Source organism: Brachyistius frenatus, unplaced genomic scaffold (genome assembly GCF_029030835.1).
Source record: "Brachyistius frenatus isolate BFR_SWC_R1_liver_20210118 unplaced genomic scaffold, ASM2903083v1 Contig_22, whole genome shotgun sequence".
Lineage (NCBI taxonomy): Eukaryota > Metazoa > Chordata > Actinopteri > Embiotocidae > Brachyistius > Brachyistius frenatus.
This window is the reverse complement of record NW_027210621.1, coordinates 2,132,864-2,274,453: the sequence shown is the minus strand read 5'-3', so window position 1 is coordinate 2,274,453 and position 141,590 is coordinate 2,132,864. Positions and strand designations below refer to the sequence as shown.

The following is a 141,590-nucleotide window of genomic DNA, read 5'->3' as shown; positions in this document are numbered from 1 at the left end:
TTTGGACCTTTGACCTCAGATCACCAAAACTTATCAGTTCATCTTTGAGAGCCAGATATGCCTTCAGCCAAGTCTGTAACTGGCGTTGAGGCTTAAAAACAGTCGTAGAATAAAAATTTACTCCAGTATGTCAAAGAAAATAATTCAAAATCTTCATTTGACATTTTCTTACCCTGTAGAAAGGCAGTGAAGCCATCCGGTTTCTGTGGCCTTTGAAGTAGACGTCTCCGGCCTCCTCATAGATGCTCATTGCAAAGTGAGGGTCATTCATCCTCAAGGCTGTCTTCACTGCTGCCTGTCAATCAAATCATCCTGTTAATCAACAGTGTTTGTATGTCAAACATCAGAATGCTGTCAGGGAAATGTCATATTTCATCTCATTTAAAAAAAAAAAAAAAAAAAAAAAAAAACTCAGATAAATCAGTTGAGAAAAAGTGAAAAATGAAATACAGTGAATCTTTGCAACTCAGGATTGAGGAGAGCATGAATCCAGTTTTATGAAAGAGCAAAGGGAAGAACAAGGAAAAGAAAAGAAAAATAGTGACTGAAATACCACCCTCATGTAACCACTCCGCACTCATATATGACGCTTCCTCCTCACCTGCAGGTACATGTCAGCCAGCTCGTCCTCCTTAATGAGGTAATAGATGCGTCCGACCTGCAGCCAGGTCTCCGACTCTTCCTCTCTCTTGCCCAGATCGATAGAAATCCTCAGGCTCTGCTTGGTGTAGTCAAGAGACTTCAGAGATGACCTGCATGGCAAAATGCAAAAGTTCAAAATAAAATACGAAACAGAGGTGTTATGATAAAGGTGGAGAGAGGCAAAAACATTCACTTCTCAGTGTTGAGTGAGAGGTAAAGGCTGCTGAGGATCTCCAGATACTCTCCCTCCAGTCTCTTGTCCTTCAGCTCCCTGGACACTGACACGCAGTGCTCATAGTAAACGATGCTCTGGCCGTAGAGCAGCATGTCGACATACAGCCGACTCAGCACCTTGGCCACCACCATCTGACCTGTGAAAAACACAAATTCAATTTAGTTAGTTCTGAAACCAAAAATACTGTGGCACATGTATGAGATTGAATAAGAAGCAGAGCATAGCCTTTACATTGGCAGGACTTATAGAAGACATTTTTATCTTAGCACAATTAATGTGAGTATTGTTATTTGAATTTAGTCCTTTTCCTGAATCTGATTTTTTATTTTTAAAACTCTTAAAAAGCCTCAAATATTGATATTGGCATCAAAATATTAGCTTTAAAATGCAGTAATATGGAGCAGAACACTATCTTTTTTGGAGAGTTTAAATAAATGAATTGTTGTGTTACTTTCTCTGTGTTACAAGCTTTGTGTCATGTATGCTTACTGGAACATGAATGGGTTTCCTAACTAAAAAGGTTCAGTGGTGTCTGCCTGAGCTCATTTACATCACGTTACATTTGCACACTGAACTTATACTCACTGTGCAAGTTTCTGGCATGTAGTGCAATTAGTAGCCCCATTTCATAACATTCCCTGTTGTCTTGGCTCCTCCCCCTGTCTTTGTAGCTCCGCCCGAGCCAAAGGTAGGTCTGAACATGCTCCTCGTCTGTTGGCCTTTCCCAGAGCTCCAGAAAAAGGCACAGGGATCTAAGAGAGACAATAAACATTACTATTGAAATAAATACCTCAGTGTAAACTCCATATATGCTGTCAGAAATACCATGCAGAAAATATTTCCATAAGAAAACAAATATCTGACCTGACCAGGAAGCGTTCTGCAACACAAGATGCCCCCACATCCAGTGCCAGACAGCCCAGGTTGGCCAGTGCCAGAGCCTGATTCCTCTGGTTTCCACTTTCTCTGGAGATTACCAGGGCAGAGTGAAAATGCCAGCCTGCCTCTGGGATGCGACCCTGATGCCTCAGACACAAAGCCAAGAGGTTATGGATGACACCTCGCTGAGTAGGACTGTCAGTGCTCTGCAAAGACGTATACACAGAGGCTCAGATTACACATTACATTCATTTGGGAAAGGAAAACTTACACAAAATTTACACAAAAGTTGCACAGTTTTCCAAGTGAATATAATATAATATAGTCATTGTTCATCACGGGCTGCTGTACCTGTAGTGATGTGAGCAGTGGCTGTAGGACACTCTGGGCCTTCTCAGCCTCGCCTGTCAACACCAGCAGCCACCCAAGCAGCACGGATGCCTCGAAGCCCTCCTCCTCATTGATGTGGCCTCCTGTCTTCACAGCTTGTTGAGCACAGCGCACTGCTTTATCCAGGGCGCCATACTGCTGGTACATTGAGGCCAAGCCCAGACACAGGTCCCTCTGGGTCTTTATGTCGTCCCCCTGCTCAGCTTTAGCCAGCGTGTGCTGCAGGTAAACCACAATCTGAGCAGGTAGCAGGGAGGTCCCTTCCTTCCAGCACGGGTTCAGACGAACAGAGTTCCTGATAAACAGATCAATCCCCTGGAAGGCATCGTGGAGGGAGTGGTCCTGTCTTGAGTTCAGGCTCAGAGAGGCCAGTGCTAAGTAAGGCATGTATTTACGATGATAGAGCCAGCTCAAGAGCCAGTTGAGGTCCAAAGGAACAATAGGTCGTCCCTCTGCGGCAGAAAGACTCGTGGAGAGAAACTGGAGTCGCTCGACAAAGGGAAGAGCATCATCAGTCTTCCTGAGAAGCAGGAGGAGGCTGGACATGAGGTAGCAGACGCGAGCCTCCAGGTGTTTGTCCACCAGCACCACTGATCTCCTCAGGAGCAGCTTCAGCAGTTCGACCTCATCTGTAGATGTGAAGGCGTGGCAGGGAAGACAGAGGAGCAGGGCGCAGGCCTTCTCCAGAGTCTGGGGCAGTTTATCCGTCATACGCTGCTTCAGGTAGACGGCAGTGAGGTTGGTGCAGAGAGCGACGAGGAGAGGCGTGTCGGAGAAACTGTCAACACAGACGCTCAGAGCCTCCTCGTAGTACACACGTGCCTGAAAAAGGATTGAAAAAGGATTTCACATAGATGTGGGCTGTAATAAATGGTCATTTTCACTGGTCAAGTATTTCAACATTTGCTTTTATTTAAAAGCTGTAGCACATTTTTATTATGTTCAGTTCAAGTGGAAGTCAGCATGCTGTAGCCATTAAAATACAGTAGACACTGAATAGAATTTCTTGAATTGTCCCTTTGCAATGGACTAAGGCATGCGATCATTTATATATTGAGCATTGACTGTAAATAAAAAAGCACATACCTGGGAGAACTTTAACTTCCTGGCACACAGTCTCCCCAGGAGAAAGCACGCCCGTCGATGAGCCCAGTGCATGCCCATTCTCTTGGCGCACTCCCTGATACTCTCCAGATGACCTGGCAGCTCATCCTCAGTCTTACCACTGAAGGTCACCCACAGGAAGGAATACTGCAGGTCATACAGGGGCAGGAAGTCCTCCTGGAAAAAACAACAAACACAAGATTTGAGAATTACATTGGGTTCAAATAGAATTAAAGGGGGTGTAAATGTCTCTTTCAGCTCTTTGTGTTTATAACTTTTTTTTTTTTTTTTTTTTTTTTACAATCTTGGCACATGGTGCTTGGTAAAATATGTGTTAGTGTGACAAGTGGAAATGATAATGATCTGTTATAATTTTAAAAGAGTCAATTCATACTCATGAAATGGTTAAAAATATGTCATGACGAAGAATGTATAAAATGTGAGAACTTGTAGTGTGTTAAAATAGGTTGAAATACTGAGAAACGTATATATTCATTGTTTATTTCATAAAAATGTTTAAAGATTAGTTAACTATTGCATTATCAATCATCTGCTCGGTAGCCCGATCAGCTATCCTGAGATCGATTGCTTTTGTCTTCGCCTGCATACCCGGGGAATTCGCGGTGTTTTCCTCATTTCAGTAAATGCTCCAGTGATGAAATCTCACTCACGTTAATTGCCAGTCAAGGTATGTAATGCAAACTTTGTGATCTGCCGTAGCCAAGTGTTGGGCATTTTGTTATGTTGTATATAATAAATGTACGTAATTAATTCCAGTAAATGCATTCACTGAGGAAACATCACCACATGACTCGTGATTAGTTCTCCCCGTTTTCAGGGGCGTAACATTCGCATCCACTTCGCCAAGTAGTTTAGTATCCAAAAGCTCTCTGCATTTACATTCATCCTGGGTGATCCGATCACAAGTGGACAGCTGTGAATAAACCCGCAGGGCACATTGGTGGTCGGGGATGGAAATGGTCACATTCTTTTAGCAATGTGAACACAAATTCATCCTGGGCCACATTAAAGGACCACATACTCAACTGACATCCTCTGAATAAGCTGTAGAAATATCCAATAGAAAAAAAAAAAAATTCTTATTGGTTCTGTTGAGCACAGTTAAATTATACAGAAGGTTGGAAAGATTTACCTGAAAACACCGGCTGTCTACCTGACGTTTGTTTCACCAAAGCCTCCTCTCGGTTTAGTTTTTTTTGGGATTTACCTCATTTGTAATTTCGGCCACTTGGTAGACCCACAATTGTGGAAGAGCGCCCGTCCCCTTGCACAATAAATGGATCCACTGCAGCGCAGAACCGGACCTCAAACCCACTGCAATGTTAAAACAATCTGAGCCTGAATGACTTGATCAGGTCATGCCTGACTGTTCAGGTTGTAAATGACAAACTCGAGTGTTCAGATATTTACAAACGGGAAATATTAAAATGAGGCTTGAGTGAGCAAAGATGTCTCATTGTGTTAAGTGCCTGCTGCTTTGACTCCTCTCTTTACTTCTCTGTTTGTGTTTATTTTTTTATTTTTTATTTTTTTATGCAATGTGTGTGTTCATTTACATATAGAGTGGAAAAGGTGACGTCAGATCACAAGTGGCCACTCGAAATGTATGTGGGGACACTTGTTGACGCTCATATGAACAGACGCACTTAAGAGTCCAGTTGTGATCGGATCACCCAGAACATGTTAAAGTCTGTACAAGGTCTTAGGAAGCCTCTCTTGGTAAAGTCAGACACAGGAAGCTGTTCTGACTGATTTGTTCATAGGATCTGATAAAGGCATGCCAATGATCTGTCTTTCAATTTATGAAGATGATTTCAACAATTTGGATAATAAATGATAAAGTAATGCAGAGAAAAATCGTGTTTTTGCATCTTTGTAGTTAAATATCAATTGAAAATAGAAAAGAATAGGAAGAAAGACAACAGAACAGATGGTGCTTGGCTTCAGTGATTGGTCCTGTGATAAATAACTGAATGATTAAACTGGGACTTGGTTGACCTGGAAGTGTGGGTGGTTGAGGAGGGTCAGTGTCGGGTCGCTGAGCTCGGACTCCTCCCCGTCCCAGCTGTTCTCCTCCAAGAAGAGAGGTGGATCTTCCTGGAACTCGTCCAGTTCCCTGAATGTGTCTTCCGGAGCGAAGGACAGACGCTCCCCCTCTCGTGGTAGAGGATTGTGAGAGTGACAGAGGGACAGGCGAGGGGAGGAGTGAGAGAGAGAGGTGCGAGGGGAGGATTGGTATGGAGGTGTCCCGCCACTTCTCTCCGACATGCCGCTCTGACGGGCGCTTGTCAGAACCTTATGATCTGTGAAGGAGGAGTAGAAATGTATCAGAGCAGAACAGAGAAGTTCATTTTTCAAGCTGTTTGAATACATTACGCTCATTAAAAGTTAAACATTACCATGCTTTGGCAGATTCCTGATGTACATGAAGTCAGTCTCATCCAGTTTATCTGCAAACACACAAGGTAAATCAATTTTAGCATCAATTTTCCAGCCGGGAGGAGAGACGGAAAATATTTTTCCAAGAATGAATCACAAACAGCAGCGCTGTTTATGACATAAACAGAAGCGGCACGCTGAACCAAACATGACCTATATTTCAGTTATACTTCTGTTGCACGGCAGCTCCTTTTCCCTAACTGACACAAAGTACACAATATGTTGATCAGCCCAGTGGTTTCTTTACCCAGCCGGTATACCGAGCTGATGTCAGACGAGAAGAGTCTCTCCAGCAGGCTGCTGTCACTTGGCTCAGAGCTACACGGGTTAACCCGAGCCAGGCTGGCCTTCTCCTCCTCAGTCAGAAAGACCAATTGTCCATCTCTGTACGAGAAAGACAAAGGCAGCATTATCTCCCCAGCCTCACCAGCGGATCCACCCTCCCCAGACAGCTGACACACTAAACAGGATTTCAGAAAAGATTAGACTATAAACAAGAGGTAGCCGATGTGGATTTGATCGTGATAAAGAGCTTTAGAGTTGAAATGATGCACTATGAGTAGGTTCAAGCCATGTCATGTATTATATAACTGAAAAATGTGTCTTCCTACAGTGGTGTGGTGTCCAGGGGCTTGACGTGGGCCCTGTGAACGAAGCCAGTGTGTCCTGTGGACGTGTGTCTCCCTATGAAAACGCCGAGGCCTCGCAGCAGCAGGCCCTGGATCTCCACCGTGTCGCCTTGGCTCAGCTGCAGCTCATCTGCCGCCACTGGACTGTAGTCAACTACTGCGACACACGAGCCTGTCACTAAAGTATGTGAGGAGGAGAACAAGATTACGGCAACAGACATGGGTGTTTTAAGGTCCGCGCTGTATATTTAACCACACTGTCTAATCAAGAGGAGGATGCTATAATATCATAAATTGTTGTGAGAAAATCGCATTCAAGTGACTCCAGTTACTTTTTAGAGTAAATGTAATGCACTAGACATTCAGGATGCTTTTACTGAATACTATACAATAGACCGCCAGAAGATCAGCTATGTTGAGCTGACCTCAACATTCGTAGCCAAGTCTCACATCAGAGTGTGCAGTAGCCATGTTGGTCCATAACGCGAAACATGTTCATTTCACAACAACTGCTGGAAAATTGTGAGATGCTTTCATTTTAGACTTGGTTTTTGATTTAGGAAGTCATGTGACAGAGTAGAAAGATTGACAGTGTCCTAAATAGGAGGAGGTCCGGGGTGGTTAGATGAATCAAACACAAGACTTTTCTCCAGGAGACCAGAGTTCAAGATGGTGAGAAAGCATAAAGCTATGAGTATTTTTTTCAATAAATTTAGTGAACTTAACTAGCGTACATCATTTAACTTGCGTAAGTAACGTACTTATTTGAACCCAAACCATGATCTTTTCCTAAATTGAACCACACAGTTGTGTTTGCTAAACCTGGGGCACCTTGTGAATATGTCTGAGATAGCAGTGGGCTTTGTTAGACGCAGGCTAAAAGTAGGACAATAGAAATGAAGGCATCCCACAATCTGTGATCTGTTAACAGTTAAACGAATACATTTTGCACTGACGACCAGTGTAGCTATTGAACCTTTTTATGTGAGACCGAATTGATATTCAACATACACTTCATCCATCAAACTCCATGAAGAGACATAAAAAGCACATGTTGAAATTCATCTAAAGTACTATTGCTTGGCGACACAAGAGGCAATGCAGCTCTGCTTCCTGGTCCTATCAGCGAGTTACAGTATGTTGCATGTGTGAACATTTACCGATAGAATGTTCAAACAGTTCCTTTTCTGTTGCTGAGCATCCAGCATGGCCTGGGTACTTCCTCAGGAACCACCTGAACAAACGGGAATTATGATTTAACAAAACTCTCAAGAGAGCGTGTGAATCATTTTGCTGCTCACATTGTAAATCAGGAAATCGATATCTGAACATATAGAGACTCACTGATAGAAGGGGTACGGCAGCGGCTGCATGGCGTTGACTGGCACCTGGCCGTGGTTTCCTGTGGAGAGCATGGTTCCCTCCCACATGACGTCCTGCCCCGTCTCCTTCACCATCAGCAGGTCGTTCTTTTTGAACGACAGCTGTTCTTCATCATCCTCATCCTGATCACTTCTTGTGAATAGTGCCTTAGCAAAGAAGGATCCTGCAAAGAGACTGATTCATCAGTAGGCAGATTCAGCCTCTGAAAACACACACACACGCACACACACACACACACACACACACACACACACACACACACACACACACACACACACACACACACACACACACACACACACACACACACACGCTCACACTCACACACACACACACACACACACATATGTACAGACACTGTAAATGTATGAATCCAGACACGCAGTGTTTTTGTTGTTGATAAAAGTTGCTGCACTTAAATATCAGCAAAACTGCTCGAGCTACTGCGCCCTCATTCAGTCACTGGCAAATGATGGATGTTTTATACCCTCCCCCTATTAAGTTAATGTAATTCTCATCACTATTTGCCAGCGCTGCAGTCCTATTATATATTTCCGTGAAGCTTTTTGCCTGAGGGAAATGTTCAGGAGAAAGTAAGGATGTCTGTGTAGACCGGGGCAGCAGGGGATCAATATGTATTCATAGTGCAATAGTTTCCCTTTAACACGACACTGAATAATTTTGTAGTGCATTAGAAAGTCTGATTAAAGTTTTTCTGTTAAAAATACTACTGGGATCCTAATATTGACTTAATTAGCAGTGCCACAGTTTAGAGATTAATTTTAAAGGGCAAAAGCTCCGCAATCAAATGTTTCTATTATTTGTCTTAAATTGTGTGTGGCTGTCTATTCATAAGTCTTTCATAGTGTTAATTGGGGTCAGTAAGAAGTGGATTAAACATAATGGGATCAAATAGCAGCTGCCTTCAGTTAATATACAATTAAGTGCCCAGATTCAGGGTTTCTCCTGACGATGGCTCCAATTAATATCTTTTAAAGTTTTCCTTAGAAAAATATTTCTCATTGTAATTTTGCCAAGTACAGATTTTTAATCACCAATTTACTGGATGGTTTTCTATCCACAAATGTTTAGAAAAAGATCAGTAAAGAAGACCTTTTTCACTCCCCCTATTACAACTTTGAGCCTTGTGTTGACAGTATAAAACATGAATTAAATATCACTGCTCATTGCAACACTACTGACCCTCCTGGAGTAAAAGTCCCAGGTAGAGAGTGGCTAGATGTTCCTCGTCCACTGTCACATTGATCTCCAAGTCACTGAGCAGCTCTGGGTCCAGCCAGACAGACTGATCGCACAGGAAATTCTCCAAGCAGCGAGCCACATAGCCTGGAACAGAGCATAATGCAAGTCCGACTGAAGTAATACTAATATCGCTCCAACCATAGGCTGGGAAGCAGAGCTATAACTGTGATGATAAAAATAAGAAATGATGCTAAAAATGCCTACATAGGGGGAAAAAAAGATGCTTATTAGTCCTACCTAATGACAGGTACGTTGAAAACCTCCAGATTTCCTCCACAGTCTTGAATGTGAGAACAAAGCTATCCTTCTCAGCGTGGACAGAGACCAGACGGGCAGACAAGTCCTGCAGATTAAAGTATCATATTACAGTAACAACAGTTAGCCGTCTTTATAAAGTACACAATACATATTCAGTATAATATATCACATTGCATCATATGGACTTAAATCAGATTAAAAAGCACGTTACTGTTCAGTATCATATCAGAACATTTTGAAATGCAGTAAAGTCCATGTAATGTTTGCATTGTCAGGTCTGACCCACTTTGAAGAGCTGTATGACGTCCTGACTGTTGCTCTCCACCACTCGGAGTCGTGTGCGCAGCGCCTCCTGCAGAGCCCGGTCAGGATCCACGCTGGAGCGCCTTCGCCCGGTAAACAACAGCACAATTTCTAGAGGAAAGACAAAAAGCATGCTCCGATCATTTCTTATATTGGAATAAAACCAGTCATTGCCAATAAGCATCCATTCTTTGACCAGGAAGAGAAAAAGACTAAAACATAAGGCATTTCTAATCCACTTATCACAAATAGGTTGTATTTTTCCAGGTCAGAATAACAATGAGAAAATAAAACTGAGACAGAAATGAAATGTTTTGTTCTCTATAGGCAAGAGAGACAAAACTTTTGAGAGTTTATTAAAGATTTTCTGAGAGCTCATATTTCAGTGAGATGCTTTGTGAGCACAACATGAGTCTCTGGAGGAATAACAAAGCTATTAGGCCTTTTACTGGACTCTCAGTGTGGCCATTTAAATCCATTTGAGAGGAAGAACCTGGGGTAAAGTGATGGATGAGACTAAACTGCTGAGTGAGTAAAACACTAGTAGACAGGGGAATGTGCTTCATCAGTATGCATACATAATATCCATGGGAAATGCTTCTCTGTACAAAATACAACTAGTTCAGACTAGCTGATAGAAAAGCCAGTTTTCCAGAAGACAGGCACAACAAGACACTGAACTCTGTTGAAACCATCGTGAAACTTACCTGAAGAGAATTTCTCTCCCAGTGACACAGTACTCCCTCTGAGGAAGGCCTCCTTCTTCTTCCAGTAGCTGTCAGGCTCCCCCCGACTTTCACCTGATTCCGCCGCTGCTCCGTCCTCCTCTTCACCTGCACCTGAAAGACCAAACAAAGTCAGGAAATCAGGTGATCGAGTTTAGAGGTCTCGTGTTGTGATTCAAGACCTAAAGGAAAACAAACTGTAAGGTAGAAAACTCACTTCATTGCAAGTTGAGCCTAAACAGACAAACAGCTAAACAGCATATCAGTCAGGTGTTGTATGTGGAAACTATTTTATCAAAATGGTCATCACAAGGGCTGCAATCACAATGCAAGTCCCAGACTGGCAAGGAGACTTAACTGGAAATGTTTCCAGATGACACAAGATATCAATCACTGCCTGCCATTAAAGATAACAATGTCTGTGTTTAGTATTTAGACAGATTAAACATATGGATTGCAGCAGTAGTTCTTCTGTGATGGACCCCCACAGGCCTCAGATATTCTTTCAATATCACCACCTGTCAGATATTACAAATCTGTTTAAAAGGGACATAATTTAACACTATGACTATACTGTATACAGAGGTGAATATTGTTAGTGTTTAATTTATGCACCTGAATGGCTGTTTTGGTCACGTTCACATTCATACTGTCACTTATAGTGGCAGAAGTTACATGTTTTAGCCATTTATATACTTTTACTGTTTATCCACTAGGTTTTTAGCATTTACACAGTACGTTTAGCTATTTGTTCTTCTTCTCTGCTCACTTGATATATAACCTGGTTTTCACATAGCCTCACAGCATGCACAGCATTCAGGTATTATATGTACATATTAAGCACTTAAGACTCTCACATACAGTACATATTTATCTGTGTGTGTATGCTAGTACATTAGCTTGGGATCCTAATGGTTTTAAAATCTCTAAATTATGAGCCAGATGAATGCACACAGTAGAGCAGCAGGCTATTGCAATAAAGCAGTGACAGGTTCCCCCTGGTTTGTACCATTGAGCAGAGAGGAGATCTCAAACACTTCCTCAGTCTGTGAAAGCAGCACTGCTCCTTCTCAGATGAATCTAATGAGGTTGTTTGTTCTCCAAACTAATAGAAGACATTATAATAATGATAATATAATGTGATTTCAAATTGATTGATCTAAAACATTTAGCACAGATACCTTGCGTCATGATGTCATTTCCTGAGAAGTGCCCATTTGTTCCCCCAAGCGTATATGGTGGCTCCCTCCAAAGAGCATCCAGCTCTGCAGGAGAGATGTCTGTAAAAAGGGAAACAAATCCATGATGGCCTTGAACACAGAAAAACAAATCCAGGCCCTCTATGCTCTCTTTTAATCCGTTAGTTGTCACATACTTAAAAGGTTTTCATCCAGGTTTTAATGTCATCATAATGCATCTTAAAGGAATAGCTTTACATTTTGAGGTTTACTTTCTTGCCCCCACCCCTCCCATGTCTGTACACTGAATATGAAGCTACAATCAGAAGCTGCTTAGCATAAAGACTGAAAAGGATACAGCTTGTCTGGCTGAATTCAAAGTGAACAAAATCTGCTTGTCAGCACCTCCAAAGCTTATCATTTTATACCATAAATCTAAAGTGTAAAACATCAAATTGCCCTTTTGCAGGGCTTAATTTATGAGCAAGGCTATTTCTTGGCAGGGAACAGCTGGCAGTAGCGTGGCTCCTCTTGCCTTCTGACCTCACTGTGATTATAGTCTGGAAACCCTGTTCGCATGAAGGTCCGCGCTGCCGTTCTGATGACAGACCAGTAGGGGTGGGTAATGCAATGGTGTTGCATTTTGTTTCAAAACGTAGCTCCAACATTAACACCGGTGGTACTAGATGAAGCAATACAAATAGTTGTATCAACGCTGGTAAATATTTAGCAGTTGAAGCTGGAGCAAGTGCATATGTCATAGGGTGGTTAATTCCAATTGGTTAAAGGCTGCTCCCGTATGGAAATTAATCAAAAATCTAATTCCATTACGATGCACGACTGGAAACGACCCCCAGTGGAGCGTGATCAGATCCATATGTTCATGCAGTGAATTCTGGTCTGGTAATACCAAGCTAAGTTAGCCTATCAGGTAAGCAACGGAGACACCGGGACGTTTTTTGTATTCATAATTAGGTTTTTATGCAGATTAGATAAACAAGAAATAATGATTTGTGCTTCAGAGGTGCTTTTAGTTGTTGTATTCTAAAGTGTTTCCAGTCTTTAACCAAGCTCACTGTCTCCAAACTGTAGCTTCACACGAGATCTTATCACGGCATGGAAGTTTACGAGAGTTGTTTTCAACAGGGAGAGTGTTAACTCGGGAGAACGGATGCAGCAGTTCATAGTTAGTTTGCGGAGTCGTCAGGGGGACGCAGTGACGTTGAACACACACAGACCCAGCACAGACACACACAGCTGCACTGACATCAGAAAAACCGTCAGGCTCACACACAGCTGTCCTGCCACGGACCTTTCAGAGCACACTTTCATGTCAGTACTGTCACAGCATCAGACACCATATAGAATGAAAAAGGGACGAAATTGTTAACAAAATACAAACAAAAAACAGCAATCATTTGGATTAGAATGCCACATTTTCATTGTCAACATGCTTTGTCAGTGCAAAAACACAACGTAACATTATTATCTTGATGCAGTGCATTCCCAACAAGACAATGGGGCGCACAATTTAGCAACACAATATGCAACATGACATTATGCCAAAGAGGACAACAGCCTATTCTTTCCATCCTACAGCACAGAGCTCAGTTAGCACCAACAGGACTGCTTGAGTCAACACAAGCACTGTCATGCCGCTACATTGGAAAAACACACCATGCTACCTTTTCCTTTTTTTACCTTCATGGCTAAGTGTGTTACCCATGTTGCATATAGACCTATTCTCCTGCCTATCTGAATGGAGCGGTCCGTCTCATGACAGTACATCACCGAGAGCGGGCTGGGACCGACCTGTGAAGGAGAGGCACACTTTGATGAGCGGTCCACAACAGGAGGAGTTGAGGAACGGTCTGCAGCAACAAGACGCCATCTGGCCCAAGAGCCGGCAGCTCCCAGAGATCAATGCCATCCCATCAGTTCGCTCCAGCGTCTTTAACAACAACTCACTCTCTTCCTCTCTGCTGGACAAGCCCAGTTTCCCTTCCTATTTCTGTATTCCCTTTCCTGCCCTGCTCACGCTGTCTTTCCACCAGTGAGTGTTTACTGCATGTGTCTCTACTACTTCCCCAGCAAGCCTTATGTCTTCTTCTGCTCTATCTGTCTGGGTCTGCTGTCTCCATCTGCCCCCTCCCACCAGTCTCCCTCTCTCTCTCCTCAGTCTCTGCCCAGCCAGTCAGTGAATGCACAAAGCACTCTGTGCGATTGGTGTGTGTGTGTGTGTATGTGTGCGTGTGCGTGTGTGTGTGTTTGTGTGTGCGTGGGGGGCAGGCCTCGGTGAGAGTTCCCCTACGTGTTGTGTGTGTGTGTGTGTCTGGGTCAGTGAAAATATGCACAGAATGTGTGTCACAAAGACTGTGTGTGTTGCAGGGATAACGTATTGCTGATCCACTGTAAGGCAATGCCACTGAGGGACGTGCTGCAAGGTCACAGTGAAGTGGGGGTGAGAGTAGCCTGGTGGCACAGATTGATGATCTGTTTATCTACGAGACCGAATTTAACACAACTCCGCTCTCCTCCATCAGACGGGTAACAGATATGACATGAGCACAGCAGGAGAGCCTCATCCGACGCTGTGAGGTCACTGTGAAGACAAGGATGAGCCCTGAAAACGGAGATTGGATGGTGAGGATGCCCTGTGACTGTTCTCAGCCCTGATGGAAACATCACAGAGGGGTGCTGCCATGGGAAGGTCACAGTCACTGACCTTATGTGACCCTTTAAATAGCCTATATTACAACCGTAGCTTCATTCAGGATGTCATTTTCTTTGCATTGTTTAAAGTATAAATTCAAAATAATATATACTTATTAAGTTCTTTTCAACACACAGCGTGTAGACAGGCCTGTTGTTCGACAGCCATAATTTGCCTTTAATGCTTCACTCATCATTGTTCAGGCAGAAAATCAAATAATAAAATGCTCACAGTGTTCATGTTTCACTAATGTATTACAACCTGGAGTAGTCAACATGCAAATAAATCTTCCTCTTTATTTAAAGCTGCACTAACAGTTTTTTGGGGTCTCTTTGGAGCATTAAAAACAAGTTGTGAAGACAACACGGACATATCATAGCTTTGTGGCTTAACAAGACTGTTTTTGGTCTCCACTAACTCCTCAGTGGAATATTTGGGTTTTTAAATGTTGGTGATGCAAGCTGAACATTTAAAACACTGAAGTTAGCAGCAGATTAAGTTGCTAACTCTCAGTAGATTCCCCATCACAAGTGACCTCATGTTTTCACATTATCATTGATTATAGCTGCTGTAAAAACATGTAGATTAGATGCTATAGAATAAACTGGCACGGTTATATGTTATTGTGTAACAAAGTAAAATAAAACGTAATTTTGAAGTACATTGCAGGATATAACTACAGTACTGGTTGATTTGTATTCCAATGTACACAGCGGTGAATATTTTAGGTTATTTTATCAATCAGATTAAACTAATACAATATTAACTAAGCCTAAAATGTCAGGGCAACAGCTGAATGAGTATTTAAAGAAACTTGATAAGAATATCATATCTTGAAATTGTAAGCTAGTAACCATCCATCCATTATCTATACCCGCTTTATCCTGAACAGGGTCACGGAGGGGCTGGAGCCTATCCCAGCTGACTCCGGGCCAAGGCAGGGTACAACCTGTCCATCGCCAGTCCATCACAGGGCCAACACACAGAGACAGACCGAAACAAAGACCATTCACGCTGTCATTCACACCTGCGGGCAATTTTTTAGAAACTAGTAACTGCTCCAGAAGAAATGTTTATGACATATTACAATTGTAGATGTATAAAGCAACCCCCCAAAAAAGTAAAGTAGGCCTTTAAATACACACATTATAAGTGGTAAAATATACTTGTATTTAGTGTTAAACATTTTTTTCTTGATTTATTTGAAAACCTCAAACCCTTACTCTCTGATATATAATAATCAATATAGAATTTCAAGCTTTATTATTCAAAAGGAAGGGACATTTGCATGTCTAAGACACTTTAGGAATTAGATACTGATGAACAAATCTGAAAGTAGAGCAGATCTTATTTAGGTGAGTCTGACCTGGATATTCAGACTTGTTGCTCGTCATGAGTCAATTTCAAAAGCACTGGATCCCAACTGTCCATATCGTATAGCATCTTTTATTATATCCTTTCTGAAATACAGTTGCAAACATTGTTGAAACTTCACCCAAAGTTTGCAACATCTTGCCAATCATGTCTAACACTCCCATATTCAAAGCAAGGGCCATTTATAAATATGTCAAACTTATTAGTTTATAACAACGGCGTGACTTAAACCTTTTAGACATCTAGAGGTTGGAGGCTGCTAAATGAATACAGTTAACAAAGACGGATAAACCGACTCATATAAGGTGGTGATGGAAACAGCTGATGCTTGACATGACTTCTTTCAGCTGCCATTGCATGTAATCACAGATTTTGCAACAAAAAAACAACAAAAAAAAGCAAACATTTGCGCCTCGATCGCTGCTCTGCTTCAGCACACTGGAGACCAAGAGGCTAATATCCTTGACTGAGACTAGTCTCTTCATCTTGTTTATGTGGCGACTGAATGGTCGTGATTGAATCTGTGCATGTGCATCTCATGAGGCAGAAAAGCTGTGAACAGGCTGAAGGCGTGTCGGGGCATATCTTGACACTCTTCAGACTCCCCTGCTTGTTTCTCATAGTGCAGCAGACGTCTAATCTAATAAACACAGACTTTTCAAGGCTGATATGGTCAGTCACATGCACTGGCCCTTGTTAGCGTCAAAAGCTGCACAAAGGTCAGGAGCCGTCTCCAACAACAACCACTTTAAAACACACAGACAAAATAAAACAGTGCAATCTGTTTGCTAGTGATGCTGTTTAAGTCACAATATCCTCTTTACTGAACACCTGTGCATAAAGCTATTGTTTCCTGCAGCTGTGGCATCTAAATCCTTCCTCTTCTGAGTGACTGCACACTGTGGCACAACTTTGCTGAAGTCCCTTATAAACAACGCATATGATTACAGACTTGCTAAACCACAAACACAGTTTGTAATGCCAGTAATGACAGAGGTTGTCGAGCCTAATGACCACATACCATAAATGACCTTATAGTCTCCCCGCAGTCTGAAGCCGCAGCAAAAGCCTGGACTACAATTGTGACACTCGGTGGTCCATGACAATAACAGTCAACCTAATGAGTAACATATGGTGTCCGCACTGGCTGGCTGGGTCCAAATGCATGACAAGCAGAGGGTGTTTGAGGTGTTTGCGCCTGAATATGTGTGTGTGTGTGTGTGTATACAACGTGGGTTTGTAGATTTAGAATATGTGGAGGAAGAGTTAGCGGAAAGTAATATGAGACAGGGATTATGGGCTCTAAGTTTAGACTAACCCCCCGTTAGCTCACTCACATGCCTGTGTGTCTGGAGCTCCCTGAAGGGAGATTCCCACACTGTTGCATGGCGGCATTTCTAACTCTGAAACAAACTTTGTGGAAGTATGATTGAAATTCCATCAGGCTTTGTGAAGAGATCAGTTTTATTCCCATGATCTGACATTCTTTCATTTATTAGAACTAAAACATAGACACAAGAGGACTTTAGACTTGTTTACTGCATGACTCTGATTCTGTGCTCTTTACATACAGTATAGCATCAGACCACCAATGAAAAGAAGGAACTAAAATCACTACTTCACAGTCACTTCCCATTTAAAGATGTACTGTTTATGTGTTCTGTTTACTGTTTATATATCCCATATCTATCCAGCTGTGGATTGACAGGAACTTTATGGTTATGTGACTCAGTACAAAGTACAGCAGTGTTTGCAAAACAGACCATAGTTGACACAGAAAAGCAGTTAAAAGTAGACGAAAATCCCTCTTACCTCTGTGTTCCTGCCAGTGCTCCCCTCTCAATTCATTCCTCATGTGCGTGGCAGAGTGTGTGTGGATCTATGTGTCTTTGTGTGTGTGTGTGTGTGTGTGTGTGTGTGTGTGTGTGTGTGTGTGTGTGTGTGTGTGTGTGTGTGTGTGTGTGTGTGTGTGTGTGTGTGTGTGTGTGTGTGTGTGTTCACCATTTAACTGGTGAATTGCAAATAATGACAGCTGCTGAAACTGCTGTCATTCTCCACTGTCAGAGGAGAGAAACGAGAATTGTGTGAGTCAGTGAGAGTGCGCTCGTGTGTATGTGTGTGTTTCAGGGGCTATCCAAGACAACATGTCACTGACTGAGCAAGTTTTTTTTTGCTGTAACTCCTCCCATCATTTTTTTTGGGGACAATAGTACTGCCTCTTCTCTCTCTCTCTCTCTTTTGTCACTCACCCCTAAGCCTCATACAGGCACACTATTTCTCTCTCTGAAAAAAAATCAAGAAGACTGAACCAATAAACAGGTCAGGTATGAACACATTTCAATTGTCAAACATTAAACCCATTTAGAGTTGCAAAAGAACAATAAAATACAGTCTGTTTCCTCATTCTGTTAAGACCAGTCATGCCACCTTGGTTTGACACACCCAGTGATAACAGCTGATTAAAGGTGTGAACAATCACCTGTTAGGTGCAATAGTTGAGTACATACCTGAGAAATCACTCATCTTCATTCCACAAGTGTAGCACACAGTCCTGCCAATCAGGTTACAGTCCCCACACAAGGCAAGCATTCCTCTAAATGCACTGAAATGCCTGGACATGTGAAGTATTTACCCCTGTGTGCTACATTTAAAAGCAAATAAAGGGGTTATAACACCAGCGACCTCGTCATTCACTTTCTGGGTCATGTCCATCCATATCTGTGTGGGGAGATAATAATCCCGAGGCCAGCGGTTTTGGTTGGTTTTCTTTCTCTTTCTCTTTTTTCTTTTGCCTGTTTCGTTAAATATAAACTCTGGAACTGATTGTGTATACCCAGCCCCCAGTGCACCATGACAAAGTCACCCTGAACACACAATATTCAGCCCTGCACTGCACATGTGATCATGCAATTGGCTATGCAAGGCTGCAGGACACAGACCATTTATTCTGCTCTGTTTGCAAAAGTGAGTGTGTGGTGTGAGGTAAGAAAAGAGAGGGAATGTGGGTGTTGTAAATAGAAAAACATTACAAATACACAGGAATGGGTGGAGATAGCAACGTATCATTGCAGGGTAGATGGTAAACGTTGTGTGTGTGTGTGTGTGTGTGTTGTACTTTCCTCTGGCCATGTGGGTGGACAAAGGGCAATGATTGTGTGACTTAGGGAAGAATGCAGCATGCTGCTGATCAGTGCTGCTGATAGTGGACACATGACTTCAGTGTGATTGACAAACAAAAGACACATTACCTCCAATAGAAAACCACAGAGGGGATGATTCGGGCCAAAACAATGTAGCCATACATCGCCATGCAACAGAATGATGATCATGTCTCTGTCATGTGTCCAGCAGGTCATATAAGGCGCCACTGGTGCTGACAGTGGCTGATTTATTCTGCCTGGCCAACTTAAAGAGACAGTTTCCATCAGAAAGAACAGAGAGATGTCAACAGTTTCTTCCAGTAAGAACACACATCAGTAGATGTTTGCCTTCATTGTCGATTAGGGGGGCACTGGGGCCTCTGCAGACAGTGACAACAGTGTGTTGACCTGGCGGCCTCCTACCCCACTGCCTTCAGTGCACAGGAAGGCCAGCTTCCTGTTTTTCTGCTCCGTCAGTTTGGAGGACAAAAGCACAATACTGGATTGACACAGGAGCTCAAACAGCACCCGGCACAAGTCAGGCCCATAACACCCACATACATACGGTCACACTCACACACACACCTTGATGAAGATGGTTCATGTCAGTTAATCGTTATCCATAGGAATCATAATCAGTATTGACCTGGGCCAGTAAACATATGAAATCACCGGAATCCAGGTCACTTTTAATGCAGTTTGGTTCAATTGATTTACTTTAAAGTAAGCGTTATAAATTCTTAAAATAATTATGAACGCAAAACCTGGTTCATGCAACATCATAATGATTTCATTTGGCAGGAATGTGAAATGATTTTCACCATACTTCCTAATATGTCTTAATGAAATCCATCTCTCTTTCAGTGAAGTCCACAATTTTAATTGTAAAAAGTCCCCCTGATGAAACTGAGAGCCAAACTGTGAGGGGAAAAAAAGGATTAAAGGACAACGAGAAAACATCTTGTATAATTATTGAGCTTCAGAACCAAAGAGGTAAGACTGAGCGAGGCAGCACAGAGAGAGAGAGAGATAGAGAGCGGGGCGCCTCTCATATCCCCCCATTGTGCAGCTTCCTATAAGGCTTCAGGACCACGGCTTCCTCAGGACACGGGGACAGGGCAGTTGGTCAACTTAATAAAAACAGATCACACATACACACAGAGTTCTGGATTCTGGTCCTGGGCCTCTCTGTGTGAAGTTTGCACTCCGGCTTCCTCCCACCGTCCAGAAACATGCATCTCAGGATAAATGGTGATTCCACAAATTGCCGTTGGGTGTAAATGAGCAAGTGAATGGTCTTTGTTTTGGTTTGTCTCTGTGTGTTGGCCCTGTGATGGACTGGCGACCTGTCCAGGTTGTACCCTGCCTTGGCCCGGAGTCAGCTGGGATAGACTCCAGCCTTGTGACCATGTTCAGGATAAAGCGGGTATTGATAATGGATGGATGACTATTCCTCTGTTTTCCAGTTAAATAGGCGCTCCCTTTTTTCTCTCTCTCTCTCTCTTCAGTTTTGAAGTCCACTAATTTGCAAGATTATTGACTGTTTTTGTTTGACTAATAGCTGAGAGAGGATGGGAACAGCGGATGGGTGTTTCACCATTAGATGGAGATCTTTCCACATACTGAAGGCAAACACAACACCAAGTCGGCCGATATTTGAACTGTGATGTTCTGGCAAGAATTCACCGGGCAGTTAATGAAATTATTGTGATTCTGAAATCAAAAACAGCGGAGCGTGTACGTCAACTAACTTGGCCAACGCGGTGGCTGCTTCACTGCAGATGATCCAATTAACTAATTTGCTTACGTCGATTTTCCAGAAGAGGGCGGTGTCATTACAGTTTTAGCAACAAGCCCAGCCCAGCAACGCAAACACACCAACAAGTCGTTCATAAAAGCCTTATCCAGACTCTTTCAATCAATTTGTTTGAAATATCCCTTGTTATTCTCCCGATAGGTGACTTTATGTGATCTATATTATAAATGGAGGTGGCCTGACTAATTCTTAAATGTACTTGAATATTTCAGACACTGACTCTCTGGTCTGAAAAACAAAAACAAATGAAGACTAAGGACTTTTAGACATTTAACACTTCTTACTGTGTGATGTAGGTTGGAGAGTCCCCAAAGCATTCACAGCAGCCCAGTGACGTCGCCAACCCAAGATAAAAGAGAGCGCGGTCAAGTCACCCATAGACAACCAGAGCAATGCCGGAAATAAGGACGCTTTACTTTCATAATAAAATCTATCCCGTAAATAGATTCAATCCCTAAAGTTACAGTGTGTTACTAAAATATACATTCTAGTCTGTATGCTGTGGACTTTGATCAACATATTTAACGTATGTTTTTATTTGAGGGTTTGAGCTGTCTGCTGTCCGGTGGACTGATCTGCTGTTACAAGGGAGGGAACATGTTGGATTCGAAATTAAGATATTTTGTTTAATGTCTGTTAACAGTGTGGGATTGTTTTAGGTTAGGCTAGGTAGTTACTTTATTAATCACAGAGGGCAATTTTTTTCCGCTACAGCAGCATACAGAAGCAATAATAATAGAATAATAGAAAAGCAATAAAATAGCAGTAAAATAGCAGTAAAAAAAATATATATAAAATGCACAGTATATACAGTGCAGTATATTTTGTTGCTGTCTTGTCAAAGCGGCTTTTTTTGGGGGGTATTTTAAGGTTTTGATTTTTTTTCATGATTTACATATACCGTATGTTCATCATATTTCAAATGAATATGTAAATAGGTGATACGTGCACGCAAGTTTATTCACTTATAGTTTTTTTTTTTTTTTTGACGTGTCTAAGCTCTTCATGTTCAAAATACCCTGTCAAAAGAAATTAAAAAAGAGAATATTGTAGAATATTTTTTGCTCGCTTTATTTTGAAAGCAATTTCCGGAAAGGGTATCCGGTGGCTGTTTGACAGCGCGTGAGAGGCGCACGGCGGCACGCCAGGGGAGCGCGGCGGAGCTGGGATCAGCCGGGAGCGAAAATGTGAAGGTGGAATGGGAGTGAGCGGCATTGTGTTGTCACCGGCGACCTGTTTCTTTGGGGAAAAAAACAAAAAAAACCACTCCGCCGACGTTCACACAGAAAGAACCGCAGCTTTATTTTGATACCATAGCTAATTACGGGAACTATCCTCGCTTACATTTTTTTTCCTTATATATTTGAATCCTTCTTCCCTCTGTCCATGTCCACCTTCTTAGAAATTGACTGAGAGCTGTGTTGCTTGGAGTGAGGAGCATCATTTACTGGATATTTTTCTTCTACATTTTTTTTTTTCATTTAATTTTACAATTTGGAAGGAGTAAAGTGCGCTGTGAAGGTTGTCGTGTGCTTTATGGGATTATTTTTGGACGGAGTCGCTTTGTTTTGGATGAGAACACATTGGGCATCATGAGTTCCAGTGGTAAGTCCATTCCTGCGCGCTTTATTTCTCCACTTGAAGGACAATACATTCAGCTGAAAGCTGAGATAACTACCATTAAGCAAGCCGAGACTATATCATACTTGCCGGAATATATTATATTATATTATATATAATTAACATTTCAAAATAAAGCTAAAATCACTGTTTGACTTGCAATTTAAATTCATCTCAAAATACAGGATTAAAAATCATAAAAATTGAATTTTTCTTTCAAGAGGAAGTCAACCACGGTACATAATGTGCACCAAGCCCTTGTAATAGACTTCTAGCAGGGTTAGAGTTGAGCAACACTCTGAAAATATCTGGAGGTCAAAGTGGCATTCGCCCAGAGTTCATCCATAGGGGAACATTTTGGGGATTCTTCATCCACATAACAGCTGTTGCTTGGATCCTCTCAACGTCTGCTTCTTAGCTGCCACTTGTTTTTCATCTTCCTCTCTCCTTCCTCATCCTCCTCACCACCACTCCCGGGACACCTCCCAGGCTTACAGCTGTTGCCTCTCTCCAAGCGTCCACCTGTCCTCTAACACTTTCATTTGAGGAGCAGGAAACCCTTAAGTTGGAGATCTCTGACCTCACGGGTGCTGGCATATTTGAGTTGAGTTGTGTGTGATGCGGCACATGACAGCCGCAGGGCTCCTGTCATACTTACCCTACGAGGGCCCGGGGACGGCCATGATGCTAAGCTGACCTTATTGACTCTGACCCTGATCCTCTGTCAGCTGAATCAGGGCTTTCCCTGTATGGCGGCAGGGTCAGCTGTGTGAGCATGTGCGCTACTGTGCATGCCTCCACTTTGTTGTGTTTACAAGTTATCACCGGTTGATTTACAAATCCGACTGAGCAGATCTCAGGGTTAACTTTGTGAGAACACACAACCCCTGTCCTTTAGCTGTCAGTAAGGACAGTTGAAGTTGATGTGCACCAGGTGCTCAGAGAACTGATGCTGTCAGGCGCTTCCTGTCCGCCCTCCAGTATTACCGCATCACTCATAATCTAGTCTGTCATTGTGTGGCACTACATTATTCATCCAGTGCTCTTAACTCTCTGGTACCGGGGCATGCCTGACTGCCAGCGCCCGTGCGGCGGGTACCGGGAGTGGTGTTGCATCTCCTCGCCCCCTCTGAGAAAATGATGGAAATTCTTTTGTTAAGCTTCAAAATGCTTCTCTCAGCTGACAGAGGGGAGGAGCACATGAAGCTGGGGGGTGGGGGGGCTGTCACAAGCTCCTTTCTTTTAAAAGCATGTGCTCAAACCGGATCGCACACAAAACACAAACATGAACAACATGTCAAAATGTGGTATGCGTGTGTGTGAATCTATGTGTGGCTACATTTAACTGTCTGTTTGTCTGTGTGTGTGTGTGTGTGTGTGTGTGTGTGTGTGTGTGTGTGTGTGTGTGTGTGTGTGTGTGTGTGTGTGTGTGTGTCAGTACTGTCACAGCAGGCAGATGGTGGTGTTACATGTGTCTGTACTCTGGCTTTAGGCATAGAAACACAGCAGGCATCTGAGCTGAGGAAAGAACACCTCTCCTCCCCTTCCCCTTCCCCTCCTTCAAACATTTGCCCCCCCCACACCCCCCTCAATCCCCTCCCCCCTCAGCCCCCCCCATGCCCACCGTCCCCCTCCAGCTTTCAGCACTCTCCAGGTTGAGCATGAATGGGCCTGTAGGACTGTGCTTTGTGCAGTGTTTTCCGCTGCATTGGGTGTGATTGCCCAGAGCCCATCAACACACGCAGAGTAATTACACACAGCTCAGTCTGTCTTCATCTTCTGGGCCTTATATCTCTCATGGTCACTGGGTTTTGTGTGTGCGTGTGTGCGTGTGCGTGTGTGTGTGCGTGCATGTGTGCGTGTGTGTGTGTGTGTGTGCGTGTGTGCGTATGCGTGTGCGTGTGCGTGTGTGTGTGTGTGTGTGTGTGTGTGCGTGCGTGTTCCGCTGACTCTTATTTTCTGCTTGGCTGGCAGTCGAGGTAGGTTCTGGGGTACAGCAGGTTAGTTTCTTGTGGAGTTGGACTGAAACGGTAATATATGATGAGTATAACGATAGATTGTGGGACGTTTCCACGCAGCGGGTTACGCACAGTTTGTGTGTTTCAGGGGAGTGATAAAACACATGTTGATCAATATACTGATCATTGGGCTCAGGGACCTGGGGGGATGTGCAGACCCATACATCACATGCAGCGGTGCTGACACTTTCCCCCCCTCTCCGTGTCTCTCTGCAAGTCCTCAGGTAAAAGACAAAACACATCCAAAAGGCACGAGGAAATGTAGCAAAGCATGTTGGGACATAAAATGTCCGTGAACATAGTATTCTTATTTTGCTCGCTCAGCTTTCAAAAACATCTGGTTTGAACGATATAGTTGCAATCTCCATTGAAGCATATGCCATTTTGCGAAACTATTTAGTCTCATGCATATTCATGAAATTGTATTCAAATATTTATGTTTCCCAGACAATGCATCCCACGACTTTTCTAGAGCACCACCATGAGCTGTAATTTGTCCCATGTTGCTAAATGACCACAATCATATATCAGCTGCACAGACAGCCTCTGCTGTACTTTATGCTGAGTGCTAATTAGTAAATGTTAGCCCGGTAAGCTCACTGTGTGAGCAAATAGCATACAATTGATGCTGTGATTCAGATTGAGACAACTTTATTGATCCCAAGAAGTGCATTCATTTGCAGGTTTTCCAGTCCACGCTGGTACAACTGCAAAAGGCACGGGGAAAGTAGTCTGAGGAAACAGATCAACACGCATGGGTCAATACAGAGAATTAGTGAACAACGAGCAGAAGTAAATAAAATCAAACAAGAGTGTGTTAGCATGCAGACTTTAGCGCCTGAAGCACTTCTGTACCTAAGTACAGTCTCACAGAGCAGCTTACATGGATAACTTTGGGTTGACATAAACTCACAAAATAGCATCACAATTTGGGAATTTTCTACACGTGTCGATATCCTAAATCCCAGAAAGAAAAAAAAAATCAAACAGATTAATCTTATTGGGTCAAGAAAAATCTGGGGAAAAAAAAAATTGCCTTGCTTTAAACCCACTTTGGGCTGCAGTAGCTTCAGCTATCAAAGATAACTTTACAGAAGAGAAGCTCATTAAATTTTGAGAAGAACATCTGTAAATAACCCTCAAACACAGTGTTCCCTAAGGCCCAGTGTCAAGAGGGGAAATAAATAACTGAAGGTATAAATAAATACATAGTATTTACAATGTGATTAAATGCTGTATTTTGTCCTTGTTGTTTCACTGTCTGTTGTGCTTTCCTGGTTTTTTATGGGAAGAATCAATGAGAACAAGGGTAGACGAGGAGGTGAGCTGTTTCATATATGACTCCTGTGCTGCTGCCTCATCTGGTGAATAGTCCCAACCAGAGCCAAAGAACCATTTATCACTCCTGATGCCAGACGCCTTAGTTCAATAACACAGAGAACAAAGGTGGGAGACAAAGATGCACAGATGCACCCATAGATCCTGGGATTGGACCGATGAATATTAATGTACAGTCGTGTACAACTGGTATGGATTTACAGGTTAGCTCAAAATCAAGCGCAGGTTTTTGTGTTTCAATTGCAGCTACAAGGTAATCTGATTGCAAGTAAAAGCCACTGCGGGAAGATAATTATGGAGGCAGCCTTGAAATACCATTTAGTTTCTTCCGCAGCTATAAGCACTGGGTATTTATTTTATTTATGAACAAATCAGCCAGTAGATTAATTCAGATCAACCCATTGTTGTGTCCTCCATCGAGGTTGTGGCCATGACCTTGGCTTCTGTTAGGATTGAGTGAGGATGTAGACTGTCAGTGGCAGTCTGACCCTTCTCTCTCTGTCGAGTGACAGCATGTTAGTGATACCACTGGACGCTACCACGGCTCTGATGAATGCTGCGAGCCAAGATCCTGACAGAGGAGGACGGAGATAAAGGGAGGGGATGAGGAAAGGTATGGAGACATCTGATTGGTTGCATTAGATTACAAACAGGGAAGAGAGGATTAAATGATTATTCTGACCATCTACAGAAAATGTTTTTTTTGTGTTTTTTTTAAACTCAAACATTTGATGGTTCCTGTTTGTCAAATGTGCAGATTTGATGCTTTTTCTTTTCATAAATGACACCAAGTTGAATATGTTTGGGGTTTGGACTGTTGGTGATATACTGTAAAACGAGACATCTGAAGATCTTGGGATGTGGGAAATTTTCACTATTTTGTAACTGCAGTTTACTTAAGTCTTGTCTATACAGAAAGTGTTTTCAGTTGTCTGGTTGTCGGTAAACTTGGGTTTAAACCAATCCAGCGGTCTACACAGGAGACACAGCATCAATGTTGCCAATAGAATATTGAAGTACTTGTGAAGTGGCTTCGACTTTGGCGTTATTGATTGCTGCTTGGATTTTATGGCACTTCAGAGTTTTATTGTAGGATTTATTATTTAGTTCAGAAAATACCAAGAACCTATATTTGAAAAAGTCATCAGCAGTGTCGCTGAATGGTTTGATTGCAGCTTTGCAGCTTTGCTACCGTCTGTCTTCAGAATGCAGCATGTTAGAAGTCATGAATGAGATGAGCCTGTGATAGATTGTACTTTAACTTCTTGCTTACCAACCACCACAGAGCTATTACTAAACTGAGTCGAACACAATGGCTTTACATTCACTTCCATGTCATCTTAAACAATCCTTCACATAAGTCACATCTTTGTAATAATCCTGTTAATGAACTAATTTTCTTTTCAGGCATAATTAACTTTGGATTGTCGACATTAGCTAATGAACATTAAAGATATGAATCACTACCAAGTACGGCTGGAATTTTGGTATATTGTAGCGCCAAGCCATCGTCTGCATGTGAGGCGTTCTTTGGACATCTGTTCATTTTAACTACAGAAAATAACCAGGGTTACAATCTCTACCTGTAAACTGCATGCAAACTTGTCCCGTTATTGAATTATTTTCCTTAAAATGGATTTTATAAAACTGGAATCAAAAAAAAAGATTGTTCAACAACCGATATCAAAGTCAAGGAATCCGTATCGACATCAGCAATTTGTGTACAATAGCCAGCCACGCAAATAAGTGGCTCAAATACTGTGATTGAGCTTAATTAGACTTGTTTTAAAGCGGACGTCCTCTGATCTGCGTTCAGTAGAGGTTGAAGTTCAGCAGTCTCTGTGCCTGGCATAATTAAGTATGTTAATAAAAACTACACAAAACCTTAAAAAGTAAACTCGGGTTGCAGTGCACACATATTTCCTCTCATGATTCATCTTAACTCCACAAGGTCTTTGTACACAAGGTCTTTGTATTGCTTCTCTTTGATTCTTCCCTCCTCACTCCTCTCACTCATCACCGCCGATCTCCCAGAATCCCTTGTGACTGAGGCTCCCAGCATGTTCTTCCCCGGGGCTGTCAGGTCAGGGGCAGAAATAGCAGCAGTCTCTCATTCCCCGGGGATGCTGTCGGCCTCTCTGACGTCCTGTTGTTATCACCCGTCTGTCCGGGGTCGTGTTCTCCTGGAGCACTCTCTGCTGATTTGGAGTCAGTAGATTACACCTGTAGTCTGGTGCCTATCATTAGAAGAATGACTCAACACCTCTGCATGGGAGAGGATGGAGGGCTGCTCGAGAGCTCTGTAATAGGTTTGGATGGGAAGAGCTTGGTGTGCGTTCAATGAAGATGAACGCTCTGACACAATTAGATGGCGTTACGTAATGCTCCAGCTCCTGAGCTGATTGTGTACCTGCATGACCGGCTTTCTCAGCTTTCTGGCATGCACATTCAATAAGCATCTCATTATAGCATACTTGTTAAAAATGTGCAAGAATTCTTGCTCTCTGCTTCCGTCTCTCATGTTTGCCTCTAATTTCAGTTTGCGTTGGTAATTGCCGTTCCTCACTAGGCTCAGATTTCTTTGTAAGTCTCTTCTTTTGTACGACTTTGCCTGGCTCAGCTGTGAAAGCAGAGGATGTAATCCTGTGCCAGAGGTTTGATTTGACCCACTTTGAGAAGGTCAGCATTGTAAATAAATGCCCTGTGTGTTTTCAGCTAGTGTTGGCACAGGCTTGTGGCATTAGTTCCCATTATCTCTCATTCACACCTGATGGAATCAGTGTTGCACATTTGGTTTTACGACGGGGCAAAAAACAACAAAAACAACACTTTCAAGGGAGTGCCATTATTTGAACCGGTGGCTGGGCACTTATCGGGCAGTGCTAGTCGATCCCAGTGGAGTTGCCAGCATTGTGGGGGGAAACAATGAGCTAACAGAGACTTGAGTGTGGGAGATCGGGAGCGAGAAATAATCATGCTTGCATATTTCCAGTGCCCACACTCCCGTCCTGAACAGGGGAATAAACGGCTACACCAGAATACATTTTCTCCTACACCCATGGTGGATGTATGCCTGCATTCTCGCACACACTGTGAATATACCGCTGTCAAATTCTGAGCAGGCAGAGAGTGCTCAGGCTTTGAGATGTGCAAGGCTGTTAGACTTTTAAAGTGATGCAAGTCCTTCGGGATTCATCCAGTGAAATGGAATCAGTAGCTCTGTCACACCAACCCATATGCTGGTGCTCTTCTGACTGAAGCAGCAAAGCCCTTCAGTCAGCTATTCAGGTGGGCAGACCGGCTGGTTACCCTGCCATTATACCCTTTCCACAGAGAGAAGGACCACTCGTGCTCCTTCATGAAGACGGCGACAAATAAGAGACTGAAACCTGGCACAGTCTCAGCACTGCAAGTCTGGTTGTCTAATATCTGTGTAATAATATGTCTGCGCTGGTGGATGCAAGAGAATCTGTTTATAGCCCAGAGGAGGAGATGGACTTTTAAAGAGCCTCTAATAGCTTAAGAGCTTTAGATACATTCATTTTCCTCACTCATTTAAGATTGAATGAATGCTTCCTTTTGACCTTTTTCTTGTGAAAGCATTGAGTCCAATACTGCTAAGGGTGTGTGGGAGAACTTGCTCTCCTGACTGTGTGAAATAGCTATCAGGATTGCAGGCGTCTGACATGTAAGCTAAGGCATAATGAGGTAAGGAGATCCATCCGCTTTCTCAACTGACACAGCAGTGTGTGTGTGTGTGTGTGTGTGTGTGTGTGTGTGTGTGTGTGTGTGTGTGTGTGTGTGTGTGTGTGTGTGTGTGTGTGTGTGTGTGTGTGTGTGTGTGTGTCCTCCCGTATGAGTATGTGAAAAATAGAGACAGTGGGAGAGAAAGCCTGGAGCTTACTCAGCCTACATAGGTGTCAGACCTCACAGCTTCAGAACAAGTGTTGACAGAGCTACACTCTGATCTTATTGTGTGAACTGCACTCTTTAGTGTAGTCACTTCTGCTGATGGATGGGAACATGCATACAGTCGAGGAACATTAAAATATGAAAAGCAGCTTTATAAGCTTAATGCTTAAATCCAGTAGAATTTGTCATTAATCCAATGTTATTATGTGCATTGAAATGGATGGCGTGTTGTTGTTGGTCTTAATCACATCTATGTGATTGGCAATGCTAGTATAAAACTTTATTATTTCTCAATCTGCTAAAGTTATTACAGGCTATATGATGTTATATTTGTAATATATACCAGTAACTATGAGTTTAACAAATTGTGTTTGAGAACGTTGCGTAATTTAACATTTGACAGTTCTGTGAGGATTTGGATTTCGTTGTATGTTGGAAAATATGAGATTTATGAGTTACTGTAAACTGCAAATTTACTGTGCAACAATGGACACCTCAAAATGAGACTCCGAACAGCCAACCCAGCTTGGAAAATAGTGTGTAAAGTATGAGATTAGTTGATTTAAGTGTATCAAATGTGCCTTTTTGTCTTCACCAGCTTATCACCAAGGCTCATCAAGTGAGCGGAGCTCTGGACCAATCCGGTGCCAGCGATGTCGGGAAGTATGCAAAGGGGAGGTGGTACGAGTACAAGAGACCCACTTTCACGTCAAGTGTTTCACCTGCACCGGTAAGAAACGGAAACCGTATCCATAACAACACCACACAGCAGGCGCCAGAGGAGACAGATAGCTGTGTTCACCCATAAGCCTGGCCGGTCATGGTCAGGACTGCTGGTTATGTAAAATGGGAATTCCAGTGGTCGGCCAGAAACGAGACATCTATCTCGGTCACGTCATTACACTCCCATTCACACAATTTGACAGATAACACGGCATGCATTCGTTCATCCATCTCTTAGTGTATATGCTGAGTGCTACTATTAGACCATGGTGGGGATTGGAACGGATCAGAGGTGCCTTGCAGGGGACTTAGGCTCCTGCTACGCTAGCTTGTTATTGTACTGACAACTTGGAGGGGATTTTCCTTTGGTTGTACCCTGAGCTCTAATGAGACTGACTTAACTTTGCTTTGCAGTGCTACAGGTGAGTGCTGGTGACCCACATACGGTCGCGGCATAATCACACATCCTGTTGGGTTGGGAAGAGTGTGCAGTACTTTTCTCTTTTGTAATGTGTAATATCTTAAAGCAGTGTATCCTATAATGTTTTTATTGCAGGTTTTGTTTAAAGGAATAGTTCAACATTTTGACAAATACACACCCAGCCAAGTCAAACTATCGCTTTCAGAATAAAGAACAAATGTATTAGAAATGACTAACATTTTTAATGCTTCAGGTAAAAAATAACAGTAAATCAAAGTTACGTTTTTGTTGTCTTTTAATGCCAAGGTTATCCACATGTTGTAGACTGTGGAGGCAAAATGTTTTGCGGGATGTTAATGCAATTGGCATGAATGAAAGTGTAAGATTTGGGAAGCTCACAGTCAGGATGAAAAATGGGAGGTTCTGATTTTTTTGGCTCAGCAGAATCACACTGACAAATTTGCAAAATCATGAAGCCAACATGTAAAATTAGCAACACCGACAGCATTTAGGGCAGGTCGGAAAGGGGGTTGGGGTGATCCCGTACCTGATGAGCATGTTCAAAATTAGAAATAAAGAAGGGAAGAATGCTGTTGTATTTACCTGCAGCAAGTAATATGTTAATAGCTCTGTTTCTTTCAGTGAAGACTGTCTGTCATGGGTGACTTTTCAGTTATTTGTAGATAAGTAGAGATGAAAAAGCAACTAGATAAATTAAGAACAAATGTCAATAATCATGTTTTCCAAATCATGTAAACATATACTGAGACAGCATTGTTTAATGGTAATGTATCTACACTAAACCTGTACATAAATAAAGTATGTATGCCAAAATAAACAGACATTGATATTGACATTAATATGCAGTAGTATATGACTGCATATCATCAGACAGAGCTGGCACTGTTCCCTGTCAATATTCTTCAGTACAAGGAAGACATCCAAATTCAAATGTCTTGGATTTCCCACTTGGCGTCAGATTATCTCTGCCAATGTAAAAGATGTATTAAGTTTTTTAATTTTTTCTTTTTGATATTGTGCTGGCTGCTGTCACAGCCAGCTTTTTAATGTATTTCAATATATTTTGATGAATGTTCTTTCAGCCTGTTCCTCTGCTTAAAATAACTGATGATGGACATTTTACACTGGAAACTTTCCTGGGTAATTTTTCAAAGTTTTGAGGGGAGGAGAAGAAGCTGAGCAAGTTTTGTTTTTCACTCTTTGAGCTGCACTACACCGCTGTACAACTCCTAGACGTTCTGCAGTAGATAAACTCACTGAGGATTCACTGGGGGGTTGTTGTTACGTGTTCCCACGTGTAACTGTCACACGTGAAAACACGGGCTGATTGTGCAACACATACACACGTGAGCTCACGCATGTAAGCGTACGCATCCATACATGTGTGCATGCTTACTGTGGTTGTGAGGGGTTGCTGTGGTAACGGTGTGAAGGGGCACCCGGTCCCTGGTTGGTGGATATTCTCAGCATCTCTATGGTGCTATTAACCAATCGGAGGGCTTTATTCTGTTCCCCAGAGAAAAAGGGGGGAGCACCAAAGGCGAGCAGAAACGAAAAGAAGAGGGGAAATGGGAGGGCTGTGTGTGTGTGTGTGTGTTGGGGGTGTGTGGGTGGTGGTGGTGGGGGGGGGGGGGTCTGTTTGTGTCACCTAAACATTACATCATCACTTTAGGATAATACAAATCTGACTCTCTTCCTCCTTTTTTCTTTCCCTCTTTCTCATTAGCAGTGCAAATCTGCCATTGATAGCATCGTGTTTGTACACCTATCAAACAACCCTCCACTCTCATGTTCTAGAGAGTTCTCCTTTTCCCATGAGGCAATGGGGCACTATTGTGCGACCAGACCCTGACACATCCCTGCCCATAATATGCTCTCCTGTATGGTTCTGCACAACCAGCACTTTTCTAAAGCTTTTATTGTTCGGTCTGTGAACCCCCCTCACACACAAACATGTTCCATGTTCTTTTGAACTTCATGAACTCCATCTCCTCTCTGTTGTCTGTGTTTCTGGTCTCTTCTTTTCATTAGTTTTCTGTAGATTTTTCTGAGGCTGAATGGTTCTGGAGGCAGAAGCAGGATTTTCTATATTTTCTTCCATCTTTCTGTTGCTTTTTCTACTATGTTCTTCTGCTCCTTCCATCTCTTTATTTTGCTTTCTCCCTGTCTTTCCTGATGACAGCCACCCAAGCATGAAATCAATTTCTCGTCTTGGGATGGGATGACATTGGCATGCGGGGTGTGCGATTCGGAGGCTAATGGCTAAACTGTATTAAACCATTGCACCACAGTGACAATCCACTGCCAGCAGCCAATTGCCTTATCTATCACATGTGTTTATAGACTCTGTGAATTAGGAGTGTTTCAACATTTGATTTGGTTCTTTGCTGAGTTTAGTTTTTTCAAAGAATCAGCTTGTGTATACAAGTTAGTGACCTTGACCAATGATATTGTGTGCGCCTCAGTCTGCCTTCATTTCCACTGCAAAAGCATGACATAAAATCTTAGTTATTTCCTCCCTGTTTTCGTACTTCTCTTCCTTTTCTTTTTTTCAATTCAGCCTCCTTTTTCCTCAAAAGGGCTGACTATGCCCCACTGAATACATCATGATCATTCAGTCACATACACAGGTTACTTTCACCCACATTCTCTCAGAATGTAAAAATACATACAGCCAGCTCATCCATCATTTTATCCTCCCTCTTTCTTCACATTACCTTGTGAATGCCTGATTATCATAATTTCTCTGTCATGCATTAGTCAAAGGGAGCAGATCACTAATCATGTGCATGTGAACCCATTATGCTGCTGCTGATTATGAAGAAGCAGCCTGGCAATCAGCTCGAGAAAGAAGTCTGGAAAAAGCTGAAGACAGGAGCCAGCTCAGACTGAAGCAGACAAAGAGAAGGCAGTGGGGGTGTAAATGTGGATTATGTGGATCCTGTAGCCCTTCTCAGTGCAGCAGTGGGCTGTAGTGTATGGATGATGTGGTGTAGTATTACCCGCTGACTGGGCTGACTCCTGCATACTGGCCCAATGACATAGTGACCACATTTAGCCAGCCTCCGAAGCCTAATTGGCGCTCTTAGATTCCAAGAAAAACAGCGTGGCCTGTCAGTGGCACGAGCGCAATGCAAATTTGCGCATACATCTCATGCGTAGGCAAAAAGCGTGCATGTTTCCAATGCAGCCAACTCATACTGACAAAAAACACTGAAGCAGACAAGCAAATATACGAGCACAGAAAGAGACAGATGCAAACAAAGACACATTCGCACATAAACTGCCAAGATGCTCCCAGTAGTTATTTATTTTTGGAGACAAAACAGATTTCTGTCGTAAAACAGCACTGAAAGGATTCGCAAATGTACACAGACAGGTCAGATAAATACTTGACTGCTCTTCTAAAGCTTCCTCTCTGGCTGGTATTGTCACCAGAGCTCTTTTTCTCTCCAGACCTGAATCAGTCAGTCCAGCCCCCCCATTGGATGCCGTTAGCCCCCGTCACTCACCCTCCATGTTAATTACATCAACCTACTGTACTGTACCACCGTTGCTCTCTGAAGGCAAAGGAGAGACTGTGATGGAGGGAAATATTATGAGAAAAACACAAGGAAATAAAAACAAAGAAAGAGAAATAAAGAGAAAAAGTAAGGAAGCAAGGTTATGTGGAGAAACAGAAAGAGAGACAGAGCTCAGAAAAAAGACGTGGGGGGGTTACAGGGACGGGGAGCTTCCTGTAGCTATAGCAACCACTGGTACGCTGGTCCAATCACCACGCCAATGCGTGGTTGCTAGGGAGAGATTCCGGCAGAGGGAGAAGGGAGCGCGGTAGGAAGCGGCGCTTTTCCCCGACGACTACTCTGTGTTTGGGATAGATGACAGGGATTATTTCTCTGCTTGTTTCTCCCAAGCGTCACCGTCCTGAGGGACTTTCACACACTGAGGCCCTGCCTGTTGTCTTTAAGTGTGTGTGTGTGTGTGTGTGTGTGTGTGTGTGTGTGTGTGTGTGTGTGTGTGTGTGTGTGTGTGTGTGTGTGTGTGTGTGTGTGTGTGTGTGTGTGTGTGTGTGTGTGTGTGTAGCTGCTTGGGTGTGTAAGTGTCTGGCTCACAAAAAAGGAGGGATGATAAAGCAGATCATTAAGTGACAAAACCCAGCACACATTCAATCAGTACATCAAGAGCTACAGTATTCTTACTGCTTATTGCAAAGCCTCATCTCCAGCAGCGGGGTTACGTCTGTGTGTCTGTGATCTCACTCACGCCCATTTGCCCCTCAGCTGAGTCTGTTATCAGCTCTCAGAGGGTTAAAAGCTGAAGGCCTCAGCAGCAGGGCTGGTCTGCCGGTATGAAGGGACTCCACTGGGCAACCATCTGTCTCCATCAACTACAGCAGCCAAACACGAAGGGAACCCTGTCACTCACGCATGACTTCTCTCTGCTTTTGCCTTTAGCTGCCCGCCTCCCTCTCCTTTTGCCCTTTTCTATGACATCTCCTCCTCTTTGGTATTAATGATTTCCTTCAGCTGTGCTACCAGCATGGCGGTGTTGGTTAGACAGTCCACCACGCTGATCCAGACTGAAATATCTCTAAAACTATTGGATGGATTTGCATGACTTTTTGCATAAATATTGATGTTCCCAAGAGGATGAACCCTACTGACATTTTGTTGAGCCCCTGACTTTTCCTGTAGCACCACCAACAGAGGTCAAAGTTGGTACAGATATTTGTGCTCCCCGGACAAGGAATCACGTTGACTTCAGCAATCCGCTGACTCTAAAAACCTTGGGGAACACTTATCTTTTCCTCTAGCTCCATCATCAATCCAGAATTTCAATTTGTCCAAAGGTTAACCAAATACTTCCCATCAACCCGAGCTGTTCTTAGTTTTTATTGCTAATAAAACGGCATAATGCTACACACATATTAAATAAAATGGTAAAAATGGTAACCCTACCTGCTAAAGATCAGCATGTTAGTCAGTAAGCTTGATAGATACTGAAAGTTTGATTCAGCTTAAAGCACCCACAGTGCCTCACAGTGCTGCCAGTGTGGCTGCAGAGTTTTGTTTCTCTCCTCTTCCTGTGTGTCTGAGCACTTGTTCTCCCACCCACCCCACGATTTGGCACAACTTGAGAAAACACATTATTTACTCTTGAAGTGTTTCCTCCTGTCAGAGGGCTCAGATCCGGTGGGACGGGGGGAGGGCAGAGGAGCCTGGGCCCTGTGTTTGGTAGCACAGATGTGGGGGTAAAGAGGTGAGACTTCCCCTGATTAAATGTGCTGCTATCCTGATTCATACAGTACCTGCTCCGTTGTGAAGCTGTCTTTGGCTGCCTGTATTAAAAAGGCCTGGCAAATTAGCATAATGTTGACAGCAGCACTTAAATAATTAGAATGTGCAGCGGGGTTACTTTAAGATACCGTATAAAGCATGTCCATTTACTTAATAGCACATTATGACGACCTAACCGTAGCATAACGAGCTGAGGGGAGAGTCACAGGGAGAGAAGGAGTGGGGGGAAGGATTGGGGAGGGGAGACACACTGAGGTGCAGCCCGGTAGGAGTGAGAGGAGAGGTGCAAACAGAGATAAAGTGGAGACCTTGTGCTCTCAGCCACAAAGATTTGGAAGCAGTTTTGAAACGGAAAGAAACAGAAAGAGGTGTTGGGGAGGAGGGGATGTCGGGACTATTTTTGGGGTTCCGGCCTGGGCCGAGTTTGAGAAGAGAATTTTAATTGCGTCTGTTGGCTGGAGATAAATACCCAATCAGGCGGACCCCCCGTGGATGCCTAATCAGTGCACTTCTAATGACCACAGCTGCAGACACCAGCCTACATGCTAACTCCTAATCATTGGACTTATGATCTCTCGATGCTAACTTCCCGCTCTGCCAAAAAAAGAGCAGTATGAGGGAGAGAAGCAGCATCTCTCATTCTCCCTCATTAGAGTGCCATTCAGGGGAAGATCATAAAATGAGCAAATAGATGAAATGAAGTCTTTGATGTAGTTTAGTTGAGCAAAGCAGATTATGTTTGGTTGAGGAGGATAACTGAAACTAAATCAGATTTTCTCTCCATATAATAATCAGTACTTCTATTGCGAACAAAATGTCGTTGTTTTTTAACTGGAGAATCTACAAAACTATAATTTTTTAGCTGTGTGCTTTCCCACGAGTAGCTACAGTATGACTCCCCAGAGGCCAGTCGTAGGACAGGAAAACATACCTAGACTGGCTTCAAGTCGGTTGTACACGGCTGTTGTTTTTAGGGGCGGGTGTCCCCAACATGTGGTGTTGGTTGTGCGGCTGTGACCGAAACCTTTCTTCTGTGAGCAAAGCTGAGCCACGACTCTGCATCAGCACAGACACCCAACTCCACCCACTGCGCTGGCAACTAACATGTGGAGGGATAAGTTTAAACCTTCTGCTGGATGGTTACAGCTAAAAATGAGAGAACTTAAAAATGTAGAGAGCCTGCTTACCAGCAGCCTGATAAAAGTGGAGGTCCTGTTAGGGAGAGTGCTGCTTTTTCAAAGATCAAAAATCAGTTTTTACCTTTGCTTCACTCAAAATGTTCTCTAATAGGTGCAAATGTCAATTCATTACTTTACTTCAGGCATTTTCTTTGTTAAATTTGTAAATTACACTTATCATTGGATCTGACCTATTAGCTGCATTTTTAATGATAGCAATAGTTATCATTCAAAAATACATAACAACAGACAGGTTTTTAAATACAAGGAAAACAGTTGCGAACTGTTAAAAATTATATTATTTTGTATTCTTAATTGTGTAAAAGTACTTGCCAGTATTATTATTACAGTAAGCAGTACCAGCAAATACTGAAAGTATCTTAAGTAAACATACTAATTATGCTGAATGGCCCTCTGTTAGTTTCAAATTATGGAGCCCTCAAATTCCCAAAACATGATTATTCATCTTTTATTTGATAATCATTGTGAACACAGTTTATAATCTCGTGCAACAATATACACAATGATATTTTGGGGGGATTTCAGGCCTTTGTTAGATTTGCTGTGGGAGAACTCACAACTTTATTAGCTGGCATGTTATCTCATGGAAATCCAAACACAGCCCAGCTCCATCCTAAATACGTCTAATTAGCCACATAAGACAGGCCCTTTAATCTGTAATAATTATACCTCAAATAGCATTAGTTATCTTCTACTTTCAACCAATGAAATGCTTAAATGTAGAGCAAAAATACTTTCACAAGGTACTTTCACAAGGATGGTCCCTTGAGAAATTGTTTTCTAATTTTCGGTACAATCTCAATAATTCAGATATTATTGTCACATTTAAGTGAGAACGTGGCTGCTGTGTATCCTACCAATTTTAGGTTATAATCACAGATAAAATTGAGCATTTACAGCCCCCAGTTTACCCACAGCCCCTCTAAATGTGCCACTGGCACCACCAGCAGTACCACATCACTCAGACTGGGACCTAACTGTCTCTAGGGCAACCGTGGAAGGTTTACATCTCCTGTGGCAACTGAGGAAGGGGGCCGTCCTCTGCAACGCCTCCAGCCAATCGTCCAGTCAGAGGAAAACAATGTGATTTGCCAACAGGTGAACCATCCATCCAGCCTGCCCAATCCAGTGTGAGCAGACCCAGACGGCCAGCTGTGATTTGATCAGGCGGCCGTATGGTAATGCATGCAGTGCATTAGGCTAATTGAGTAGATTCCATCCATTTGAGAACCAATCCGAGTGGAAATTGAAAAGCAAAACATTTTTAAAGAAGGGGTTGGGGAGGAGGTGAGTAAAAGAGAAAGAGAGAGAGAAAAAAAGAGAACATTAAAGCAGTGCATTTATTACAATTTAGTTATACAAGATTACAACATTGTTTTTTATTAAATGAATGTCATTTCAAGACGGATTTTTTTTTCCATGTTGAAGAGCTGAATACATGTGGAAATATTTACCCTCTCATTTCCATTTTCCGTGAAGGCATTTGATAGCCTGTCATTTGGATTTCTGGTAAGAGCCAGAGTTAGTCTGGATCAAAATGCAATGGGGACACTTTGTGAAGCTCTGAGCCGTTGTTCAGTGGTTCTGGAAATGTGGTTGGCACATGCGCACACGCACGCACACACACACACACACACACACACACACACACACACACACACACACACACACACACACACACACACACACACACACACACACACACACACACACACACACACACACACACATTTTTATAAATCTTAGAGCTCTGGTCTTCCATACGCATCCCTCCTTCTTCTTCAATTCTGCAGCCACCTCTCCTTGATGCCAATGACCTGTCACAATGATAAAGATCCATGATTATGTCTCACTGTACACATTGTCCCATTCCATCATCCTCTCTGTGCATACGCGCAGTGCCATCTCATCGGGGATGGATTTATGTGTTTCCATCCTCCTGAGGGAGCTGAGATTGTTTTGTTTTTAAGTGAGGGCCCATTGATCTTTTATTACATCATTAAGTCAATACGCTCCACTCATAAACAGCTTGAGATTAAATGAGCCCCTTTGAAGGGTGTGTGTGTGTGTGTGTGTGTGTGTGTGTGTGTGTGTGTGTGTGTGTGTGTGTGTGTGTGTGTGTGTGTGTGTGTGTGTGTGTGTGTGTGTGTGTGTGTGTGTGTGTGTGTGTGTGTGTGTGTGAACTCAGCCTGCCAGCAATCACTGAAAACTGTGTGGTTATATGGAGACAAGTATAGCCTGGAGCAGCAACATCAGTCTTTATAGCATATGGCCAGTATGAAGCCATTTAGTAGAAGCAACTTTCTAGTATTAAAGGTGCTTCTTTCCACCATAAGATTTTACATTTAAAATGTTTATTTACTGTGGCACAATCCTCTTTCATTTATCAGCAATGTTTTGCAAGCACATTTCAGCATCGTCAGCTGAACCTGATATCGTTAACCTCATGATTAGCTAATTTATATTTCCATTTTTTCATCCTGTAATAATGATCAGTGGTTTGGCCTCAGTGTAGAAACAGTAGCCGGTTTTGCAGAACTGTTCAATTACCAATTTCAGGGAAGAATTTGATTACAACAGTTTCATGAACTTACAACTCACAGACTCTGCTTTGGTCAAATTTATACAAAATCTTCCTCCAGGTTTTCTGTGTGTCGCTTTGACTGTTTTCAACCAATGACTTCCGTTATTGTTAGGAGGCTGTGAGGATTTCTTCTGCACACTTTCAGTAGAATGTGCTCTTATAACACTATTTGTCTTTTAACCCTTTAAGCCCTAGAGGCCCCCAATTGGGGGCCAGAGACTAAACTATTATTAAAATATGGACATATATACTGATATTTACACATCTGAACAAATCTCACAAGAAAAAAATTATTATTATTATTTTTTTTTATATATATAATTTTTTATTGTGGGTGAAGAGATATACTCTTTTTGCAATTTTCGAGCAGAGACCTAAAAAATAGGCGTGTTTTTAAAGGGTTAAAGAGCCAGTGTGTAGGATTTTGGCAGGTCTATTGCCATAAATATAATATCATATTCATAATTGTATATTTTTGGTGGATAATTTCCTGAATTATGAATTGTAAAGTTTGCATTACCTTAGAATAAATCCGTAATATTTACATATGCCTTAAATTTCATTGCCACAGTAGATTTTCTTACACCCTTGATCAGAGAAGGTGAGGCGAGGGCTGTTTACTTGATAGCAATTTACAACTTTAATGCTGCATGCCTCAACTTCCTACACACTGCTCCTTTAAGAAAGGATTCAGGAGAAAGTCTCTGTGTTCAGTGTGAACTTTCTGGTGTACAGAAAGCGCATTTCGTCATGCCTATTTATTTTAATTGTCCATTAGTGCCATTGATTTTTTAACAAAGGATGTGGCATTAAGCGAATAGTAAAGGGAAATATGCTTAGTTTCAGTTTCACAAAGAGCAGTGATTCTTACTTTCTGGTAATATCTGAACGAAAAATACATGTATGTAGCTGAGGCTAGCGGCCAGCTCGCTCAGCTTAGCATAAAGACTGAGAAGAATAACTTCATGGAGCCTCTGCTGTTTGTCAGGTAGCTGCTCCCCACCAAAATATATAGGCTTTAATGCAAAAAACGCAACCAAGACATAACATGACCATAGAAGGTGCAAGTAGGAAGATGGTTTACCAGAGAGCCTGACTTGTCATGTCCTCCTGTTTCCACTGTTTAGCTAATCCGTAATAATCTAAATGTTTGCTTGCTTCATAAAATGTTGAAGTGTTCCTTCTATTTGTCCCCTATCTTCTACTGGGCAGAGCTGGTGGGTTGGTGCATGTGTCATTACCAGCTGAGCTGTTACATGATGGTTGCACTTACGTGATAATTGTATCTCTATAATAATTACAGTGCTAGTGTCACAGCAGGGGAGTAATCAATGAGTCAAGGCTCTGATGCCCAAAATAGAGGGTGAAGTTCAGCACTACAAGTTTATGTGGGTTTCAAGAATTTCTCACTCGTGTAAAACAACATTTTTTTCAAAATGTATACGTGTAAACAAGTGAAACTCTGGAGACATGGTGACCGTCGCCATTTTTGTCAGGTCATATAGCACTTTTTTTTTTCCAAGCACAGGTTGCACTAACTGTCAGCCCTTCCTGTTGTTAAACCACACACACTGAGAGAAACCAGAGACCAGCAACCACACAGGCCACTGATCTGTGAACACGCCACTCTTAGCTATACTGTTACACCCCTTGGAATTGCCTCTCAGTCACATGGAAAAGGGCTGTACCACATATTGTCACCTTTGAATACACAATATGGAGACGCAGATGCTACACACTCACCGTGTGCATACACCACAAGTGATTTCTGTGTCTTTGCCGCTGGTATGTAATGACTCTGTTGTCGATGTTCTGATGATGCTGGGAACTTGCGGTTCGTTGTTTTCTCTGCCTCTTCACATTGTTTAGCGCAAAATGACTTTTCCACTGATTATATCATTATATTCCCATCAGAGCAAATTGGCTCACCACTGTCTGGAACCGAATAACTTCCAGAGCAGCCATGTGTGAAAACAAACATACACACAGCACAAGTAAGCCCACATGCACACACAGGTAAAAAGCAGGGAGTTCAGACGGGAAAAAACACGACACACAAGTGTAGGTACTGGAACAAAACAGAGAAAAATACGACTCAATACTGCTGAGTGGTATATTATTGGATTGGATTTGAAGAGCACATGATAGAAAATGAAAAGCCCAAAATAGTATATCCACATAATCCATATACTTTACTGTTTTACCGAGTGGTCCACTCTCTCTTTCTCTCCACAGTGTGTAACTGTGATCTGGCACGATCTGGCTTCTTTCAGAAGAAGGGCGAGTACATCTGTACAGCAGACTATCAGCGTTTGTACGGTACACGCTGTGACCGCTGTGACAGCTTCATCACAGGAGAAGTGGTCTCTGCTCTTGGACGCACGTACCACCCCAAGTGCTTTGTCTGCAGCGTCTGCAGGTATGCATGCACCTTCACAAAACACATATCAGTCATTCTCCTATATACATAGATCTATTAAAACATACGGTCTGCCGATGTGAAGAAAACTTAAACATATACTTGAAGATCAGGCAGGACATAACATCGGGTTCAACCATTTATGACAGAAATGTTTGTGTTTAGCGATGACTCTGCTGGAGCGATGCTCTGGAACAATCTGAGCAAGCGTGACACAGATCGCCCATGAGCTCACAAACCCCCCAGCACAGCCTGAGATTCACAACATTTGAATGAATGAACACAATGCAAGCAAAGAGAACAATATTTTTCATAATGCGGGATGAGGTTGAGGAAATGGGGGCGATGATCAGCTGATCTGTCACAGGCTGTTATGAAGAGCAGGCTGAATGAATGAATGAATGCTGTCTCAGTTGTAAAACATGCTACTTGAGAGTAACAGACTGAAGTTGTGAACGATTGGACAATAAGGGCTCGTCACTATCTATGACCGATTCTGTGCCTATGTGAACTATCGCGAAGCTCCGATTGCGCTTTGCAACCTGGCAAATACAAGTATCTTTATCTGCCAGGTAATTAATCCCGTATTGACCAAATATTGTGGCCACTTGGGGACAGCACAACAATCTTTAAACACAGCATTTAAGTCTAATATTGACTCCCCTTTTAACTGTTTTCTAATTCAAAATGACAGGATCTCTTCAGCCTCTAATGCTCTAGTGCTAGCCACTTATTCTGTCTGTTTGCTGCGGAAGTAATTATCTGAGCCTTTAAAAAATAAAAAAATAAAACAAAACAGTAAAAGATGCCGATGCCAACTGGAAACAGTATCAATCAGAGTGGGGAGATGAAAAAACAAAACAGTGAAGTTAAGAGCCAAAACAACAATCTGAAAGACACTAAAATCGTGATAATAACAATTGACAGGTGTGTCATTATGTGTGACTATTACATCAGTTATTTAATCCATTTAGCATGAAACTATTGTTTATTACATTACCCTTGATTATCTTGAAATTTCAAAATAAAGTAATTAACGGTGTTGCCACGTAGGAACATTCAGCCTGCTACTGTATATTCTGTATATACTGTAAATTCTGTATATTCTGTATATACTGTATATACTGTAAATTCTGTATATTCTGTATATACTGCATATACTGTATATACTGTATATTCTGTATATACTGTACAGTAAATGTGTGTGTTCTGTGCACATGATGTAACTTGTTTGTCTGAAGTGTTTTGTATCTATTCTGTGAGGATTCATTAGTCGTCTATAAGAGAACGGTACGATAGAGGAGAGGATGGAGAACGAGAGACGGATTTTGGAGGCACTGAATAAGAGATATGACTTTTCTACTTCACTCCCGTGACTCACTATTTTTTGCCTCATGATACAGCAATCCTTCCTTGAAATGACACAGCACAAGTTGCAGCTTTAAAGCTAGGAAACAGCAAGGTGACTAATTTCATCATGGCACGTTAAGAAATTAAAGCCAATCTGCTTATGAAGACAACAAACGTCTGATTGGAGAGCTCAAGCAGTCTGTCACTGTTCTCAGTCGAGACGCAATTCCAATAAGAGATCTGACCTGCCATTTCACGCTGTTAGATTTAGGAAAAGTAGGCCATCTCTCTTCTGACCTCCATTAGTGTTCATGTTAAGCTCCTCCGTTGCGAAGAGTCAGCATCACTGTTGGCTCATGTCCTCTTTTTGTTTGGCCATTTCACTCTCGTCGACGCCATATTTCATTCTGAATATGCAGATACATGCATGCTACATCCATCTCTCTGTAGCTCTCCCTCCTTTCCTGTCTGTTTTGATGTGTTATGAGTTTTCCATAAGAGTGGTCTTTGGTAGAGTGGTGATTGTCTCCTGTCGGGTTGCTGCTTGACATTGGCTGATAAACACGAGGTCATGCCCAGAACTTGTGGGCAACAAAAAGACTCAACTGAGACCAACTGGCCAGATACAGTGAGCAGAGCAGTCCAGGCAGTGACAGGGATGTCTGTGTGTGTGTGTGTGTGTGTGTGTGTGTGTGTGTGTGTGTGTGTGTGTGTGTGTGTGTGTGTGTGTGTGTGTGTGTGTGTGTGTGTGTGTGTGTGTGTGTGTGTGTGTGTGTGTGTGTGTGTGTGTGTGTGTGTGTGTGTGTGTGGAGTCCACTGAAGAGACAGCAAGAAGCCGAAGGGGGGTGAATCTCTTCTTCCGTGCTCCGTCTGCCCCTTGTCACATTGCACACAGTTCTTTCTTCTACTCCCTTTTCTTTCCTCTTCATCCTCCGCTCCTTTCTTTCCCTCAACACTCCCCCCTCTCTCTTGCTCCTCTTCATCATTCTCATTATTCCCGTCATCATCTTCCTGTTCTTAATCATCATCCACATTGCATCATCTTCCTGTATGCTTTCATCATCATCCCTCTTTCTCTTTGTCATCAGCTCTAATGAAGGCAGATTCACCTTTCTGTAGTACTATTTTTTTTAAAGCGGCGGTGATCAAACCCAGAGGGTATATCGCTAAAGCCAGAAATAGCTTTACTTTTTGGGCTGGTTTGAAAAAACATAGAAGAAGGAAAAAAAACATGCATTAAATATGTAAACAGAGTAAATTTTTAAAACGCCGAGAAAGGCTGACAAGGCAAGAGTGTCTTGAGGGAGTGAGAGCAACACACAGGTAAAGACAAGGTCAAACACAGGCTCGGACTCTTTTCTGCACCATCACAGCATTTCTCGTACTTAATGTGGACTGTACACTGTGACTGGTGTGGTCAGACACGCAATACAGTACATGGAGCAGGATCAGCCTTGGAGCGAGACACAGATCCAAACTTTTAAAACGGGCTTCATGTTTCATTCAGAATCAGACTGCTGTAGCTTTGTTTAGCTTTCTACTCAACATCGCTTGTCAGTTAAATTAAAATGACTAAAATGGTCTGAGTTTAAGAACAGATGTTTAAACTTGGGACCAGTTGAGGGGTAAAATTAAAATATATAAACTCTAAATGAATAAAACACATTATCAGTTTTCATACCCGGGCCTTTATAGCAATACTTTGTATGCTGAAATGTCTCTGCTGGCTCATCTGTTCTGCTCACTAGTACATCCTGTCCGTATTTATGTATGGATGTTGTCCATCTTTGAATATAATAAGTGCACACTTACACATAGACAGACAGAAGCAGTTGTAAAACCTCCTACTTCCCTGGAAGCACACGCATTCCAGAGTGGCGTATACAGGCTTGCCTCTGAACGTCTCTAAGTGACTACATGGATGTACTGCACTCGAGTGCTGACTGCGAGCTCTGCTGGAGACTCAAGCCTCCCTCTGGGTCTTGGCTCCGGCTCTAGGCCGTGGCGGGGGAGTAAAAGGATTACTGCTGTCTATGTCTTTTAAACAGCCTTCCTTAAGCCTTTTAGCTCCCCATTCATTCTCGTATCCTCCCTTGTCGCAAATAAATCAATCTTACTCCTTGAAAAGGAGAGGAAAGGCAGTCAAAACAGTGCATCGTGATGTGGTGAATTTGATTCCATAGGTTCTGTCTTGTTGTCATGTTCTCTGCCTGTCAGCATGTGTGTGTGTGTGTGTGTGTGTGTGTGTGTGTGTGTGTGTGTGTGTGTGTGTGTGTGTGTGTGTGTGTGTGTGTGTGTGTGTGTGTGTGTGTGTGTGTGTGTGTGTGTGTGTGTGTGTGTGTGTGTGTGTTTACTCTGGATTGTATTGAAGCTTTAAAGCCATGAAGAAAACAGTGAGCTGGTGGCATCAGCTGTGTGGGGAGTGAACTAGGCAGGACGAACTGGATGGGTAGACTGAGAAAGAAATAGGCACTTTAGATCAGTATGCACTCCACACAGTCTCCCTAATAAGTTTATATTCTCACTGAGAGAGCCAGTTTTCCTTTCAGAAGCCTGTGGCAGCGTCACATTATCACCTCCTTAATCACAGAGCAGCCAGGTGCTCCCGCAGCAATCAACGTCCTATTAACCCGTCACCACAACTGTTTGCAAATGTATTTTCAGGTTCACAGAGGAAGTCAGACTGCATTTAGCTTGTGTCAGCAGGATTATGGCCTGTCTGTTTACCAATCATGTTCCTGCCAGCAACCATTTGTTATATCTATGCGTACAGTACACTTAGATGTAAACACTCAGAATCGCCGCAGGCATTTTATCTCCATTTGTGCTCTGCTTTCTAATACTCTCACTGCTTTTTTTTTTCTTCCTCAGTAAACCCTTCCCAATCGGAGATAGGGTGACGTTCAGTGGAAAGGACTGTGTGTGCCAGCAGTGCTCCCACACACTTGTCAAGTCAAATGAACCAATCAAGATCCACGGGCCCAGTCGTAAGTCCGGCGTCCGCCTCGCTCTGTCCGTTCGGTTTAGGGCCACCAGGCGCTACAATGCGCTGACTCTAATGCGATGTGTCCATGAAGCCCATTTAGCTCATTTAGCTAAATCAAGAGCCTGTCAAAGCGGTGGTCCAACCTGTCGTGTTGATCTGCCAGCTGAGAATTATGCAACACAAACACTTCATTACTGTCAATGCTAAACATGCTGGGAATATTTATGTATTCATGCCCATTCACACATGTACTATAAAGTTGTTTACTTATGTAAATAATGACCTGGATGTTCTGAGTGTTATTAGACATGTGCAGTTTATGAAGGACGAGCGTCACATTTTTTTGTAGCATAAAGCAAGAAAATGACAAATTAGGCACATATGAGAGCCATATTGACTGACAGTGAATCATTTGTTAAGTGTGGCATACAGACAGCAGGCTGCTGCTCACTGGTTGTTCTGTAATAACAGATGGTGGAGAGACAGTTAATAACTGTCTCCCCCAGTTCGCGCCATTCAGGTGAATAAAATCCAAAAAGCTCCCCAGGTACAGACGTCTTGTGAGGATGCAGCGTGTGAGACGGGACGCTAACTGTAATGCACTGCCTCGTTTTGTGAAACGAGGAGGATATTTAGTGGTTGGTAAATATATACTTATTGTGGTATATATACATTTGCCAAATACAAAGTAATTATTTGAAGAGAAAATGCAAAAACCAGGAATTGAAATAACCTGATGGAAGGTAATATTTGTTGAAGTTTGCTAATAGGCCTATATGCACAAATGACAAATGTAGTTTGCCAGGACAAGGACAACCTTTATCTCAATCAAAAATGAATTCAAAAAATACATTTAGTTTTTTTTTAAAGGTTTATAAGAAAATAATGTAAATGCCTCATGTAAATGGTTCATTATGGATAAAAACCTTACTTAATGGAGTACATCTGCAAATCGTGTGCCAGTGTGCAATGGCTCAACTTAACAATGCTCAGTTGACTACAGTTGAGATCAGAAATACTTCCTTCAAAATCATAAAGTTTATATTGGGGGCATCACAGTGTCAGAGGGGCTAAGTGTGGACCACGTAAACCCAGCGTCCCTGGTCTGTCAAGGAGCTTTGTGACATGTCATCACTGTCTCCCTCTATTCCCCGTGCGCCTCTTGACGATATTTCATAAATAAAGAGAAAAAGGCTGCAAGATGCAACCCTGTATATCTTTATATAGAGTCCATATAACGCAAATAAAAGAAAACCCCTGTAAAAGACAGTAATAGGCCCACGTCAGTGTTTACCAGTTAAAGATATTTAACTGTCCAAACAGTTATGGCCTGAACTGTATAAACGTATTTCCCAGAATGCAGCACTGAGGCTTAAACTTCCAAATATTTTGCACATCTGTCGCAAATATTGATGTCATATGTTGCTTTTGACAGATGATAAAAACACCTGCTCTGACATCACAGATGAAAGTGGAGCAAAAACAACAACAGTTCCTTTCCTCCTTCATTTAGTGTGAATATGTATGTAACCATATCCAACCATTTCTTGTCACAATTGCAAACGATCCAATACCTTTTTCATTCAAAGGCTAAAATGGGAACTGCACAGTGACTCAGTAGAAAATCAGCTGTGCATGCTCTGAAATAATGGCGCTTTACACTCAGCACTATCACCACCAAATGACAGTTAAGATTTATTTGGACTGCAGAAGTCAGACTCAATCCACTGCACTTTTTCACTGCAAAACATAGTTTGTCTTGGCTGACAAGGCAGAGTGGAGCGGTCCCTGGTGACTTGCGAGCTTCTCTCAGGGGCAGCGGACCGGGTCAGAAAAGGTTAAGCTAAGCCAAATGTCTTCCAAATAGAAACAAATGGAGGGCTGACCTTTGTGCAGCTTTTTGACACTCAGCCGCCAAGCATCATTTGCAGTCTCGGGACTGTCCTTCGTCTTTCTTGCCCAGTTAGTGATGGTCAATAACACTTGCTGTGGTGTCTTTCAGAGGGAAACATAATGTTCAGTATTGTGTGTACACAGTGTTTTTGTGTGTGAGAAAAAGAGGCAGATCGAGATCTTAAGATGTCTCATGTGAGAGGGCTTTTATGCAAGTCTTTTAGCCCTGGAGCTATTTAATGATACTTGCTTCCTGCCTGTGTTCAATCAAATTTAACGGTGCTTACAGTTGAGACAGCACAGGTCTACAACATTTCACATTAGTGCTGCTCTTTATTAAAAGCATGGCTGTGCCAAAGGCGTAGAAAACTACACTGATAACAGCAGAGTAAATGTTTTAAAGATGTCAAGTTCCACCTTGGGCTCACTTTGCCTTTATCTATCTCTTACTTGTCCTCCCATCTCCACAACCCTTTCCTCTTCCTCTCTATCTGTCTCTCTTCCCCGTCCTCCTTCTCTCTTTTATTTGTGCTCCTCTTCTCCAGACTGTGCCGGATGTGGAGCCGAGATCAAGCAGGGTCAGTCTCTTCTGGCTCTGGAGAAGCAGTGGCACGTCAGCTGCTTCAGGTGTCGGACCTGCAACATGGTCCTCACTGGAGAGTACATCAGCAAGTGAGTGTGTTAAGAGGAACAACATTTTAAAACATTTACAACGAGACCCTGCATTTGATACACTACAGCAGTTTCTTTTCTATTTTCTATGTTGCAGGGATGGAGTGCCGTACTGTGAGGCAGATTACCACGCCCAGTATGGGGTGAAATGTGAGACCTGCAGCAGATACATCAGTGGAAGAGTTCTGGAGGTGAGAACGGGACCAGATTTCAACAACTACATGATGCCAGCGGAGACTTTGCTGCAGCAATACAGAAATCCAAATTGGGAGTTGATTGTGGTAACTGAGTGTAATCAGCATGGTCAGAATTGAGCAGTCACATTTTATCCTCAGCTCCATTTAAGCCCCGCTGTGCTTCAGGGAGTGAGTGATTTCAGATTGAGGGACAATAAGAAATGTTGTTCTGCTTTACAAAACCAAAACAAATTCAGCTGTAGGGTGTTAGCCTGGTCCAACTTTTTCACTGCTTCTTCTTGAAGCTGAGCAGAACACAGGCCTACCTCTGTTAAGCTCAAGTGAATCCTAACATTGTGTAAGAAGCGGAGAGGAAAAGGGAGTTATAAAAAGATCTGGGGGTAGAGTGAAGGGAAAGGATGGAAGAAGGAGAGACACAGAAAGCAAAATCTGCAGTCATAAAAATGCACATTTGTGCTTATACATCGAGGCAGTTTTTATGTAAGATGGAAGAAGGAGTCAAGGAGGAAAAGGAGATGAGGTGGACAGATGGAGATGGGTTTAAGAAAGAAGTGAAGGGAAAGTAATGAAGGGAGAGAGAAGGGTTACAAATTATGAAAGATGCTAATTAAATGTTTTGGAAGACTCTCTGGAGGGTGTCTTCTGTCTGCTGGGACCTGTGGAAAGGAATCAGTTGTAGTAAAACTTTGTCAGACACAGACACGCAGATAAACACACACACACACACACACACACACACACACACACACACACACACACACACACACACACACACACACACACACACACACACACACACACACACACACACACACACACACACACACTTTAAGGGCCCTGTTGTCCCTGTGCTCCTTTGCTTGTCAGAATGGCTGGTGTAAAGTGCTTTGTTCCTGACTGTCAGCCTCTCTGGGCTATTTATAGACATGGGGACATGTCAGCTTCTAGCTGCACATCTCTCTTTCTTTTCACTCTATGTCTATCTCATTTGCTCTGTGAACATGTGTGTGTGTGTGTGTGTGTGTGTGTGTGTGTGTGTGTGTGTGTGTGTGTGTGTGTGTGTGTGTGTGTGTGTGTGTGTGTGTGTGTGTGTGTGTGTGTGTGTGTGTGTGTGTGTGTGTGTGTGCTTGCTTGTATTCATTCTTTTCTCTTGTCAATATTTAATAGCATAATGATGTGCTTCTTTAAGATGCTGCATGCAACTGATCTGACTCCCACAAAGCCTAATGGACAGAATTTAGTATGTTGACATGCAGACACGAGTCCATTCAGGATAACAAAAAACTTCTGAGCTCCATCCTGGCACTTTAATAGATGCCAAAAAGTCATCATTATATTTGTTTCAAAGTGTAATTTTATTCTAATCTTGGAGACACCTTTGCTGTAATTATTTCTCTGCTATCCTTTGTCAACAACCTAGTCTTACCTCTGTGTGTCAGTGTGTGTGACCCATTAGGCTGCTTCCACAGGGCACTTCTTCCATCCAACTTTTGCAGAGCCAGAGGTTGTTAGTTTAATGACTGGTTTTTGTAGAGGATGGAGAAGGGGAGAAATAAAGAGAGGAAGTGGCAGACTGAGGATCATAAAACCTTCCTTTCTGTGGTTTCACTTCACGTCTCAGTTCAGCAATAAATTTAGCAGCCTATTAATGCCACCGGAGAGAATGGGGGAGGGGGGGGGGTCTCATTAGAAATTGTAACAGCAGTTGCTTGAACTGATACCGTATGACCACAGATGGCAAACGCTCTGCTGCTCGGAAAGCAGGAGACGGAAATGCTGCATCCTCTCCTGGCTTTCCTTTCACGGTAACCTGAGCAGCTAGAGACAGCGCGGGTATCAGTTAAGATGCAGCTCAGATACAATTAAGAACCATGCTGTGCAGTCGTACTGATTTCCGGCACATCACATAGAAGTATCTGCTTTATGAAGAGCAGGAAAAAGTCAGTGCAACATAAAAAATGATATAAAATGACACCTCACTTAAACATGCATGCTGGGTGTGTTCAGTTGACACACTTCAGGTCTCCTTGTCAGCAGTGCTTCTATAAATAGAAATTCTCTAATGGTGTGTCAGGGAAGGCAGAGGTAACGGGACGGGGCCACGCCTCAGCCATCAGCGCCGCAGAGACACATGTGAGGAACATTAGGACCGTGAACTGCATCATTTTATGTGTCCGTTTCACCTGCGCCATGTGTTTGGATGTGTTCCCTCGGGGCGCTCCGAATGTCCAAGGGCATGTTTCACACAGGTGTGTCCTTCACTTACATGGCCACCCTCTTTCTTTCTGTATTGTACTCACACATACACACACTTTTCTTCATGTGACTGAACTACAGTGAACTTTGCTCTAATTATGGCATGAGTGGGGAAGAATGGGTGGTGGCTGGCATGTGATTGCTGCGTGCTGATGAAACAGCTACAGGCTATCCGATAATGTCGTTATGCTGTATGAGGCCATTGTTGGTCAGATGATACACAGTGGAAAACATATGGAGACAATGACCCGCTCAAGGTGGGGGTGCAATTTGTAGATTAGCCCTGAACCTGTGAAACTCTTTATGATGATAATTTATGTTCAGTCACACCTCTTCCCTTCCTTACAGGCGGGAGGGAAACACTACCATCCAGCCTGCGCTCGCTGCGCCCGCTGCAACATGATGTTCAAAGGAGGGAGAGGAAATGTACCTGACAGGTAAAACTCAAGGCAACTACATACTCACACTGGCATAAAGACACACATACTGTAGAGTATGCTTGCCATTGTTGATGAATGCAAGGCATGTGGGAACACCCAACACCTCTCTCTCTTCTCTCTTTCTCTTGGTCTTCAGGATGTGACGTGTGGCACCCATTATGCAAGCAGGCGGCGAGGGCCGAGAGGAGACTCCGGGTGAGCCAAACTTTGAAATACAAGTGTTCCATTAAAATGAAAAATGTCATTTTCTCACTGTGTGTATTTTTCCCCTCTCTACTCTCGCTTGTCGTCTGATTGTACCTCACAGCACAGACGCCTGTCAGAGACCTCCATCTCTCCGCCGGGCTCCTCCATCGGCTCTCCCAGTAGAGTTATATGTGTAAGGAACCGCTGACTCTGCAGCTTTTAGTCACTTTTGGCCGCCGCTGCCACTGAACTTACCCTAAAAGCACATTTGCTACACCAGAAACACAAGCACTACCCAAAGGCTTGAATGATTAAGCACCAATACGAGAGGCTGCTCACTCCCTTGGCCAGTTCCCTTGTCTGTGTCCTCACCTCTGCTGTCTTTAATAGTGTAGCAGGTGTTGAAAAGAAGGGAGAGTTTAGTTAAAAAACTTGCTGTTATGATATGAACAACAAGAAAAAACACCAGCACACACCATTATTGGCTTGTTCATTTTGCCCCATTGTTTTCTCATAAAGATCAATATAATATTGATGTGCTTTATCAATATATGTTTAAATATACATGTATATAGATATACATGTATGTATATACACACATGTGTTGCTGTATGAGGGCAGTATTAGCATGTCAAAGTTTGTCTGCATGCAAGCAGGAGTCTCCACTCTGTACTCAGCCCTGCTCTGCTCTGGTCTCATAATCAATGACCTTTCTGTTTAAGGTGATGGATGAGGGAGAAATGCAATGTAAGCACGCTTGTCGTCCATACTATCTCCACTCCTCCTCCTCTCTCTCTCTGTTTTCTGTCTCCCATACGCTGAGCTTCTGAAGGTCAACAACTTCCAGTGCTGTCAGGTTGTGCAGTGTGCACGTACTCGTATGTGCTTCATCAGCTCTAGCTGCCCCTCACTCCTCTCACCTGCTGCACGATGTACTCGCTATCACCACTGGAGTTGCCATTCTTCTTTGTAATTGTGCATCATCCATGTGGTTTGATGTGGGGTCCCGTTGCTGTTGTCTCTTTCTGTGCTGGGTGTATGTGTGTCCTCTCTCCAGGCCAGAGTGGAGACTGAGATCCTAGATTATAAGGACCTAGCTGCCCTGCCAAAGGTCAAGGCCATATACGGGGTCCAACAGCCTGACCTCATATCCTCCTCATACCAGCCATACCACAGATACACCTTTGATGACAGGCTAGACACTTACAGCTATGGGGAGGTACTACTGCCGCACACTCCAGGCCGAGCGTCTACTTTCAGGAAGAACTAAAGCGTGTGTCTCCATTAGACTTCTTTTTTTTTGGTCGTTTTTTTTTATATAATATTCAGAAATGTATTGGTATTTGTTTTGATTATTTTGATTATGTGAATTGGAATTTAAAACATAGAAACACCGAATGAAAAATGTAATTGAAAAAGCCATTTTAAGAGCTCATTTTACAAGTGTGCATCACTTCCTGTTTCTTGAAGTACGCTGTCAATTTTGCAAGGGGGTCTTTGTTCACTGTAAAAATATATAAATAAGTATTTCTAATCAATATTTGTTTTTAATTGTGGGTATTTTTCAGTGTAATCTGTTTACTGCCTGGTAAATGTCTTAAGCACGATGCTTACAGAATTAGTTGGACATTTTGGGAAATATAGCGTTCTTGCCAAGATTTACTGCAGATAAGAAGAACGATGGCACTCTTATATCTGCCTGCTCATTTTGAAGATGGAGCAAGCTGGTGATTAACTCAGCCTAAAGACCGGAAACAGACTGTCTGTCCAAAATTGAAGCAAAAAGGAACTTATTAGCAGACACAACCAATAAATAACGCCCCATAAAACCACACAGCTTGATGTTTTTACATTTAGGTTTATGTACAGAAAAAATGAAAGACGTGTCATCTAGTGGGCCTTAGACCAATAAGCTTATTTGAATAAAATACTGTTTTAAACTGTTTACACTTACTTACTCCTCCAGTCTAAATGTAAACTTTTCTGTCTCCACTGATCCTGCAGTCACTCGGGACACTCTCCCCCTATTCTCAGGTAAGCATTCTTCCTTCTAATGTAAGCAGCGGAGCATTCAGGACGAGTTCAAGCAAGCAAAGTGTTGTCAGTTTGGCCTGTCACTAAGCTATTTGTCTCCTTGTTGCTCTTCTTTCACTAAACTCCCCACCTTTGTCTTTGTAGGACTACGACAGCCTGGATACAAAGCAGAGGCAGTGCTCCAGTCCAGGTTACATCGACTCGCCGACGTATAGTCGTCAAGGCATGTCACCCATCATGCCTCGCTCTCCACAGCACTACGGCTACCCTGGTAGGTAGATAGATAGCTGGCATTCAATCCCAGTTGTCTGCTAATAAACCAAGTGTTTAGAGTTAGTCTGTTGATTTATTTTCTGCTGAGGTGAAGGAATAGAGCAACATTTTAGGAAATACCCTTATTTGCGTCCATGCTGAGTGTGCGATGAGAAGATCGATTCGATTCCCACAATGTCTCTGCTGAATATGAAGCTACCACCAGTACCTGGTTGGCTTAGCTTGGTATAAAGACAGGAAACAACTCGCCAAGCTCAATATGAAGGAAACAAAATCCACCTGTTAGTGCCTCTGAAGTTACCAGGCAACCAGTGGAGACTTCAGGAAGTTCTTACTTCCATCTAAGAAATAGTCCGGTCACTGTTACACTTAGTTTTTTGTACAAATTAAACACATAATTATGTTTTAATATTTGTATTTGAGGGGCTGGTAGTGGCCTGGTTCAAAGACATCAGTGGTCTCAACTAATAAAAAGTACATAACTGTATTTCCCAAAATGTCAGACTATTCCTTTAATAGAGATCAAATTGCTCCTTTCCATCTGTTTGTCATTACCACTATCATAGTTACAACAACTAATATAATATTAGTGGTCATATAAGAGTTATAGATGTCATTTCTTTGGCTGTCTCATTTGCTACAGTTGCTCCTCGGCTCTCATTTCATTTAACTCTTACACATGTGCAGTGACACTAATCATTGTCGTAGGAAGTTTGCTGCACTGTTGACAAGTCAATAACCTTCGTCATTACACAAGTGGAAAAGTTTCTCAGTGTCACTTTGTACTTCGATCAAACCTTGGAGCTGTTTAGTTTTCATCTGCATGAGTCGAGGCCTTCCTTCATGCTCATGTTTCCTTTGCTGTGATTGGCTGTGGCTGGCTGCAGGCTCTGAGAGTGGCAGGAGTTCACCTTATTACGGCCAAGAGGGGCAGTCAAGCACACCCACCACAAACCAGCCCCCTAAACACTTTCATGTACCAGGTAGGACTCCTCATCTTCTCATTGCACTATTCACAATACTCATTGATTTTTTTTATTGTTTGTACTTCGCAGAGAAGATTTCATCAGCCATTACTCACTAACGCAAGTCATTCAGAAAGGTGGTGTTCAGTTCTTTGGGAATGAGGGTGTGTGAAAATGTGACTAAGTTGTGTTTTTATACAACACATAATCGCTCTGGCATATTCTTCCCCTTCATACTGCATCTTATCCTTCCTTTACAACCATCCCTCCTACCTCTTCCTCCTTCTCCCGCCCCGTCATCCCACCAGCAATTCAGATCCTCTCCACCTTTACTCCTCCATGTTTCACCTCTTCATCTCCTCTTTCTCTCCTCAGCCACAGGGGATCCCAGCATCTACAGGAAGCCTCCCATCTATAAGAGAACGGGTACAGTGCAGTTAGCCCCGCCTTAGCCTGCCTGTCCTCCTGTCAGTTTAGTCATGCTGTGGTGTAGATGTTCCTACTGACCTATTGATGTTCCTCAACAGCCCCTCATAATTTAGCATTGATTAGTATTGATGTTCCAGTTATCAATAAAACCAAGCCCTCACAAACAAAAACAGATGAATGAAAAAGATTGATTTAGTGAAGGAGAAAACCACAAAGGAAATAGAGTTTAATGAACACAGCTTGTTTCAAAACTGAGTAAAAGCATCAGTCCGACTTGTTAGTGGCATTAGCTGAATGCAAAAGAAGGTTTTCATGTGCATGCCACAAGCATATACGTATGCCTGCGTCTGCGTGCAGTTCCCGACAGGTTCTCGATGGCTAATTGAGCTGAAACGGGCCATGAATGAAGTGAAGGTTGCTCAGGCGTGACAAGTGTTGAGGACACACATTTCACCAGAATAGAACAGAGCACAGAGCAAAAACTGCATGATAACAATAATTTATATTTGCTGTGGATTTTTTTTTTTTTTTTTTGTATTCACTCTGCCTTGCCCCGTTAGCCAGTGGTCAGTTTCTGGAGATGTTACTGTGATTGTGTTTTGAAGGGACAAAGTGGTTTATTTAATTGTAGAAGACAGATGGAGCATGTGAGGGAGGAATTCTTATTTCTTAATGGTGTGGATTCAACTTGTTGTTCAGTCAGATAGAATGGCGGCGCGGTTAACACAAGACAACATTTTTTGCCTCTTTTTACGAGGGGTTTTTCAGCTGAGTCACAAGATGCACGATCTCTTGATTGAGAATCGTTTGTTGTTGTGCATGCTTCTCTGTTCTGTATGTGTGGGTTACTTAGTGAACAGTGTCGACCTGTGTAAAGACTCTTTCTTCCTTCTGTGGGTCTCAGCTATAAAGATTAGTACATCACTGGCCATGATGTTTCCATGTACAGTCACATTTCTGCACATGATTAAGAAAGGAATGGGCATGTCGGCACATAGCAAGTTTAAAAGAGCTTGTTAGGACGCTGACATTGAACACACACATCCGCTTCAGTCCTATTGATCTTTCTTGTGCTTTATGTCTTCTTAAATAGCTACTGAACATCATTTTCTCTTGTTTCAGCACTAAACACCACTGATATAAATCTAAAGCCGCAGCAGACACTTGTAGTTTAGTTGCTTTGTGCTCCAGTGGCCAGTTATGTACTAATCAGTTAACAAGTTTGCTACCTGAATGGAAGCGAGGCTGTATCAAAAAGCCTAGTTTATTATTATTATCATTATTATTATTATTATTATTATTATTATTATTATTATTACTTATTTTTTATTTATTTATTTGGGGGGAGGGCGGGGCTTTGTCCTTGTGCTCCGTGTTGGCAGCAAAGCCCTCAGTCTCTCATCTCCCTCTGGGATGCTCCAATAATGTTTCCTTTTTCTTTTCACCTCTTTTTTATTGCATCCAATCACTTTTATTCACTTCCCTCCACGTTCTGCTCCTCTTTACCCGGTGACCTTGCCACTGTAAGTATCTCCCTCCTTTCGCTGTTTCACTCACTTTCAGTAGATAGATAATGTATATATCTGTGTGTGTATGTATGTGTCTCTCTTTTAGTATTTGTCATCCCATGTCAGTATTATAGAGCCATACTTCCTCTGATAGAAGTTTCAATCTGCTGTCTAACATTTGTCTGAATATCTGTCTCTGTGTGTGTGTGTGTGTGTGTGTGTGTGTGTGTGTGTGTGTGTGTGTGTGTGTGTGTGTGTGTGTGTGTGTGTGTGTGTGTGTGTGTGTGTGTGTGTGTGTGTGTGTGTGTGTGGCGCTCGCTGTTTAGTTGGGTCGAACGTGTGCGTCGCAAAGATGAATATGTCTGCCATTGGTGTCATGCATCATGTACATAGGAATTCGATGGATCATGGATTGGGGCCGGCATGGCTAATGGCCAAGAGCAATCTATGCAACATTACACTGCATGCCACCCCCATTGACTTCCATTGACTGTGCTTTAATTCAGAATGGCATCAATATCATCACCTCGTGATGCTCACAAAATGACTGCGTGCCTCGGGCTGAGCAGTAACTGAACTTACTTTACTGCAAGTTATTCTCCCACTGTTGGCTGAAATATTGATCTCCTCTGACAGGAATGGTGCATATGATGACTGTAATTTTGTAGTGTCAATGCACTCTCTCACCGTGCATCTTTGTAATATTTATTAATATGCTTTCCTTAGTGCACTACTGCGCGCTGTCTTAAAGCAATAGCTTGACATGTTGGGAAATTCACTCTCACTGAGAGCAAGATGAGAAGATCAATACCAATCGTATGAAGTACGGTTCAATATGAAGCCTGGAGATAGCTGCCTCAGCTTGGCAAAAGAAACAAGAAGGAGCAAAGGGAAAACGGTAGCTCTTTAAAAAGGAAATAAATCCACTGACACTGCTAAAGCTAACAAATTAAAACGTTTGTTTAATCCATTCAACAATGTATTTGTGTGGCCTTGTCATGGTTATTAGGCAGCCAGGGGTCTCTGCAGATATAAATGACTTTTTTTGTTTTTACACTCTGGATGTAAAGGTCCTTGTTAAAGTTAAGAGGTAGTTCAGCTTTAGACATTTGATCTCAGATGTGTTCCAAATGGGATACTTATGTACGAACACTCACCATTTTGAGTAACTAAGTGCGTTCAAACTGTCATTTATAGAAACAGGCAGTGCACTACAAGTACCCGGATGATGAACTCAAAACGGTCCAAAAAACTGAGTGTGAAACACCGGACACTATCCACACTCAACAGTCGCCATCTTGGCTATGTCGCGAAAGGGAGGGACCACTGACATACAGAATTTTTAAATAAATGCATCTGAGGAAGCTGCAGCTGTTGCACAACGCCTCACACAAGGGTTCATGAAGCACCAACATACTTTTGTTTGACAAGCTTTAGTGTTTTTATTGGGTGCACTAAACAGAAAGCACAAAAACACATTCATTTCTGGGTAAAACTATTAAAGCCGGTAGTTATGTTGGCAGGTGATGCATTCAAATGTTACTGTTATTTCCGGTATGTGCAGAACGGCAGTGTACAGTTCGAGGCAACACTACCCTGTCAAAATTTAAGTACTACGCAAGTAAGTGTACTAAAATGTAAGAGTATTATAGTGAACTAAGGGAAGTAAGCCATCTGGAACACAGCCGTGTTTGTTTGATGTACAGAAAAACTAGAGGCTTGTTAATACTTGGAAATGATGACAAGCCTTTACGCTAGGCTAAGCTAACCATGTAATAACTCCAGACTCATACTGAGCCTACAGTGGTTTAAAATTTCTCACCTAAGTCTTTGGGGGAAAAAAATGTAAGTTTATTTTTTTCAAAATGTCAAACTCAGAGATGGTTCCTTCTCTTTTTTTTTTATCTTGTCTTTCTTATATATATATATATATATATATATATATATATATATATATATATATATGTTGACTGTGTTTATTATTTAATGTACTGTATATATACTGTATGTACTGTGCATTTTATATTTTATATTTATATTTTTTATTTTATTGCTTTTCTATTATATTATTCTATTCTATTATTATTTTATTCTATTGTTTCTATTATTGCTCCTGTATGTATGCTGCTGTGGCGAAAAAATTTCCCCTCGGGGATTAATAAAGTATATACCTACCTACCTACCTACCTTAACTTGGTCCATTTCTTCACAGACAATCACGTGGACGCAGCCACCAAAAGCAGGACAAGCGAGGATATCCTCAGATCGTCTAGACTGTCCACCTTCTCTCCAGAGCCATACGCCGTGTCAGAGTCTGACTATTACCCATACACCAGCTCCCCAAAGGGTAGGACACACGGTCATTTCACTTGTTAGGACTGAACCAAACACAGACAGAGCAGCGCACTTCATTTTGTAACCGTGTTGTCATATTTATTCACCCACTTCTGTTCCTCTCTGAGCTCTATATTCATACATAGGAATCCCTTTTATCTCATTTCTCTCTCAGCCTATCGGACGCCAAGAAGACGCTTCTCAACGGGGGGAGACGAAGAGAGTTGGAGCCACGGTCTTCAAAGAGTAAGAGCTTCATTATTTTCTCTCTCTCTTTCTTCAGCATCATATTCAAATAAGTTCCCTTCTCAAAACACCCATAAATAACGCACCCTTCATGATATGACACTTTAACTACCGTCCTTTACTTTACTTGCTTCTCTCACGATCTTTGCTGTACATTAAATTATGTCTTTCATTTTTCTTCCCCCTACTCGCTCTCTCCTCTCAGATTGGGAGTGGCATCGGGAGGATGATCCTAAAGGAGGAGATGAAAGCCAGATCTGGTTCCTATGACAACGACCCCTGGGGCAGTGCGAGGAATTCTCGTAGTGGGAGCAAGGAAACACTGAACACTACAGGCTACGGCACCACGGCATACAACAACACCATCAACGGCTGTAAGGATCCACCCTGCACCCCCAACCCCCACAATGCATCGCCCTCTTTTGTCTGTTGTTCTCTGTTTCTGCAAGTTCATAGATGCCTGCGTCTCCCGACTGTATGTCCGTGTACAGCCATGTGATCATATATGTTGCTACGAGGGCTTTTTATGAGCCTCAATATGTGCTGTCATTTGGGTTTGAGGCGAGGGGAGTCAGGTCGTGGCTGATGCAGGTCACTGAGGGTCATGGCCGCTGCAGGCTGGGTGGGTTTTTGAGATGGAAAGATGATGAGTGAGCTTAACAGCTGCTGCTAAACCTGCGGTAGGCCAGCAGCAACAGCAGCAGCAGCAGATGTGGCCTGTCATTGTTGTGTGGATATCTGATCACACTGATTCTGAACATCTCAAGCCACTGAAAACAGAGGGTTCAGCCAGGTGTGCAGAAATGCCAGATGTGATTAAGTCGGAGCTGATGCTACCAGAGTTATTTCGCTTTGTAAGGGTCAAGGTTCAATTGTCAGCCAGCGTGTTGGGGATTGTTGTTTTAGCCTCTCACATCCAGACAGCAGCCTGCCTTTATCTCTATAAAACTACTTCCTCTTCACCTTGCTTACACATTTGTTCTGCTTCTCACTCTGCAGGGATCACTCTCTATATTCTACTCTGCTATATCTCTATCTATCCATCCATCTATCTGTGTATCTATCTCACTCTCGCGCTCTCACAGCTGGTGTCCCACAAGCTGTTTTATTTATGAGCAGTAAGATCTCTCATTAAAGCTGCCTCTCAAATGGGAGGGGGCTCAACTGAACGGAACTGGTTGAGAAGCAACAAAGGCTTGTAACCATGCAAGCCGTGTTGTGCGATGAGATGGCGAAGTGTGCAGTGAGTTTTTATGCTGGTGTGTGTGGTTTTATAAATGATTATTCCCCCCCGTCTTCTCTGACTGTTGCCTGGCCTCTTTCTGCCTTATTGCCCCTTTGATGTTTTGTGTTCCTCCCGGGGCTTGATGCGTTCCCAACTTGCTCCTTTTCAGTTTCTTTGTTAAGCCTCTAACTAGGTGGCTGCCAACTATCCACAGCAAATTTTACTGAATTTCTTTTGAAGAATTTATAAAACAACATTTGCACTAGGTGAGATGTCATGTAATTGTATGATCTGTTTGTTTCACAGCTCCCCGGTCTCAGTACAGCACTGATAGCGGTGAGTTCATCCTTATTTTCTTTAATTGCAGCTTTTACTGTAAATTGTCTGGTTGTGGTTTATTTAAAAAGTAGCTGTTTAAAAGTTTTTCAGTGGAAGCTGGTATCGGTCGGTAAATGATATGTTTGTGCTGGGTTCTTTAACCAAGCCTAAGAATCGTGCACACATCTGGAACTTTAGGTATTTTCTGTTTAGTCATGTGCGCCATCTTCTGGCACAGACCAGGGACTGCTATTTGATTTTAATGTTCCACACTGCATGAAAAGAACTGTAATTCCAAGAGGCTGTTGCCTTGGATAATATTTTGCGGCTTTTTTTCTGTTTTATAGATTTTGTTTGTAAGTCAGCATCATTACCAGGATATGGACGCAACGGCATCCAGCGGGTGAGACCCCAGTGAACATGATTAGAAGCTTAGTTTTCATGTTATATTATACATCATATTATGGCTTTTTTCACCTTCCACCTGTTTTATTGGGCTTGTTTTGTTTGGAAATTCACAACGCTCTCTCCTTATGTTGGCTTCTAAGATGGCGCCGCGCTAGCGGCAGCCTGTTGCGGCAGCTCCCCTCCCCTTGTTATTAGTATTATTAGTATTTTTTATTATTGCTCCTGTATGTATGCTGCTGTGGCGAAAAAATTTCCCCTCGGGGATTAATAAAGTATATACCTACCTACCTACCTACCTACCTACCTTAATCTGAAGTCCTTCTCTGTACCTGCAGCCTCAGAGTGCAGATTGCTATCAGTACCAGTACGACAGTGGCAGCGAGGTCAACTGGGGAAGCAGAGGTAATTTACTATGAATTTACAACACCTACCCCTCATTAAATTCAAGCAATTAATTAAATGTTTTTTTCCATTTTACTGACCTAATTATTTCTCTTTTCTCCCAGCTGAATACAAGGTGAGGCCTTAATACAACCACTTTTTTTTTTAAAGAATTAATTTCACGTGAGGTGGTCTGTATGTTGAATAATCCCAGAAGGTGTCTGAATTGTTTCTAAGCAAGGTTGCCGCTCCCTCCCTGCAGATTTACCCCTATGAATCGCTCATTGTCACCACCAGAGGGCGCAACAGGCTGCCCAAAGATGCAGACAGAGCCAGACTGGAGGTAAATTGTGAATGAGATGCTAGTTTTAACTGTGCTGAGAGGAGATTCTCTCTATTCCAGTTATAAAGCAGAGCTAAAACAATGAGATTAAAAATACTAAAATGCACTCTGCTGTCAGAGCCTCTCTCACCTTTAAGGTCTGCCAAACTATCAAACAAAGTTTTTGAGTATTTAAAGGGAATGCTCAATTAACTGTTCTGTCATATTTTCTTTAAATTTGATTTTCTTAAATTATGGTCAGGTGCTGATATGTGAGGTTGCAAATCCTAAATAATTTGTTCATTCTAATATACTCTGTTTGTTGTTTTCATTCTGCGTATGGGAATTCATTTTAAGTTTGTAAGTTAACTTACGTAATGTTTTCAAGTAACATTAATTACATGACATAGGTACATCAGTTATATAATGTAATTTATGTAAATAATGTACATATTTGAATCCAAAGTGTGAGCTTTACCTGAAACTAACCAAGTAGTTTTGGTGCCTAAACCAACCAAACTGTGACTATTACAACGTTAACCACAAGTTACCATGACGGCCTCCTGAAGCTACTAGTAGGTTTAGTAGGCCTCTACCAGTCAATGTATTTGGTACAAATGTGTGATGATAAGTGCCTATTCAATGATCTAACAACAGTTAAACCGTGTGAATCATTGAACTCACTCATCTTTACACCATTAATGTCAAAATGTCCAGAAACATGACAATGGATATGCCCTGTTAAAAAGAACAGCAGCCTTTAGTAATAATAGTATGTAATAGTGAAATGTGGGACTTAATTGACAATGTTGCAATGTGGTCTAATGTGATAACTTTGCATTATCTCTTTGTCTCTTTTTTTCTCAGCGCCACCTGTCCCCAGATGAGTTCGTCCAAGTGTTTGGTATGACCATGGAAGACTTTGACCGGCTGGCTCTATGGAAGAGAAATGAGCTAAAGAAACAGGCCCGACTGTTTTAAAAACACGGCGTCTGTTGAAATCTGCCATTAGTAGAGCCAGAGGCTGACTGTTGGAGGGACAGAGAGGACGTCTACTCAGTTACACTGCCATGCCTGAGAACCTGTTCTAGATCTCCTCACACGATAAACCAAATTCTGGTCACCACAGTGGACTTCTGGGATACTGAGGGAGGGCCACAGAGACATTATGCACAGACGGATTGATAAACTGTTACGTGGTTGCCAGTGCAGCTGTGTCTGTGTGGTGGAGTGGAGTGTAAGCAATAGAGACTGTCATACAGTAGTGTTGTGCTTTTCTTAAGCCTAAATGATGAAGGAAGACATTAGTGAGCCCCTATAAGGCCACATGAGAGTGTCCGTGACCAGAGCTGCAGCACTAAAACATAATGAGGAAAATTTTGGCTTTGCCTTATTTGTTATGCTCTCTTGGTTATGACTGTGCAGCACCAGCAATCTGAATGAGTAGAATGTAGATACAGTATATCATTTATGACACTTTATCAGCGTGAATGACTACATGAGAGGAATGAGTGTGAGCATACAGCATCACTTTGCTTTGGTTTCAGGATGCTTTTTGTTTACCTGTTCGCCCATATTTTGCTCTTTCACATGAAATATGTCCCCTCTAGTTTACATTAATTGAAATAGGAATAAACAAATAATCTGAGGTGGACCGAACCTTTTCATTACGCGTGACCTGCATTGATTTGTGTGAAAATGAAAACCAAAGTGAGAATGCGAATATACAGTTTAGCAGATCACTTCCATGTAATGCTGGTTAAATAGTTAAAGGTCAACAGTAGATACAGTTCACTGTGCAGCTGTATGGTAACCTAACAGTGCAATCCAGTAGTTCTATTAGAGAAAGGAAACACTGTCATCCTGTTCCACGTTTTCTACTCATTACAGTAGAATGATTATTAAATATTCTAGGATGAGGGTTGTTGTTATCAATGCATTTACATTCACAATTATTTATATTCTTTTGAAATGATAATCCCATAATTTTGTAGCTACAGAGATTATATTCACTCACAAAGAAACACTCTGTGAGGTATTTAACACACTGATGAAGATCCAGGGTTGTTGAAGACTTTACTTCCTTTCAATACTGTTATTTTTGATTTTGTCACTAAAATTAAACTTCAAATCAAATCAGTCTCTTTTATTCATCTACTTAATTTACTGGCTCCACTTGAAACACACTGTATTTGTTAAGAACTGTTTTGCTTCGTCACTTCACATGACACATGATAATATTCTATAAAAGTTTATCTTTTTGGACAAGGTTTACAGTGGGTACGGAAAGTATTCAGACCCCTTTAAATTTTTCACTCTTTGTTTCATTGCAGCCATTTGCTAAAATCAAAAAAGTTCATTTTATTTCTCATTAATGTACACTCAGCACCCCATCTTGACAGAAAAAAACAAATGTAGAAATTTGTGCAAATTTATTAAAAAAGAAAAACTGAAATACCACATGGTCATAAGTATTCAGACCCTTTGCTGTGACACTCATATTTAACTCACATGCTGTCCATTTCTTCTGATCCTCCTTGAGATGGTTCTACTCCTTCATTGGAGTCCAGCTGTGTTTAATTAAACTGATTGGACTTGATTAGGAAAGGCACACACCTGTCTATATAAGACCTTACAGCTCACAGTGCATGTCAGAGCAAATGAGAATCACGAGGTCAAAGGAACTGTCCAAGGAGCTCAGAGACAGAATTGTGGCAAGGCACAGATCTGGCCAAGGTTACAAAATCATTTCTGCAGCACCCAAGGTTCCTAAGAGCACAGTGGCCTCCATAATCCTTAAATGGAAGAAGTTTGGGACGACCAGAACTCTTCCTCGACCTGGCCGTCCAGCCAAACTGAGCAATCGTGGGAGAAGAGCCTTGGTGAGAGAGGTAAAGAAGAACCCAAAGATCACTGTGGCTGAGCTCCAGAGATGCAGTAGGGAGATGGGAGAAAGTTCCACAAAGTCAACTATCACTGCAGCCCTCCACCAGTCGGGGCTTTATGGCAGAGTGGCCCGACGGAAGCCTCTCCTCAGCGCAAGACATATGAAAGCCCGCATAGAGTTTGCCAAAAAACACATGAAGGACTCCCAGACTATGAGAAATAAGATTCTCTGGTCTGATGAGACCAAGATTGAACTTTTTGGCGTTAATTCTAAGCGGTATGTGTGGAGAAAACCAGGCACTGCTCATCACCTGCCCAATACAATCCCAACAGTGAAACATGGTGGTGGCAGCATCATGCTATGGGGGTGTTTTTCAGCTGCAGGGACAGGACGACCGGTTGCAATTGAAGGAAAGATGAATGCGGCCAAGTACAGAGATATCCTGGAAGAAAACCTCTTCCAGAGTGCTTTGGACCTCAGACTGGGCCGAAGGTTCACCTTCCAACAAGACAATGACCCTAAGCACACAGCTAAAATAACAAAGGAGTGGCTTCGGAACAACTCTGTGACCATTCTTGACTGGCCCAGCCAGAGCCCTGACCTAAACCCAATTGAGCATCTCTGGAGAGACCTGAACATGGCTGTCCACCAACGTTCACCATCCAACCTGACGGAACTGGAGAGGATCTGCAAGGAAGAATGGCAGAGGATCCCCAAATCCAGGTGTGAAAAGCTTGTTGCATCATTCCCAAGAAGACTCATGGCTGTACTAGCTCAAAAGGGTGCTTCTACTCAATACTGAGCAAAGGGTCTGAATACTTATGACCATGTGATAGTTCAGTTTTTCTTTTTTAATAAATTTGCGCAAATTTCTACATTTCTGTTTTTTTCTGTCAAGATGGGGTGCTGAGTGTACATTAATGAGAAATAAAATGAACTTTTTTGATTTTAGCAAATGGCTGCAATGAAACAAAGAGTGAAAAATGTAAAGGGGTCTGAATACTTTCTGTATATTGAGCAATTTTTATTAATTTTGTTTTTCATTCAAGTTATTTTCTATTGATACATGTTTCTCTCTTTGTTGATCATTTACTGCTGTGACATGAGTTTGCCAACTTGGGATCAACAAAGTGTAATACAACTCGGGGGAGCAGTGCTCGGTAACCTGTAGAGGCTCCTCCCACCCAAGTACAGACGGCGTCACATCACCTGTGTAAGATCACCATTATTATTATTTTTTTTTAGAACGTGTCACCTGTTGATTTAGTGAGCTTTACTCATATACTATATATAATATAAAAATAGAATATAAATGGCTTTACTATAGCTGGTCGGTAAGGGTTAGTTACCTTTGAACAGGGCTAGATGAGCTGTTTCCTGTTCAGCTACTTATTACCCAAGGGACTGCAGCCTTTAGGACCCAGCAGAGAGGCAGCCTGCCTCACACTCCCGACCTGCAGGATCTGTATGGTATCGACTGGAGCTGTCAGCGGCCGTAGCTGTTCGGCTCCACACGCCTTCAAGCGCTCATTCATGGACCTGCACTGAATTTCAACCCCTCTCACATGAACAGCATCAGCAGCGCAATGGACACACACGGCACCACATGTAAGTACAAGCTACTTTAATACTCCTGAAACACTGCTGCAGAACCGAGTGACTGGTAAGTGAGTGTTTACATCTCTTTGTGACGTTTGTTAGAGTAGATTTAGATGCGCATGTTTGTTTTATGTGTTAATTGATCATTTCTTGTGGCTGTCACAACAGTGGTGGGCCCACCCTCTCCCACTGTGTGTGTTTCCTTCCTCACACACTTCTGGCTGCAGGACGCTCTGTGCTTTACTATGAGATTACTGCTGTATATGAACATGTTCTGATCTATCTTTTTTTTTTTTTAATGGAATGTACTATGATTCAGGCCCTTTAACATGTAATTAGACCTCCTGTTACACATCTAATTGTAGTCCACTTTAAAAACATAATTCATGTTTTAGGTCTCCTCACCATCTGCTTGGAGAGCCAGGACACTCACACTCTTCTGATTGTTGTTCTAGAAAGTGAATCTTACTCATCTTGAGTCAAGTGAACTGTCTGGATGTGGAGAGATGAGATCTTCTCAGTTTGGGCGGTCCTGCTAATAATTGTTTGATATTGGACACCACCAGCAGTCAGGTCTTCATACAGATCCTCGGAGACATTACAGCCAAAAGCGCTGTACGGTCGAAATGTAATGTCATTGAAATGACTACAAATGTGTTTTCAAGCCTTGTATTTTCTCTGGGAGGGGTGCAGTTTCCCCCCTGCACAGAAACATTTTTCCACATTGCAACAACAACAAAAAAAAGCAGAACAGCTCTCTGTCAGGGCTTTATCAGAAGCCTAAATCACACAAGGTGTGACTCAATGCAGCATTTCAAATATGAATGTTAAGTTAGTTTGATCTGTTTCTACACTTCAGCTGATATTGCTGCATGCTTTCAGAGCTGTACAATCTCAAGCGTTTTTCATAGAGTTGTTGCCAGCCGCAAGGCAGGTAAACATGTGATAGTGATTATAATGTCCGACTTAATGGCATTTTTTTTTACTCCGCTGACTACAGCTGGAAGGAAATGGCACCAACCACACATGTGGTGCTTTATTTCATTTCCAGCACCTTTTTACCAGTGTTTTTGCCACATTTATTACCTCTGCCTATCTCCTCAGTTGACCTTTTCCATCCGTCCTCACCTTGTCAGTGTGTCAGGAACGTGTTTGGTGTGTATCCAAAGTATGTTGGGAAGGAAGTCTGTCGGTCTTGTCCAGGATGGGAGATATCCTCATCTGCCACTTCTATCTGTTTACACGCACACACACAAATGCACAAGAATGTAGCTTGACTGACTGAGCTTTGTGTTTACCAGAGTAAATATGCTGTGATCCCAAGGATCAACCCATTGTTCAGATGGTCTCCTAAATGGCTGCTACTAATGGACTTTTACTTAAATAACTTTGGAAGTAATGTTTACTTTAAATGTCAGTTAATCTGTATTTTAACGACCTAGTTGGTAACATGTCAGAAAATGAAAACCGATACCTATTACAAGGTGTTACTTCCATTTGCTTATTTTGTTTGAACAGTGGTTTGAAGCAAGCTGCGAACATAACAAAGATCATTGATCAAAGGTGTTTATGGATGGGAATACATTTATATTCATTTTGAGTTTTGTTTTCTTTCCAACTGATGAGTTTAAGTCAAAATTCTTCCCCTTTTTGTATCGTTTTGTTGTTTGTCCCCCAACTTTTGTCTGGCTCTGTAGCTCTTAAATGCCCCACTGTGCTCACTTGAAACAATTGGCTGCAGTGGCTGGAAACATTAATTGTTAGAGCAGTGAGAGGAAACAAAACAAATTGTTTGATCTAAAACCAAAACAGTCTTTTACATTGGTTTGACCTGCTGTTAATATAGAAATATTAATTTAGCACAGCTTCAGTATTGTTAATTCATTTTCTGTTGATGGACTTAATTAAATATTTGTGTTTTTGCTTATCTCAAAGGTTATTTCATTTCTGTTTTGACCATCACAGGTTGCTCTGTGGGGTTTCGTGAGTTCAAATATCAGGCTTGGCTACTTTGTTAAGAGGCAGGTAGAAGCTTACATGTTGGGAGCCTTTTAATATTCACTCTCCGAGCCAGCTGGAGCATTAGGGTCATGACAGCTTAGTTTCCACAGTCGTGTCAGTGTACACTTTGAGAATCAGAGCATCAGGTGGGTGTGAGAGGGGAGAGGCCGTCCCCACTGAGATGCATTGCAGTGCTGGGATTGTCAGTGATTTAGCCCAGCAGATATATGATGAATAAAGGCTATTGTCCGCAATTTTTGGAGCATGTGGACAAAACTGGTGGACAAAACAAGTACTCAAAAATGATACATAAATGAAGCCTATTCTACTAATGAGATGGTTGGAGAGCGATGTAGATCGACATTCCACTGAGACATTTCTGAAAGGAGAAGCTGTGTTTTTAGCTCAAATAGAAATTTATTTTTTCATGACACAAAGCTGAGTCTTCACACTTGTTGAGAAACAATAGAGATTTCAATTGGTAGTGTTTGAATTAAAGCGGAACTTCAATGGGTTTAAGTTTGCAGGGTGAAAGAGCAGAATTGAAATGCTGCCTGCTGTCGTCATGTGGCCCAGTGGTCGGTGACCTCGCTGTCTGTGCACTGATGCCATATTTCTCATTGCACACTCGGTGATCTGCATTTTCAAGTAGCAAAAGCAACCTTACTCCAATGTTAAATTATCTTTTAAACTACAATAATTTACAACCTGGGTCTTATTGTCAGGTTTATAACTGAAATCTCAACACTGTTTCCAGTTGAACAATCAAACAGGCCAAGGAGCCTTCATGTGTTTCAGTCTATTGGCAACTTTTAGTTCAGTGTGGTCTCTATGTTTCACATCCTGTTGCAAATCATACAAGCATACCCTCTCTCTATGGGGGGCTGTTTTAATGAATCATATGGCTGATAAAGTTCAATGTTTATCTTCTTTTACAGATCTGGTAACGGATTCTCTGACTGTGATCAGGATGTTTTAAAGCTGTTGTAAAGCTGTTTCCAGTAGAGATCTGCACTGCATTATTTTTACAATGATGCTACATACTGTTCTGTATATAGAGACGGAATCTCCCTTCAACATAATTTGTATTTATACACTTAAGGTTCAAAAGGTCCCACGTTTTGTTTTCTCTATCAGACCCTATCAAGAGTTTTTGGACATAAAAAAGCTGTGCAGACCCTGTGATGATCAGACAGTATATAATAACACATGCAGTATGATATATATATGTATATGTGAGCCCTGCGTGCATGAGCTGTAAATAATGGATGATTGTAGACCAGCCCTATAAGAAGTGGAATTCCCCTCTTCAACCCTGAGATGAGGAGATCACTATATGATTCATGTGTGTCCAGTGTATCTGCGCGTGGTAATTGTGCACGTGTGGGCGTGCACCATTGCATTTATTTATGGACAATGCTCATTCTCTGCACAGCTGTTTTTGTATAGGGTTTCCATGGAGATATGCTGCTCAATACTGCAGCAGGAGACTATTGAGTTTATATGACACAAATATCATGTTTTCTTCTGCTACTGCTGAGCGTGAAAGGAGACTGTGCCTGAGGTGTGCATGCACGCAGATACAAGCAATGCTCAAAAGGAAAATTCAAATTTAATGGAGAGAGTTGGCAGAATATGACTTGCCTAACCTGTTATCAGTTAGGGTTTGTATATATTACTTGTCAACAGCCATAATTTAGCATGATTAATGTTAATATACAGGTATAGAAGTTCACCTTTTTTGGCCCTAAGGAAAAAGTAAAGTTGTACAGATGGTACTGAGACCATGGATGCACTCAGCTATTCAAACCGAATTCCTGGAAAATAGCCTTTGGTGTTAAATCTTTTTTTTCCCAAAAAAACACAAGTATCTATATGTGTTACCAAGAAGTTATTTAAAAATTCTGTAGGCTGATGATATAAATGAAAAACAAGCAGATTACATACCTGATACTTGAAAAAGCACAAGATAGGCATATCTTATAACAATTACTATGCATGAACTAGTTCCATGTTCTGTCTTTTTGATTTAGTTGCTGTGAGTGGAGATTTGATAAAGGCAGTGCATGTAGGGTAATATGCGACAGTTCTTCAGCAAGAAAACTGACACTTATTACTCTAGTTAAGTTTATGGTTTTTAATTTTTGTTGGTAATGCATTGATATGACTCCGGACATTTGTGAAAGATGTTTGATCCAATTCTGGTTTTATGCTTATTTATTGTCTTTGAATTAGGTAATACAATGGACAGACTGTGAAATTCCCTCATTCTTTAAATGACTGTCATGACTCACCATAACAGCCCTCCATACCATCAGAGCTCTGCCTCCAGCTTCAACAGTTGGTAGAAGATGCTGTTGAATGGCTTTTTTGCTCTACATTTTGATGTAACAGAATCGTGACAGAGCGCTCATTAGACCCGAGGACTGTTCTGTCACTGATTGCCCCGGAGCGTACATCTATTAAAGCATAATTTGGAAACTGCTGACACAATTCTCTGAGCGTCTTTTGACACAGTCAGTTTGTCTTATTTGCCTTATGTTGTAATGATACTTACAACACTGTGGACTTTCCATCTCTTTTTACTCCTCATTATTTGAGTCTTCTTTACCTTATTGGTCTCAATCTGCTTTATACATTGACGACATGTTGTGAGTGAAAAATATTGAAATTGCATCAACCTTTAGATCCATATGTTCAACAAAAACACTGGATGAAACTATATTTACAAAAGCCATTTTGTAGTGGCTTAATAATGATTGTTTAATATTCATATGCGCAGTGGGGATTAAAAAAAAATTGTGTTGTGTTGTGAAGACTCATGATACATTTGAACACTGTATAATACAACAGTGGTGTTGTTGAGTCCTTGTCGGAGTTTATTTTTTACAATTTGTTCATTTTCACCGAGGTCCTCACTATAGATTTAAAGCTCTTAGACAATACAAAGACATTCCTCAAGGACTACTTTTACCAAACATGATGTTAGATTCAGACAAAAGGAAAAAAAAAAAGAGACAGAGTGCAACTCAGTTATCTGGTGAAGAACTGAAGACAGCTTTCCTGTCAAAATCCTATTAACATGTAAAATGAAGACAAAGCAGCCTCTTTTCTTCCGTTGTGTGAATGTGCGACTGTGTGTGTGTGTGTGTGTGTGTGTGTGTGTGTGTGTGTGTGTGTGTATGCGTGTGTGTGTGCGTGCGTGCGTGTCTGCACTATGTATGTTTCCCTTGTCTGTGCAACTACAGTAAAGCAGTGCTTCCACTTATAAAACAGCATCTTTCTCAGTGTGTGAATACTTTTCTGTGAGGAAGACATTGCACTGTGGTGATCTCATAGGACTCAGGGCAGATATGGGATCTGAATAATACTGACTACACTGTCGGGTCTTTGTCTGGCAGCAGGCTGAGTCAAGCCCTCTGTGCCATCCCAGACTGAATAAATCAGACCAAAAAATGGAAAATGAGAGACAGGCTACGGAGGTTTAGCAGACGGGCATCCCCACATCTTGGTCAGCTCTGTGGCCTTTGATCTCTGACCTTGCACCATTTTGAGAAATACCCAGATGCAACTGTTTACACCTGGTCAGTATTACTAGTCCATGATCAGACTACCTCTACCCATCTGTCCTCTTTTTTCTACCTGCTTTTTTTCATATTTGCATTATTAGGAATATCAGCCTATCCCACAATACATTGGGGGAAAGACAGGAAATCCTCTGTAAGGTTTACCAGATTGTCCCACTGTTAATTTGTGTGTTCCATCAGACAATAGATTTGCATCAATAGACAGGAAATAAAAGGTTACAGGAGGCATGGATCTGAAGTCAATATTTTTTTCTGCTATGCCAGACAACACAATGAAAAGAACATTCAGACATGCTAGTTTTTGTGTCAGTGTATCATGCTGTATAAAATTCCCCTTATCGCCTTTTTTGTGCCATGTCAACCTATACATAATGAAATAACGTCACTGGCATACATCTTTGTTTTTGTTGCCCCTCATCTAGCAAATTTAGCTATTTTTGGGCTGATAACATGAAATCTTATCTCAGGCTTACGCATACTACAACAGTGCTAAAACCATTGAACAAACATGCTGGACGTCAGGCAGGAAAATGAGCAGCAATGCTTTGCTGACCTGACCTGTAATTTAGTTTTTTAGTGCTCTACAAGCCTTGCCTCTGAGATAGCAGCAGCTCTGGTTATCAATACTGCTTCCGAGATTACTCAAACACATTGAAGCCATGCCTAGACCTGTGTGTGTGTACATGCATGCATGTTTGAACATCAAAAGCCCCAGTGCTTCATGGTTTGGCCTTCAAAAGTCAGTTAATGCTTAAGCAGGTGAGCGGGAGTGCACAGGCACTCCCGCTCACCTGCTTAAGCACCCATAATTCTCCCACATGGAAATGTCCCTGCCGCCCTCAGAGGCCAAATTACTTTGAGTAGACTTCTCTCTCAGGGACAAGCTCATTAGTGTGGCCTAATTAGAAGGAGCAAGACTGCGTGGTTAAGACAGACATGTGTTAGAAACCTTGACTTCAGGATAAATACACACCCTGTTTAAGTGGCGTAGAATTCAATCTGAGCCTTCTTCTACCTGTACGAGATTTAAACTCAGATGTAAGTCTGGAAAGTAATTGTGCTGTGGAATGCATGCTCCAAATACTTTAAGTTTTTGTTAAATGTAAGATGGTGTTTTGAAGTGATAAATCAGCTTAATTTTTCAGTTTTAAAGTCAGTGTTTTAGTAGCCGGTAAAAGCCGACATCCTGGATACAATAATACCTCACGTTTAAGCAGTTTTTATCTCCAGTGTATTCATTCAATGAAAGGAGTTTGGGATTCTTGCTGTATTTTATGATAACCTGAAGCATCTTCCCAAGTGCAATAAAAACAGTGGGGAGAACATGTTTTTATTTCTCCTCTCCCCTTAATTTATATACCTTTACAGCTCCCCCAAAGCAAATAATCTTTTCCACATGCTCGCCTCACCTGCTGCTCGACTCCAGATTTGTAGTTTGCCTTTGGTATATACAGTATGTCAACCCGCATAATAAATGTACACTTTGAAACCATGAGAAAGGAATTCTGACTCTCAAAGGGCCAACCTGCAGTTGCTAAATATAAGTTTATAATAAAGACATATATAGGAGCTCCATTATATTGTCATGTCTGTGAAATACAGCTGTATGAAGCAGACAAGCTCAATTCTATCTGATGTAGGATCTAGACAGTGCAATGAGAATGGGGTCACCAGAGACAGTGCAGTAAAAGTGGGAGTGGGTCAGCTGACAGGAAGTGGAAACAGAAGGCCGGAGGTGATACGTGATGTCATTAGCAGAGGGAGGAAGTCGGTCTCTATAGGGGGGAATAAGGGGCAACCCCCTTCCAGTCGGTCAGCCCATTAACTAATGTAGGACAGGAAAAGCATTTTGTTGGCAGTATTGAGCATAAGATTGAAATCAGTCTCTGAGGGTTTTCAGTAGAGTTAGCTTATCAGATTTAGTAGGACCCTTTGAATATCCACTTTGGTGTTTTTTTTGTTGCTACATTTCTATATATGTGACACAGTATGGCACGTTTGTAGGTACTGGGTTTTTGTCAAGCTTTGGTTTCTATCACATGATGGCCATTTTCCGATGTGCTTCCCCCTTGTCTTGTTTCTCCTGGCATTTTCGTCTAATTTCCTGAACTCCCAAATTAATGAATAAGATCGACTTCAATGACCTCTCTGTGTGTTTGACAAATAGGCAAAGCTCCGGCAATAATAACTAATGAGAAGATGTAGTTAAATATTTGAGAGGGTCTGTGGAAAAAAGCTATAAATGCAACACTTACATGCTATCACTTTTTAAGTTTACAGATTCGGCAAATACATTATGAGTATGCATTTGTTGTCATGTTTCTACTGGATGAAGGTCCTACATTTACTCTCCCATTAGCTCTGTTTTCCCATCCAATTAGCAGCTTTAAGAAATGTGCATTGTGCTGTAAATGGATGTTAAACCAGCTGTGAGTAATGACAACAAGACTGCTAAATGTCTCACCAGACACCAAATTGAAAAACTCTGTAAAAATACTGAGATTTATCTGGAGGTCATAGGTTTGTCCAGCATTGTGTGGACTTGTTTGGCAAGGGCCTGAATGTAACAGATGTTCATTTATATGTAGAAGTCCCACACCTTCAGGTTTCAATTGATCTGCATATTTTTGATCTGTTCCTCCTCCAGAAATCCTCCCACAAATGATGCCAAATAGTAGCAAAAAGACTATTAGGTCATAGTTGTGGTCATCATCCTGATTTGTATCATCTTTCTAACGATATTGTTTACCTCCGGTGGACTCTGGAGATATCAGTGTGTGAATGCCCAGACATGCTCCTTGCTGGGGAGAGGAGAGGAGAACCGTCACTCTCGGGAAATGCCTGGAATCTGAGAAGTCGAGTGGGAGGGGATTTCATCATGATGGGGCACATGCTGGTGAGAGAAGACGTTGTTGGCACAGCTCATAATGCAATTAAAATCCTCAAAGCCATCTGGTTTACCTCACCTTTGTTAGAATGGAAGCTACACACATATATTTGTGCAAAGAAGTGTGAAATATCCTGTGGTTTTTGAACACAAATAGAGATATATATTTCCTCATCCGTGTCTCTTAAAGTTATGATTCAGCTATTTTCTTTAAACATGCATGTCCCAGCTTGGATGACCAGGTTGGATGGTGGTATTTAGATAACCCTCACATGGTATGAAGATAACACTGTAACGTGCGGTCTCCTTTTCTCTGACTCATGAGATAAGATTTACCTTTTTCACAAAAGAAATGTGCTTTTCTGTACCTTTCAAAAGTGACTGGCTCATATTTTTCAGCTGACAAAGACAGACTCCCACACTATGTTCCTGGACACCTCAATGTTTTCGACCTGCAGCGTTCTTTCATGTCAGATCAGGTTGTATATCCAACATGTCCAAAGACAATAAGGAAGGGGAGACTTCCAAGAAAAATCCAGCAGTTTTCATTAGATACTGATCTCTTGTGGAGTCACAGATGTCCGAGTCCTTTGAGGTTCTCACAGCAGCTTTGTCTCGCTGGACTTACCGTTTTATGGTTCTACCTTTGGTTTGTGTTGTGGACTTAATATGATTTTGTTTTATCAATTACCTGAACATTTCTGTCCTGAATGTTTTAGATTTCCAAGAGCACCTCAGATCTGTTGCACCCAGTTGTAATGTGAGGCAAAGTGATGCCAATTTTACAGTTTAGTGTGCTTTCTCGTCCCTCCTCTGGCCTCCACGGCCCTGTATGGGGTCACAGCTTCACTGGGGAGGTTAGAGTTCACATTTAGTCACAGTGAGGAGTAGTTTGTCAGGACATAAGCAAGCCGAGTTGGATGTATCTGAGACCATTTTTGAAAAGTTGGGAAGCACTATATACAATATGTGCCTCAGGGAAGGTCTGGCCTTTCTATCATTATATTTTAATTGGAGTTCCTGTCTGCATCATTAGGCCATTAACTTTTCATTTTTCTTCACTTCTTTTATGAGGCAATAATTTTAGTTTTACACCATAAACAGCTACTATTTCATTGGCTGGTGAAAGAAAAAAATACCCAAACATTTTGATGTTTTCCTTCTTTGGTTTTTGTATGGGTTAAAGCTATGACATGACTTGTTAATTAGTTAACAGACATGCTGCTGGCTGGTGGATCTTAATATTATTGGACCGAGTCAGGCTACAGGTTTCCATCTGCTTCCAGTCTTTGTGCTAAGCTAATCTAGCCATGTTCATACTTACAGCACAGATATGACAGTGGTATTAAGTGGTGTTAAAATCTTCTTTTAACTCTTAGCAAGAAAGTCAACAGGCATCCTCTAAAGTGTATTTAATAGGTTAGATCAAAACAATCTCATTAGGTGTCATACCAAGATTCAAAACAACATGGGATCTCATATCTTGCCCACTCAGTATAACTCTGATCTTGCAACATCACAGTGATTGTTATGAATTCTTGAGCACCAGGCCGCTGATAGTAAAAGCCTACAGCGTGTCATGTCTGTGTTTCTGCATTGTCTTGGTTGTGTAGTGTGTGCATGAGTGTTGTGTGTGTAGCGTTAGTGCCAGTGTGATTGAAGACAGCGTGTTGCATCGTGTCGGGGCACATGAGTCTGCCTCAGGGCAACAAGTCATCCACGTGTAACTCTGAAAGGTCTCAACTTGCCCGTACCTCCAATCCACAGCAATTGCTAAATGTATATATTTTACTTTATGTTTTCAAATAAATGTTCCTAAATAGACATTTCCACTTGCAGCAGCAGCTTCACTGGGGACTTTTTACTATTATCTTTGTAGGTAAGTAATAGTCGTGAAGATGCTCTAGTGTAAAGTAGTAATACAATTCAGTATACTGTGGCTGGTATGTCCGTGAGTTCATTGTCATCTTCTACACTGGTGTACAGCTAGTTAAATGTTAATAATGTTAACTGGGGGAAAGAATGTGAAAGAAGAAAGAATGTGCAGTCGACCTGTGTGTGTTTACACAGCAAGCCTTTCCCAGGTGCTATATGATCCCAAGGATTACAGCGAAGGGGAATCCAACACACACACACACACACAACTCACACAAACTCACACACATGGAGCACCACCATCTCCCTGTACTCTACCCCCAAAAAGGAAAGAGAGGAGGGGAGACAGAGTGGGAGAGGAAGGTGGAGGGAGATAACGGATCGGATGGAGGAAGGGAGAGGTAAAGGGAGTGTGAATTCAGCAGAGTACAGCTCACCTTCACCACAAAGAGTTCAGAGGACGGAGCACACAGGGAGGCTTTGACTCTGGACTACCTCCTACAGTATCTCTTTTCTGTATGAATGAACCAGTTTGTTTCCTCTTTAACCTTGGAGAATGGTGGGGCTCTCATCCACTGATGTTGAGGGTAAGTGCTGAAACAACCTCTTTATAGTGTAGTCTGTAGACAGAGGAAAGTAGAGACATAACAAACTGTGGAAAGGTACTGATGGCATCTTGCCTTCAGTCACAGCACAGCAGAAATCAGGTGATGTTTACTTCATGCTTTAAGCATTGTGCGAGCTCGCTGAATTAACAAGAATGACATTGTATGCTGAGTTGTTGAGAAAACAACTGTTTGCCACCCAGAAACAATAGAGAAACATAGTCGTTTTTTAAGCCACTAAGGACTCTTTGTTGGTTGCACATTCTTGTTGGATTAGCTGGAATGTCTGTCTGCAATAATGTTGTGAAACAGAGCTGCTCCCAAATGACTGAATTTTGTCACTTTCGATATACCTTGAAGTCATTATGATAATTTACAAGGATAAACAGACAAAATTCAAATACTGTTGGAGAAACAGTGTGTGTGTGTGTGTGTGTGTGTGTGTGTGTGTGTGTGTGTGTGTGTGTGTGTGTGTGTGTGTGTGTGTGTGTGTGTGTGTGTGTGTGTGTGTGTGTGTGTGTGTGTGTGTGTGTGTGAGTGCGTGCGTGCGTGCGTGCGTGCTTGTTGCATGGCGAGAAAAGTAAACTTGGCATAAAGGAACACTATAGTGTGAGGAGGGAGTAGCAAAGAACAACATGCATCCAATTGAGGTTCTATTATTCTTCAGATCAGAGTTTGTTGGACATGTTAGCACAGGTGCTCAACTTGCTGACATTATTCACCCCTCCTGCCCACCCAACCCCTCCTTTCTCTGTCCCTTACAGTCTGAAAATGTAAGCTGCTTTTTAAAGGCCTGAGACTGCAGTCTTAAACAAACTGCTTCACAATTGTGTACACATTCACACGCAAATGCACTATGCAGAGTCTTGCACTTCTAACAAGGTGAGCAATGTGTCTGGTGTTTGACAACAATTGTCAGGCAAGTGTGAGATGGTTAATGTTTGAGTGTGTCCAACGCTTTGAATGGCTTTACACATTCCTGCACCATCTTTACTGGTGTCTAAAAATGTTATTTTCCGGGTGTTTTTTTATCCTAAGACTTAAAGAGCTTATGGTGTTTTGTCCTTCTTGTATCTGCTAATATTTAAATTTCACTTGAATCAAACTATATTGAACCTGTTTTTACTGAATGCAGCATTACTGTGGAAGCTTACCATCAGGTGCTGAACTCAAAAACTAGTTTATCTGACTTCAGAGGACATCAAAGGTACAAACGCAGGTGCAACATGGATTTAAAGGATCATGTGCTATTTTAGATTGGCGATAACCCTTACGAGTGGTGTGGTGTTGATCATGAAAGCTTTAGGGTGGTCTTATGCACTTACGAAATGATTCCTCTTTGCTTGTTTTGGCACAAGCGGAGCAGCACTGTAATCGTCAAATTGGATGATCAGCTTTTGAAAGCACTCGTCCAAATGAAACAGTGAAATAGTTTTTATGAGTGAGCTCAGGCCAGCTCCTCAAAAGCCCTGCCTTGAATTTCTGTGTTATATCTGATTTAGTGCTGACTGGTGTGAATTTCAACTTCTCTCTACTGTGAGTGAGTCATGCTGTGGACAAGGTTTTGTCTTACGCTCGGTTAGGGGAAGCCCAGTGGTACGCTAGAGCCAGAATCTAAACAGCTGGAGCCTCTGGCAGAGAGACAACATCCACCCGGCCAAAGACATCCCACTCTCATGAGTTTCCCCTCTACTTCCATGAAATCCACTTCCTTATTTCCCCGGGGTGAATCAAATCTTAATGAGGTGACATTCCAGGTCCCTGAATGAATTATTTCCTCATGCCCACTTCTCAGAGAATTACAATGGAAGGAAACCACACTAGGAAAGAAGTGGTAAAACAGACACATACATACATACTGTAACTCTTCTCCTGGCTGTAGCCTTGGCAGGGCATTGTTAAGCCCATAGGAAGACCCACCTCAGGAAAGTATGTCCGTCTTAAAGGAGTGGGAGCAGTCAGAGATGTAGAACATACATCACTGACAAAAAATGGATACATCTTCCAACTTATCTGGACTTTCTACTTGTCAGTGGTGATTACATACAAGATCGCAAGATCGCTGTGTGAGAGTAATACATCCAACATGATGCCTGAACTCATTATTTTAAACCTGCACACACACACACACACACACACACACACACACACACACACACACACACACACACACACACACACACACACACACACACACACACACACACACACACACACACACACACACACACACACACACACACACACACAGAGTGTTGACATGAGTGCCTTTTCTGGTGAGCAGATTTCACCGTTGACAACCCTCACTAAATACACAACATATAAACCTGCCTGTGTGTTTTAGGGTTTTTGTTGCATGTGTATATGTCTCTGTGTGTGTGTGTGTGTGTGTGTGTGTGTGTGTGTGTGTGTGTGTGTGTGTGTGTGTGTGTGTGTGTGTGTGTGTGTGTTTAGTGCAACAGGTCTTGTTGCCATATGACCGCCCACTGAACAAAGACTTTTTCTGGCTCAGCGGCTGTCCCGTGGCTGACCCCTGCAAGATGCACGGATCAGTAGGTCTAAGGCGACTGGACTGTGAAAATGGGGAAAGAGGAGGATGTGGGGGGATGGAGGGGTTGGGGGAGGCAGACCAGAAAGAGATGGAGCGAGTAGGAAGTGGGAGAGAGGCGGGCGAGTGTGCCAGCAGTGACTCAACCAGTTGTCAGGTTTCGCTGAGGATTGTAGGAGTAAAGGGGTAGAAAGATGTGCATTAGGAGGCAGTGATAAGAGGAAAGAGAAAGTGATTGCAGAAGATGTGGTCGACATCATCGAGAAGGGCTGCTTGGTGGCACTTAAAGATTAAAAAAGGAGGAAACAAAATACATACATCAGCAACAGGTTGCAAACCCTTTCTCAGGGCGTCCAGCAGCTGTGGGAGTGAGGCGGTTTATTTACGTTTGGTTCTCATAGCACAGAGCGGACCGGTTCCACCTCTCAGATCAACATATGATGTAGAAGAACCTGGAGAGCCTGTCTGATCCAGCTTGTGTTTTTGTGACTTAAATCGTCCAACTGTTAGATAAAGATCAGTTCCCTGTAAACGATTCTGGCTCAATCCGAGCTCTCTAAAGTGATCTGATAGTTGTTGCCTCATACCATTAGCTGTTCCTTTAAGAGCGCTGCAGGGCAGAATCTCATATTCCTGCCAAAATCTTTACAGTATTTTCAACTCAATTAATTTGACAGCTAATTGGAATTAGTGTTTGTGCCCATCTGTCTGAGCCAACAGTATTTTTGAACTGTTTTTGTTCCCTGTATTCGGGAAGTAAGTGTTATTATTTTTGTTCGCTTCAGATCCTCTTACTTTCTGGGTTAATGAGCAATTTGCTTTAACATGTTTCCTGCAATTGAAGCGTCTTGTCATTGTTTAGTCTGGTTACACTGAGGTGAAGAGGAGGGAGACTGTGATGGGGTGGCAGATGGATTTTGACAAACTGTGAAGCAAAGTGACAGAAAATGAAAGAAGGACACAGGGAAAGAAAAGCAGAAATAGACCTCCTGGTCATCCACCCAGGGTTTGTTTAGACGTGTCAGTCTGACCTTTGCCCTCTCTGCTTATACACTGAACCCGTGGCCTCCATGACCTTTCGCCTCCCCCCTGTGCAGCCATGGAAGTGCTGGTGAGTGAGCTAGGCGTGCTGCTGAAGATGCTGGACCAAGAGAACCTCAGCTCCTCCACCCAGGAGAAGAAGACATCCGTGTGGAATCTCCTTCAGCAGATACAGCCATCAGGTCAGAGAGAGGAAAAAGACAGACAAACTGACTCAGTAAAACTGTAGAAAGTATTATCACTAGAAATTGCTTTTATACATGATTTGTGTGTAATGTTAAACTCAAAAAACATTTACACCCTAAAAACAGGCAGAATGCACATAATTTTGTTGTATTTTGTAAAACAGTTAGAAGTCAAAAAGTGCATAGATGTTTATTTATGTTTTTTTAAATAATAACAGCATGCATAACACCTGGTTTTATCTGAATGATCATAATATATTCATCAATTTTTATGTGAGGCTTTGGAAGTGCTACAATACATGTCTGTGTTTTCCTCTTCCTCTCCTCCAGTGTCAGGACAAGACTACATCTACATGAACTCATCCGTGTACAGAAATGGCACGAGCTTTGTCGAGTCTCTCTTTGAGACATTTGGTGCGTTTGAATTCAGATGGTGATGTAAAATGTGCACGTGTCTATATAAGATGCAAATATGCTCCCAATGTGTGCTAACTGTGAGTTAGAATGTGTTTCTGTCTTTTACAGACTGCGAGCTGGGAGACCTAAAGGATGTTACAGATGATCTGAAAGAAGATAAGAAAACACAGGCTGACACTTTAAAACAGGCAAGTGGAGAATACAGTAAAATCCTTACGGATCCCTTTTTCATAAGAATCAGTTACATATGAAACAATGGCTTTAAATCCTGTAGGTGAAATGACACGGTGTGTGTGGGTTGTATGTTGATGCATGTACCTGTTCAACTTTATAAAAGACACCGGTTTGTCATGACTCGTGGAGAAAAGGTGATGAAAAGCTGAGAGATTGTGTTCCATGTTGTGGGGTTTTCCCATCCTCACATGCTCATCACTCTGCAAGCTGTTGAAAGGATGAAAGATTTAGGGATCCACCCACAGCCCACGTGTGTAATTCATGGAAATCATTTTGATGTTTATTCTCTTTGATTATGTAGTTCTTTGACTTTGGTTATAGTATAAATCTGAGACTTATGTTTGTGTTTACGTGTCTCCCTGAGCAGAGCTGTGCAGATTCATCAGCCCCACACTCAGCTGACTCTCCTCCGCCTCTGCCCACAACGCTTCCTCCTGAGGAGTACTACGAGGAAGCAGCGCCCCTCAGTCCTGGCAAGATGCCCGAGTACATAATCACACGAGGTCAGTTTGCTCCCACCTCAGCTGAACTCACTGACCTTCCTGTCAATTCTGCAAAAACTACTCATTACTCAGGACTTAAATTATATATAAACATAATCATATAGCACTTTGTTTGAAACATAATTACAAAGTACAAGTTACATTAAAGTGCTTGATGGAACATGAGGCAAAATTATGATATTTTTTCTTCCATTTCCAGTCAGGCCCAGCCCTCCCAACTCTATTGAAGATGGGTATGAAGATGCTGAAAATCACTACCCGACTACCTGCATAAACTCGCACCGCAAGAACTCCTGTGAGCTCAGAACACCCATACTCACAAATTTGCCAGAGATACAAGATAAACACTGCCTTGTTATTACAACAGGTAAACCATACATTATTTCCTCTGTTGTTGCTCCCTCAGACAATGATTCTGATGCTCTGAGCAGTTCGTATGAGTCCTACGAAGAGGATGAGGAAGAGAGGAGCCCCGGCGTCCGACTCACTCACCAGTGGCCCTCAGATGAGAGCTCCATGCCTCCTGCCAGAGACTGTCGCATTTGTGCCTTCCTGCTGCGAAAAAAACGCTTCGGACAGTGGGCCAAACAGCTCACTGTCATACGTGAGAACAGACTACAGGTAAGAAGTATGACATTCACATAATCATTATATGATGCTCTGAATGTCTTTGTTTCTCTTCTTCACCCCTATGTTTCCTTGTTTCTGCAGTGCTATAAGAGTTCCAAGGACACATGCCCCTACGTGGACCTACTACTGCCCCAATGCACTGTAGTCTACATACCCAAAGACAGCAAGAGAAAGCACCATGAGCTTCGCTTCACGTTACCAAATGGAGACGCACTGGTGCTGGCCGTACAGAGCAAGGAGCAGGCTCACAGATGGCTTACGGTAAATTTAACATGCTACAGTGTGTGCATTTTCTTCAGGAGTACAAACTGGTGAGACAGCCATTGATCCTCACTAGAAGTGGGATTGTCTGTGGGACAATTTACAGTACAGTCCAGAGTGACGGGTGTAAAATGTCCCCGCAGGTTGTTCGAGAGGTGAGCGGTCAGAGCGCAGGACCCGAAGAATCTGCATCTCCCGTCATACAAAGAAAAAATGAACTTGACAAGGTAAGGATGTTTATGTCAACACATTCTTGTCATTTTTATTCCCCAAGTCATAATTTATCTCTCCAGCTGAGGTGAGGAAAAGTTGGCAGTAAGCAGCAGTTGCGCTGTCACCATCAATTTCCCGAAGCAATTGTGTGGCTCAAACGCAGTGCACTGAAATACCTGTATTTGGCCTGCAGAACAAAGAAGAGTTATTTAGTGTAATTAGGTGTTAAGACTACAATGACAGGGATTGTGGTGAGTCAGTGTTGGAACCAACACATCCTCTTTTAAAGCTTACTAATCTGTCAGAGCATAAACTGCAAAACCCTGACACATAAAGCACACACTGAAGAGAGTTGGAAGGAGAAGAAAGCAGAGGATATTGTTCTGCAGGTTTGTTTGTCTCATTATGTCATGCATTCATTGTTATTAAGCAGCATGTGGGAGAATGACAAAATCCAGACATAGATACATATGAGAAGAATTGTCTTAAGTATAGTTATTAAGCTTTTTATCAGTCAATGACAAGTGTAGACAGGCTTGGCTCCAGTTTGAACTCCGCAGACAAAGAGAGCCAGTGTTGGGCTCAGCTGTTGAAAGTCTAAACCTGTGTTTGCTTGCTTCTTCCTCAGAGGTTGTCTGCAGAGAGGAACACATCTGATTCAGACAGTGTGGGTGTGTCCGCTGGAGAGAATTGCAGAGAGAACGGTGAGACAGACACGGCCGTAAAAACATTATAGCAGCTGTTTTATGAAGGAATATTAACTGAAGTTCCTCCTTTTTAGTTTTGCTTTTAACTGCATCTTTTTTACAGTCTGCATCAATGGATGCAAAGTTGTCATTTGTCTGACACTTCCCATACTTTCACGTGCATGTGGAATGCAGGGTAGAGATGGGAAAGATTCCAATGTTTGTATCATATGCGTGATAAAAAAAAAAAAAAAAAAACAGAAGTTATGGATAAAAGCTCTGGAAAACGAGTTTTTACTGCAGAATCGTTTTAGGTTTAACCAGCCCTTTGTGTAATGCAATTTACTGTATCACATTTATTTCTTGTCTTAGGTGAATTGCAGTTCTCACATGAAAAAAAATTATTTGGACTAAAGGCACCTGATTGATCCTTGAAATGTTGATGTAGGTAAGGTGAAACGAGGCGCTTTCGCTGCAGGACGTAAGATCACACGCATCATCAGCTTCTCCAAGAAGAAGCCCCCTCGGCCCGGTGATCCCCGGACAACCTACAGCGACCCCCGACAAGGTCAGAGCCTGCTTCATTGTCACTTTTCATCTGTCCCAAGTCTGCATACACATCATTTTCTCCTCTTCCTCACAATGCAGGCTACCTGTCAGTGCTGGTGAACCAGGTGTGGCGGGAACAGTGGTGTTGTATGTGCAGAGGCTCCCTGCACTTCTACCAAGACAAAGGAGACCCTCGCACCTCCCTGCCTTCCCTTCCTCTCCACGGCTGTGAGGTGAATCCAGGGCTCGGACCCATACACCCCTTTGCCTTCCGCATCCTGCGGAACAGCACAGAGGTGGCAGCTCTGGAGGTAAGACACTGTTCATGTGCTTAATTTAAAGCTGCACTAAGAGTTGAATGTTTTCATATGATCAGAGGGGTCAACACGTATGTGTCATATCCAAAAAACTTTCATAACGACAAACGTACAGATCACCTGAGTATGGAATTCCCATTGGCTCTATGGGGATTTTCGACTAATGTTTTGATTCAGTCTGTCAGGAGACCAAAAAACTAAAAGAAGAGTAAAAATTGGACTTACTGTATGTGCTGACAATATGTCCAGTTTGTGTTAAAGCTCGCCCCACCGCCCCCAAAAGGAAAAAGAAGCAATCAACTAACAATACTTTCTTTTTCAGATTTTAAAAAATGACATTTTAAAGCTGCTTCATTCTGTCTCTTTTTGTTTGTCAGGCGAGCAGCTCTGAGGAGCTCGGACGGTGGCTCGGTGTCCTCTTGGCAGAAACGGGCTCGGCGACAGACCCAGAGTCGCTGCATTACGACTATGTTGACGTGGAAACTATTGCTAACATTCGTGACGCTGCGCGACATTCCTTCCTGTGAGTGAGACAGCGATATGGGGGAGTTGGGGGTTTAGTTGGACAAAGTCAAGGGAAGGCCACCGACCAGAGCGGAGATGTTTTGACCTCACGCAGACTTAATTCCTCCTCTCTCTCTGATCCTAGGTGGGCCACTTCCTCCAGCAGCACCTCCACAGATTCCAGGACATACGATGAGGTCCCTAGTGAGGACATGCAGGTGGGATACACATGCTCAGACACACACATGCATGTTCCAAGTTCAGCTAAACCTTATGTGTGACTCCTGACTTTGATGTTGCCAGATTAGAAGTTGTGTGTCTGTGTGTGAGTGTGTGCAGCTGTTAAGGACTTTCTCTGTCTGAATGTGACACCCCATATCAGAAACCCGAATAAACAGACAGTGCTTTGTTACACGGCTATCAATGACGACTTTTTGTAGGCCAGGAAAGTGCAGAGTGTAAGCACGGGAGAAGAAGAGAAGTCTAAAAGAAGGAAAAAACGAGGAAGGCAAGAGGTCATAGCAGCTTTACAGCCTTTAAACCCTTTTCTTAACCCCACTGACATGCAATTAAACACACGACCCACCTCTCACCACCTCCAGCCTGAAACATACACACCTCAGCCGCCTCAAATCAATAAATCTGAAGAGTGCCTAGCCTGATATACAAATTATGCCTTTCTTGTTTTTCCTCTGCCCTCATCTTCTCACATCTGTCATCCCCCCTACCACCCACCCTCTACTCCACCCAGTCAGGGGAGAACCACAGGCAGCAGTCTGGGAATCAAGGGAAGCGACGCTCAAGTTTCTCAAGCAGCGACTCCGACAGGACCAAGCCATTAGTCTGCCTCAAGCAGGCAGATTCAAGTAAGTGTGTTTAGCTGGTTTTCCAAAGTAAAACACGTCCCCATGAACTACACTGACAGATTAATTGAAACCTTTTATACAGTGGAAACTCACTTTGTGGGATAGATTTTGAGTTTTTTTTTTTTTTTTTTTTTTTTAGGGCTCTTTTATAGGAATTAATGCATGGTCAGTTGTGTCTGTATTTGCATATAAGAAAGTGTCATTGACTGAGTGTATTAATATAGTCTTAATTTAAGAGGAGAGGACCTCAAATTGATCCATGTGGAAGTTTATATTGCAACCTGTTTTTTCAGCTTTATATCCCTGGTTTCGATCTGTGTAATTCCAGAGACCATAACAAGAATAGAATATAAAAAAAACAGCCTGCTGGGAAGGAAAAGAAGTAATAATACAGATGGCTCCTTCATGTAGATGTGTTTCACACAGGAGTGATACATTCCAATGCTCTGGTGTTGTTATAACTTACACTCGTCATACACTCCTTTTACTTGTGGACCAGCTCACTGACAGTCATAAAATTTGAGCTTTCATCTGGCTCAATATTTCTTCCATTCCTCTTTTCTCTTCATCATCTTCTCACTTACCATCTATAATCTCATCCCTCTTCTCTTACCTCCCATTTGCGCTGACGTGTCATTCGGTCTCTCTTTCACAAGTAGACGAGATGACTGTCCTGGGTTTAGGAAAGCGATATCAGTGTGTTTGTCTCGTACAGTGCTCTTCCTGACGCCGTTTTCTCACTGTGGCCTTCACTGTCATGTTCTGACACATCAAAGAGTCGGCGATCTGCAGGGCTGAGAGCTTCAGGATGTAACCTGAGATTTATTGGACATTCACGTTAGATCCGCTGTCTCACCTCCTGACCTCTAACTCTGCAGCACCGTGTGTGTTTAGCTTTTATTCCTGCATTATATTAGTGTTCTTCACCCAAATTATTTGTTTTAATCCTAAACATAAAGTCAAATTACTGTGCTACACTTTCATGTGACCTGTAGAGATGACATCACGTGTCTCACCTGTCTCACATCATTAAAAAGGACAGACAGACAGATCACTGAGAGGGTTTGTCTTCTTCCCATAACCCTTGCATGTCTGACTTTTGACCTCTGGTCCCACCCAGATGCCAACCAGTATGGAAGGTATGGGAAAATGCGAGCAGAGGAGGATGCCAAGCGTTACCTCGGAGAAAAGGAGGAGCTGGAGAGAGAGAGGGACGGGATACGAAATGCACTTGTGACCCTCCGACAGGAAAAGAGAGAGCTGAAGGAAGAGCTGAAGACGGCCTCTGGTGAGAAGATACAAAAGATAACAGTGCAGATGGTACACAAATCGACTCCACTACATAAAATTTTAAAAAAAAATAACGAGTTACTCTTGTCTCAAAATCAACAACACAACTATAGCATGCATCTATGTCCCCTCCTGCTGATAATCTTAAGAATGAAGAGACAAATAGTTCCACAGAGTTTTGTAAAGAAGAACAAAAGAAGGTATTAGTTAATTTATAAAATCATTTCTTGGCAGCTGGATAGTTCAATATTTGTTTGCAAAGATGACTCATATCTAGTGTACATACTGTATCCCTGCTCTTTATCTGACCCTGCAGTCTGACCTCCATGATTGGAGGGCCATGAGAAACTACAACTCCCCTGTCGGGATAAATACAACTTTTCATTGGTATTATTATTAAAACTAACAACATGTTTATGAAAATGTTTTCTATGTCTAATGAACTAATTTCCTCTAGTTCCACTTAGTATTTAGCCAGCAGTCGAGTAGCATTCATTTAGAATTGAAGCAGTAGTATCCCTGTCTCTACACATAGTCCATTTCAGATTAAAATCCATACTAAAAATGTAATTTTTAATGCAATTAAAATGGTATTAACCTTGAGGTAATATCATTTAATTAAACGGTATTAACCTAAAGGTAGCATTTAAATCCTTTCGTTTACTTTGCATAATTGTATCTTTAATCAGGTTTTATATTTTATAAAGTTTAGCTCTGTAATAATTGTAAAGAGTTGGTCGGAAAAAAAAAAACATCACTAGGTGCCAAATAGATGCAATGCTGTAAAAACAGAATTTACTTCTGAAATATTCATTATTTAAAGTGATATCCCATAATTCTACCAAGAATAAGTCTAACATGTGAGTAAGTGTACTTTATTCTGAAAGCCATCCTGAATTTGGAGGCTAACAACATCTAAAGGACGACATAAAGGCACAAATGTGCGTTTGTAATCATGCATCTTATTGTATTTATGCGTCATTGTGTTTCTGTGGAGCAGACAAGAGGAAGCCCTTCCTGAATAAGCGTGTGGCCCAGCTGGAGGAAGCCTGTCGGGCTAAAGAGGCAGAGAGGGTGGACCTGGAACTGCGAATGACTCGGGTCAAAGAAAACCTCAAGAAGAGTCTGGCAGGTGGAGCGCTGGGCGCACCAGTGGAGGCTAAACCACCTGCTAAGGTATATTTGTAGCTTGATGTGGAAAGACGGGTATCTTTTTGCACACACCCATTTTTTATTTCCGTCTTTATTTAAAAATATTTTTGTGTAGGCATCCAGCAAAAAGATCCAGAATATCTACAGTGAGTCTTTACCTGTAAACTGCGCCTCAGAGATGCGTCGTAGACCTCCATCTGTTTATGCGTCCTCTGCTGGGACTGTCATGCAGAAAGCAAAGGTAACGCTGATCAAATTTATCCCCTGAACACTTCCTCTGCCTGTCACTGTGGACAGATTTTCCTGTCGGTCTCCACTCACATTGAGTAACAGCCGCATGTGCCAGCATCTAATGGGGTGTCACAGTTCAAACATAAACAGAAAGTCTTTGTATGATGGTGCAGTCATTTTGGACATTTGCAGCAAATGAAAAGCCTAATACATAGACTGGTATTTCTTCACAAAGACTGTACTGCATTTGTATGCACTGTCACCCAGATGTTGGTATACTGTGATGTACAGATTGAAAGAAACCAGTATGGAGAAGGTAGTAGCTTTGGAACTTAACCTAAATTTAGGAACCTAAATTAAATTTAAATTTAGGAACTTAACTTAGAACTTAAGCACTTAGGCGTGGATGTAATAGATGATGTGTGGATGGAGATAGCAGCATTGTGTTTTGGATTTTGAGAACAAATGAACACGCATGGAACAATTCTGCAAATGGCTGAGATGGAAAGCAATGAGAACATTTCTTGACATGGTTCATATTTTAAGTATTGACTAACGTGATGATTAAGATAATTATGTTTCAATGATATTGCCTAGCACTACAATCCGTGCAAACATCTATAGGCAGGGATGTTTATGTTTTTTATTCTATGTATGTACATTTCTGAACAATTACTTGAAATTCATTTTTCACATTGTCACTTAAACGCCTGCCTGACTGTCTGTTTCTACAGGAATGGGAGTCAAAGAAAGGAACCTAAGAGGAGTTTCATGGTAAGAACGGGAGATATAAGGATGTGACTTTTTTGACCTTCACTCTCACTAATGATAGTCTGCCATCAACATCCCAAACACTACACGTGTTTCATTTTAGACTAAGAGGAAATAGTACATAAACTGTAATGAAATAAATCAGCCACTAGATGGAGGTACAACTCACTGAATATTTACTCTCGGACCACTTGGATTACAAGGACTGTTCACTCTGTATTCAACTTTTTCACTGTAAATTGAGTGACACAGTCTGAAATATGGAAGCAAGAAAGTAAAGTTTATGAAAGAAAGACAAGAAGAGTGTTTTGAAAGCACAGCGAGTGCATAAAAAGGAGTGTTAAAAAAGCACACATTGTGTTGGCACCACTGTTAGTGTGATGTGGGAAAAGACAACCTAAGTAATGTGATGTGTTTAAATAATAGAGAATGAAACGCGATGTAAGCCACAAAGTGCCTTTTTTATGACCTTTTTTTTCTGCTTGTACATAGTGAGCCAAGACTACTGTTTTGTATGTTGTTTTTTTATACTTTTATACTGTGCAACGTTTCATTTCTCATCATCTTCATAAGACATAAAAGACTGCAGAAGTTTTAGGCACTTAAATAGTTTTCCAGATAAATACTTTTTATCTATCCGTCAACTTCATGCAAAGTGCACACAAACAGAAAGAAAACTAGATTTTTACTTATCAGGCAGGTTGTCAGTTCCTCTGTGGATTTCAGCTGTCTCAGTCGCTTCTGCATCTCCATGTAGACGGACTCCGTGTTAATGAGATCATACCATCTGTTGCTGCACTCCCTCTTCTTCCTGCTGCTGGTTTTTAATGACTGTGGCTGTGTTTGGGACCAATCAGATGCTGCCTGATGGCATTGCGTGATGGATAAAAAGCATTTCAAGTGCCTAAAACTTTTGCGTATGACTCTACCTGATGTATTCAGCTGTGTGCCATGGAGCGTTCTGTGTTTTATTTTATGACTGCACTTATTAGATTAGGTTGAAACTATTTTACTAAGTGATTCAACCTGCCGAATTATTTGGTCAGAACAAAAGCCTGTGTCAACTTGACCTCTTTGACATACAGTCAAATAGAGTTGGAAACTCATGTTATAGATAAATGAGTTAATAACAAAGTGGTGCTATTAAGTGATACAAGTCAATCTTTTCCCAGTGAGGAAGTATGTTATTTTAACTCCTTCTCTTCTAAACCTGTGGTCGACTTTTGCACTTTACTGTCTTCTTACCTAGATAAGGAAATAATAAATTGTGTGTCTTATTTTCCAAGAAAACAATCTATAATCATTTGCTATACGCACACACTGAATTTCCTCCCATTAAAATGCACAAACGCCAGTCACTGATGTATTCTTTTAATTTCACAATGATGTGCTGTGAAGTACATCTCATACAAACGATGCATTAGAGCCAAAGAGAAGGAAAAAAAAACATTTAAATCAGTCATTTCATGAAGGCAATTTAATGCTGCACCGTATAGTGTGGTGCAGTTCAGGCAGCCTGTTGTTTATAGCAAATTATCTCATCCTCATTTGATGTATGGGTTTGTCAATAGATAACAGCTACTTTGTATCACCACGCTTGCATGCTAATATAATGGAGCCATCCATCCATACATGACCAATAGTATATTTCAATGCACAGCGTATTACAAAGAAGAATTTCCAGTTTGCAGTCCCAACCAACTGATTTTCAGCAACATGTAGCCCTAAAAAGGTTTTGTATGTGTGGTACAAAACGGCTGCATCACAAGAGTTCGGATCCCGGGTATGGTGACGGTTATAGAGCAGCTTCAGGATGGAGAAATGAACTATTCAGCAGCTTGGCGGCAGCCCTCAGAAAAAGAGATAGTAAAGCCAGTATAGGATATTGACAAACAGGAACGCCGTGGGGAAAACAGTGCGAGCATGGCGATCAATATTGTGGGGATTTTCCACATTGAAGATGGCTGCCACCCTTCGTGATGCATTCTTCACAGATGACAAACCACAGCCCTGATTTGGCAGCTTCTCCTTTGATCCAGCATGGTTCTTCGTGTCCCTGTTCACTGCCTGCTCCGTGGGCTCCTCTGCAGTGGAGCCGATCTCCACGGACTGGTTTGGTTGGCTGGAGCGGACAACGGGGATTGAGCCGTTTCCATTAGACTCACTGCACTCCCTCAGAAGTTCCTGATGGATAGATAAACAGATGTGTTGATGCTTGAAATGTTTTCATGAACACGGAAATGTGCCTTCTTCATCTCGTTTAAATGTAAGCATGCTGCTCACCCTGTGTAGGTCCTCTAATGTCTGGTGCTGCATGGTGCAAAAATGAGCGCAGGCATACTCCAGCAGAGCCCCAAAAATGAAAGTGAAACAAATGCCCAAGTAAACATCTATGGCCTTTATGAAACAGTTGGCATTGGGCAGGGAAGTGCGGGCACCCATCATCAGAGTGGTCATTGTGAGGACTGTTGTCACTCCTGAGGGGCAGATCAGAGTTTATGTAAGATAATGGTTTACAGGTGTTTGTGTTTGTCTGCTCCCTGCTGTTCAGTCTTCCCAAACTATTTTTAATTTGCTTTTGCATTCCTTTAGTTTCAGTATTTTAATGACTTCAGAATTGTTTTCACTACATACATAAATGACTTTTGCAGGGAACGTAAAGGTAAAATATGTGCTAAATCAGTGATGCCCCAATGTTGTATTGTCGTTTGCTATTGTGTTTTCATGAGGCCAGGACAGTTTGAATGTCTTGCTGTCTGTGGTGTGATGTAGGTTATTTTCTTTGACTCCCACTTCCCAGCTGACTGCTTCAGTTGATGATCAGTTGACAAAAGAAGAGGCGTTATTGAGTGGCTATGTCATAATGTTACACATTGTAAAGCTTCAATTTCAAATGGAAAAACAACTTGCTATTAGAGTTAAGTCTTCCTCAGAGAAAATGATATGGTGGTCCAGAATATTTCAGGCATACAAATGTTTAAGCGAGCAGTGTTCTGTTTAGAGCATAATGCAAGATTCAGTTTAAATCCTTGACAACATTATGATGAAAATCAATTTATGCTACAAGCAGATAATGTTATGAGATGATAGTTATATAACACCACTTAAACTTATAAGATCAAAGAGAGACACTATGAATCAATGTTATAAGCCCAATGATACTGTAATGTAGAAATGATAAGTCAATGCACTCCAATGTACCAAAATCGAGATACGTAATCATGCAGTAAAAGTACAAAATTCGGTCCAGACCAATGCATGTCCGAGCTGGTACGGATGACTGGCTGATCCAGAAGGAGACCCAGGAGAGAACCACCAGCAAAATGGAGGGAACATATGTCTCCAGGATGAAGAACAACACGTTTCTACTCAGGGCGAAATGCAGCACCAGCTTGGGGTATTGTCCTGAGAGGAGACACAAAAGGACACAGCTTTCTAAACAGATAAAGATTTTGAACGTGTTGTATTATGATTGTGCTCCAGGTGCGAGGGGAATCCTGGGAGATGAAGTACCTGTTTCATACACAGCCTCTGACACTGATGTGTAGTAGCTCTCCACACTGTACTGAGCCAGCCGCAGTGTGTTCAAACCCTTCACTGAATCATTCCCTCGGGTCCAGTAGAAGACCACATCCTGGATGTTGTAGCCCCCTAACAACACAAGCACTAATCAACTCTCAGTGAATCTGACCTGCTCAGAATAAAATAGCCTCTTCGGTTTGATACTCACTCCACTGATGATGATGAAAATGGAGGGCGTGATGATGAGATGATGATGACTTATGTCCATCTACCCACTTGATTGAGGGTTGATGGATCGCTCAGGAAGTACTCACAGCTCTCCAGCTGCAGGGTGCACACCTGTTTGTCCATGGGGTACTTGGTCAGCTCCATGTTGCAGGCGATCGTAGCTGTGATGCTGTTGAATATTCAGAGAAAGATCATGAACAACCCTCAAACCTCCCCTGAAAAAACTCTTTTGATGTGGGACATGGCAATTAATCAGAGCTGATAACAAAGAACGCTCCTCCCCTGAGCAACAGTCAAGAGAACAAAGATCTGAAGTGTCAGCATTATATGTCAGTCTCTGATGCATTAATTATAAGTAGCTGACTTATTGGAATCCTGTGATAATCTTTAGATTTGAAAATCTTCTTCTTATACACTACTTGTGGCACTGTTGTTCTGATGTACTGCAGAAATGAGGGCAGGTTTCTGACTCATGCTGTATTCAATCACCACTATAACATCAGACACTGTTAACAGTCATGCATTAAAGTGCCTCTGTGGACTCAGGAAGAATGAAGGATACCCAGAGCCCCCTGCACGAAGCTGCCCTTTCTGTCCTCAGTTAAGCCAACTTGCTCCAGTAAAGTTCTGTGGCATTGTGACATGACAGATGAAACAGCAGCACAGATATTTATTTTGTTTTTCTCTGTGGCCAAAAGGGACTCTGCAAATATTCACTGACAAAATCGTAAGTGTTTGAAGGGAGACATACTGAAATGTAGCTCAATGCCCTTAAGTTATATGACTGGCTGATGATACATAAGTGATTTTTTTTTTTTTTTTTAGTAGAACCTGAAGCCAGTTCATGGTTGATTACAACAGTAATCATGAAAACAAAATTAGATATGCTTGTTTGCTTTTCTACTTTTGTGTGTTTGTGTGTTTCCTGAAACAAGCTCAGCAGATTTTGCAAAGATTATTTTCTGACACATTAACAAGGTCAGTAAATGTCAAATCAATAAGTCAAAACCCTTCAATAAAGGAATTTACCGAAGGGCATAGAGAACAGTTCCATTGCTGAAGATGCGTATGAGGCGGTTTTCCACTGTGACATCATGCAGGAAGGAGCGCTTGGAGTCTGGGATAAAGGTATCGGGGATCCAAAGCAGTGACACCAGGCGTCCGTCCACACTCACGCTCTCGTTTCCGGGGAATACCAGCCTGGCATCACGCCAGCGCTGACGGAGGAAGATGGTCGCAGTATAGTCCTAAGAAGAAGAAGATAAGGCTTGTATTCAGTCATCAGCTCCCTCATTCACCCACTGACACAAAAATAGAAGGAAGAGTTGCATACCATGTTGATTTCAGAGATGGCATCAATGCTGGCGATATCGAGGCTCATTCCAATTTCCACAGGACCCTCTTTATGAGACAGGACACTTTGGTAACGCGTCAGTTTCCAATAAAGAGACAAACAAGCAGAGACTGCTTTGAGAGGGCTTAAGCTCAATATTGACTTCTCAAGCTACTTTGTACCATTGAAATTAGGTCTGAGGTAGCGGTTGTATCCCTTCATGAGCTTCTGAATTGTTGGCTGAAGCTGAGAGCCGTTCCATTCACCCCAGTGGTTGCTAGGGAACATACAACTACTGATAAAAGTAGAGAGATGACAAACAAGTGTTACAGGAGATGGAAAATGGAAAACAAGTGTTGGTGCAGAACACGGAACAAACCAATTGCATTAAATCAATGTAAATGTCAATATCTGTTGTTAACACTACATTTGTTTTCAATCTCAGGTCCCTCACCCCTGTATGAAGGTCAGGAAGAGGATCAGTAGCACGTGCACCAGGACGCACATCGTGGGTCAGCGGGCAGAGGTCAGCAAAGCTGCTCGGAGAGAGAACACATAAACCTGCTGTCCACAAGTCATTCTCCTGCTCAATTACATTGTGTGGTCTGACACATTTTCACCATAGGATGGCAGCACCTAACCGAACGTGATCACAAACCTCAGGGGCCATTCTCACCCTTTGATGTTATAAAACAGGGTCCCGATACTTGTAAAATGCGCTGGAAACTTGTATTGATCCCGTCTCCCTGCTGCCATTAATATATTATTAGCTGCTCCATTTGGCTCTCACACACTCATGTGCACAGACACAAACACACACAAACATTCATACAAACACACACACACATGCACACAGAAACAATTGAAGACTGTTTATGAGATCAGAATGCATTTCCATATTTACATGTTTCTTTGCTGTATGACATTTACCTGCTGATTTATGTGACCACTGCCTCATGGTTTATTCACAAAGCCTCCCTGATGACCAAGTTTGTCACCAACTCATCAAGGGCTCCCTGTCTGGTATTCGCCACTTCGTGTCATCCAAATATGACATCCATACGTTTGTCATTCAGCTATTCCCAAAGCAATCTTTGCAAACATTACATTTACATGTTACCAGAAACGAAACAAATATATATATAATATTCAGTGTATTATTTACACAGAATTGTGATGCCAAATGATGATTTATATTTATTTTCATTCCCTAATAGCCAAAATGGAAGTTAAAGAGCCAAAGAATGTTATTAGGTTGTATTTGTTTCTCTGCATGACACTTATTACTAATTCATGCAAATATAATAATCTGTTTTTATTTTTTCTTCTCCTTTGCTGCTCTTTAGCTTGTAGGCTGAAGTCTCATTTGTTATTTTGTGCTGCGTTATGCACGTTTCCCCTCTTCCAGCCTCCCCTTGCTTTTTTTTCCCCCATTAAGCCATATGTTGAACTACAGACTAGCTGCCAACACTCTCTTTGTTTTCCTCCCCTTTCATTTTCTCTCTTTTTTCTGCATGCACATCCAAAAGAACATCTCACCTTTTTGCCCTGAAATTGTCTCCATCCCTTCACATTGTTTACATTCAAATTTCTCATTGTGAAGTTTGCTCTCTTCCTTTCTCTTACCTGCTTCGGTCTTGCCACACTCACCTTGTGGTTTTCTCCCCTTTCAGCTCTCCTTTGTTTCCACCTCCTCTCCTCTTGCTCTTCCTCTATCCCAAGTGTTGGCAGTGGCTTAGATTGGTTCCCCCTCCTCTGTTATTTATGATTATATCCCGGTGTTTCTTCCATCTACCAACAAAACCACAGTTGCGTCTAATATTTTCTTCTTGGTGTGTGGGCTAACTGCTGGTTGCTTTACTGTTTGTGCAACTCCCCCCGTCTCTCTGCACAGCTACATTCATCTCCCCACAGAGCCTCTGTGCAACCCCCTCCCCCTCCTCTTCCCCCCCCCATCCTTTCTCTGTTTATGCCACTCAGCATCTCATTTGCTCATCTCGTTTCACTGACCCCCACCTCCACACACACACACACACACACACACACACACACACACACACACACACACACACACACACACACACACACACACACACACACACACACACACACACACACACACACACACACACACACACACACACACACATTCTTTTGGCCCGTATCTCTATCTACCCCCTTTCACTATCAATTTACACTGACACGCCACCTCCTCGTGGGCTTCGCGGCTCTCCTCCATCTCATTCCTTCACGCCTCCATGTCCTCACCTGCAAATACGTTCCCTTGCATCAGTGTCTTCACCTGAAATAGTTGCCTCTAAGCTTTGTAGACTTGACTTCCGTTAAATACTTTATACCAGTCTTCATGTCCTTTTTGTTTAAAAATGTATGAATTTCACCGTTAACATGTTTTATATTAATGCTTAAAGTACACTTGAGCTGATTGCTGGTATTGATAATGGTAAATGTAATAGTGATGACTTACAAACACAGCAGTCAGCTACAGCCCAAATGCCAATGTGCTGTGTGCTAAATGGTCAGTCATTCATCTCCAGCACTGCTATTGTGTTATAAATTTTCATGATCCCCTCGCTCTCTTCTGGCTCTGTAGCTGAGCTTCATCTCCAATTATAATGCCTGACCCACCCACTGGTAGGAGCTCCAGTTTGTGTGAGAAAACCTTCGGGGTATACTGCCGAGCAACACCTTATGAGATTTCAGTGTAAGTATTTAATACCTGCTGCAGCACATTGCTCTCCCCCAGAATTCACTAATGATGCCAACTGGTCACTAACAAGCTGATATGTTACTCTCCAAGGTTATTTATATGCGATATTTCAGAAGCACACTGAAAAGCTCTCTTATTCTTAATTTCACGCTGTCATGACTGCACGTTTGGAATGAATAGATTTGTCTTTTACTCCTAATGATGATGGCGAGGAGCACATAAGATTATCAGATTTACATCCACCCTGAGAATCACGTGAATCAGAGTTCACACAGTCCCTGACGGTGAAAGAGACAAATAGAGACGTTTGTGAGGCACCTGAAGGAGAGGATGTTACTGTTTTATCTGTCAGTTAAGGTGCTAATGAGTAATTATAGCCACAGCAGTTATGTTAGACAGATTGGTGTTCGTCAGCATCCAGCTGACTGCCTCCTCCTACGTGTTTGCATGTTCATTTCTCGTTCACATTTGCCTATGTTGAGTTTGATCCTGGCACTACTTACAGGCCTGGAAAGTCCTTGTTTATTTATTCATATGTGTCTCAATCTTTCTCACTTTTTTATGAGCTGGCTTACTTTACATGTTAAATGTTAAATGTTCAATCTGTCTCTGCTTGTTAAGTCTTCTCTGACTACTTATTTATTAGTTTCATGTTCCCTTATGGCTGCTTTTCTGGGTCAATTTAACTTTAACATCTTTCAAAAACTACACATACCTCATCAAAAAGTCTGGTATTGGCTGTAGTTAAAACCTAATGTCCTGGCTTTAAAGAAGGGCCAATAGCTGATGAGGGCTGAGACTGGCTGAAGCACCAGTGGCATTAGTAGGTTTCTAACAGCCAAACAAATAGCCTTCTGGACCAGCAGCCGTAGGTTGTGCATAGGTTCTTACATAGACAAAGTGTTTTTAAGTAGAAATGAACACATAACTAAGTTTAAACATGTCCAACCGGGTGTCACACCAAAGTCTGTATTACACCCATGAGCCCACCACAGGGTGTGAGTGTTTTGTTTCACCTAATCATGGAAAGTAAGGTGTCTTGAGTTTGGACAACCAAAACCAGGTGGTTTAGGAAAACATCATGGTTTATGTTAGTCATGTTATGTATGTCATTTAACGTACTTAACATCCATTAAATAAGTTAAATATGTTGCACTATATAGGTAATTTATGTTCATCCTTGTTGGCTTTTGCTTTTTTTGGAGACTTTAACACCAGTCACCCAGGTGAAAGTCCTGCATTAGTACCATCCAATCACCTCCAACATTGTCCCTAAGTGGACTTAATCTCTCTTAGCACATGCATGTGCTTTTCACACCTAGGGCACACTGACACGTTATCCTCATGTGGACTGATGGGTGTTTTACATGCTTTGGTGTGATACTGGGCTGACATATTGCACCACAAAACCTTTGAGTCGGTGTTACTAATCCAGCAATATCAGCTGTAGCTGGCAAAGCTAATGCTAGCTTGCTAATATATTAGCAATTTACCACAAGTGGAATAGAAAAACTTAATGGGACACAACCTACATTTGAATAAAATGCATTCCTTTTTAATAAATTGCTAATCTCATGACTAACAATTTAGGGGAGACTTTATATAGTTAATTTGTGGCTTTATGAATTACTGATACAACCCACTCCACATTATAATAATCCTCAGATGTTTTGGATGCACATTTTTGTGCTTGTGGGTTGAATGTTATTCTGTTGGTTTCCTTCAGTCTCACTCTCCCTCAGTTCTTTATACAACTAGCAGGTCCCCTTTGACCACTCCTTTAGTTCATTTTTCATTTTAAAAGCAATCACTTAACCTTGCTGACAGTATCCTGCTGCCACAGCGACCTTCCTTTAATCACGTGTCAGTCATCTCTTGTTTTTTCTGTTGCTCCGTCTACAACTAATCAAGCTACCTTTACAACCTTCAATTTCTTGCTTCCTCTTCCATTCGTCCATCCATCCATCCATCTATCTACTCATACATCCATCTTCTCCTATCATCTTCCATCGAGCCAAAAACTTAAGTCTGCCTTTTGGTTTCTTTCCCATCAGTCCCCATTTGAAAAAAAAAACATATTTCTCTGAATCTGTTTGCCTCCCCATCAAGTTCTCGTTCTTTTTTTTTCTATCTCTGTCGGTTTATCAGTACGTATGAGCATTTTGAGGATTTTCAAGTAATGTTCATCTCCTGATCTTTGCTGCAGCACCAGAAAATGGAAACGTTACTGCTTGCACATTGTCCCAGTGATTTGCTGCCATGTGACAAATGGAAATGTCACAGGACTGCCCATGAGAGACACAGAGATGAATCTCTCTTAAATGACTGTGACGGCTGCCGTGTCCAGGAGGAACACGTTTGAATTAATGTGGCGTAGACGCCCTCAGACAGCTGTCTCCCTGTGACTGCTGTGTCTACTTGTGAGGCGGGTAAAGTGTTTGTCATCTCACTTCAGATATGAGCATGGAATTGTAACTGAACATTTTTTGCATCCTTAATAAGGTCTATTTGTCCACGCTCCTTGCTTGTGCCCAGGTTTTACCTGTGGCACACAGCTCAAGGCAGCTATGCACAAAATAACTGCACAAAATTGTCATGGAAGATCATGACAATTCGATTTGTGTGCAGTTACTCTGTCTCTTTGTATCCTCATTCTGTCGCTTATTGGTCTCAAAGTATCAACTCGCTCCAGTCTTCACTCCCTTGTTTCTCAGTGTATTAGTTCTTGTTAAACACAAAAATCACTCAGACAGTCTTATTAGCTCCCGCTATATTTCCACAATGTTCTTCCTTTCATCTCTTTGCTGTGAAAGTTTCAGTGAAGTCTTTTCATCCCGTTCTCTTGTGTGATCTCTTGTGTAATGTTTGCTGTCGAGTTTCTGAAGAACAGTATATCCACAAAAGTATAATTAAATTTCTTTAAGAAGCAATGCTCACACAGCATGCAACATCATGCTGTTTGGGACTGGGAGCAAAAAATCAACCTGAAGGAATTCGAAACACAACTGTATATGGTGCATCTGTAACTATTAAAAGTAGACCCTCACACAATTAAAAACATCATGAAAACATTACAGCTGCAGAGAACCGCTGGCTCAGACAGACTAGCCTATATGCTAATAGATTTACACTTGCAACATCAGAGTTTACATTAGCACCTGCAATTTTCTGCATTACTTGAATCAATATAGGTTAGGATTGAACAATCAATGCGCTGACAGCAGCATTGTGTCACTGAAATAACAGTGAAATAACAGAAACTTGACATATTTTTTGTGGACGTCAATGATTTACTGGTCTTTTATATGCCTATAAATCAGACCGGCACATCCGGGAACTTTGGCTTTCAGAAACATACCTGCCCCCTTTTGGGGGAAAACATATGACTCTCTCCTTAGACCTCAATGTAAAATAGCATTACAAAACCAATCCATTGTAAACCACCGGATCAAAATTACTTTAAAAATGACAGCGGCACTATGTCCAGGGGTCATGTTTCCACTCTGTCTGCCATAGAACACGCTGAATAGATTAAAAAAAAAAAGTTGAATTTGATCCCTCCTTAGTCACGTCATTTCAGTCTTACCTTCTATAGAGTGGTAGACTGAAGTCTATAGACCCCTTCTATCATGATCTTTTTTAGGACATGACAGGGGAAAAAACGAAAATAAAAGTTTTTCACATCATTGTTGGTGAAACTAACTATAGAGCAACTCTTTGGCATAGCGTTATTCTTTAAACCGGTTAGTTTAAGTCATAAATTTGAAGATAAGTCTCAACTACCTCAGATTCTCCGTTGCTGTCAATGTTTTCCCCCAGAAAGGGGCGGGGTGAGCCCGCCCCGGATGATGAAATGCCATTCTGATCTATGCTTTCTTTCAGCAGATTTTCCTTAATTTGACATACATGAACTTCAAATGATTTGTAGGGAGCCATAGGGAGTGGGCAAAGAGAGAAAAGAATAAATTAATTGTGCACACGAAATACTAAATCGAGGCCACAAGATACCAAATTGTGTACATGAAATAGCATTTCGTTACCACCTTTTAATTCATTCATTTGCTCGTTTCAATTAATTCATGCGCACGAGATACGTTTTTATATAGAGACAGCAAAGCACGACAGGATTTTCCTCTCAGCATGAAGTGCACTGCACCTGCTCCAACTGTCAATTGACTCGATTGATTATAAAGTCGATAGCATCCTCAAAGTTAGTATGTTGCCAATGATATAATCCAAAAGCTCTCAATATCATCTTTATTGCCTTTTACTAACAAAAATCATTTTCATCCCTAGCATTACAAGTAAATCGTGGCCTTGATTTTGTATTTTTTTATTACATTCTTTGTTCTCTCTATGGCCACTTCGGGGCTCTGTAGGTTTGCAATTTAGACCCAATTGTGATATTTTCAGGTTTGTTCGTACGTATAATTCTGTGTTTTATATCAGAATTTTCCACACAAATCAATTTGAACAGAAGTTGCAACCATTAGCCGAACAAAATAAAACCAACCAGTTTACTCTTTCGTAGAATAAAGATTAGGTTCACTCCGCAAAGTTTGTTTGACTCAGAGTAGTTTTTAGTGTCAAAAGTTATGAAAGTCTTCTTTTTGTCTCAAAAAGAATAAACACCAGTGAATAGGTGAGAACATTTCTGAATAAATTCATGTAAGGTCACTTTTGTTTTTGTTTTTTATCCTTGTGTACGCAATGAATTATGTACTGTGTGGCCAACAGCACACACTGAGGAGTGACTGAGTCTGTGGAGAAGTGTGGAAGTTATGAAGCAGAGTATAATATATTCATATAGACACTGTTTTGGGGATGAGACCCATGCTACAAACATAGGAAACTATTAGAAGAGCTGCTGTGCCACTGCTTTTTCATGATGATTTAGGGATTTGGAGTTCAGCCCAGAAGAGTGCTCAAAAGAGAAATCCCGAGTGAAATAAGCTTTTTACTCCCTCGATGTTAACATCTTGTTTTCTGTCTTAAGCCAGCGACCACTTAAAATGGCTGCAAGGTTATTTAAGTGTTAACCCCTCGTATCTCCAAAACTGGAAGACAGCTGGAGTTCTGTTTTTTTTCCATGTCGTTGTGAATGATGTGCGATAACTACCTTGAGAAAGCCAAACTGACATTGTGACATGTTAGAAAGTCAGGCATCCACCTGAACTAATGAGTCATTTACTCTTTGATCTGCAATATAGCTGGTAGCGCAAAGAAAATTTGCATGATTTTAACAGACTGTTAATCTTAGTCACTAGATAATAAGAAGTAATTACCCGTCTCAAATCTTGTCTTTCTCAAACTAGCATTGGTCTTTTTATCCTCTGGGATATATTTGTACATTTGTTAATAGGAAAATTTTGTGTTGTTTCAATAATAATATGGATTTTACACTGTATTACACCAAGTCGCAATGCATTTATTGGGACTGTGTGTATGCGCAGTGTACAAAAACTGCTCTCTCCTGTCCACACAGCTCAGCCTGCTCTGACCTATAGGGATAGGTCAGCTCTACTTGTTAGAGGAGCCAGCAGCAGAGAAGACTCAAAGCTCCTATATTATGGCCAGGATGCATCAAGACCCACCAGGAATGAAAGTCCTTCTATCCTATCAGAAATTATATTTTTTACATTCCTCCAGCAGAGCTGTTTGATTCCATTATTCCCCAAGCCATCACACCAGCCATCTGGGAATCTGAATCACTTTAGGGCCAATTAGACCATGCAATCTTTCATTCAATCAGTCAATCTCTTCTGTCAAGAGATGATTCCACAATCATTTAACTTGGACGAGAAGAAAATGGTAAAACAGGGTTTTACATTTGCAAGGAAATGCTTTTAAATGCACATGGAAATGTTAAACTACGTGGCACCATTGGGACTAGTTAATGCATGAGGATGTGGTGTGGGGGAAAAAAGAAGCTGAGATATTACGATAATAAACACTATGAAATGTTAAACCGAGGTGGGAGACATTCCTGAATGCATAATTGTGCTTCAGCAAACATATTCTTACCATTATTAGCCATGCTGGGGAAACTTGGTCAATACCAACACCACCATTTCAACCAGTCTGCATCCTACCTCCATTAATCCTCCTGTTTCCATTATTGACTTTGCTGTCATGGTTGTGGCATTAAATCAAGCTTATTTACCTTTCTCTTCTTTTTCTCTTCTTTTCTGACACTGCTATGCTGTCTAATGAGACAGCTCTCTTGTAAGGTTAGACAAATACTCTGACTGTTGGCATTTTGGAAGCATGCTTATTTTTTTCTACTTTTGTACAGTAGAACATATGTGATATAAATTGGCAATTACAGGGCTTTATGTGCTGGTTGGCAAATTTTATTTCGTTTGAGCAGGGCCAAGGTCGCTGTTTCCCCGTTTTCTGTCTTTGGGCTTTATTTTAATGACACATGTTGCAATATATGATAACATGGGGAAAACATGTGGAAAAGTTTTCACATTTGAACCTACATGGGCTTCACACATTACACTGTGAAAATGTTCCAAAACCATGTTTCCAATGTGCACAAGCATGTTTATGTGGTCACATGTCCTCACATGAGTTTTTGCATGTGGAATTCATGTGTTTTTTTCACCCCTCTAGAGACTCACCAAACACGGTCACTCAAGTGTCAAGACAGCCGAGTACAACCATCTACACTCTCTGACTCCATCTCTCTCTGTGTCTTTTACCTCTTCTCACTTTTCTTTGTCTTTTCATTGGTCAGTCCTTGTTTGGTCAATCAAGTGTAACATTTTGTCCTGTGTTCTAAGTGCCCAGTCCGTTTTTATTAACTGAAGTGTGAAACCATCAACCAACCCGGTAGATCTCGGGGGATTCAATGCTGATTTGTGTCATCTAATCAGCCATAGCCTTGGCAGCAACTTGGGAAGAGTACAGGTGAAGGCTGTCAACACTTACAGTTTTTGTAACAAAAATCTCTTATATCTTTCTTATCTTATCTCATCTTTATAAAAAAAAATACCATGACGATGAGGTTTATGCTTATTATAACAATTCAACTCAACCAGATTATAACTTCTTTTCTCTCCATTCATTAATTTTTCTTTGGATGTGCATCTGTGGATTCATAATATTTGCTTATCTCAGACGTATTCCCGTCCTCATGGCACTTACCTTTTATAAATCAGTCCACTGACCCATATTGTCTCCTTCCAGAATTACCCCCTCTCCCCGGAGCATGTCCTGTCCCTTTTGTATTTCAACTTAAAATTCAGATGAATGCAGTGTCAGGAGTGGTTATCGTCTGGTCCTGGGTGGCATCTCATTCAATTCCACCAGGAGGGAGGTGAGGTGAGCAGGGAATTTATTCCCTTATCACCGTCATCCTGTCAGCAGGAAAGAAGGCTTCAGGACGCCTGTGCTCTGCCTTTGTCTTGTGTTGTGTGATTTCATTATTCAATTTTTTTTTTTATTTTGTGAAATAGCTGTTCCTTATTTTTCTGTCAGTTAATTTTGATTGATTTATATTACAACTAAATTGTCATCACAAATGTTTTTAATTTTGTGATAATCCCAGTGCCAAGAAATGACAGATTTTGTGCTTTGCTGCAAATTTGTTGATAGAAAATTATGTTTGTTATTGAAAAGATGATGTGTAACAACAACGGTAACATTAAAAGATCTCTTATTGGTCGGTTGACGGAAAGTGTTTCCATTTGTTTAAATTTTGGTTGAAAGGTATAGTTTGAAACAGTGGGGGAGGCTTATTTGTTTTTTTGCCGTGGGTTACATGAGAACTGCTGGCAGCAAATTAGCTGTTTCCTTCTGTTTCCAGTCTTTATACTAAGAAAGACTCTCAGGCTGCCCCCATACATTTAATGGACAGATAAGAGAGTCAGGACCGACAACAGTAATAATTCTGTGATCTCTTTTTCTCTTTGTGATCACTTATTTATTTTGAGTCTCAATAACAGCTTCTGCAAAACAGCTCTATCACTAATGAGAACTGCTTGATCAAATACAGTCGTATTATGAATGCTACCACCCACCTACTGTTATTAATTTGTGTGCTGCAGTAGAAAATGCCTTTTAAAAACATATTTCTTATTTGCTTTAAAGGCAAAAAGCAGTGCAAAGGAGTCGGAGGAAACTTAAAGTTGGCTTTTCAGAACAAGTTACCAGCAATGTTGGTGAAAGGTTGATGACAAAATGTGACTTTTTTGTTTTTAAAGCAATCTTTTTCTTTCCAAACTATTATACTATGATACTACTATAAATGTCATCCTATGGTGGCCCTAAGAGCTCAAAAACACTGCAACCTCAGCAAACAAAAGCAAACATGCAAAACATGAACAGGACATGTTGGCCACATTAATGACACAATGCACAGCAATTAGGAAAAATGTAGAGAATTGCGAAAACAGAACCAAATTCAAAAACATGATTACTTCTTGTTGTTGCTATGGTGATTCAGGAAGTTCCTGGAGTCTATAATCACACAGTTGTGTTGGAAAATTAGCAAAAGTGTAGATTTTTGTTGTGTATTTGTTTAAACATTTTGATTGAATAACTTAGAAATGATTCCACATCTGCTGGTCAGGCTGCAATGTTTCTGTGTTTTTTGTGTTTGGTTGGTTTCTGTATTTGTCTCTCTGCCTCTGGTTGTGTTCTCGCCATTTGCGGCACATTTTCTAAATGATGTGTTTTTGATTTGGTGATTGTAGCAGGTCTGAGCTACCGTGGGGGTTCCTTGGAGACAGACGATGCGCTCAGTCAGACGTTCGGGTGTAAAATGCCTTTATTTGCCCGGCCCACACAACAATGTCTCTGTGCCACCGTGTTCCTCCCTTCCTCCTTCTCCCTGCTCCCCTTTATTAGGGGAGAGCTCATCAGTTCATTCCAGCTCAGCTGTGCTCATCAATTCGTATTTGGCTCAGCCGTGCTCATTACACCTTCCCGGCACCGTTCCCAGAACCACTCCTCCCACTCTCTACCCCCTGCAACTGAGCTAACCACACCCCGCCACCACAGTGATGATATTTTCTCAGTGTTTCATAATTTTGCTTGTGTTTTAAGTTGCACGATTCTGGGCTCTCAGCATGCACTCTGGAGATTATTTGTGAAAAGCATCGTTTTTGATGATCGAAAACAGAGAAGGAATAACGGCCAATGCTGGAAAATGCATTTAAATGTATCCTCATTAGGAATGACATTATAGTCACTTTCCTGGAGCGTGTGTGTGTGTGTGTGTGTGTGTGTGTGTGTGTGTGTGTGTGTGTGTGTGTGTGTGTGTGTGTGTGTGTGTGTGTGTGTGTGTGTGTGTGTGTGTGTGTGTGTGTGTGTGTCACCCAGTGGGGTCTTTAACCTGAATGTCCACGAGGACTGCTCAAGAGGAGAAAAATGCAAATCTCCCCAGGTTAAACCTTGTGGTTTTGAGATTTGGTCATAGGGTTGGAGTTAAGTGAATGTGTGTTTGTGTGTGTTTCTGTCTGAATAGATCTACTGTACTGATGTGAACTGAAAGGATTTGTCCTATAACTGTAGGATCCAACTCATTGGTATGGTCAAGTAGACTCCTCCACCGACCCACATACATTTACACATGTATGCACACATGCATCCATATGCACATTTTGCCACGGGGATGAAGACACACCAATTAGTATGCACCAGTTGATTTAGGAATTGAAGGAAAGCCCATTGGGAAGAAGAAGGTTCAGGAGGCTAAAGCTGCATGTCTGTCAACTTTTCAGGAATCTGGGAAACCTAGACAGCTTTATTATCTTAATGACTGCTGGTCATACACAGTATGGGGTTTTATTTGGATTTTAAATAGAAATTTCTACTGATGCAAAATGTTTCCTGCAAACACTGTTATCATGTAAGTGGTTTAAAGTCAATCAGACCTGTGTCACACTCTACAAAGTTTGATCAAGTTTAGGGTAAAAGCTTCAGAGCAGAATTTGTTTGTTTTGTCATTTGTAGTTTTTTATGCAGTTCTATTAATTTCTGCACCAGTATGAATGGAGAGAGGACACCAGTTTGTTGGACTTGACTAATTATAAATGGTGAACACATGCAGTCACTCTCTTTGCAACATATATTCAGAGTGACAGTGATTTGTGCTACACTTCACTTGGTAATTACCTCTTGTGGATGTCAGCATGCTGTTTACAGACTATATTTGCTAGCAGTCTACTTAGGTGTGCACTGGAGTCCTACTATAGTCTTGGGGAAATATATTCTGTTTTAACAACCTTAATGTGGAAAGTAAATTCATTTATTCCACTTTTGGGAGCAACCTGCACTCCCTGGTGTTTTCTCTAGTTGGTCACACTTCAGTGGCCTTTGTCAATGTAAATTCTCATCCTCTTTGGGTTTTAATTGTCCCGCTTGAATCACCCCCCCCAACCATTTTTTTTCTCAGTTGCACCTCATGGGATAGTTGTGAATACTTCTCTTTCCCTCACCCACACTTGTTAATCCTCTAGTCTCCTCATCCTATCTCCCTCTCTTACCTAATTTTCCTCATCGTCCTCAAGGCTCGAATGACCCTCCAATATTGCAATGTTCTCTGAATGTTTCAGTGTGCCTTATTTATATGTAAATTAGTCAATAAGAAAAGTGTGATAGCAGTGCAGGGAACAGTACATGTGATGCAGACATTAAGTCGAACCTTGCATCCACATGCTGATCGAACAGTTTACTAAGCTATACTGTATCTACTTGTATAAGTCTCACAAACAGCACTGAATAAATGCCCCCAAATAATAATTTATCAACACAAACATCACTGTGTGGATCATATATTCTTCTTCACCCACAATGCATCTTTAATACATTCACAACAACATGTCCCAGTTGGCATTTCTTTGATATCCTGGTTTATGATGTTTTTATAGACTCAATATAGCTGCAATACAAGGAGTCCAGTCTTCCAGTGTATTGATTTTCTTTCCAGATTAGTCATGTGTGAAATGTTCATTTCACTCAGATAAAACAGACAATTAATTTCCAATTGATTCTCACTTTGAACTCGACACATCTGCAAAGTAACAAAAAAGGAGATGGACTTTTTAAAACAGGTCAGTGGCTTTTGTAACCTCATTAAGGGATACATATTGTAGCATGGTACCCTTTTAATATGGCGCCACAGCACATCATTATTTAAAATTTCACCAAGTTAATATTGCCAGAGGTCGACATTCATGTAAACATGCACTAAACGCATTAATCTGCTTCACTGCTCTTGAATGTCTCGTGTATACTTGAAAAGTTCTTTCAGTGACCACTAGATGGTCTCTTTCCACTGAAGATACCTGTTTTAACACCTGGTCAGGTTGCTCCACCTCATGTAAAGACAAGTAAGTGGTGTTTATTAACCATATGACTGATTGAGCTACAACAAACTGCTGGTATTGAACGGAGGTAACTTGCACTTGTATTGATCTGAGGAGTCAATAAAGTTCCAACTAGCCCCGCTATGCTACTCAAAAACCCATAGTTAGATACATATTCATATCAGATGTCTGAGGATGTCTTAAATAACTCTTTCTGTGTGTTTTGTGGTCCTACAGGATGGATAAAGAGAGACTGGATATAAGACATTTCCTGTGATTTTGAGAGAAACCATACAATGCAAAAACTGTAACCTTCAATAATTCAAAAACTGCCACAGCTAATTTAGGTGTGTACATGCTTGTGCTTTGATTTCTCACACTTCAACCACTATGTTTGTCACCGGCACAGAATGTTCAGACACCTGAATAAGGTGCTTACATGCAACAGTTTAGTTTCTACCTGACTACTCCAGGTAGCTTATCAAAACAAAATGAAGATATGACTCGTGTTACACAAAACTACGATACTCCAAAAATCCAATCCTAAACACTTTACTAATGTGCATGTAAACACACTCCTTAAGGATCCTGCCTAAAACTCAGCATTGTGTTTTTAATACTTAACTGTGAAATCTATTTACTATATTTTACAACATAATTTGTGAATTTTGTTCAAGTACATTGTGAATATATTTACTCACCTGCTTACCAATATTAAATGGAAAAGTATTCTTTATATGACTCATCCTGAGCATTTAACAGTTTAGTGGCATGACAGACAAAAAAAAAAAAAAAAGAAGGAAAGAAAACAAACAAAAACCTTGTTACCTTGTTAAATCTCATATGGGCCTATTAAATACTGGCAATCTACTGTCAAAATAAATAAATGATAAAACTGCTGTTCAACAGTCAACCCGGGGGCAGATGTTAGACATTTAACTTCAGCAAGATAAGTGTCAGTACATGTCAAAACACAACAAAACGACAAGAAAAAAATACTTTTACTTTGTCTTTTATATATCTCAAACAAAACTTGGACTTGTACAAGCTTGCACATCTTTACATATTTAGCAAACATATCCTCTTACTAAATTTTAAAGTATAAAGGATATTTTTCTTAACTGAAGACTCTAAAAATGTATTGGAAAATCCCACATATCATAGAAACAGGGTCGAAGTAGCCGTCTAACCAGAACCAGTACAGTTAGGGGACTTTTTTATGTCACTGAAGTCAGAACAGTGTGTCATAACACACGGGATATGAGGGTATGGAAGATTTGCCTGTCTGACGCTGTTGAGCATGCAGCAGCAACAGTTTTGTCAGAACATTTCTTGTTATTCTCACAGTGAATGTGACATATAATCCATCTCCGGCAACCTGCAAACACTGACACACAGAACGGCTTCCCACTGAAGGCCTTTTGATCAGAAGTGATGCCCTCTGTGGTGACACATATTGTCTCAGACACCTATGTGCAAGCACAGGTTGGCAGTAAAGAAGCTGAAGCAATAGTATTGTGGATGCATTTTCGCTGGGTAAGACAGACTCATTCATCATTAATATGAATCTTACGGTATTCATACACGCTCGAGTAATTCCTTTGATTTGTCAGTGTGACCAATGCGGCAGACCAGCCAATAAGCATTCAGCATGCACATATACAGCTTTTCACGTTTATCAGTCACCGTCAGGGACGGAACGTATGCTGCTCATTTTCTGCCAAAAACCAAACAAACAAACAAAAACATGTTTAACAAATGCCCCACGATTCACCGACAACAAAATACAACATATTTCTAATACATCAGGCTTCCGAGACAAATAGTCTCCGGCATGTTTTATAATAATAAAAAAGAAAAAAACATCCTACAAAGACAAAAAGATATCACATGACTTTTGTTACAATCTTCTCCCTGTCATAGTGCTGAAAATTTCCTCACACGTTTCTGGAGAAATTCAATTAAAAAAAAAAGTTTTGTTTGTTTGTTGTGTTTTGGTGGGAAATTTGTTCCATACAAGTGGAAAAATACAGAACACAGAAATTCAAAGTAAAAAAATACTGTATCTTTTTTTTTTTTTTTTTTTAAACATTACAAATGAGAAAATACAAAGCACAGATGATTATCAACAAACTTAGGCTCCACAGTGACCAAATGTGAAGCGTGGAGAACTCTTAACCAGTTGAAACATTCATTAAACTTTCATGAATCCATAAAAGTTTATGTACATTGTTAGATAATGCAATGAGCAAAAAGCAATATTGTTGTAAATATCATTTTTGAGGTGTATCAAATTCATTACTGAATGCATTGTGTCTAAATACACAGAGAAGAGACCTCTAACTACAAATATTATCAGAAAAAAACAACAACAAATAATCATAATACAAACAAAACCACATCTTATTTGTAGAAAATTAAAAACATTGAGGTTTAAGTTACAGATTTGCTTTGTCACCCTGTGATTGTTTGTTTCTGTACCGAATTAATTACTATTTTAGCATTTTTAAGCATGAGCATGGACTTGCTTAAGCCATATCTGCCTGTGGCAAAATTATGAAAGTGTCTGAAGGTTAATTACCACATTTGCAGACTGGATGTTGATCTATTCTTATTTGTTTTTCCCTCTTATTTTAGAGGGTTTGATTTTCATTTGAAGCAATTCATCATCTAAATCTGGGTCTTTGTCATGCTGCCTAGTTCAGTTTCAAACATTGTAAATGGATATAAATCTGAGTCTCTTTGGCCAAACGTTTACGGCCAAAGAGACATTAATACACACTGTCTACTAAACAGATACAGTCCTCCCTCTGCATGCTAAACTACAGCTCTGTACAATCTGCAGGATTTAGCTGCCATAGAAGACCTGAATGCAATCAGCTCAGCTTTGTATTTTGAAAGGAATTTCATGTCTTGCTCCAGAGGGAGTAATATTAGCTAAACCTCTGTGTGAACAATAATAATGGCACTTGTCATATTACAGTATATTTCCTATTTGCCGTCATCAGGGTTGCCAGGTATTGCTGGGGAGCCACAATGTATCGATAATAACTGAAGTACCTCTATATATGTAGGGAGAGAGAACGCTTCCTTCCTTTTCCTTTATTCTTACCGCATCATTTTTCAAGCATTGTTCTCGTTGGTCTTGATTGTCCTACAGGAATGTTGTATTGTACTTGATGTGACCTCCCTCTTATTTATAGTGTAAATTTGTGAAGAATGAACGTGGATCTGCAAGGGGCACTATATGAAAAATCAGGACCATAATCCTGTGGGCACTATGAATATCATAACTGTCAAGATAATTCGGAAAAAAAACCACATACATTTCACATGCAAAAACTCATGTGATCACGTGACCAAATACACGTGACTGTGCACATGTGATACATGTGTTTTGTCCATGGGGAACAGGTTTGGAACATTTTCATGGTTTAATATGTGACGCTCACGTAGATTCCAATGCGAAAACCTTTACACATATTTTCCCCATGTTATCATATGATGTAACATGCGGTAAACATGTGTCATACATCCCCGGTGTCCCATGTGGAAAACATGGTAAACTCGTGTTGTTTCTGTAAGGGACCACAATTTAAAGGCAATGCTTTGTATAGTTGTTGAGATATTTCAGTTAGATCCAAAGGATTGGACTGACACATCCCTTGAGCCATGTGACTATAGCATCACTGAAAAAGACTATGATGGATTTTATTTTTAATTCCAAATCATTGTGAATAACATTTTGGCTGAGACAACTCTGGCCTGGCTCAATGCTGCATGTGCTATCAGCCCATCCCGTCAGGTAAACTGTAAAATGCTCAGTGAGCCAATAGTCAAAAACCAGGAAAAAGGAAAAAAGGATACTAGAGTTACATGACAAGCAGGCTCTTGGATTCCTCTTTCAGCTCAGCAGATGTATTTATTCCCCCCTTCTTCTCCCTCCCTCACTGCAAAGCCCTGTTCATATCGCCATGTTTACTGCATGTTGACATGGAAAATATTTTAGGGTGAAATAGCAATGATTCATATATACACAGTCTCAGTGCGTTCTGTGTTTGTCTTCAAACTTCACTTTTCCCCAAATCGTGTATATAAACCATGTTTAGGCAGAGGAGATCACTCGCTGCCTTATTCTCTGGACTCTGAGACACTGGGATGCACTGCTGCTTTTACACTTCTTCATGGAAAACTGATGGAATTTGCGCAAACTGGGACTTTTTCTATGGACTACAGGTCGTAGGACGTTGGTGATGAGAAGCTGCCGCATGTCTGAATATTTGAAAAGAGGTTTTCTTTTAGTTTTAAGTAATGTTATTAGGATCAGTTGCATTGAACTGTCCAAATGTTAATTTAAAAATGGAAAGATTTTACATGTAGGAGCATTTTCTGTGTGTCAAACCTCTGCCAACTACACTTGAATTCTGTGATCAATAGAACTTGCACGAAGTCTGGCATTTTCCACTGACCTCTAAAGAGAAAACTGAAAAAGTTGTTTAATGACTTTCAGACTTGTCAAACCCTTCTTCATACCTTTCATCACCTGTATACGTGTGTCTGGAGTGTGTGTCGGTGTTTACACATAACACCAAGCTGGTAATGCAGTGCCGTGGCAGTGGGCATGACAACATGTCTCCAGGCTTGACGTTCTCTGCTGCCGTTTACTAAACAGCATTGATAGGACACGACTGTTTTTGTAAATACAGAAGGCGCATTTGTGTGTGTTTTGGGTTGACTCGGTACCAGGACAGTTAGCTTTCTGTTTAGGTAGCAGTTACTCAAAGTGAAGTCGAGCATCCCTTCGCTTTGAAGGAATAACATGAACTTATATTCACTACCTGTCACTGTGGCTTTATCCACCACACAGTGAGGTGGGATTTTTTTTTTTTTTAACAGATCAAGAATCAGGACAGTTCTTACACACACACACAAATCTCTCAAGCGTAACAGCTCTGGTGTAATCGCTCTCTGTCTGAGTTTATATTATAAACACTACACGCTTGTATGCCCTGCACTGCACAAATGCACACACACTTCATTTGTGTGTGTGTGTGTGTGTGTGTGTGTGTGTGTGTGTGTGTGTGTGTGTGTGTGTGTGTGTGTGTGTGTGCGTGCGTGCGTGCGTGCGTGCGTGCGTGCGTGCGTGTGGGTGCGTTCCGTTAGTCTGACAGGTGTGTGGAAGACTGCCACGAGCCAGGCGGCAGGTGGAGATGAGGATTTATAGATTTGAATTGTATCACTGTTGAGCAATAATTCTATCGCCTGAGGCAAGGAAGGTCCATAGCAACAGCAACACATGATTGATGGATGGTGTGCTGGGTATCCCTGAATCATAAAGTGAGCTTGTGAGTCCCTTGATATATGTAGATTAGTTTTGACTTCAATTGCATGCCTTCTTAATTTTGCAGCAATATTTATTTTTGCACTTCATGGTAAAGATAGAAAATCGTAACAGCTGATGGGAGTTTTAGTCAAGTGGAAGTGCTTCTCTGTACTGGGAAGAAGATGAAAGCAGATGAGAAGAAATGCCAGAAGGAAAATAGCATAATAACTGGACGTTATATCAAGTTCAACAAGTGTGTAATCTGTGAATGAGGTTAATTGCCCACATAAAGACAATTCTCCGTACAGATTGAGAAACAGAAAAACAGTCAAGGGAAGTTCCAAAATACTGATAGTGTTATGAGTTTCAATAGAAGCAGAGTGACTTTGGTTTCAGGGAGTCGATCAGGTAAATCCCTCAGGTTTTTTAACGTTTCTTATCTGGAAAGTTCCATCTGCAACCCCACAGTCCCCCACTGAACAGTTACAAATTTGCATCAGTTTGAAACTGTCTGAATAAGATGGCAGAAGATGATGTCTGCTGTTAATTAAGTCTCTGAGACAAAAGCCCTACAATGTTTCTGTTGGCAGATCCATTCGAAATAGAGCTCATGCTGGATCCACCAGGCGAGAAGCCTCCCTTATTCTTGATGGCACATTTTTCACCTGCCAGCACAAAGTCTGAACACGATATGGAGGGGAAAAAAAGTAAATTAATTGGCTGCACAAACTATTCAAATTTAGACAATTTGGGATGGAAGTGTGACATGTTGGTACAATGATTTGTATTGTACCTTTCTCCTGTGTCTTCTCTCTATCTGCAGACAAAGTTCTAATATTTGTATATGCCAGTCATGATTACTTGACTGGACTGTGCTATGAGATAGAACCTTTCAAACTGTTAAGCCAGATATGCCTGTAAATCTGACGTAAACATCTAATAAACCCAGACTCTTGTTTTAAGATCAGTTATGCAAATTTTGGCAGGTTGACCTCCTACCCCTAATACACTCCTGTTATTTGTGCCAGGATGTTAAATTCCACTTGATCTGGGTTTGAGGTTTCTGTTCTCTTTCACCTTTTTTCTTTCTTTCTTTGTGTTTAGTGTAAATGACTGTCATGCTGCCTGTGTTTCAGGGTAAATAAAGGCCTCAGGGTGTCATCGGTCAACGGGTCTATATGTATTTAAATAACAGTGAGCCAAAATGATCGGGGGATACTTTTAACCACTGTCAGCCTATTTTTGTTGTTTAACCAGTATAGCAAAGGACTATACAGAATACATATAGGGTCTATTCCAAGTGTTTGAATGTGCACATGATATTATTGCCATACCAAGTCATATTACAGCAGCATGTTACCAATTTCTTATATAGCTACATCTGACTTTACAAATGCAGTTTTGAAATCTGTTTTGAAATCTTTTTTTTTTTTTTTAATTTTTAATATATATATATCATAGAGCTTTTTCTATTACCTTACATTATTTTTCTTCTTTGTATGCTATATTCGTGTATGCAAACTTTCCCCTTAAGTACTTCAGTATGAGTGGTTGTCACAAAAGAAGGTAAACTATGAATTTATTCTCTGTATGACAGTAAAGCTGACAACTTTGACTTTATGAATGTCATTTACTTGTACAGGATCTTTATTTGCTCTACAGTTTTGAATCTGAATTAGTATATAGTGGTAAAATCATCCAGCACTTGTGAATTAATAGAAACTGTAATGCATGGCTGTTTCATTTAGGAGTTAAATCATGAATCAGCATCTTTATTTAACAGTTGGTCCCCTTTCCCGTAATACAACTGATAATATCCAGTCAGCAGTATCTCTGTAAGGACGGTGTGAAGGGAGAGGGAGTTCACCGTTTAGCGCAGGGGAGAGGGACAACATGGGAATGTGGATTTTCACCATTTAGGAGAATCAGTTAACTATCCATCACACAGAGATCATGTTACACTGACATGCAGATTACACACTACTGGTCATCGCTTTTCTGACAGGACTTTTTTCTGTCAGTAAGCGCTTATTGCCTTCACTTTGTCTTTCTCTGTGTTTGTGTGTGTTGGGGTGGTGAAGGGGTGGAGGTGGGGGTGATGGTGAGTCGTCCCCTTTAATCTTCTTAAAAATAAAGTGAAAAACACAACCGTAACTCTAAAACCTTTTATTCTTATCAAAAAGACAACATGTATGGCGTGCCATACATTACAAATCCATTTTGCACAATACAAGTTCTACCAACTAACCAGCAATCTACATGTATAACATTACACAACACATTAACATATTTACAAAGTATAATTATCACCTGTGTATCACACTCCAAGACTGTAAATTAATCAGTCAGGTTACCTTTTAGCACAATAAAAAAAAAAAAAGTCCAACTTTCACTGGCTGTTTATTCTTTTACAGCAGCAAATACACACAGCATGTAGACAATGGTGTCATTTAACTACTCCTCTAAATGTGCTGTCTGAGCATTGTAAGGGTGATACCATCAAATAATCACAGATAGCAGAGTGGAATGGCTTGGTGTCAGCAGATCCGATCTGGGATCTGTTAATAATGAGTCAGATCTGATAGAGACAAGCTTTACTTCGAATAAAAGCTGACTTAGGATCTGATAGTGAGACTGAATGCGGTTTCATGGGAGTGACTATCTTAGTCCACCGCAGCTGACTAAGCTGTTCCTGTGGGAATTAAAGCCTTTTTATTCTGCTGTCACACGCTATAGTGATCTCAACCATCTCAGTCAGCGCAAACATACTTTGTGTGTGTGCGCGCGCGTTTTGTCCTTCACAACAGAACCTCTCTCAAACAAAAGTAACCAGACAGATGAAATTTCCTGTCAAGAGTCTTTTCAAACACAACTTTTCCCCTTTTAATGTCTTGTTACACCTCTGTGCCTTCGCGATGATAGATGATTCCTGTCGAGCCCAGTGTGGGATAGAAATGCCCGCTGGAGCCACTGTACTGGCTGAGGATGGGGCTGGTGTAACCTAAGGAAGAGTGGTTGGGTGAGGAGGAGAGAACAGGGGGAGCTGGCACTTGTGGTACCCACTCTGGGCCACCTGAGTTGGGAGAGTAGCTACTGAAGCTTCCTGGCTGTGCGGGTCTATGAGGCCCATCCAAAGCAAGGTTAATCTGCAGTGGCCTGTTTAACCCATCACCTCCCAACTCGTTGGTTCCTCCAGCAGAGACTCCAGACATCTCAGACAAGAAGCTGCTCAGGCACGGCGCCGCACCGGACAGTGACGGTGAGGGAATCCTGTCTGCTGTGGGGGACATGTTGAGGGCAGGGTTGCCGGAGTGTTTGGGGCTGTCCCTCTCGCTGTCACCTGACTCTGGGGCCCCTGAACCAGCCTCACCACCTGGGATGGCATCAGACTTCCTCTTCCTTTTGCGGCGGAAGTTTCCATTGTCGAACATCTTTTCACAGTTTGGGTCAAGTGTCCAGTAGTTTCCCTTACCTATAATATCAGAGAGAAAATAGAGGGGGAGATTCAGTTTAGGTTATAGAATTTGTAAAAAAAAAAAATGTAATTAATCATAAAAGCACGTGTTCGTGAGAGAGAAACATTCAAAGCACTGCCATAAAAACACAAGAATGACTTTAAACAATTACCTGGATCGTCCTCATCTCTTGGTACTTTTTTGAAGCAGTCATTGAGTGACAGATTGTGTCTGATGGAGTTCTGCCAACCTGCTTTACTCTTGTTGTAGAAAGGGAAGTTATCAGCGACGTACTGATAAATCTGACTCAGTGTCAGTCTCCTGTCTGGAGCTCCATGGATAGCCATGGCGATGAGAGCAGAGTAGGAGTAAGGAGGCCTGACCAGCTTCATCAAGTCTTCCTGTGAGGGGAGAGAGAACCAGCTCAGTTCCCCTCCTGGACCTGCAGCTCCAGCTGGTCCCAGGTAAGGCCTCTGCATGCCGTAGTGCTGAGGAACAAATGGAGGGCCGGGGTTACCGGGTGGGCCGGTGGCAGCCAGGTACTGTGGTGTGTTGATCCCGGAGCCGTTGAACCAGAGGTAAGGGTTTGGGGAGGAGGTGGTGTAGTCGCTCAGGTCGTAGGACGTCGGAGTGGTGCGCTGAGGACTCGGCAGTGACGGAGGAGGGTAGTAACAGTCACCGTACATGCTGAGCTCAGGGGGCTCCTGGCCGAGGCTTGGGAACTGAGGGCCACACCGAGGAGGAGACTGGCCCTGAGCCTCAAATGAAGACATCGTCAAGTTTCTCCTCACCTCTCAGCCTCTTCTTAACCCTTTGTCCTTGGTTGTCCTTCGTCTCTATGCCAAACTCTTCTCAATGTGATTCGGCCCACGAAAGTATTTTTCTTGTTCAGTCCTTTGTACTTGAATGTCAGCTCATCCAAATGATTGTCTCTCAGCCTTCAAGCAGTTGGCAACTCTTCTCCACCCCTTGTCTGTTTGCCCTTGCTTTGTGTCAAGATGTCACCTGTCACACATGCTTTATCTTTTTCCTGGATACGCCCCCTCTCTCCTTTCTCTGGTTTGATTGGTTGTTTTTGCAGGTAAGTAGTCTGTTCCTGCTTTCGCCCTCTTTTTTTCCTGCTGTCAGCCAGTTCAGTCCCTCAAGGGGTTTTGTTCACCTTCAATTACATAATTTTCCATTCAAGCTGTTCATCCAACATTAATTGAGTTCAGTCATCTGATTTATTTTTTTGTCACTATCAAGCATTTTTAAATAGACTGAAATTAAAGAAGATAAGAAAAATAGAAATGCAAAAAAAAAAATTGTTTGGCCTGTTTAGATTAATCATTTTAATAATTGTTTTCCTTCCTGTGAGAAAACGTACAACCTTCTGAGAGACAAGTTATGTACATCTTGGTCATTTTTTTCTTATTTGGATATATTCAGTATTTAATATTACACTTCTTTGGTATTTTCTTCCATTTTGAAATCCTACTTTAAATAGGCTAAATAACACAATATGATGAGCAAGACAATACTTACTTACTTATTAAGTTTTGCCTACTGCAGTAGTAGGTAGGTAGTTACTTTATTAATCCCCAAGGGACATTTTTTTCACCACAGCAGCATACACGAAGCAATAAGATAATAATAGAATAATAAAAAGCAATAAAATAGCAGTAACAAAAATATTAAATATAAAATGCACAGTATATACTGTGTATATACACACACATATATATATATATATATATATATATATATATATATATATATATATAGTACTGAGACAAATGGGCTAAAAACAGCGTTACAGAAACAGGACTATTATTTAAAATCAAATTTAGTGTCAACTGAACGTAAACTGTTAAATTCTCCCTCGATCTGACTTAATCCTCCATTTAAATAAATACATAATGATTATCCAACTTCTTACCACCACCGTGTATACAGTATCCTACCTACACATATTAACGGAGTTGTAATCACAGACTGTATGCGGTCGTAATACAAAAAGCTCGAGGTTAGACTTTATAAATTGACAATGCGCATGCGTGTTGTTTTTTCCCCCCTTCAAATCAGCGCGAGAATTCCGTTTTTCAAAACATCAAACAAATTCTGAAGGTAAATTCACGTCGTTGGTTTTTAAACATTACTTCATTAAAATGAATAATATTTATAAAGCTTATAAGTACAATAAAATCCCAGCAAATGAATGCGGGAGCCGCGTTTCGCTCTCGACACATTTGAATGTTTAGAAGAAGTCACGTTGTTAACTTGTCCATGATGTCGTCGCTGACAGACAGGTAACTCACCGCAGACCTTTGCTGCCGGGACAGATTCACACTTGCTGCACTCTAACGTTAGTTTGAGCAAAAGAAGGGGATTAAATCCACGCACCCGTCTGTAATTCAGATGTCCGATTCGTCTTTGCCCTCCCAACTTCCGGGAACCAGCGACGACGACGACTTGTCGGAGTTGAACAAGAATTTGGAGAGATTGACTGAAGACATCGAGCAGATGTCGGGTGAGAAAACTGAAGATGTCCGACGGGCCTCGTTTAATGTGGCGGGCGGGGGGGGGACAAAAAATGGGAATTCAGATGTAAACGTACAGTTTTTGACTGCGGCGGTGTTCTTCTCTGGTCCACCTGCAGTGCAGCTCACCTGGATGGCGTATGACGTGGTCGCGCTGCGGACCAGCCCCGAGCTGGCAGCCGCGATGAGCGACCTGGAAGAAGCGTATCACCGGTGCAGAGAGGCTGTCTGCGGAGACGTCCACCGAGAGACACACGCGGACAACTGTCCCGGCGCTGCGGCCACAACCCCGGCTCAAATCTGACGTTACCGTCAGAGTTTCCACTGTACCAGTGCGGAGTTGAGCGCTGTTCAATTTAAACTGTGATCGTATTGCGTTCAAGTTAATATTGTAATTGCTGCAGCAGTGGGTATTCATCACCTGCCTGTGTTTGACTGATTGTATTCAAAAGGTTTTGATGATTACTGATGGTAATCGGTTGTTGTGAGCGCGGCCTACACGTGTTTTGTGGGTATTGCGCTGTTCTGCTCTGTTTGACCTGTTCAAGTCAATAAATGGATTCATTGAAATTGGACTGTTTTCTGTTCTGTTTAAATGTGTGGTCAAGTTTTTTTTTTTTTTCATTCAACTAACTTTTGATTGGAAAATAACAGCAGTCAGAATCGCGTTTCAGGTTTGTTGAATTTTGTGTGTGATATATAATGATAATTGGCAAAAACTTGTATCCCTTTGTAGATGGAAAACACAGAGACGGGTGCGGAGCCAGCTACTCCCCCTGCCTGCACCGATCTGGAAGACGTACTGAGAGGGCTGGATTCCTTGTCTAACTGCATGGATCAGCTGGCAAGTATGTTTTGCGGTTCTCCATCCATTCACTTTAAACCTACAAAATGTCAAGAAGCGTCAATTATGCCAGTAAGATGACCTTGATGATTGATTTGCAAATATGCAAAGCGCATGATGAAACTGCTCTCCTAGATCTGAAATGTGATAGCTAGAAGTGAGTCATTATACACCAGCTCTGTTTTGCTTGTAGGTGTCAGCGGTCCAGAGTTACATGATGTCTGTCAGATTGTGCTCTGCTGATGGGTAGATAGGAGTAACTGAAGGATTTTACACACGGTTGTCCGTCAGGCCGTCTGATGTGAAGCATCAGCTCCTTTTTTTTTTTTTTTTGTCTGCCGGGGGTGACGGTTGTGAGGAAAGAGACTGTCAGAATAATGTGCTTACTTGTCTTCCTGGATTATTACTATCTGCTCACTTAAACGGCTCAAAGCATGGAGACCGATATCTGAGGGTTGTTAAACACAACTGTAAACTTTGTAAATTGAGGGATTTGTAAGGACACTTTCATGTCCCTTTGTTATATAGTTCTGTATGTCGTATGCAAAAATTCACATCACTGTTTTGTACTAGCAAGAATTTACACATGATGTATTTAACTTTTAAAAGATGCTGCTGGTTTCCATGTTGAGGTCTTGAAAGTAGCACATGAAGATGGATGTTTTGCCCAAGATTTATTGCTGAAATGTAATTTTCCATGAGAACCCTGTTTCTCTTGTAGTGCATAGCATTCTGGGACACTGCTCAAATGTACTGAATTTACCATACACACTGACATCTGTGTGAACCTAATTTTGTCACTTTTTCAGTGTGAATTAGTACATGAATAAGTATTGTGAAATTGGGATGCAAAACAATTCCTTGCTGGCAGAAGAGACTGTCACAGTGAAGCACTGGTAGCGCTCTGGAAGAAAAGGAGAATTTAGAGAGGAACAAACTATAAACTGTGATGTGTTTTATTTCCAGCTGTTTGGTCTCGAGTGTAATGATAGCTGGTGTAGACCGGAGGCCGTTGGGAAACAATTTATTTCCTCTGTGTCTTGCAGTGCAAACCCATCTGAGGCAATGTGATCTGATCGTGTGTGTCGGCCACCCTGACAAGATGGCATTTCTCAAAATCCAGGAGGCAGTGAAGCAGCAGCCTCTGGCTTGGCCTGAAACTGAGGTGGGAAGATCAGAGGTACTGCTGTGTATCTGGAGTACATCATTTAGCGAAACATACAAGCCATCAGCTTTTTCTCCCTTTTGGGTTTAATAAAATTACAAGTGCAAGGTGCACTACAGGTGCATTACATAAAAATGACCTTTCAGATTGTACAGAATTGTGACATTTGTTCAGATGTTTTTAAAAAGCTTTGGAACAAGCCAACCATTTGCATGCACACAAATGATCATATAGAGCAAGGGTGTCAAACACACGGCCCGCGGGCCGGATCCGGCCCGCCAGAGGGTCCAGCTCGGCCCGCCGGATGACTCTGCCAAGTGGGAAAATTACAGAAAGACATAAATTGCATTTCTATGAGAATATGGAGGTTTATGAGTACAAACGTTTTGTAATTTTTTTTTTAATCGATCCAGTAATTGCTTCAAAAACAGCGTAAATGCCACGTCTGCTCCGGAGGAAGAAGCGCTCGTTGTCACAGGCAGCAGCGCTCGCTGGTAGGGAATCTGCGGAGGAGAGCCCAGGCAGATAAACAGTGGGCTGATGTCTTGAGTTTTTGCTCTTTATGTTTCTAGTTTATTGTAGAAAGACCTTAAAATAGGGTTTATCATCCAAAAACCTTCACCAATGATTTAAACAAAGAGAAATATTGTCGTTATTATGCTATGATTTTACTGGTCTGGCCCACTTGACATCAAAGTGGGCTGTATGTGGCCCCTTAACTAAAATGAGTTTAACACCCCTGATATAGAGAAACAGAGTCGCACACACCCACATGAATCCTGGTGTCTGTGCTGGTCAGAGCCCCACAGGGTGCAGCAGACAACACTGGAACGGCTCCCCACAACTCCGGTCTGTGGCATCAATGAGCAGGAACGGGGTGTATGTGTGATGGGTAATCATCTCCTCCACCCCGGGGAAGCTCTACAGCACACACAAGAAATGACAGGGACCTAATGACGCGGCGCCGCTCAAGTCGGCATCGACGATTCCCTAAGGCGTGCTGCAAGATGTGAACTTTTCAGTTTACTCTGAGTGAGCTCACTGACTTTCTCCTCTCATTTTGACATCGTAAACAACGGCACGGTTTTCAGTTTACCTTGCTGTTGTGGATGCCATTGCCGAGGGAGTAGGAGTGGCCTTGTTTATGGATCTTAATGTTGTAAACCTTGCCCTGGTTCAGCAGCATCAGGGTGTAGGGGTGCTCAGCCGAGCATTTAGAGCTGTCCCTCACCATGAAAGCCCCGTCCTTAAAGACAGAGATAGGCGCAAAACCTCACACAAGAAAACAACCAACCCGTCATGCTATTGCAAACAATATTGTGTACAATTACAGCTGCATGTTCATGTGTTCATGTGTGTGTGTGTGTGTGTGTGTGTGTGTGTGTGTGTGTGTGTGTGTGTGTGTGTGTGTGTGCGTGTGTGCGCGTGTGCGCGTGTGCGTGTGTGTGTTTTACTACTCCAGAAAGAGAAGGATAAGATGTGAGAGGCAACCGTCTGACCTTGTTCACCTCTCTGAGAGTAACTTCAGCTGTATGTCTGGTCAGCTTTCCTCCATACCAGCTGGGATCCAAACCCTGGATGCACCATGACAGAACAAAGATCGTAAGGGACCGACTAAACAGATTGTTTCTGCTTGTTTTCTGTTGCAGTGACAGATGTGTTTCATATAATTGAAATTAATCAGCCCAGTTCAATAAAAGCAGTTTCTTGAGAGCTTCTCTCAACGTTGTTGTTCTTTTTACAACATTGCCATCTGCTGTTTCTCTTCTGAAAATGCTGATAGTGTGTGACTGAACAGACACGCTTCCCCCTAACTGGTCTGTTGTGCATGTTCTCCCATTAGTATTGTGGCTTCATTGTAACTTCACACTTGAGTTTCACCTGGCTTGGTCCTCGTATTGAGTTGTTCCATATAGCTGGTTGTGTTGGCACTGGAGGAACTGGAAGGATTTTAAACAATGTCCTGTGAGGGGAGAGATTAAACACAACATAATTAATCAAAGTAAAAGAATTCCATCACTGAGAGCCAAGATCTTGCTAAACTGAAATTGCTCAGGTTGTCATACCTGTTTAACATATCTGGAAGCTTGGGGGCCCTCTGCTGAGGAAGCTTGTGCTTAGACCGGTCAAGACCCTTGACAATACTGCCCTCTTGTGGACCTTATTCATGATGTGAAATGTGTTACATTGTGACAACATTGAAACATTTGCTGCTATAACTACTCCAAACATCATTTAATAAACATCACATACTTAACTTTGTGTCTCTCTTGGATGCGACAGGTTGTCCAGGCTTCTTGCTCTTGTCAATATGTAGACTGGTTTGGCCGTCTGGCATTAGGAATGGGAATAAACGTTTTACATAAGGGTTAGATCAGCTGTCATCCTGGCAAGAGTAAATCAGAAGTCAATATTGTCACCGATAAATCAGGTGTTTCTGGAGTCAATAAGTGTTCGGTCACCTGGTGCTTTGAAATGTCGAGGAAGGGTATGGTTCAGTTTTAAAGCGTGATAATGTTTTGAGGTTCTTTCTGTGGCCGGCGGATCACAAATAGGATATGTACACATTTTCTCAGTGAGGCATTCATACAAAATTAACTCCAGTTTTGCTTTCAAATCATATAAAGTGAAAAGCAGATTATGTACTGATTGTTGTCATAGTTGCTCTCCATTACCTGTGTGATGGTTCGGTGAAGCCATTCTCTGGGGTCGAGGTGGCTTCATTGCGTCTTTACCGGCAGGCTGCTTGTAACTCGTACAGTCATAGGTTTCACCACTGCATAGCTGCTCAGATGTTTGTGGCTCAGCTAGATTACAGATATGGTCTTCTTTTCCTGTCTCATGGTCTGGACTTTCATAGTCAGAGTCGCTGTCATTTTCCTGACCACAGGCCAGATATATGACATAAGTATGTGTGGGATTGCATTGCAGATCACATATGCTTTTTTTCTGATATAGTGACATTGTAACTTAATTGAAAAAAAAATCTCTTTGACCCTGTTTATTCCAGTAAAAGTAGCTTTTTACTCACAAATTGATCTGAATCCCAAACATCCTCCTCCTGTCCAAATACTGTAGTAAAATAAATTGTAAAAAAAAAAGTTCCTCAGTAAAGATGGCTGTGTAATATTAAGGGCATACTTGAGCTTAAATGTTCTCTACCTTGTTTTGGATACGTCTGTTCCTTTGATCTGTACATAAAATAACAGTGAAAGTTATGCATTGTTGTAAGTTACACATTCAGCAGAAGCTATATAATTAGATCTGTTTTCTTACGTAAAACCAAAGGTCCTCTTCTGCTTGCCCTTGTTGATTTCACTTTGGATCTTAGTAATAATTCTATAAAGATGCAACAAAACAGCAGTGGAATATTACCAATATATTTAGTATTGCAGTGTAACCAAAATCTGCTGCAGCCTATTTAGTGCCATATAATGCTTTCAATGTATCTGATGAACTTTGAGGTTGAGTGATGGATCATTTATCAGTACTTTCAGGTAAATAAATGTTGTTTTAGTAAGACTTACGGGACGTAGAGAGTGGGGAACACTTCAAGCTCATGCTCCATCATATGCTGGATGGCAGGGATTCGAATATTATGACAGTCAGAAAATCTTAGTGTTACAAAATAGTAAAAGCAGAACGAACACACACTTACCATGAACTGTACTCCAGTTATGCTGCCCTTCATCACTACTCTGTCACAGCCTGATAATCTAAGCTGAAAAGCGAAGCAGATGTCAAACACTTGTGTAGCAGGAAAACAATCTTTTCTTTTCCATATTTGTCTGAAAACAAAGTAGTTCAGTCATCGAGTGCCACTTTTAGGATTAAGGTGTACTTCATCAAATTGTGACCAAAAGTTCTTTGTGTGCTGGAATCGGCCAAAATCTTTTATCGCGCCTTCAGTTGGTGCAGAACTCTGCAGCGAGACTTTTAACTGGTACACGCAGGCATGAACACATTTCACCGATCTTAAAATCCCTTCATTGGCTGCCAGTCCAGTACAGAATTGATTTTGAAATTTGAATGTTTGTTTTTAAGTGTCTAAATGGAGCCGCCCCAGCCTATCTGTCCGACCTTCTGCAGCCCTATTAACCCCCCTCGCTCACTCAGGTCTCTCGAACAACAGTTTCTAGTTGTTCCTAGAACGAAAATGACGACCCGGGCGGACCGTACCTTCTCTGTTGCTGCCCCTAAACTCTGGAACAAACTTCCCCTTCACATTAGGTTGTGATCCACCTTACCAATGTTCAAAAGCCATTTAAAAACCTATTTATTTTCCCTGACCTATACGCTTTGATCTTAACTTGGCACTTTTGTGTGATTTGTGTTAGTTTGTCTTGATTTTAATGTTTCTCATTTTTATTAATCCAGTCTTTTCGAATGTATGGCTATTTGTCTATGTGCAGCACGTTTGGAAAATGTTGTTGTGTTTTAAAATGTGCTGTACAAATACATTTTGATTGATTAATTGAAAAGTTGCACGAGACGACAGATGAATGAAAAAGCAAAGCCAAGATTCTACCAGGGTAAACACTGAGCTTTTGAACTCATTAATCAAACAATGTATAATTTACATAGTTTTACACACATTGTATAGCTCCTTTAAGATACATGTTTTTAAAATGCTACAAGAAGCTGCACCACTTGACTATTCCAGAAGATATAACAATGTTTTATTTCAACCTACAGCTGCTTGTTTAACACTCACCTTCCTCATGTAGTCAGCGAGACTTTGGGGATCCCATCCCATCACCTCCACTGTGGAAGGAACATTCGCCAAACTCATGCTGGTCTCTTGTAAATATCACATCCACTGACACATTGATTGTCAGTCTTCATCCTACTCACCCTACATTACAAAATGAAAGTTCAGAATGACCTTAAAGTAAGCATAGTTGTGGTCAGTAATTTTCTCACCTCTTGTGTAAAAGAGACATGTTTCAGTGGTCATAAATAACTAGCATGCACATACACGCTAGACTCTCTAAACATAGACGCAGATAATTTCCTTTCACACACTAGGCTACCACAAGTACAGCTGTTATGCGAAGTGTGTTCTAACTTGTTGGATGTTTGACTGAACAGCAGACTTGTAATGCGAGACGCCGATTTCTCAAATAAATTCAAATGTGAGCTTTAAATAAACTGTTGCTCATGCCAAATGTATGTTTAACATTTACATAAATAGGAGCAGAGTTTTGTAGATTACTGTTGCTTAGAGATAAATGATGTTTGTCATATTGTAATGCTTTTTATTTGAATTAGTAACGTGGCATTATTTTGGCTCATGTTCTATCTTGCATCCCAGCTGCAGTCCAGCTCTGTGTCAGGCCTCTTGGTATCTCACACCCAGGTGAGAGAGGAGGCCAGCTGGGAGAAGAGGTAATCAATCATGCTCAGGTCCCCCTTATACCCTCAAGCCTGTCTGGGTGCATACATGAGTTGCCCTGGGGGGTCCTTGTGGGAGATCACCCTCACCCTCCTCAGGTTTCATTCTTTGTCCTGATTAGGAAACACACCACCCCATGAAAGACACGATACTGCCACTGTGGATGAGGCACAGTACAGTAAAATTATAAAGCAAGCGACGCACCAGTTTTGTGTAGGTATTAAATCAGTGAAAGACAAAAGTGTCATATGCTGGATGACACTATAATAGTGAGGAAATGTGGTTGTTTGTATTGATTCCAAGATGTTAAAACATACTAATTGTTGCAAGGTAAATAACAATCCTCTGCAGAGAAGTTACATGTTTGGTGCCTGCACTGGGGCATCTCACTTGTAGAATGCAACAGTATCATATGGGACCAATATGGAAAGCAGTGAGGTTCTCGGAGATAAGGGGCAGATTAGTGAGGGCCTCCAGTGGGGCAAAACCTTCATCAACACACAGCAGGACAGCATGGGAAATCCAGGACATCCCCAGAAGTAAACAGACAAATGGGAAGGACAGGAGGGAGTGTTTGTTTGGGTCTGTGTGTGTGAATGTTACTTGGTGCCTCTACAGTTGGTGTGCTGCTTTTTCTGTCCTATGGCATTTCATTTGAATTCCACCTATTTTGCAGAGTTGTGTAACTGCTTATTAAGGTTTCACTGTGTTTGTGTTTTTCAAGTGTTCTAGGTTGATGTCATATTTAAACAAGAGTGGATTGAGATGGTAGAAGTGGATTCCATTCACAATGTTGCCCCAATTCTTGGAGATCGACAAGTTAATCTATAATGTGAAGATAATTAATGTTGCGCTCACCGAACTTCCAGTGTAACTGATCTGTAAAGACAGGGAAAAAGCTCTGGAAGCAGCCCCATTTCTGTTAGATGCCCCCCCACCAGGCATGGACCCCCTGAAGAAGGTAATATCCATGGCATCACTCATTTAGCTGAGACAGTGGCAGATTTAGGACACATCCAGCTGAGAGGCAGATTTTTTTTAGATACAGGGGGTAGAAGGAAGGAGGAAGCAAGTGAATGGCTCCTTCACGCACAGATAGGGCAGTGGGCGGAGTCAAGGCTGCTTTCAGACCTAATTACTTGCAAATTATAAGATTAGACATTAACTTGCTTTCAAGGTGGAATGTGAGTCACGCATATTTATAACCATCTCCTCACATGTATAATGGAATAATTGGACCCCAGTTTAATCCGTTTTGCTGAGTAAAACATCAAGTTTGGTCAGAATTTATTTTACAGCATGTCCCCCTTTAGACTTTTGATGGGTTGTGAAACATTTGCATTGCCTGTGGGATGTGACAGACGAGTGTAGGCAGATGTGCTTATTATCAACTTTTAGTGTTGGAAATACTATTCTAATTTGTCTTGCAAAGTCTCTCTCTGTGAATGAGATCAATATACATTGACACCAAAGTGGTAGTCTATCAACACAGGATCAATACTTTGGGTAAGGTGTGAACTGCACCATTTTATCCATGTAATCCTCTTTTGAGTATTCAGTTCATTCGTATTCAAACTCGTGTGCTCTGTCATGGTTAGTGGCCCTGGTTGTATTAATTCAAACTATTTATCTATTCAAATAAAACACGAGATTACGAAGTTTTTATTCTTCTTTTATTTTTATAGAACAAGGTAGGTTATATCCATAAATAGACACACGAGTATTTATAGAAACAGCCATGAAAAGTGCAAATATACAGTATGGACATAACAAATCCATAGAGACACATTTATTTTCATTTGGGTCCATGATATCTCCGTCTTAATCCATGGCCATCCCCACCTTCTCTCCGGGCGCACACATGTTTGATTATAACCTGAGAGCAGTCCTCGCAGTTCACCTTGCAGCACCAGTGGAATTTGCATTTACAGCTACTCACTACCTCCGTGCGCCTCTCATCCACCCTCAGGCCGCATTCATGGCACAGCCTGCGGCAGCTCCGTCTCTCCCACTGGGTTAAACCCTCTGCGTGCTGCAGACACTCTCGGCCCTCGGTGCCGTACATCCCCGAGCTGGTGTTCTTCCCGCAGTAGTCCGGAGAGTCCTCCAGGTAGATGAGCTCCGTCTGGGCAATGCTTCCGAACGCGGCCACGATGGCACCGCGGTTGTCCGCGCTGTTCCCGGTTCTCATGCGCTTTTGGTTGATGTAAAGTTTCTGAGCTTGACTGTGCTTTATCTTCAAGTAGTTGCCGATTTCCCGAAAATCGGACAGCTGCATCCAGCAGGTTTTGACACTGCAGCTCTCAGACATGCCGTGGCATCTGCAGATGCGCTTCATTTTTGCCTTCACAGCCTGTTGGAAACCAGGGACAGTTAATCACGACAAAACGGAGTGATGCGGGTGGTTTGGAAATAACTTACCAGCCGTCCAGCCGCGTTGTTGTGTAAGTTGACCACAGCTCTGGAGTCCTGGCCTGTCTCCTGCTCGTCCACATACTGTTTGGAAATCCTCTCCCCGAAATCCACGTTATCACTGCAGCCACCCCATAGCCATCCACTGCCGCCTGTATACAAAGTATCACATCACATACATCCTCTGAAAGAACGCTTATAGATCAGAAATAAGTTTTATGTTCATAAAAGTAACTTGTTGGATAAGATCATATTCAGTAAAATGTTTCAGTGGTCCTTACCAGTTTTTCCGTTCCTTGACACATCGCAGCCACAGTTGTCGAGGTCTCCCATACTACAGTTCCTGGTCAGACTGTGCATGACACCTGCTGCACTGATGGCGTGGACGAAAGATGTTTCCCTGGTGGCTAAATGAGGGGAAATACATCAGAGAATAGGCTATGGCATCGTTTTGGACAAATGTCAGGCATTCATTTAATTAGCCTATATGTTCAGGGGATTATATGCATAATTCGGACCCTATATGATCATATTACAGAAGTGCTATACAAATTTGATAGCTTTACAAATCAACCTTAATAGCTATCATTTTAAGTGTGAATACATACTATACAATGTAACTTACACATGTACATATATGGATATTGTGGATGTCGGACGTTTTGAATAGAACTGCACAAATAGCCCAACTGCGGAAAAATAACCTCATAAAACCACAGGCTACCTCGTCTCAGTCCTTTGAGCTGGGATGCGCTGTCGGGACAGTTCCATCTGTCCCAAGCAAACTGGTGTTTGCACTCCTGAACGCTGCTCTGCGCGCCCACCTGCACGCTTCTTGCATAGGTGAGATAGGCCTGCAGACGAGGTAATGACAGTGTGTTTGTTTGGAATCACGTTATTCTTTCAGTATACTCAAAGCAATCAAGTGGTCATTTCTTATTTACCTTGGGCCCAGTCATAAGAAGGTTACTTGCCAACCTGAGAAGAAAAATAAAGAACGAGATAATGATGTCTTGAGTCTAATCATAGGCTACATAAAAGATACATACAAACAGTGTTGTCTCTTACCAAGCATCTCCCGGGCACAACCTGTATAGTAGAAACGGGAGCCAGAATATTGAATGCACCATTTTGTATCACCGTTAACCACAGAGGTCGCCGTGGTGCTCTGCAACTTTATCCTTTATTTGAATGAGGAACAAATGGAACTCTTGTTCTTTGTGCCCGAGGCCCGACAAAGCTGATTGGGTGAGCGGTTCAGGAAACGCCTCCATGCGCACTTCAAAGGATGGCATTAAGCTGCAGTTTATTTTCTTCCCCAGGGCTGGATCACACCAGGGTACCAATATCCAAATGACCGAATAGGAATTTTGCTATATTGACAAATCAGACTTACTCGTATTGTAGAAAAAATATTTATTATGTAAAATTGACTGTTGAAATGAGTATAAAATATTCGACACATTTCAGACAGAAGCCAAACCCAGCAAATTTGACCAAGTATATATCTCCTAAACTCCAACATAAAGGCGTTTTAGTGGAGAGTTTGGTCATCAAAAAAGATAGTTAGATTTATATATAGAAATTAATTGAAAATTAATTTAAAAAAAAAATAAAGTGCAATAAGACAGGTGATATGATCATTGAACATGATAAAAAAAAAAAAAAAAATACATTATTGTACTGCTGAATAATAGGCTGCCTATTGAACTCCATGATGATAAAATTGATGAGAAGTGATGCTGAGTTCATATGCACCACAATGGAATCAGTGTCGGCGCGCCTGGTCCCCGGGCCTCTTTTTATTATGCGGTTTTCTCCCAGCAGGTTTACGCGCACAGTAATATTTAGTGACAACTTGTGTGCATTTTTCACACTTGACTATGCAACACCAGTGAAACTTGCAGTTGCAGCTGTTGACAACTGTAATGCGCTTCTCCACCACCCTGAGCCCGCATTCGAAGCACAACCTGCGGCAGCTCTTTCTCTCCCACTGGGACATGTTCGTGTTGCCCTTCAGACACTCCCGTCCCTCTGTGCCCCGCATTCCCCGGGTCTGGTTCTTCACGCAGTAATTCGGAGAATCCTCCAGGTAAATGAGCTCCGTTCTAGCGATGCTTCGAAAAGTGTGCGCGAGGGCTCCGTGGCTGTCTGCGCTGTTCCCTGCTCTTACCGGCTTCTTGTCCATCTCCAGTTTCTTTGCACGGTCGTGCTTCATCTTCAGGTAGTTACCCACCTCTCTGAACTCGGCCAGCTGCATCCAGCAGGTTTGGATGCTGCAGCTCCCTGACACTCCGTGACACTTACAGGCTCTCCTCATGGTGCTTTTGATCGCCTGCCAGGAGAGTGAAAGACGTAGCTGGAAATGTAATTCTCAATCATTCACAACCTTCTTCTATGAACGCATGCGTAAAACCCACTGAGAAAAGACGAGTTATTCTGGGCTCTATGATATCTTTATTCCTTCGGTGACCGGGGTTATTAATACGCGTTTACATTTCAAACGATGAGTGACATCAAGCATGAGTCACTCATGGTAAAATAAAATGTTACCAGTCTGCCGGCCTCGTTGTTGTGCAGGTTGACTGCTGCGCGCGAGTCATGCCCATTTTCGAGCGTGTCCACAAACTGTTTGGAGATCTTCTCGCCAAACGCCACGTTATCGCTGCAGCCTCCCCATATCCATCCAATACCACCTTATAATAATAATTAAAAAAAAAAAAAAAAAAAAAATACGCTATGTTATTCCACTATAGTCAAATTAGCTTCAGATAGTTTGCGCTTACAGTGGTTAGACTACTCATATAATAGATACGTGCCTGCCTGTCCAATTTTGGAGTCATCGCAGCCGCAGTTGTCGAAGTCCCCCATACTGCAGTTCTTGGTGAGCGTGTACATCACTCCGGCGGCGCTGATGGCATGGATAAAGGACGTCTCCCTTGTGGCTACAATAGGTGGCAAAGAAAGCAAACCACAATGTTTTACTTGGTTGTACAAGTCACCATAACTGCATAGTTTATGCCCTCTACCATTAAAGGCTCTTTGCGTAAAAGCAGAGCGCTGCAGCAAAACTGACAGGTGAGCGCACCATCACGCCATCTACTGCTGCCTGCCATAAATATGATACAAATATATGGATATTCTTAGACTTCTTACCACTTCGGAGGCCATTGTGTGTGGATAGCTGAAGCGTGCTCTCGGGACAGTTCCACCTCTCCCAAGCAAACTGGTGCTTACACTCTTGTATTCCACTCTTTGCGCCAAGTTGCACACTGCTGGCATAAGTCAGAAACGCCTTGGGAGAGAAACCAAAGGGCATATATTTGGTATGCATTCAAATAAAAACAAAAGCCATTCATGATCATTATCATTATTGTTATTATACTCCAAAACCTAGTAATAGGCTATATTTGATTTGGGTGCCAGAAGAGGTTTTAAGCACACCACTACCAGATAGATACAAAGACAAAACTGTATTTACCTTTGGTCCAGTCATGAGGAAATTATTCACCGTCCTGCAGAGAGAAAACACGATGTTAATCCAGGTCACAATTCCAGTAGCAAACATGTTACACAGAGTGCTATGAAGCTTATTACTCCAAAATTAAACGACATACCAAGTTGATGCCTGTTGAAAATGACTGCACATGAACAGAACCATGACTGTAAGATTAAGTGGCCCCATAGAGGCTGTAGTCCAAGGGGATGCCTGCATTGTATTCCAGATGTGAGTACCAGGAGAGAAGAGAGCAACTGAAGTTGTGTCCCTACTCCACACTGATGATATCTATATGGTCTTGCCCTTTTGATTGACAGATTTCTCCTCCAGGTAACGGTTCACTGTGAAATTGCATCAACAAGGACATTTAAGGTTGATTCCCACATCCTACAGACAAATAGGAGCCATCGGTGCATAAGTGCACTTCAAAGCAGCGACGCAGACAGTTAAACAGCCCCTCTTAACCTGTCGTTCCCAGGCTTTAATACTTATATACTTTTCCCACGAACTGAAGCATATTCAGGGGATTAAATCAGTATATATATATCAGCCCAGATTAACGTGACAAGATAAATAAACTGCATCCTATGATACATTTACTTTAAGCTTTATTAAGATACAAGCGAAGCAGAGACTATTACAATTATGCTTAGAGACAAATAGGAGTGAATCATTATGCGCACCAATGTCACTTTAAAGCTATACTGAACACTTCACACACATAGTAACTGCTAATATATTAATATATTTTAGTCATTTATTGTCAGAGGATTTCAAGAGGGTTTGGCCACAAACATGCCATTGACAGCCCAGTCCAACGTGGCCAGTCCAAAGCACATTAAGTACGGTTCTTCATTATTGAATTCAGTCATACATTGCGGAAATACAGTAGTAAGCCTATACTGGATGACACCGTGAGGCCTGTTGTGTACTCGAAACATTTGGGAAATGGCACCAGTGTCCCAGGGTTACACACCGTGACTACAAAGCTTTAAAAGCCTTTAAGAAGTGACAGTATATAGTCATGTAAATACTGCCTCACACATCGGCGAAATTGGCATCTTCATGATAATAGGATAATAGATGTTTCCCTGGGAAGCAACTTGGTGTGAAAACAGTCTGGAATTTACAAGAGTATAAACACATAGGAGCTTTAATGTTTTTACAATTATATTGCAGTTTTATATGGCGAGTTTTTGACCAAATCTGAAATAAACTCAATTGATATTTGTATTTTTTTATTTGTATTATTTAAAAAAAAAAATTTTTAATCCCTTGATTATATAGTCCTATCACGTTTAATTCTACTGATGATCTTTCTTGCTTTAACGCACAGTCATTGCCGTCATCAAGTCATCATGCCAGTTTCTGTATTTTTACTGTGATTTAATGTAAAATAAGTTACCAAGTTAGTGATTGGCATTATAGTTCTTAAATTAAATATCGTACACTTGTTAAATCCCCGTTAAACCACTCAAAATCCCTTATAACAACAATTCGCGCCGGACAATGGACGGACGGGTAGTCGAGGACCTCCTCAGAATAGTGGGGAAGTGTAGGTGAGGATAATCCCTACTAATTAGATATCACCCATATTCATTTCAGTACGACTGAAAGCTAGAGCCCCTCAACCGCAGCTTGAGGATAATACAGACCCGTACAAATCAAGCTGGGATTCTTCGTAGTTAGTGTTAAACTGAAGGCTCAATGACAGCAAACAACAGTAATCTATGCAGCTGGGCGGGTCTGCGTGAGTGCTGAATATCTCATACACATAGAAACTGTCAAGGACAAATCAAGTGGGTAGTTAGGTGATAGTTTTAAAGAAATACGTTTTCTTTTATTATTTTCATGAGGACAAATTTCCCTGAAAAAAACATTAACGTTATTTTAATTGATTCTGTATAAACAAACACTACTTGGATGATAACATTTACAGAGAAAATTGTGTGTCAGGATTTTTGAATGACGCTATTCTTAGTATATCATGGAATCAACATGCACGTTAACGAGATTACTCTAAACGACATTTCAGACACATTAAGCCGCTCAGGGTGCATTGATGGGTGGATTGCAGCGCAAGGTGAGAGAAACAGAACAATAAAGATTCAGGAGGTAACAAATTTGACAGGCTGAAGGAGGGTGACATGACCGGTCACAAGACTGGTGACGCTGTTAGTCACTGTTATGGTGAAGTATGCGTATTAGATTACATAGTTGGCTACTATTATGGAAATCAGTGGCCTAATATCTCTTTATGCTATATAAAGAACATATCTCATCAGTAGCCTATGCATGAACAATTCAGTAGATCAAAAAAAATGCATACTAATTAAAATGTTATTTCAGCACTCATTCTTACGTTTTACTCTTGATTCTATTCAAAGCTAGTGATATTTTTCCAGTGCTGTACTTTAAAATATATATTTGTATTAGTGATTTATCGTAGGTTTTAATATTTTTGTGGGTTTTCATGACTATTTTTTGACCAATCCTCGCCCCCTTGTCACTCAGCAACCACATATTTTAACGGGCTCAGAAAGCTGAAGCTGCTGTTAGCCAGAGCAACAAAATAGACAAACAAGACTCTCCATATAGTTTTCTACATCCCCTGAGATAGTCACCACTCTGCTGTTGTTGCTAACATTTACTCAAATCTACCAAATTACTTTCCTCTTTATTGTTTTAACGATTAAATACTTATTATAAACAGCAATTAGTAACAATTGAGAGGATGGAGCCTCTGAACCTCTGGCACGTTATGCTTAAAAACATGCTTGAACAATAAATTCATTATCCAAATTGTTGCTAAGTAATTTTCTGTTGATTGACAAGTAATTATTTCAGTTTAAATGTCAAGTAAAAACCCTCAAGCAAGGCCAGCCAATGTTAGCCGGCTAGATTTCTAGCCTTTTGCCCTAACTAAAAAAAAAAAAAAAAGAGATTATATTTAATGATGAATACACTTTTAATATTAATTGATTGAACTTTTTTTTTTTTTTTTTTTTTGCTAATTTATTGATGTTTTGGTTTATTTATGTTTTCATTTCCCTACTTGCACTTCATGTTTTAATTACATAGTAAAACATGGGCTCATTTTGCATTGAATTTGATCTATCTCAAAAATCTGTTGAAACCTGTAAGTGGTGTATCCTCACTCAAATCCAAATATTGAGTCTCTGTGCTTTGGTAGGTTACATAAACATAGGTAGGAGATGCATAAGTATACGTTGTATTCTTGCTGTGTATCCACTGTCAATGCGTCATACACAGTGTGTGTGTGTGTGTATGGATTTGTCTTGATTTGCGTATCCACTTAAATGAGGCAGCAGAATGCACAGGACTGACTGGTTCCATGTCTTCATGTTTATTTCATAAAGAAAAGTAAAAAGTTTATTAAGAAAACATCCCACATTAGACTTTGATTGTTCCCATGTCTGTAGACAACCCCCACCTCCCCCACAGCCTGGATGCCTGCCCGTCCCTCTGTGCTACATCACTCCACCACTCCGCAGTTTGGCAATATTGGAGACACATTAGCTTTAAGCTGACTGTACAAGACAGGCACCCAGGCTGAAGTTTTTTTGAGTGGTAAGAGATCCTCCCATGTGAGGATGCCATATACCCTTGTAGCACCCCAGGGAGCTCAAGAACACCCTTTTCTGAAGACAATGTACAAGATTCAAATACTGTGATAATCAAAAGAAAGTGCTTTTTGCTGTGGCATCTCAGCTTCTTTTCTTCATGTGCTGAAGTCAAGGTGTGGCATCGCCTTTCCTCTCCTGCTCAATGGCTGCAAAAGAAGAGAAGAAAAAAAAACCGACACTGTTGGCAGGCGCTCGTTTCAGGAATATATGAGAGGACGCTGCTGTATGACTTGCTGTATCTCAATGAGCTGATGTGCTGATGTTGCAGTTATTTGTTTTTGTTGCTCTGCTTGCTGAGCATGTGGTCTTTTGACATCCCTGGGAGTGATGATGAGGAGGTACTGCCAGGGAAATTGTTGCAGGGGTGGGGTGGGGTGGTGGTGGTGGTGGTGGGGGGAGATTAAGGCTGTATGGCTTTAAATGCTGTTCAGAGACACACACACGCAAACACTCGAGGGACACTCACTCTCTTTGGTGGGCAGAGGGTTTTTCTCTTTTGTCTCCGTCTTCTTCAGCTTTGTCTTGTCGAAACGGGCGATCTCAGTCATGTCAGGCTTGTCAGACATTTTGGCTGAGGAGGGTGAGAGAGACACCTGAGCACACGTTTGACCTTTCCTGTCAAGCATCATATTTGACAGTAAAGCATAGCATTATAGACAGGCATATATTAATAATTCAAATCTGCGTAGTGATTAGAAAAGTGAGAACTACCCAATACGTTGGTACCTGTCAGGTTTTTAACATCATCTTTGTAACCGATTGCATGTAAAGGGAGTGGCTACGACAGCTATGTGCATCTCAGACTACGTCCAAATGGATGCCTGAGAAACGTGGTTGCCGCCCACACATTCTCTGTCTCGATATTCATTTCTGCAAAATGTCTATGTAACTAACATGTGCCTATTTTATTTTACCCAGTTTTCCTTTGTCTCTGCTTTTCCCTCAAGTCTTTGTTCTCCTGCTCTGCATCCTCTCCCTCTCCCTCTCTCTCTCTCTCTCTCTCTCTCTCTCTGCATCCACCCCTGCAGCCTCGTGGTTGGAGGCAATGCTCCACAGGCTCCACTGCAGTCATATTCTCTAACCTAGCCTCAGGTCTGACTAATCTGTCTTGTACAGTCTAGCCAGTCACATCTGTTTGAACCGCCGCTCTGTCAGAGGCTGCTGTGGAAATGTGACAAGCCCATAAGCCTGCAGCCAGTCATTTGCACACCAAGCTTCTGTCAAATTATTCTCACTAGTGTGAATTTGAATGGGGCCTAATAGAATCACTGTGACATAGAAATAGACATGCTGGGCACATGGCCAGAATTTTAAAATGTCCAGTTTTTTGAAGCGAGGCCCCCTCAATCTTTTCTTCATCTCCCTCAGCTAGAAATGGTGTCTGTAGCTCTCCACCTCTGCCAAGCATTAGTATTAACAGCAGCAGTCACAATCTCCCCCTTTTCAATTAATCAGTAAACGATTATCCAACTATCCAAACATTTGCTCTATTGTTCCTTTGTCACCACCATCATCATCTTCCTCGACATCCCTCTCTCACATCATTTCACTGCTGCCATTAGCAGCCAGCTTCTACCCATCCAGCCACACCCCAATCCTTTGTTTGAGTACGAGTAAAACAGAACCAGAACGAGACACACGGACACAGAGACGAAAGAACACACTGAAAGAAAGGCTCTCTTACCGATGTTCCACACAGCAGTGGGCTAAAATCCGCCGGAGGAGAGAGTAGGGAGGGATAGAGACACAGAGATGGAGGAAGGAGAGCGATACGGAAGCTCAGTGAATCTGCCGGTGTGTGCACGCCTGCCTGCATCCAGGGTTTTGGTATAAGAGGGAGGGAGGGGGGGGAGAGAGAGGGACGATAGAGAGAGAGAGAGAGAGACTGAGAGCGTGGTCATCCTTCCTCCATGTCGTCAATATTCATGTTCTCGAGGGAAAAGACGAGAGGGGAGCAACCGCTGATAGGAAACAGATGCTCTCTGCAGATCATCGGAGATTGATTAGGATTAATTATTTAGATAATACACGGTGTGTGTTATAGCTTGTCTTTGTGTTTTGCTGAGTAAGTCAGAGACTGCATGAGGTACTGGGATTTGGATTTTATCCATTTCAATAGCCAATCACAAGGTTTCACTGAGAAATGATGCACTGCAACTGCACTTTATCAGTTTATCAGTGTTTATAGACTTAAGGTGGGCCGACATCCCTACATTGAGTAATAGCACAGCAGGAAACCCTACTTATTTCCTTAATGTTTATTGTTATATGCCTATTCTTAATAAGAGATGTCTTTAAAAAATAAAAAATGAAAATAATATAATTTAATGGTATAAGATGGTATGAGCACCAGATCATGTCTGGCTGCACAGCGACTCCTATTAGTAATATTTGCTTTTTGTATCTGTCTTTAAACTGGTAAACTGATCCTTTCTGAGTTTTGGGGGTGTTAGTCTGACAAAACAAGGCGTGTTAATACAGAAACTTGCACTTAAGCAGTTTTCACAACTCTCAGATCTTATAAATTATAGTATTAATAAGAAAAACAAGAAAATAATTGACAGTGGTGATAATTGTTAGTTAGTTAGTTATTGTGTGTATGTGTGTTTTTATTTGTCACATCCTTTATTTTGCGACTGATCAAGCAGCTCTTGATCACATCATGTGCTAATAAAGCCGTTCTGCGTAAAGCTCATGGTCCTCTGGTGACATCATGAAGCCTGCTGGTCGTTTACTGTTTAATCTTCCCAGAGGTCCAGTTACAGATGGCAGCTGCTGGGGAAATCTGTCTCAAAGAAGATAGCTCATCTCAGAATAGCAAGATGATGATGAGTCAGTGGTATATGATTTGACAGTTGACATAAAATGGCAACACACACACACACACACACACACACACACACACACACACACACACACACACACACACACACACACACACACACACACACACACACACACACACACACACACACACACACACACACACACACACACACTCCTCTTTAGCAGTATTTGAATTTTGTCTACTTATCCTTATAAATTATTGTCTAAAATGTTGCATATAAGTTTTGTATAGATCTGTTATGTTCATATATTATTCTCTCTCTTTCTCACTCTAATGTTTTACAACAATTTTGCATCATTATTTGGACGTTTTGGAATGATACCCTTGCTGGAACCACTAGTGCTACTTGTGATACTGCTCATTCAGTGCTAATTGTTGGACCTGAACCATGTGTTGAGTTTGCCATGAACTGCATGTCATGATGCTCTGCAGATGACCTAACACACTATCACTCTGCTCTTTCAACATGACCTCAACCCTCGAAACCATACAATGAGTCAAGCAAATTGCAGCACATTAGGCGGTCTGTGAAGGTGTGACATCATATTACTGGATGACTGGGTTTTACTGGATTATGTCGTCATAATGAGATCATTCACTCCCTGAGTGCGCTGTAAATCGGCTGCAGCACCATCTACTGGTTAGAGTCTTGAATTGCTTCAATTAGCAAGACCCATTGTGCATTTGAATTTCCCACATTTAAACAAGATGGATAATAACCTGAAGTCTTGTTACACATTGACGGGACACGAGGCTCACTGAATGCCACACCCAGTACCTAAATGACCCAAACTAACCTACGTGATTGCCCTTTGGAGTTCGTTATATTCCAATGCTCTCCAAATCACACACTAATTCAGCCTTTCAGCCACGTGGTTACATTAAGTTGTTTGTTTCTTAGTGATTTTGCTGAGGAGAAAATATCTTTGACCTTCTCTAATTTGCTCTGCCCTCCTATTAACCTTTGTGTTCAAAATGTTATCATATTAGAAGCTTGGAGACAAGATGCACACTGACAAAGGTCAGGCGTAGCAGCCAAATGACCTGT

The 141,590-nt window shown here is 41.7% G+C and overlaps 10 protein-coding genes across 21 annotated transcripts in view; 3 read left to right on the top strand and 7 right to left on the bottom strand.

The window, feature by feature from the left end:
* The window catches only part of sh3tc2 (SH3 domain and tetratricopeptide repeats 2), a 20,985-nt gene extending 2,857 nt beyond the window's left edge, over nt 1–18,128 (bottom strand). The window contains exons 1-20 of one of the 4 annotated variants that reach the window (XM_069696875.1): nt 17,349–17,426; nt 13,151–13,261; nt 11,453–11,551; nt 10,254–10,385; nt 9,530–9,657; nt 9,223–9,328; nt 8,926–9,069; nt 7,684–7,885; nt 7,500–7,573; nt 6,322–6,517; nt 5,958–6,094; nt 5,671–5,721; nt 5,270–5,574; nt 3,233–3,427; nt 2,108–2,968; nt 1,742–1,962; nt 1,463–1,629; nt 836–1,013; nt 602–752; nt 173–295 (exon numbers count right to left, since the gene is read on the bottom strand). In XM_069696875.1, coding sequence (XP_069552976.1) covers nt 173–295; nt 602–752; nt 836–1,013; nt 1,463–1,629; nt 1,742–1,962; nt 2,108–2,968; nt 3,233–3,427; nt 5,270–5,574; nt 5,671–5,721; nt 5,958–6,094; nt 6,322–6,517; nt 7,500–7,573; nt 7,684–7,885; nt 8,926–9,069; nt 9,223–9,328; nt 9,530–9,657; nt 10,254–10,385; nt 11,453–11,551; nt 13,151–13,175 — 3,495 coding nt within the window. In that variant the 5' untranslated portion in view covers nt 13,176–13,261; nt 17,349–17,426. Of the gene's footprint in view, nt 1–172; nt 296–601; nt 753–835; nt 1,014–1,462; nt 1,630–1,741; nt 1,963–2,107; nt 2,969–3,232; nt 3,428–5,269; nt 5,575–5,670; nt 5,722–5,957; nt 6,095–6,321; nt 6,518–7,499; nt 7,574–7,683; nt 7,886–8,925; nt 9,070–9,222; nt 9,329–9,529; nt 9,658–10,253; nt 10,386–11,452; nt 11,552–13,150; nt 13,590–17,348; nt 17,666–18,043 lie in introns of those variants that run through there. The other 3 variants (XM_069696873.1, XM_069696874.1, XM_069696872.1) reach the window with 3 other exon arrangements.
* Nucleotides 18,129–21,641: 3,513 nt separating this feature from the next.
* ablim3 (actin binding LIM protein family, member 3) lies at nt 21,642–64,607 on the top strand. Its single transcript, XM_069696871.1, is given in 24 exon segments — nt 21,642–22,097; nt 29,979–30,110; nt 41,861–42,044; nt 46,266–46,381; nt 48,819–48,945; nt 49,043–49,136; nt 51,747–51,806; nt 51,808–51,835; nt 51,975–52,033; nt 52,146–52,217; nt 53,082–53,243; nt 54,029–54,058; nt 54,203–54,329; nt 55,219–55,314; nt 55,672–55,722; nt 59,464–59,580; nt 59,743–59,813; nt 60,019–60,187; nt 61,345–61,374; nt 61,704–61,759; nt 62,100–62,166; nt 62,271–62,281; nt 62,408–62,488; nt 63,335–64,607. Coding segments are annotated over 24 exon segments (2,067 nt in total). The 5' UTR covers nt 21,642–22,084; the 3' UTR covers nt 63,449–64,607.
* A 2,242-nt stretch (nt 64,608–66,849) lies between these two features.
* Nucleotides 66,850–91,669, top strand: afap1l1a (actin filament associated protein 1-like 1a). Of its 2 annotated transcripts, none has more exons than XM_069696867.1 (19): nt 66,850–66,962; nt 81,554–81,679; nt 82,013–82,096; nt 82,208–82,287; nt 82,701–82,836; nt 83,036–83,131; nt 83,243–83,457; nt 83,548–83,727; nt 83,871–83,954; nt 84,569–84,644; nt 85,075–85,194; nt 85,275–85,486; nt 85,870–86,015; nt 86,142–86,214; nt 86,748–86,862; nt 87,983–88,150; nt 89,153–89,328; nt 89,420–89,545; nt 90,270–91,669. In XM_069696867.1, the coding sequence occupies exons 1-19, from the start codon at nt 66,920–66,922 to the stop codon at nt 90,294–90,296; spliced, it is 2,283 nt and encodes a 760-aa protein (XP_069552968.1). In that variant the 5' UTR covers nt 66,850–66,919; the 3' UTR covers nt 90,297–91,669. The 2 variants fall into 2 exon arrangements, with proteins under 2 accessions (XP_069552968.1, XP_069552969.1); XM_069696868.1 differs by lacking the exon at nt 66,850–66,962 and adding an exon at nt 77,517–77,890.
* On the bottom strand, nt 91,662–97,288 carry gabrp (gamma-aminobutyric acid type A receptor subunit pi). The gene is made up of 10 exons (XM_069696870.1): nt 97,040–97,288; nt 95,844–95,925; nt 95,572–95,684; nt 95,390–95,457; nt 95,086–95,303; nt 94,143–94,225; nt 93,820–93,957; nt 93,559–93,711; nt 92,590–92,783; nt 91,662–92,490 (listed from the first exon to the last, which is right to left on the bottom strand). Exons 2-10 carry the CDS (start codon nt 95,894–95,896, stop codon nt 92,158–92,160), a joined length of 1,353 nt encoding a protein of 450 aa, XP_069552971.1. The 5' UTR covers nt 95,897–95,925; nt 97,040–97,288; the 3' UTR covers nt 91,662–92,157.
* A 19,621-nt stretch (nt 97,289–116,909) lies between these two features.
* foxi3b (forkhead box I3b) lies at nt 116,910–119,394 on the bottom strand. Its single transcript, XM_069696705.1, has 2 exons — nt 118,386–119,394; nt 116,910–118,230 (listed from the first exon to the last, which is right to left on the bottom strand). The coding sequence occupies exons 1-2, from the start codon at nt 118,984–118,986 to the stop codon at nt 117,653–117,655; spliced, it is 1,179 nt and encodes a 392-aa protein (XP_069552806.1). The 5' UTR covers nt 118,987–119,394; the 3' UTR covers nt 116,910–117,652.
* An 878-nt stretch (nt 119,395–120,272) lies between these two features.
* Nucleotides 120,273–121,283, top strand: syce3 (synaptonemal complex central element protein 3). The gene is made up of 3 exons (XM_069696704.1): nt 120,273–120,319; nt 120,611–120,722; nt 120,852–121,283. The coding sequence occupies exons 2-3, from the start codon at nt 120,611–120,613 to the stop codon at nt 121,034–121,036; spliced, it is 297 nt and encodes a 98-aa protein (XP_069552805.1). The 5' UTR covers nt 120,273–120,319; the 3' UTR covers nt 121,037–121,283.
* A 1,540-nt stretch (nt 121,284–122,823) lies between these two features.
* On the bottom strand, nt 122,824–127,549 carry lcp2b (lymphocyte cytosolic protein 2b). 6 transcript variants are annotated; one of them, XM_069696699.1, is made up of 13 exons: nt 127,456–127,549; nt 126,269–126,462; nt 126,018–126,080; nt 125,904–125,932; nt 125,773–125,813; nt 125,417–125,621; nt 124,995–125,072; nt 124,808–124,901; nt 124,623–124,704; nt 124,241–124,315; nt 123,838–123,987; nt 123,510–123,662; nt 122,824–123,244 (listed from the first exon to the last, which is right to left on the bottom strand). In XM_069696699.1, exons 1-12 carry the CDS (start codon nt 127,531–127,533, stop codon nt 123,537–123,539), a joined length of 1,215 nt encoding a protein of 404 aa, XP_069552800.1. In that variant the 5' UTR covers nt 127,534–127,549; the 3' UTR covers nt 122,824–123,244; nt 123,510–123,536. The 6 variants fall into 6 exon arrangements, with proteins under 6 accessions (XP_069552800.1, XP_069552803.1, XP_069552801.1 ...); XM_069696702.1 differs by having other exon boundaries at nt 122,824–123,051; XM_069696700.1 differs by having other exon boundaries at nt 123,514–123,662.
* Nucleotides 127,550–129,826: 2,277 nt separating this feature from the next.
* On the bottom strand, nt 129,827–131,889 carry LOC138619996 (protein Wnt-8-like). Of its 3 annotated transcripts, XM_069696866.1 has the most exons (6): nt 131,617–131,889; nt 131,493–131,526; nt 131,273–131,402; nt 130,830–130,955; nt 130,558–130,700; nt 129,827–130,489 (listed from the first exon to the last, which is right to left on the bottom strand). In XM_069696866.1, exons 1-6 carry the CDS (start codon nt 131,676–131,678, stop codon nt 129,932–129,934), a joined length of 1,053 nt encoding a protein of 350 aa, XP_069552967.1. In that variant the 5' UTR covers nt 131,679–131,889; the 3' UTR covers nt 129,827–129,931. The 3 variants fall into 3 exon arrangements, with proteins under 3 accessions (XP_069552967.1, XP_069552965.1, XP_069552966.1); XM_069696864.1 differs by lacking the exon at nt 131,617–131,889 and having other exon boundaries at nt 131,493–131,614; XM_069696865.1 differs by lacking the exon at nt 131,617–131,889 and having other exon boundaries at nt 129,827–130,480; nt 131,493–131,614.
* A 60-nt stretch (nt 131,890–131,949) lies between these two features.
* LOC138619995 (protein Wnt-8a-like) lies at nt 131,950–135,294 on the bottom strand. Its single transcript, XM_069696863.1, has 6 exons — nt 134,166–135,294; nt 134,030–134,063; nt 133,705–133,843; nt 133,368–133,493; nt 133,102–133,244; nt 131,950–132,883 (listed from the first exon to the last, which is right to left on the bottom strand). The coding sequence occupies exons 1-6, from the start codon at nt 134,261–134,263 to the stop codon at nt 132,317–132,319; spliced, it is 1,107 nt and encodes a 368-aa protein (XP_069552964.1). The 5' UTR covers nt 134,264–135,294; the 3' UTR covers nt 131,950–132,316.
* A 2,097-nt stretch (nt 135,295–137,391) lies between these two features.
* Nucleotides 137,392–139,511, bottom strand: tmsb2 (thymosin beta 2). The gene is made up of 3 exons (XM_069696862.1): nt 139,379–139,511; nt 138,161–138,265; nt 137,392–137,840 (listed from the first exon to the last, which is right to left on the bottom strand). Exons 2-3 carry the CDS (start codon nt 138,258–138,260, stop codon nt 137,803–137,805), a joined length of 138 nt encoding a protein of 45 aa, XP_069552963.1. The 5' UTR covers nt 138,261–138,265; nt 139,379–139,511; the 3' UTR covers nt 137,392–137,802.
* Between the last annotated feature and the right edge of the window lie 2,079 nt (nt 139,512–141,590).

Excerpts from the sequence above, each read along its gene's own strand:
- foxi3b (XM_069696705.1), bottom strand. The coding sequence starts at position 118,986 with ATGTCTTCATTTGAGGCTCAGGGCCAGTCTCCTCCTCGGTGTGGCCCT. Across the intron at positions 118,231-118,385 it reads AAGAGATGAGGACGATCCAG|GTAAGGGAAACTACTGGACA; the intron begins GTAATTGTTTAA and ends CTGATATTATAG.
- afap1l1a (XM_069696867.1), top strand. The coding sequence starts at position 66,920 with ATGAACAGCATCAGCAGCGCAATGGACACACACGGCACCACAT. Across the intron at positions 82,097-82,207 it reads GTCTCTCTTTGAGACATTTG|ACTGCGAGCTGGGAGACCTA; the intron begins GTGCGTTTGAAT and ends TGTCTTTTACAG. Across the intron at positions 82,837-83,035 it reads CGAGTACATAATCACACGAG|TCAGGCCCAGCCCTCCCAAC; the intron begins GTCAGTTTGCTC and ends TTCCATTTCCAG.
- lcp2b (XM_069696698.1), bottom strand. The coding sequence starts at position 127,533 with ATGAGTTTGGCGAATGTTCCTTCCACAGTGGAGGTGATGGGATGGGAT. Across the intron at positions 126,081-126,268 it reads TTCCCCACTCTCTACGTCCC|AATTATTACTAAGATCCAAA; the intron begins GTAAGTCTTACT and ends GCATCTTTATAG. Across the intron at positions 124,316-124,622 it reads CAATACGAGGACCAAGCCAG|GGTTTGGATCCCAGCTGGTA; the intron begins GTGAAACTCAAG and ends TGGTGCATCCAG.
- syce3 (XM_069696704.1), top strand. The coding sequence starts at position 120,611 with ATGTCCGATTCGTCTTTGCCCTCCCAACTTCCGGGAACCAGCGACGAC. Across the intron at positions 120,723-120,851 it reads AGACATCGAGCAGATGTCGG|TGCAGCTCACCTGGATGGCG; the intron begins GTGAGAAAACTG and ends GTCCACCTGCAG.
- LOC138619996 (XM_069696866.1), bottom strand. The coding sequence starts at position 131,678 with ATGGTGCATTCAATATTCTGGCTCCCGTTTCTACTATACAGGTTGTGC. Across the intron at positions 131,403-131,492 it reads TTCTTATGACTGGGCCCAAG|GCCTATCTCACCTATGCAAG; the intron begins GTAAATAAGAAA and ends CCTCGTCTGCAG. Across the intron at positions 130,956-131,272 it reads GCTCAAAGGACTGAGACGAG|CCACCAGGGAAACATCTTTC; the intron begins GTAGCCTGTGGT and ends CCCCTCATTTAG.
- LOC138619995 (XM_069696863.1), bottom strand. The coding sequence starts at position 134,263 with ATGCAGGCATCCCCTTGGACTACAGCCTCTATGGGGCCACTTAATCTT. Across the intron at positions 133,844-134,029 it reads TCCTCATGACTGGACCAAAG|GCGTTTCTGACTTATGCCAG; the intron begins GTAAATACAGTT and ends TTCTCTCCCAAG. Across the intron at positions 133,494-133,704 it reads ACACAATGGCCTCCGAAGTG|CCACAAGGGAGACGTCCTTT; the intron begins GTAAGAAGTCTA and ends CACCTATTGTAG.
- tmsb2 (XM_069696862.1), bottom strand. The coding sequence starts at position 138,260 with ATGTCTGACAAGCCTGACATGACTGAGATCGCCCGTTTCGACAAGACA. Across the intron at positions 137,841-138,160 it reads CCCTCTGCCCACCAAAGAGA|CCATTGAGCAGGAGAGGAAA; the intron begins GTGAGTGTCCCT and ends CTTCTTTTGCAG.
- gabrp (XM_069696870.1), bottom strand. The coding sequence starts at position 95,896 with ATGTGCGTCCTGGTGCACGTGCTACTGATCCTCTTCCTGACCTTCATA. Across the intron at positions 95,304-95,389 it reads CCATCTCTGAAATCAACATG|GACTATACTGCGACCATCTT; the intron begins GTATGCAACTCT and ends TCTTCTTCTTAG. Across the intron at positions 92,784-93,558 it reads ACCAGCTCGGACATGCATTG|GAGTGACAACAGTCCTCACA; the intron begins GTCTGGACCGAA and ends TCTGCCCCTCAG.